The sequence below is a fragment of the Schistocerca piceifrons genome, chromosome 4 (genome assembly GCF_021461385.2).
Source record: "Schistocerca piceifrons isolate TAMUIC-IGC-003096 chromosome 4, iqSchPice1.1, whole genome shotgun sequence".
In the NCBI taxonomy this organism is placed as follows: Eukaryota; Metazoa; Arthropoda; class Insecta; order Orthoptera; family Acrididae; genus Schistocerca; species Schistocerca piceifrons.
This window is the reverse complement of record NC_060141.1, coordinates 212559732-212703910: the sequence shown is the minus strand read 5'-3', so window position 1 is coordinate 212703910 and position 144179 is coordinate 212559732. Positions and strand designations below refer to the sequence as shown.

Genomic DNA, 144179 nt, shown 5'->3' with positions numbered 1-144179 from the left:
AACGAAGGGCGTTTACTTACAAAGTGGAGCGTGCTCCTGAACTGCCATAAATATGGAACATGTATAAAATGCTGACACCGTGGTTCCACAAGACCAAACTGTATTAAACAATGTTATTCACTGTGGACTATGCTGAATTAGGGGAGGTAAAATGGAAACACGTACAAAAAATGATTATCAAACATACTATTCAGCATTTTCTACCAAATAAACTAATAGCAGATGGTACCGATTCACCATGGTACACAGAACATTTCAGGACTCTGTTGCAGAAGCAACGTAAGAAGCGTACCAAATATCAAAGAACACAAAACCCCTAAAAGAAGTAAATTTTTGCATAGTCTCGAAATTTAGTGCAAGCTTTAATGCGAGATGCTTTTAATAGTTTCCACAATGAAACTCTGTCTCGAAATCTGGTAGAAAATCCAGAGGCGTTCTGGTCGCATATGAAGCACACCAGCGAAAAGACACAATTAATACCCTCACTGCAGGATAACAATGGTGACAGTGCCTCTAAAGCAGAATTACTAAACACCGTTTTCCAAAATTCATTCACAAAAGACGACGGTATGAATATTCCAGAATTCCAATCCAGAACAACAGCTTTAGCAGTCATATACAACCGTTCGCACGTCGAGAAGTCCGTATCTAAACATCGGAAAGTGCACAAATCATACCAATACCTAAGACAAGAACGATGAACAATCTGCTGAATTACAGACCCATATGCCTAACGTCAGTTTTAAGTAGATTTTTGGAAAATATTCTATGCTCGAACATCATGAATTACCACGAAGAAAACGATTCATTGAGATGCAGCCAACACGGGTTCAGAAAATATCGTTCTTGTGAAACACAACTAGCTCTTCATTCTCACGAAGTAATGACTGCTGTCGGCAGGCGATGTCATATTGATTCCATATTGTTAGATTTCCTGAAGGCTTTTGACACCATTTCTTACAAGCGACTTCCAATCAAACTAACCGAGCGAGGTGGCACTGGACTCATATTCGGGAGGACGACAGTTGAAGCCCACGTCCGGCCATCCTGATTTAGGTTTTCCATTATCTTCCTAAATCGCTTCAGGAAAATACCGTGATTGTTCGTTTGAAAGGGCACGGCCGACTTCCTTCTCCATTCTTCCCTAATCCGATGGGACCGATGGCCTCGCTGTTTGGTTCCCTCCCCCAAATCAACGAACCATTCAATCAAATTGCGTGCCTGTGGAGTATCGTCTCAGTTGTGCGACTAGATTCGTGATTTCCTGTCAGAAAGGTCAACGTTCGTAGTAACTGAAGAAAGGTCATCAAGTAAAACTTACCGTTATATGATTGTCCGCCCTCTTTGTAAGTATTGTTGTGCGGTGCAGGAATCGCAACAGATAGGATTGACGGAAGACATCGAAAAAGTTCAAAGAAGCAGCTCGTTTTATAGAAATAAGGGAGATGGTGCAATGGATAGATCCCATGTTAAACGCAATGGGGTGGCTATCATTAAAAGAAAGGTATTTTTCTTGGCGGCGGGATATCTCATGAAATTTCAATCACCATTTTTGTTCTCGTAGTGTAAGAAACTTTATTGGCGCTCACCTAAATAGGGATTGACGATCATCATAACACACTGATGAGCCAGAACATTATGACCACCCATCATCTATCGATATAATATCGTCTAGACGATAGCACCGTCACCTAGCAAGGAATGACTGCTAGTCAGACACACGCACGGCACGTGTAGTACCCGTGAGCGTGTTGTCCGTGTGTAGAATGGGGAAGGCGCCGATCTATCTGAGTTTGACCGAGGGATGATTGTGTGTAGGAGCAGCACGAGCATTTCAGAAACTGGACGACTTGTCGGATGTTCGAGGAGTGCTGAGGTGAGTGTCTTCAACACGTGGCAAAACCGAGGTGAAACCACGACATCTGGTGTCGTGGGGTCAGGCAGCCACCACTCGTTACAGATATCGGACGTCGCAGGCTGGATAGACTGGTAAAACAGGACAGGTTGCGAACTGTGGCGGAACTAACATCAGACTTGATTGCGCGGCAGAGTGCAAGCGTGCCTGGACACACAGTGTACCGAACATGCCTAACGATGGGCCTTCATAACCTACGACCCATGCATGTGCCAATGTTAACACCACGATATTGGTAACCACGACTGAAATGAGCACTTGACCATCGGCCCTGGACGTTGACGCAGTGGCAGGGCTTTGCATGATCTGCTGAATCCCGATAGATTCTTCGTTATGCCGGTGGGATGTCACAAATACGTCGTCTTCCAGAGGAACAGCTCCTTGACAGCTGTACTGCGGGACGGACACAACTTGGTGGCGGCTCCAATATGCTCTGGGGAACAGTCATGTGGGCACCCATGGGTACAGTCGAGCTCGTACGTGGCCAAGGAGTATAGTATACTGTCTGCAGCCAGTACACCCATGATGATAATATTTCCCGATGGCAATGATATTTTCCAACGAGATAATACGTCATGTCACAAGGAGTGGTTCGGGGAACGCAGTGGCGGATTCCAGTTGATATGCTGGCCCCCAAACTCGCCAGGTCTGAACCCCATCGATTCCTTCTGGAATGTGATTGAACGTGGCGTCAGAGCTCATCGCCCTCTTTCTCGGAATTTACCAGAATTAGGTGACTTGTGTGTGGATATGTGGTGCCAGCTGCCTTCAGCGATCTATCAAGGCCTCATTGCTTCCATGCCACGGCTTGTCGCCGCTGTTATCCGTGCCGCAGTGGACGTACTAGCAGTTAGGTAGTTGGTCATAATGTTCTGAGTAATCAGTGTAAAATATGTAAAAAAAAATCACAGCTTGCAGGGAAAGATTTAAGTGTTTATTTCTCCCGCTGGCTCTTCGTGATTGGAACACCATAGAAACGGCTGGAAGGTGGTTCGAAGAACCCTCTGCGAGGCACTTAGTTGTGAATCGAAGAGTAATCGTGTTGATGTAGAAACTGAGGTTTCAAACCAGCTTTGTGCATCGCAAGTGAATAGAAATACAAAACCTAACCAGACTCACGATGCATAAAGTGAAGAACAAGTTCTGTCCCATTTGAATTTCGTTAAATGATAGCTGAGTTATCACTCGAGATAACTCAATAGTACTTTTATTAAACTACTTTAAATTTACAGAAAGTTTTCGACTAGAACAATCTCAACTAGTTAGCGTCCAAAAATACAAACTTAGTGCGCACAGAAACGACACATCACATACACCACACAGCTGCACAGCGACTCCTCTGCGTTTCTTGTGGAACTCGCTAACTTCTCACCTAAGATCCTTTGCCTTCCCCTCGGGCATAGGGGCCATAGAACCTGAAGGGTCCGAACTGACCATTCAACAAAACGAAATCCTTAGTGGTGCCAGGAATCTCGTCATTAAAATTTTCCATCGATTCAACGTCTAAAATCTGAAAGAACGCGTCCCTTATGGATGACAGCTGCCTCAACTGAGAATTGATTCCCATATGAAACAGGGCTTCTAACAGCTGGGTCTAAATTATTATTGCCTAAAGTACCTAAAACATTATCACTAAAATAGCCCGAAAATACCGACAACATGACGTAAATGATGTAAAATATATTTAAAGTGAGTTATAAAGAGAACTAGAGCAATTAAAAACTTTATAGAATGCTGAAATCAAAATTATGAGACAAAGTGACGTCGGTACGTTTTTCTTTAACAAATCACTTCCTTTAAAGACGTACGAAAATTGTTATTCAACCTTTTTAATGTTATTGCGGCGTATTTGCGTTTTATTTATTTATTTTTAGTGTTGGGCGACAAAGACCATGCAGCGAACAGTAGTTACAGAAGTGCCATTTTAACACAAATGCCATTTCCACAGCAGAACAATTCGACGTAAAACGTAACTTCTTAATGTAAAATAAAAACAATAAAAGACGAACACCAGACATTCAGCAGTAGTTACAACAGTTCCAAGTTAAGATTAGTGCCATTTTCACAATAGAACAATGGTAAGAGAGTGAAGTTCTAAAATAAGTTCGTTATATAAATTTAAAAAGAAGAATAGAAAATTACGACCCAAGGCTCTAACCGGGTCGGGACGAGAGGAGAACGACATCCACGGCATTTTATAATTGAAAGCCGTACAAAGACGTTGTTTACAAGGATAAGTTCTAAGTGCAAAATAAAAACAGACGTCTCAGTTATGGAAGAGGGCTGGTTCCAATGGAGGACAAGATCCACAAAACTTATTGGTCAACCGGTATCTTTTAAAAAGTTCACGGGCAACTAATACCTATATGTATCAAAACGGTGAAGTAAGGAAGTTACACACGTGGTGAGGGGGTAGTCCCTCTGCAACCAATTCTTTGTACAAGATGGCACGTGCGGCGGAGTACTCTGTTTACGCCAATATGACGTGGATCAACCCGCCACCGCCGTAGTGACCTGATTACAGTGTCCAGAATCGATGATTTCGAACCAGTATAGGTGAGCGACATGACACCCATCTCCTAGTCTCATTTGAATGAGAGAGATCACATGAAGTCGACTAAGCTTCACCGAGGTGAACCATGGCCGAGGAAAGACGTTCGGTTGTATGGCAACGGAGTGGCTGCACTTGTAGTGCTGGGATACGTACCATTCACAGTTCCAGTCATGATAAGCAGAATTCTTGACCGTTAAGTTGAAATCCGTATAAAGGACTGGTGTTGAGTGGGATTGTCCTTCCGTATTGCTCCACTTATCAAGGTGGTCAAGAATTACATTATGGAGAATGTACTGATGCTCTTTCATCCAAAGTAAAAAGATATCGATGCTCAATGTCCGCAATGCCAATGGCCTACAAGACATCAAAGATCTACATGTTAGCCGGTTTACCAGATACTTGGGAAACTCGTTAGGATCAATACGAGCCTGAAAGTCTGCGTGCCATAGTAAATAGCCTTCGTGATGGCCAAGAACTCCACCTTGTAAGCAGAAGATTCAGGTGGCAGTGCGAACATTTGGAGTGTGTCGCTAGAGGGACTGAAAAAGGCGTCTCGCTGCAGACACAGGGTATCATCACCACAGCATCGAATGCCGATATAGGTAAGGTTTTTGTCTTCTTTTTTCCCCACAGGAACAGCAGAAACAGCATATTAATGCTCACACTGCTCAAAATTTCGACCAAGGAAAGCTCGCCAGTGGAGCGTCAAACTCCATGCTGAAGGAGTGCCATTCGGCCGCCTCTCCTTTAGAGCCATCTGTATAGATGGGGGTCATTGTTGGGTAAGGAATTGCTCCAGTTCGTGATTAATGCTCGTCTCTGTTCTGAAACCGAATGACAAGGGCTGGAGATTGGGGTGAAGAAAGTAGCAAACGGAAATTGAAAGCAAGGGGCTTCCTAGACTTGGGTTCTACATCTACATCTACATCTACATGATTACTCTGTAATTCACATTTAAGTGCTTGGCAGAGGGTTCATCGAACCACAATCATACTATCTTTCTACCATTCCACTCCCGAACAGCGCGCGGGAAAAACGAACACCTAAACCTTTCTGTTCGAGCTGTGATTTCTCTTATTTTATTTTGATGATCATTCCTACCTATGTAGGTTGGGCTCAACAAATATTTTCGCATTCGGAAGAGAAAGTTGGTGACTGAAATTTCGTAAATAGATCTCGCCGCGACGAAAAACGTCTTTGCTTTAGTGACTTCCGTCCCAACTCCCGTATCATATCTGCCACACTCTCTCCCCTATTACGTGATAATACAAAACGAGCTGTCTTTTTTGCACCCTTTCGATGTCCTTCGTCAATCCCACCTGGTAAGGATCGCACACCGCGCAGCAATATTCTAACAGAGGACGACCGAGTGTTGTGTAAGCTGTCTCTTTAGTGGACTTGTTCCATCTTCTAAGTGTCCTGCCAATGAAACGCAACCTTTGGCTCGCCTTCCCCACAATATTATCTATGTGGTCTTTCCAACTGAAGTTGTTCGTAATTTTAACACCCAGGTACTTAGTTGAATTGACAGCCTTGAGAATTGTAGTATTTGTGGAGTAATCGAATTCCAACGGATTTCTTTTGGAACTCATGTGGATCACCTCAAACTTTTCGTTATTTAGCGTCAACTGCCACCTGCCACACCATACAGCAATCTTTTCTAAAACGCTTTGCAACTAATACTGGTCTTCGGATGATCTTACTAGACGGTAAATTACAGCATCATCTGCGAACAACCTAAGAGAACTGCTCAGATTGTCACCCAGGTCATTTATATAGATCAGGAACAGCAGAGGTCCCAGGACGCTTCCCTGGGGAACACCTGATATCACTTCAGTTTTACTTGATGATTTGCCGTCTATTACTACGAACTGCGACCTTCCTGACAGGAAATCAGGAATCCAGTCGCACAACTGAGACGATACCCCATAGGCTCGCAGCTTGATTAGAAGTCGCTTGTGAGGAACGGTGTCAAAAGCTTTCCGGAAATCTAGAAATACGGAATCAACTTGAGATCCCCTGTCGATAGCGGCCACTACTTCGTGCGAATAAAGAGCTAGCTGCGTTGCACAAGAACGATGTTCTCTGAAAACATGCTGATTGCGCATCAATAGATCGTCAATGATATAGGTCTGTAGTTCGATGGATTACTCCTACTACCCTTCTTAAACACTGGCGCGACTGGGTTCCGAGTCTTGAACGGCTAACGGCAAAAGATGTAGACATTTCTCGTCGCTGCGGATTGATAAGAGAATTCGGTTTGTCCTCGGTCTGTGAGGTGCCTGCGTGAGCCCCCAGATCATCGCCTTGTCGGAGGCACAATCACTTATGGAAGACCGGAGAAAGAGAAAATTATTCGACATGTACGGACGTACGGCGAACGGCGCCGAAGACGCTTCCACTAATAGTACGTTGGTGGTCGTTGATTTAGTGGCTACAAGAACAAGACGAAGCATTGTATAACGGAGAACATCGAGCTAACGCTAAGTCGATTTCGTCGCGTTGCCATAGACAATGCTGCCATAATCGAAAGCAGAGCGGATCAAGTCTTTATAGAGACTGAAGAGGACTGTCACTTCCGATCTCCACCAGATTCTAGCAAGCATCCCCAATATATTCGTATTGTGTTCCACTTAGTCTACGAGGTAAGCAACATGACGTGCCGACGTCAGTTTGCAGTCAAAGTAGACTCCAAGTAGCTTAGCAACTGACTGAAAAGGAAGTTGCTACGGACCAAGCTGAAGTTCAGATGAGAAGTAACTGCGTCGTTTGCACATGAACATCATCACCGAAGACTTTTCGGGCACAAAAGGAGTCAGTTTCATAACTCCCACGTGGCCAGCTTGACACATGCGTTGTGCCGGCCGAAGTGGCCGTGCGGTTCTAGGCGCTGCAGTCTGGAACCGCGAGACCGCTACGGTCGCAGGCTCGAATCCTGCCTCGGGCATGGATGTGTGTGATGTCCTTAGGTTAGTTAGGTTTAACTAGGTCTAAGTTCTAGGGGACTAATGACCCCAGAAGTTGCGTCCCATAGTGCTCAGAGCCATTTGACACATGCGTTGTGATGCCATAATTTTATCACCCAAAAGCACGACGATTGAGAGTAGATACAAACGTCGACGTTGGTGCTAAATAGGTTGTATAGCTAGGGACTAAGTATCGCATCCTATGGAAAGAAGGCTACGGGACACTATGCGGCATTGTCTAGACCAAAGTCATAGACGGTACAAAAGAATAAACCATAGATAATTCATAAAAGAGATACCGGGAGGTGTAAAAATATCAATTTGTTAATGAGCTCAGGAAGGTTTCTTCAGTGTCCATCGCAGGAGATATGACATTGAAACCTCCCAACAGATAAAATATTTATGTATAACATTCCAACAGTAAAAAATATAATTATATCATTCACTTTCAGTGTAACCTCCCAACAGATAAATTCCGTAACCTACCAATAATACAATGTGACTAATCTCTCAAAAAAATTGTGGCTCACTTATAATCTTTCAATAATTAACTGACTGTGAATCTAAACTGGTAAATTTGGACGTCAGCAGTGCTGTGTCATAGCCCTGAAAGATCATACTGAATAAATTGAAAATTCTTATCTCAATGAAGTCGCCGGATAACGCGTATATATGTGCTCCTATAAGAAATCTTTATGGCACAGCCCAGTGCAATGCTGGCCGATAGATTTGTCATGTATAAAAGAAATAACTGATTTTTCTTTACAATAATCTGGATGATCATGGATTCGAGGAATTAGCAAACTCTTTAAATTGAGATGAATGATTGTCAAAAGTTAATTTTTATAAGAAACATTACTATTAAGAAATTTTTTAAAAACGTTTACGTGGTACTTGATCTAACAGTAGTACATATGCGCGAGGCTGCTTTTACCTTATACTACAACGCTCAGGCACCGCCAACTCGATACACCAGAGTGCTAGCTAGCTACTACTTACTCCTACTGCCACAGAGTTCCTACTGCATACAATACTGCTCTCTGGTCTGAGATTCTCTTATAGCTTACATATCGCAAGCAGCGCGCGAGCAATCCATCAAAATTATATCTGCTCGAGTGCGCTAGCTGTAAGTTCCTTAGTCATGGACCTCTTACATAACCCTCCACTGGAGAGGTGGTGGGGGGGGGGGGGGGGCAGAAATTTGGCATTGGACTTGCCATGAGCAACAATTTTTTCTCTAATTTATTTAGTTTACTAAATCTACAGTCATAGAGTATACACATATATATAGCATTATTGATAAATTTAAGTACAGAACATATTAAGAAATGAAATAGTGTGCACACACACTGAGTACAGAACATATTAAGAAATGACAAAGTGTATACGCAGTGAGTACAAAATATATTAACAAATGACATAAAGTGCACACGCACTGTATAAGTCTTTAACATTTTTGCGTGAGCTAATTACATTAAGAGATGAAATAAAGTGTACATGCACTGTATAAGTCTTTAGCATATTTAGGAGAACTCATCATGTTAACAAATGGAATGAAGCTCACACGCACTGTATAAGTCTTTAGCAATTTTTACAAGAACGGAATACATCAAGAAATGAAAAAAGTGCACACGCATTGTAAAATTCTTTAGCATTTTTACATGAATTAAACATATAAAGGAGTGAAATGAAGTGCACACGAACTATAAAAGACTTTAGCATCTTTACATGAACTGATCACATTAAGAGATGAAATAAAGTCCATACACACTGTATAAGTCTCTAACATTTTACAAGAACTAGGAAAGGAATGGGAAGGATAGCATCATGGCTGTAGCACAGTGGGTTGCACGTAGCTGCACTGAAAGTCCATATCTTTCTACAGAAGCACAACACCAACTGAGACAATCTGAAGTTCTCTTCCCTGAAATATTTATCAGTGTAGCCAAGACACTGATATGTTGTATTCTATGTTATCATGTTGGTAGTACATTAGGTACACCAAACAGTAGGACCATGATGATATCTCCTTCGTTCAGCTTGATATGTCGACACCACATTCTTGTAGAATCCATACTCTTGCATCAACGTAGTATTAGTGCAAGAAACCAATATAGTGCCCCATGATCATGAGGATGGACAGGACATACAGATATTGCAGTAATTGCTGGAAATTAGGTCACAAGGTGAAGGATACATTAAGTCTTATGCTAGTCATCATTCAGAATTACACTAGTGTATCAACCGATTTGAATAATTATTGGCATTCATTGGCTAGTTACTAAACAATTATGTAGTATGTATGGAGTATTACAGAAGTCATCTCATTACATTAATTATTGGCATAGCATTTATGTATAAGTCATCTCACTACAGTAATCATTGGCATTCTTTGGCCAGGCATTTATTATGCATTATTCAGAAGTCATCATTCAAAACAAGAGTTATTTAGTTTAGCATCAAGCTGCTAGTGTTTATATATGATATCATGCAAGTGACATAAGACATATTAAAAATGTAAGACATTGGACTCAAGGTCTGTAGTCCAATAATACATAGACATAAGGGAATCAATACATCAGAAAAATCTGCATTATACTTAGGACTAGAAATATATCTTAAACTGGTGGCATTATTTAGTTATATACTGGAAACAGCTGGGACTGATAATAATTTTTTTGTGCTAGCAATGCATTGCGTTGGGATAGATAATTAATTGTTGGGTCATGAAATATTTCCTTTTGACTTATTGGTGGAAATAACGATTAATAACATCATTCGTTATGAGTCAGCTGTAGCAAGGTTATGAAACAAGTAGAGTATATGTGATCACATTCATAAAGGATAGACACAACTGGGTAAAAAAACGCGAGTATTAGAACAAGTTTAATAATTAAGTGCTTAAAGTATATTAATATCATGAATAGCTTCTCCTGAAAAAAATACAAAATGGATTATTGACCTGAAAGAAAAAAATGTATATTATGCTGAAAAGTAGTAAACTTTGAATTAATGGGTAATGAAACATGTACTTAATATGTATGTACTCTAGCTGTCTTTCCCAAAACAGTCAGTCATTATACTATGTGACATAAGACATACTGTCAAAAGGAACTGCAACAAATACTTAAATAACTACAAAGCATCTCTTAACTGATACAAAATATATAAACTTCCTCATTATCATCATCTGCAAAGAAAAACGTCATTATTCATATTACCATAACTTCATATAACTATTCATCATTTTTTATTATCATCTGCAAAAAAATAGACAATTCATTATTCATATTCATATTACCATTCTTCTCATACAACTATTCATTATCATTCATTACTTCATATATTATAGAGTTTCTTACTTCTAGCATATTTCATCAATAAAATTAACATGTGTAGTTCTGTCTGACAGCCTACATCAATCGCCTCATATTCTGAAAGAAAAATAATTGGTTAAGACTTCTATTATACAGTGTGTATAGTATATTCTTGTTAATGCTTGTTAATTCTGATCCATTTACTCTTCATGACAAGGTATTGTATTTTCTTTCGTTCATTCCAATGGTGAAACTTCCATTTCACAGTAGACCACTGTGGTTGTCTAATTTATTTCTCTTACACGGTATTGCTTTCTGAAAATGATGAATATGGATTAATATCTTGCATTTAAATCATATACTCATTAAATGAAAACTTGTTTGTAGAGATATAACAAATCATACAGCATAGCATGGCAGAAAACGTATTAAGTCAAAACATAGACAGTTTTCAAGTGCAACAATGCACACACAATATCATAATATAGTAGCAAAAGTGTAGAATAGTGAAGATATTGAGATATCATAAGGCAAAAAATGTCAAAGTCAACTTGTTTGTTATATCTTAAAAATTTCATAGTGCATACAGACAAAAATTCTACTTCGATAGGGAAACAATCGTATATACATAAAAAGAATGGAAAATGGGCACGGTCTGATGTATGACGACAAGAAAAGCGACCTGCTAACCTTACCCAGTCGGGAACTTGCCAAGAAAAAATATGATCATCAGTAAGTAGTCACATAGATATCTGGAAATGGCTTTACAGTGTGATAAATCATAAAGTATGTTCAATCAGTAAGGGGTTTAATATTGGAAATATGGTGACTGCCCTTGCTTTTTCTGGTTCTCAAGGTTTCGGCATGTACTACATTGGGGTGAGGAATGCTGCGAATTCTATATGGACCTGCGTATAGAAGCTCAAATTTAGTGCACCTACTCTTTCCTCTGTTGGATAAATAGTGTGTGCATACTAATATCTTCTATCCAATGTGAAAGTCACGGCGTGTACAAACCTGTTTTTGCTGTCTTCTCCGGCGCTCTGCGGCACGTTTGATGTTGTTGTGCGCAATGTCAATTATTTCATGGTGGCGTAGTCGACGAGATGTAGGAAAAGATACTAATTCTTTAATTTTGTTGGGTGGTTCAACATTTTTCAATACAACACATTGGTATGGAGTTAATTACATCCTGGAATGAGAGTATGTGTGTGTCCCAATCAATATGCTTTTATGGCAGTATATTCTAAATAGTTTACCAATTTCTTTCATCAGTCGTTCAGAATGGTTCGAAGTAGCGTGATACCTGGATATGTAGATCGGAGAAATGTTTCTAGCTCGTAACACACGTTTCCATATTACAGATTGAAATTGTGGTCCACTGTCGGAAATTACTTTCAATACATGCCCCACGTGGAATAAAAAATGTTTTACAAATGCATTCGAAATAGATTTAGCAGTATCTTTGCTTAACGGAGTGAAGGTAACAAATTTCGAAGTGAGTTCAACAGCGACAAAGATGTAAAACTGCAGCTTGCTGTAAATGAATACTGCGTAGTTGAGTATGTTCGTCGTCTGTATTTGCACTGCTCTGTTTTACTTTCTCTGAAATCATTTGCATAACATCATAGTCGGCTTCGTCTGGTGTATTGTAGTTGTGTACGTACGTATCTGTGAACAATGTGGAATGACAGTCCGTGTTACGCGATGTAGAAATGACATCTGTTCGATTAATTGCCTGTTCATCTGCAGATAAAGCGTGCTGAAATTCTAATGCCAGTTGTACTTTTTCATCCTTTAACATTATATAGGAATTTTGAAAGTCAGTAATTGCGTCATGTTGTACCAAAAAATTCGTACCTAAAATAACGTCTGTTGTCAATAATGGAACAATCCAAAAATTTGAGTGGAACGTATGACCTGCAATACAAAATGATAAGTGTGTCTGTAATTTTACATCTACTCCTTTACCAGATACTACTCCTTTTACTTTAGTTTTGCCTAATGGTAATGTAGGATAAATATTCTCTTCGTTACATTCGTTGAAATTGTCTTCATTTATAACTGACATAGGTGATCCAGAATCCATTACTGCTGACAATGTGGATAATCCAATGTTTACTTCAACAACAGGGTGGGAAATGGTTTTTTGAATAACTGGTTTTACATGTAAAAGTGTGTCTCGGATGTCGTCAAAAGTAATAACATTTTCGTGAACAAGATTCTGTGTATCAAAAGTATTGCTGGAGGATGCAACCTGTACTGTATCTAGTCAAATTCTTTCCGACGTGCTGTTATTTGCGGGAGGATGCTGTGTCATTTTTTTCGTCTCAGTGCGTATTTCATTCGTTTACGTTCTGTACTATATTGTATCAGTTGATTCTTTGTATGGTGCAAGTTTCATGGAGCTATGGCAGTTGGCAGTGACACACCATGCGGAAGTTCTACGCTCCAGTCTATAAGGTTTTATAAGTTAGATTAAACAGACGACAATGAAACCATAAACAAATATCTAACCACATAATTGTTCGTTACAGGTTCTATAGTTACAAAGAGTGAGGGAAGCCAGAGACAGTCTTATCTTGCTCGGAGATATATTTTTCCGCGGTAGTGGAGATTATTGCGCAGATAATTAATGTTCAGTAACTGGTTTAGGAGGCTGATACGTTTCCATTCGACTACACTTACACGTACATTGCACAGTGTGGATCCCAGAGTGAGGAACGAGTTGGAGGGATGTTATATAACTGGAAATCATCAATCTTTCATAATGATGTTATCTATTGTAGTGATAGCCATTGCAAGAATTAATTATACACTCCCGTTACCTTTACAATGCTAGAAACAAAAACCATGGCAACATTAAAACTAGCAAGGAAACCCTTTTTCTTAAGTACTCATTTCAAAGAACCTACTGGCACAATCGTAATCTCACGTGTATATTTCCATCTATAAGAAGACAGCAGTGTTAGAAGACGTTACGAATGACAGAAGATGGTCGATTAGTACAAAGACTATTTGTAAATAAATGCACCATACTCTACACACATAGGAGAAGAACCCTCTACTGCGCCATTACACTGTTAGTGGAAACAGTAAAAACCATATAATACATCGGAATCAAATAAATCTAACATATTTTGCGTACATTGTTCACCCTCGTTAGAAACATTTATCTGTTCACTGTGTAAATTTTGCATATCAGATGTGTCAAACTGGGCATCGTTCATTGTATCAGAACGTGCCGCATCATCAATAGTCGTTAAATTTAGTGTGGACATAATTGAATTTGTTTGCTCATCATTTAGATATTTTTTAGACCGCTTTTTTCCACAAAAACAGTAACAAAAATGGCTACAGTGAAATGACATAAATAAGGTGACAGATAATTGCAGTCATAAATTACAGCATTCAAAGAATGAGGAATCATATTCAGTCTTTAGCAGTAGCACAATTTAGCATCTTCACTGTCACCTTCAACTGGTGGCAGTTCGGCATGCACATCTTCTTCTTCTGCAGCCTGAGGTTCCTCATCATCATTTCCCAGACCCAAATTAATCATTCAGTAAATCCATGACGTGTGTTCTTTACAAGGTAAATTACGTGGACAGGAGAGCAGTCCCGAACAGCGACATCGCAAAATCCTCCACTGCCTTGTTATTTTTGGCAGTTCTAGCCTTCCAAACGCATCCTTAGGGAGTTCAGGATCTTCCTTTATATCAGACCCCAGATGTTTGTCGCCATATTCTTGTATCTGCTGCACTAATGATTTATTTTTCATGTGTGACTTGCAGGTGAGATTAGGGTCGGGGACGTGACCCAACCCATTGCCTCCAGTTCCTAACCTACACCTATTCTGTTGAAGACAATTCGGAGCATGTTACCGTATTTCTTATTGTGATTCTGATATTTAAGTATTTTCTCGAATTCATTTTCCATGTACATTTTGTATTCAATATGTTCATCGCTCCCAATATTGTTAAAAACATAACTTGCATATTTGCCCATTAACCAAATCACTGCGTTATTTTTTGCCTGAGGGTAATAACTTTCTTCTGGTCTGAATAAAATGTTATTACGGTACATTGTTTGCTGAAGTTCTTGTTATTTGAGCAATTTTCTCCCTGGTCCACCTCCAGTTGATAATCCGATCTCCATATCTGTAACGATGAGGCACACTATCAACGAGGTTGCATTTGCTGCAGAATTTAGTGTCACTTAAACCGATGGCAAAGAGACGCGCATTAGTGCTGATGATGTGATTGACTACCTTGTACCACGCTGTTCTCACGTCAGACGAAAGAACATCACTACTGATGTTTTTCCAGACCACATTCCATGCTATTCCAGCATATTTACTTTATATGTTATTTTTCCTTTCATGTTTCCGTCTTTCAGCTAAAATCGCCTTTGCTGTAACGTTTTTGGAGTTTAAAAGCTTTTTGCTGAGATAAGTTCAAGATAATACTCCCTAATGTGTTTTAGCTTAAAACTTAGTTTTGTGTATTTATCGGCGGCTCTACACTTTCTGGCATGGCAATATCGAATAGTTTTGCTGTAATGCACCCTGGATCGTTACACATTATGCTCCATGTTCGTTTGACAAACAATGCCATTGTTTTAACTTGATGTCGGTTAGACCCATTCCTCCATTGCTTGGATCCAAAACTGCTGTCTTCACCGGCACTGGAAACAATTCCCCTTTCCACAAGAACTTTGCTAAGGTGGACAGGATCGCCATCGCCACCATTGATGGAATGGGGAGAGCCTGTGCTATGTAGTAGGCCTTGGATAAAATATATATGTTGATAAACAGTATTCTCTGGAACTGGTCTATGCTACTTTGATAGTTTTCAATCAAAGCTCCCTTGATTTTTCTTGCCAAAAAAAATGGCTCTGAGCACTATGGGACTCAACTTCTGAGGTCATTAGTCCCATAGAACTTAGAACTAGTTAAACCTAACTAACCTAAGGACATCACACACATCCATGCCCGAGGCAGGATTCGAACCTGCGACCGTAGCGGTCTCGCGGTTCCAGACTGCAGCGCCTAGAACCGCACGGCCACTGCAGCGTGCGATTTTTCTTGCCACCTCCCGCCAATTTATTGCTATCATTTTTAAAAGGGGAGGTGTCAATGCTATTCCAAGAGCTTTGTGTTCATTAACATGGTTCACCCACTGAATGCGCAAGTTAGCAAGCCACTTTATATTTAGAAATTTACTTTTGTTTTCATTTACCCTCGCACCTGATGCGGAACAGTATTTTGCAAGTACCATCTCTAGTTGTGTCACATCTGTTTAGTCTCTGCTGATTACGCCTACATCGTCCGCGTAAGCACCTACCATGGTCTATGTTACTTGAATGGTAATGTCTGTCAGCTTGTGTTGTAGCTGTCTCAGGAAAGGTTCCAGCGATATAACGAACAGGAGCATGGATAAGGGGCTTCCTTGGGTAACACCCCTTTTTATTTCAATTTGTTTTGTCAGTTGACAGTTAACGGAGATTTGTGCAGTAACACCCATTGCCATGTTCTTGATAATGTCGATGGTTGTTGGCAGGAATCCCATTCGGCGCATTGTCTCTATCAGGTATTTGTGATTAATTTGATCAAATGCCTTATGGAAGTTTATGAAAAGCAGTCCACATTTTATGTTACTTGCCTGCGTGATACGAAGCCGCAGTTTGTGAAATCGTCCTTCTAAAAGCACACGTCTGCTTTTGGCCTATGATGTCCGCGGTGTATGGTGTAAAGCGCTTGTTAATTACTCGAGCTGTAATTTTATAATCCGAATTTAAAAGCGAAATCGGCCGTAGGTTGTTTATTTTTTTGCAGCCTCTGTTCTTGGGGATCAACCGATTTTGCATTGTTTGAACTCTGCAGGCACTGGCTTTCCCTCTAAGACTCCATTGACAATTTCGGTGAACTTTTCTCATATTAGGGTCCAAAATCGTTTATAGAATTCAATGGGCAATCCATCAGTTCCTGGAGATTTCCTAGCGGGGGAGCTGCACACGATTTCTAATACATCTTCCTTGGTGATGTCCGAAGAAATGTTCTCATCATCATCTCGCAATATTCGTGGAAGATATGTACCAAAGAGCTCATCGTATTCTTTTTCGTTTGTTTCCCCTGACGCATACATACGTTCATAGTACGCTGAGATCTCTTTAATTATTTCCTTCTGAGTGGTGATTATGGTACCATCATCGGTTTGAAGTTCATCCATGAAACTTCTTCTATTCTTGGCGTGTCTGACAAGGTGGTACAATCCAGCAGTCTCATCTTCAGTGACTGACGTTGCTTTGGATTTTATTTTAAGACCCTCCATTTCCTTACGTTTCAGACTTATTAATTTTGCTTCTATTTGCTTGATGTCTTTTAATCTTGTAGGAATAGCATCTGTCTTATCGTAGAGGTCCCTGAGCACTCTATAGTAGAATTCTACAGTCTGTTTCCTTTCTCTGGCCATATCTATACTAAAAGATATTACAACTTCCCTTAGCTTCGGTATCGCTCCTTAGGTCCACCATTCTATCACACTTGGAAAGTTGTTCAGTGAAAGGAGACACATTTCCCAAGATCTGGTTAGGGCATCTTCTAAGCCTTCTTCTGATAATAACGATATATTTAGTTTCCACTGGCTTCTCACCCTTCGGGTAGGTTGTGGTGTTAAATTTACGTAGGTCAACAATGCACTGTGATCGGAAAAACTAACGGGAACAGTTTCTGTTTTCAGTACTTTATCTGCTAAATTTTCCGACACGTAAATTCTGTCAATTCTACTACAGGAATTCGCAACAATATGAGTGAAGTTCACCATTGTTGGGTATTTTATTTTCCACGCGTCTTTTAATTTTAAACCAACAACAAGACATCTCAAGTCAGTTGAGTAATTGAAGTTGGGGATTTGATCCTTTCGACTCAATACACAATTAAAATCTCCCCCTATTATAAGTTGGAGGGGTTTTTTCCTCAGTATATAAATTACGCTTTCATTAAAGAATGTGGCTTGCAGCTCTATTACTAATGCCAGAAGGAGCATATAAATTGACTATAGTAACTCCTGCTACATTTATTCCAATACCTCGCCCCGATTCTAATTTATCAACGTTATGTAAGGGGATGCCTTCTCTAACTAAAATGGCCGTGCCAACACTCGTTTCAGTGGAGATATTGTAAAAATCAATGTAATTGGAAAAATTTAATTGCGGGAATACCACTTCCTGTAGGAGAGCAATATTCGTCGCTGACTCATACTGTAACATAGTGACCTTTTTTCTAGCTAGTCTATCATTTCATGCCACTCCATACCGGATACTTCTTGAGAATCTGACTGGAGACCACCGTCCGGTTTGCATTAGAACCTTTCTTTTTACTTTTCTTGCGGTTTGCATTGACACTGGGCTTCACCGAATGTCTGCTCCGCCCACCTCCTGAGTAGTTTTCCACCGGGGGGGGGGGGGGGGGGGGTGTTGGTGGATCTGAGGGGCAGTCGTGTGCCACCATCTCGTCTGCCAAAGGCGGCGCAGAAGCAGTTTGCAAACATTCTTCCAATGCCCCGTCACTTCTATGATCACTTTCGTTTGCTGTTTGTGTGTTATTGCTGTAAAACTCCGTTTCTTCGTCTTGGTATTTGGGCTGTGACGTCGCCTGTTGTTGACAATCACTCGCTATCTCGTCATGTTTGCTTTCAGTTGCATCCGCGAGTGAATCTGTCTGCATTGACTGACGCACCGGTACTGCAGCGCGGGGTTGTGGCGTCACCAAGACCAGCGCATTGCCATCTACCGGCGCGTCCAGCGCTACACAGTGGGACTGTGATGTCACTTCGACCTGTTCAGGTGATGGTGGCGTACTCGATTTGTCTGCTAATGTACTTGACTCAGAGTTTGAATCTATGCTGACAATATTGTCTGAAACAGTAGTCTGCAGTACTGTTTTCTGAGTGTCACCTACAGCTTTCAGCGACAGGTTGATATCTTCTTCATTTGCGCTACTGCCGTCACAAGTTCGACGTCTCTTGTTTGTGGCTATAGTACTTTTTCCAGCCGGATTGTCTACAGTGTCTTTCCTGAGTAAAGCTGGAAATGCTTCAAGAGTGTTTTGCGGCCTGTCGTCCACATGTTCCGTAATGCTGGAAACTTCACCACTCGTCATCTGATTTTGATATCTTCTTCATTTGCGCTACTGCCGTCACAAGTTCGACGTCTCTTGTTAGTGGCTATACTACTTTTTCCAGCCGGATTGTCTACAGTGTCTTTCCTGAGTAAAGCTGGAAATGCTTCAAGAGTGTTTTGTGGCCGGTCGTCCACATGTTCCGTAATGCTGGAAACTTCACCACTCGTCATCTGATTTTGATATCTTCTTCATTTGCGCTACTGCCGTCACAAGTTCGACGTCTCTTGTTAGTGGCTATACTACTTTTTCCAGCCGGATTGTCTACAGTGTCTTTCCTGAGTAAAGCTGGAAATGCTTCAAGAGTGTTTTGTGGCCTGTCGTCCACATGTTCCGTAATGCTGGAAACTTCACCACTCGTCATCTGATTTTGATATCTTCTTCATTTGCGCTACTGCCATCACAAGTTCGACGTCTCTTGTTAGTGGCTATACTACTTTTTCCAGCCGGATTGTCTACAGTGTCTTTCCTGAGTAAAGCTGGAAATGCTTCAAGAGTGTTTTGTGGCCTGTCGTCCACATGTTCCGTAATGCTGGAAACTTCACCACTCGTCATCTGATTTTGATATCTTCTTCATTTGCGCTACTGCCGTCACAAGTTCGACGTCTCTTGTTAGTGGCTATACTACTTTTTCCAGCCGGATTGTCTACAGTGTCTTTCCTGAGTAAAGCTGGAAATGCTTCAAGAGTGTTTTGTGGCCTGTCGTCCACATGTTCCGTAATGCTGGAAACTTCACCATTCGTCACCTGATTTTGATATCTTCTTCATTTGCGCTACTGCCGTCACAAGTTCCACGTCTCTTGTTAGTGGCTATACTACTTTTTCCAGCCGGATTGTCTACAGTGTCTTTCCTGAGTAAAGCTGGAAATGCTTCAAGAGTGTTTTGTGGCCTGTCGTCCACATGTTCCGTAATGCTGGAAACTTCACCACTCGTCATCTGATTTTGATATCTTCTTCATTTGCCCTACTGCCGTCACAAGTTCGACGTCTCTTGTTAGTGGCTATACTACTTTTTCCAGCCGGATTGTCTACAGTGTCTTTCCTGAGTAAAGTTGGAAATGCTTCAAGAGTGTTTTGTGGCCTGTCGTCCACATGTTCCGTAATGCTGGAAACTTCACCACTCGTCACCCGATTTTGATATCTTCTTCATTTGCGCTACTGCCGTCACAAGTTCGACGTCTCTTGTTAGTGGCTATACTACTTTTTCCAGCCGGATTGTCTACAAGGTCTTTCCTGAGTAAAGCTGGAAATGCTTCAAGAGTGTTTTGTGGCCTGTCGTCTACATGTTCCGTAATGCTGGAAACTTCACCACTCGTCATCTGATTTTGATATCTTCTTCATTTGCGCTACTGCCGTCACAAGTTCGACGTCTCTTGTTAGTGGCTATACTACTTTTTCCAGCCGGATTGTCTACAGTGTCTTTCCTGAGTAAAGCTGGAAATGCTTCAAGAGTGTTTTGTGGCCTGTCGTCCACATGTTCCGTAATGCTGGAAACTTCACCACTCGTCATCTGATTTTGATATCTTCTTCATTTGCGCTACTGCCGTCACAAGTTCGACGTCTCTTGTTAGTGGCTATACTACTTTTTTCAGCCGGATTGTCTACAGTGTCTTTCCTGAGTAAAGCTGGAAATGCTTCAAGAGTGTTTTGTGGCCGGTCGTCCACATGTTCCGTAATGCTGGAAACTTCACCACTCGTCATCTGATTTTGATATCTTCTTCATTTGCGCTACTGCCGTCACAAGTTCGACGTCTCTTGTTAGTGGCTATACTACTTTTTCCAGCCGGATTGTCTACAGTGTCTTTCCTGAGTAAAGCTGGAAATGCTTCAAGAGTGTTTTGTGGCCTGTCGTCCACATGTTCCGTAATGCTGGAAACTTCACCACTCGTCATCTGATTTTGATATCTTCTTCATTTGCGCTACTGCCGTCACAAGTTCGACGTCTCTTGTTAGTGGCTATACTACTTTTTCCAGCCGGATTGTCTACAGTGTCTTTCCTGAGTAAAGCTGGAAATGCTTCAAGAGTGTTTTGTGGCCTGTCGTCCACATGTTCCGTAATGCTGGAAACTTCACCACTCGTCATCTGATTTTGATATCTTCTTCATTTGCGCTACTGCCGTCACAAGTTCGACGTCTCTTGTTAGTGGCTATACTACTTTTTCCAGCCGGATTGTCTACAGTGTCTTTCCTGAGTAAAGCTGGAAATGCTTCAAGAGTGTTTTGTGGCCTGTCGTCCACATGTTCCGTAATGCTGGAAACTTCACCACTCGTCATCTGATTTTGATATCTTCTTCATTTGCGCTACTGCCGTCACAAGTTCGACGTCTCTTGTTAGTGGCTATACTACTTTTTCCAGCCGGATTGTCTAAAGTGTCTTTCCTGAGTAAAGCTGGAAATGCTTCAAGAGTGTTTTGTGGCCTGTCGTCCACATGTTCCGTAATGCTGGAAACTTCACCACTCGTCATCTGATTTTGATATCTTCTTCATTTGCGCTACTGCCGTCACAAGTTCGACGTCTCTTGTTAGTGGCTATACTACTTTTTCCAGCCGGATTGTCTACAGTGTCTTTCCTGAGTAAAGCTGGAAATGCTTCAAGAGTGTTTTGTGGCCTGTCGTCCACATGTTCCGTAATGCTGGAAATTTCACCACTCGTCATCTGATTTTGATATCTTCTTCATTTGCGCTACTGCCGTCACAAGTTCGACGTCTCTTGTTTGTGGCTATACTACTTTTTCCAGCCGGATTGCCTACAGTGTCTTTCCTAAGTAAAGCTGGAAATGCTTCAAGAGTGTTTTGTGGCCTGTCGTCCACATGTTCCGTAATGCTGGAAACTTCACCACTCGTCATCTGATTTTGATATCTTCTTCATTTGCGCTACTGCCGTCACAAGTTCGACGTCTCTTGTTAGTGGCTATACTACTTTTTCCAGCCGGATTGTCTACAGTGTCTTTCCTGAGTAAAGCTGGAAATGCTTCAAGAGTGTTTTGTGGCCTGTCGTCCACATGTTCCGTAATGCTGGAAACTTCACCACTCGTCACCTGATTTTGATAACTTCTTCATTTGCGCTACTGCCGTCACAAGTTCGACGTCTCTTGTTTGTGGGTATACTACTTTTTCCAGCCGGATTGTCTACAGTGTCTTTCCTGAGTAAAGCTGGAAATGCTTCAAGAGTGTTTTGTGGCCTGTCGTCCACATGTTCCGTAATGCTGGAAACTTCACCACTCGTCACCTGATTTTGATAACTTCTTCATTTGCGCTACTGCCGTCACAAGTTCGACGTCTCTTGTTAGTGGCTATACTACTTTTTCCAGCCGGATTGTCTACAGTGTCTTTCCTGAGTAAAGCTGGAAATGCTTCAAGAGTGTTTTGTGGCCTGTCGTCCACATGTTCCGTAATGCTGGAAACTTCACCACTCGTCATCTGATTTTCGGTCACAAGGTCAACCAGTGTTAACGTTTTACGCTGTTGCAAATTATTCTGCAATACAAACATCTTTTTTGGACAGTTTTGTCGGAGATGCCCACTTTCATTACATATGTGACAAGTCAAAGTCTGTCCACTGTATATAACGTGCGCTTTGTAGCCACAAACCAAAATATGAGATGGAATGTTTTGTTTGACATGCATATCGACGGAACGAACACCACTAAAGCATTGCAATCTATGCTGGCTTGACCATCGTTCATTACGAATTTGCCTGATGTCATCGTATTTAGATAATACGTTTTTTAAGTAGCAGTTTTCTACCTCAGAGGGCAAATTAAATACTCTGAGTTGTTTATAATCAACATCAGCATTTTAAATGGTAACTGTACTCACCGAATTATCGCGATGGCGGAATTCAACTTTTCCTTCAAATTTTTGCAAGATTCGTTCCAGCACCAATGGGGAAAGCAGCTTCACAAAAAAGCAGTACTGCTCCAAGTCATAATAAGCAGTGTGCGTCTGATCCGAAGTAATCCCAATAACGACAACGATCCAGCCATGAATTTCCAGTGAACTTGGCTGAACATTACGGGTTGCTTCGTCAAATCCAAATCTTAGGGTAAGCTTTCCGGGGAAACATGGTTGCCATGTCACCAGTTAACAGCTCGCGAAAACAAGGAAACTAAAATGCTGCATCACCACAATCACAATTTTACACAATAATGTAACGCAGAGACTGAATGTAAATTCGTAAAATGTAAACAGAATCGCCACACCGCGTCCGCTCAGGACGGCTGCAAAAGCCGCTGTTCTTGTCCCAGACAAACGAAACTTTTGTGTAATTCCTTGTCGGAGGGCTATGAATGATAATGGACACCGCTCAAAGTACAACTGTCTGTAATACAACTATATTTTTAAATTATTTCGCAATGCGAACAAAACTGCGATCTCTGTTTACGTTGCTAAGCAGAGATACTAGATTAGAATCATTACTGGTGTTCGGCACGCACTGATTATCTGTAATTGGAGGATTATCATTAAAACACTGAGAGTCGCTAGTGTTATTGATCAAATTATTCGAGTCGGCTTTTTCACTCACTGCGCATCGCGATGTACTGTTGGCAGTTTTTCGCGGCATTTTCACAAGTCAAAAATAGGCATAAAATCAAGCAAAAATGGAACAAATACAATAAAAACAAAGAACAATAAATTGCCGATGATCTGTGAAAAAAAAGTGACAAATTAGTAAATGCGTTGCACCAAATGCAAACTAAATATTAAGTAAATAAGAGCATATATATAACTGACTACTTTTCAGAAATTCACAAAAAAAAACGATCCTGGCAGGCTGTCGACAAGTGTAACCTCCCAACAGAAAAAAAATATTTATGTATAACATTCCAACAGTAAAAAATATAATTATATCATTCACTTTCAGTGGAACCTCCCAACAGATAAATTCCGTAACCTACCAATAATACAATGTGACTAATGTCTCAATAAATTGTGGCTCACTTATAACCTTCCAATAATTAACTGACTGTGAATCTAAACTGGTAAATTTGGACGTCAGCAGTGCTGCGTCATGGCCCTGAAAGATCATACTTAATAAATTGAAAATTCTTACCTCAATGAAGTCGCCGGATAACGCGTATATATGTGCTCCTATAAGAAATCTTTATGGCACAGCCCAGTACAATGCTGTCCGATAGATTTGTCATGTATAAAAGAAATAACTGATTTTTCTTTACAATAATCTGGATGACCATCGATTGGAGGAATTAGCAAATTATTTAAATTGAGATGACTGATTGTCAAAAGTTAATTTTTATAAGAAACATTATTATTAAGAGATTTTTAAAAACATTTACATGGTACTTGATGAAATGAAATGTCGTGTGGCTAGGGCCTCCCGTCGGGTAGACCGTTCGCCTGGTGCAGGTCTTTCGAGGTCACGCCACTTCGGCGACCTGCACGTCGATGGGGATGAAATGATGATGATTAGGATAACACAACACCCAGTCCCCGAGCGGAGAAAATCTCCGAGCCAGCCGGGAATCGAACCCGGGCCTTTAGGATTGACAGTCAGTCACGCTGACCACTCAGCTGCCGGGGGCGGACATGGTACTTCATATAACAATAGTACATATGGGCGAGGCTGCTTTTACCTTATACTACAACGCTCAGGCACCGCCATCGCTCCCCACGACCGGACCAGCCAACTCGATACACCAGAGTGCTAGCTACTACTTACTCCTACTGCCACAGAGTTCCCACTGCATGCAACACTGCTTTCTTATAGCTTACATATCGCAAGGAGCGCGCGAGTAATCCACCGAAATTACATCGGTTCGAGTGCGCTAACAATAAATTCCTTAGTCATGGACCTCTTACAATATTGTTAGCAGTATTTCTGCCCTTACGAAAGCCATATTGCTTCCGGAGGAGCAAGTCGTTGTTTTCAACCGCCGTTCTAAGTAGAATTTGATAAGACGTTCAAAAGGTCTTATGCATACGCGACGATAGGGTAATCAGTCGATGCGACATCTCTCACCTAGGATCCTCCCCAGGTTTCAAAATAGGCATCAATCAGCTGGAAGGTTCCCGTCCTTCCAAATGTCACTGAAGATGCCGATAAGAATGCGTTTTGTTTCCTCAGACAAATCACTGATGACGGAATAATTTATCTGATCGATGAGGCCTTGAGAGGCCTGTGGAGTTCAGCGAGAGAAAATGGTGAGATAAATCCATCTCGAAGATCGTCAGCGGTACTGGGCAGCCAGCCGGAGTGGTCGAGCGGTTCTAGGCGCTACAGTCTGGAACCGCGCGACCGCTACGGTCGCAGGTTTGAACCCTGCTTCGGGCAGGGATGTGTGTGATGTCCGTAGGTTAGTTAGGTTTAAGTAGTTCTAAGTTCTAGGGGACCGATGACCTCAGATGTTAAGTCCCATAGTGCTGAGAGCCATTTGCACCATTCTTTTGGTACTGGGCACCGAGAGAGCAATGAGTGCTAGTAGTGCAGAGGCTGGTCGATATTATTAGTTAACTTTCTGTCTGGTTCTGCAACTAGCTTCCATTTGAGCGAAGAATCCATTGCTCAGATCCACTCGACGGGGGTGTTCGTGGAGAGATGTTCACAAAATTTCTTCCAGTGTTCTTTTTCACAGGCCTTGAGAAAGCGCTTAGTTGCTTCATCCGTATGTTTGTAAGCAACGCTGTTCTCCCATGCGTTATGCCGTTTGAGTGGACCGCAAGCTAGCCTCCTGTGAGCCACCTGACGAAAACATTCTTGATCTTGCCTGGTAACTGGCTGTCTGCTGGTGCTGGTGATCACCCTCCTCTATGGGATGGAAAGCGTTGCCGCTACGTTGATATGTGTTCCAAAAATAATGTATGTTGATTGCGGGTCGTTTCAGTGGGGAACGATGAAAATTATACATTCATTATTGCACTTTACTGGGACCAATACTCCTTTGTGATGTTCCATATGTGAAACGGCCTATAGACTGCTACATCGCTCTGAGTGAATGTTAGTATTAGAAGACAGTAGTGATTAGACCCTACATGATTAGGATTAGTAATCCATGAGTTTTGTTATTTGGAGAGCAAAATAACTGATGATGGTCGAAGTAGAGGGGATATCAAATGTAGACTGGCAATGGGAAGAAAAGCGTTTCTGAAGAAGAGAAATATGTTAACATCGAGTATAGATTTAAGTGTCAGGAAGTCGTTTCTGAAAGTATTTGTATGGAGTGTAGCCATGTATGGAAGTGAAACATGGACGATAAATAGTTTAGAAAAGAAGAGAATAGAAGCTTTCGAAATGTGGTGCTACAGAAGAATGCTGAAGATTAGATGGGTAGATCACATAATCAATGAGGTGTTGAATAGGATTGGGGAGAAGAGAAGTTTGTGGCACAACTTGACTAGAAGAAGGGATCGGTTGGTAGGACATGTTCTGAGGCATGAAGGGATCACCAATTTAGTATTGGAGGGCAGCGTGGAGGGTACAAATCGTAGAGGGGGACCAAGAGATGAATACACCAAGCAGATTCAGAAGGATGTAGGTTGCAGTAGGCTCTGGGAGATGAAGAAGTTTGCGCAGGATAGAGTAGCATGGAGAGCTGCATCAAACCAGTCTCAGGACTGAAGACCACGACAACAACAACAATCCATGAGCGGAAATAGACGCCAAAGACATGGTCAAGTCGACGGCTAAGAGTCTCCGACCCGGTAACGGAAGTAATGTAGGGGAACCACCTTTGACGGAGATGAGACAAATCACCGAGAATCTACAGATCCCGGTACCCAACCTATCATCAAAGTGCGATCTCATAGCACTCTGTGTGCGTTAAAATCCCACAGAATAGGACATGATGTTCTAAATGCTATTCCAAAGCATACCACTCTTCGGGGAGAATATACGACTGCGGCCAGCAGTAGATGGCCGCAATGATTTTTCGACCGATTGCAGACGAGAGCCGGACTGCTACCACGTAAAAGCTGGCGGTAGCGCCGTGGGATGTCAGTACTGAGGTGTGGTACGACACATTACTGGTGAAGAGGGCAATTTCTCCTCGACCATCCTCTCTGTCCTGTCGGTATACCTGATATCCTCGAAGGCAGAGGACGGGATCTGGTTGAAACCATTTCTCGGAGATGGCTGCCACTGGTATCTTCAGCGTTCGAAGTTCATGGTAGAGTACATCCTTACTGGCGATCACAGGTCGCGCGTTCCACTGGAGGGTACTAAAACCTCCCACAGCATCTAGACGTTAAGAGGGTCTTCAACAATAGTCGTACAGGCTGTTACTGTAAAATTCTAGGTAGCTGTGTCGTTTCGTCTTGAAGAAGGCGTAGGATAACTCATACGATTTTTTTCAGTGACGTACTCGCTGTTACTGCGAAGTGACGGTGGTTGTTTAGCGTACTGAACAGGATATGTGTTGTATGGTACAGGAACTTAGGGGAGACGGTTAGAGAATATTCTTGACTAATTTCTGAAAAGCCCTGCCATTTAGATGAATCTGTCTTGCCGAGGACGATACCCGATCTGTCTGATGACTGAAAATCATTCTGTTCATGCCTGACTTCCTGGGAGAGATGGTGGGGTGGCACTGGTGGTGACGGTGATATCGTGGAATAATCTTGGGACTGGCGGTTGTGGTGGTAGCCTTGGAGGTGGTGGCAAATAATCCAGGTGACTTTGAAGACTAGGCTGAGTATGCGTGCTTTGAGCTACCAGTTACCATTGCCGACGTGACCTAGGCCCTTGCACGCTGTAGCTCATTTTGATGGAGAAATACCACACACGACAAATCTATCCTGGACGTCGTGGCAGCCCAAAATAGGATTTCTTTTATGTATTAAATTCTATGATTCATTTTCGTGTTTAAATGCCTTTCTACAGCACATGTGCCGCCTGAATTCCTAGCTGTCACATAAGACCTGAAAGAAACCGAACCACCATAGCAGCAGCAAAGGAACTTATTTCAATTGACTGGTTTCGGCGCAGCACTTACGCCATCTTCCGGTATATTTTAAACCAGAGCAGATGCACTTCCTGGTCCATGAATCGTAGAGCCCATTTAGCACTAGCCTGAATTACTAGCTGTCACACAAGACCTGAAAGAAACCGAACCACCATAGCAGAGCAGATTCACTTCCTGGCCCATACATCGTAGAGCCCATTTAGCACTAGAGTGAATTCCTAGCTGTCACACAAGACCTGAAAGAAACCGAACCACCATAGCATCAGCAAAGGAACTTATTTCAACTGACTGGTTTCGGCGCAACACTAAGTCGCAGAGCCCATTTAGCACTAGTCGTGCTAGACCGCGCGCGTCGCGAGGGTATACACTTAACACCTTACAACTATCGATACATCTTGCGAGTTCATTTGCTTGGTTTATATCATTTGCTGCTGTCCAACGCCTGCGAGAACAATGGGCGTCCACATATTGTCTACAACGTCTCGTTATTTAATTTTGGCTCCGTTATTTCCATAGCGACTCTTGTGTAACATCCTTGAAGAACATATCGACTGCTCTATGAACAGGGATTTATTGCAGTCGAACTTCCTGCCGATACAAGTAGATCATTTGAGTTTATCTAAATGTTGTAAACTTGTTATTTTGACTGCGGTTTTCAACCATTTTACACACTAAAATCCCAAAAACGAAGATCTTTAATTGCAATCGTAAATGTTACTGCAATCAACACAAGCTTCTTGTTTGAAATCGTTAAAATGAGGAGACAATTATGCCTCTATGAAGTGAGGTTAGGCCGGAAAGTTCGCCAGACAGTGGTTCAAAACACAAGTTGAAATGTCTTAACGAAAATGAACAAGATGCTGGTGTTGTAAGATCACATGTTAATCACCAAGTGTAAGCTTCTAGAATTGATTTGTCTGTGGCTTAATGTAAATACTGTAACAGCGAAAACTCTTATGTTAATGAGGACATAAGTAAGAGAAGAACCCTATGCAGCAAAATTCTAGCGTAGTGTCAAGTTTGTAAAGTAAAGAAATGTACAGTTACACTCCTGTAACACGCAAAAAATTTGGTGAAGTGCATATTCACTTAGTCCATGCCATGAGATATACTGAGAAAAAAAAATAGCCCAGATATTCTATGCTATGCTGGATCTCCCAACGCCGCCTATCTAGTATGAGTCGTATTATAATCGTTTGCATAGCGCCCTAACAGAAGTCAGTGAAATATCTATGCAGAGGGTAGCGAAAGAAACTGTAGATATTTGTCAAATTACCGCTACGGTTGCTGCATTGATGTGCCTGGCAGAGGAGAAACAATAGATTGCTGAATCGAGTTGTCACAGTTACACCTATGTAAACACAGGTGAGGTGCTGGGCTATGAATCTGTGACAAAATACTGATAAGGTTGTACCAGTAAGGTAAATGAACACAAATGTGACAAAACTTTGTAGGTTCCTGCGATGGTATGGAAAGCAAGGGAGAAGTCTCTATTTCTAGGCAATTGCTGGATGTGATGATGACTATAAAGGTTTCTTAACATATGGTGAAAATGAAATTAAAAAAGAAATGTAATGTATAGGTCATGTGTAGAAAAGAATGGGGTCAGGGCATAGGAAACTCTTTGCAAGGTCATGACAGGAAAAAAACTCTCTGATGGAAATGCAATTTGTGGACAAGGCAGACCCACCAAACAAAATTTATGGTTAGCCATCAGGGGAAAGAGTGAAAATGTCAGTGAGGTGAGAAAGCAATTTGGGCAGCTCTGTTTCTCAGAATATCCACTGATGAGCATCCACAGCGTGGCAACTACCCAAAAGGAAACACCTTAAGGTGCAAGTACAATAAGTGTAAAGCAAATGGACAAAAATTTACACGTGGACATCCGATTCCAGAATCTGTTATGGAATAGAAATGAAGTCCCATGCTTCTTGACAGAGCGTAGGGGAACGATGCAGGAGACCCGCAAGGTCCTAGTGGACTTCGTATGCCGTTGCCTTCTTCCGACCGTAATGTGGATGAATGATGATGATGACGACGACGACGACGACACAACACCCAGTAATCTCGAGGCAGGTGAAAATCCCTCACCCCCCCAGGAATTGAACCCGGGTCCCCATGCTCGGGAAGCAATAACGCTACCACGAGACCACGAGCTACGGATGGTAGAACTAAAGGCAAAATGTAGAGATCTCTCAGATTCTAAACTCCTGGAAAAATGTTTAAATGCTCTAACTCAGAAGCCGAACGAAAGCTGCAATATCTGCATATCGGAATGCTTGCCAAAAGCTGTTTTTGTTAGCATGTCGGCTTTTCAGACTGGTGTGATGGACGCCATAATATCTTTTAGTAATGATGTAATCAGCAGATTAAAAACCATGAGCAGAATATACATCGAAACTAGGGACAACATGAAAAGTGGGCTGCTACAGGTGTACAGGCAATGTGTCACTGAAGCTCAAAAAGCTACTGGAAGCATGACAAAGGAGGACAAAACAACAAAGAAAAGAAAGATGAAAAGGACACACAGAATCTAAAGGTTATGGATCTGGATTGTTTTGACATGTTTTAATTGAGAAAAAAATGACATGCATGTCTTTATTTCAGTTTCCTGTAATCAATGTTTTTGCATACTTAGGTATCATTATATGATTAAAGTCTCATTCCAATACTTATTAAAGTTATTGAGTTTTAAAGTTCAGAATACTGGTAAAAACTACAAGCCATGACGTCCAGATCCTCTTAGGCAAACTGAAACTGTAGCCATGCGTGAATCCGGTGGGGATTGACCGTCGCACCTGATGCAACGAGTATGGCTTCGCACTGGTTCAGCCGATAACGAAAACGCCAGCAATTTCTAAATTGGATGACTGGGGCGACGTACGGTTGCACAGAACATAAGCTTTCCACGAGGACAATGTATGGGCCTGCATCAGATCGAGTGTACCCAATGTTGACACTCGCCCGCACAGCTTCATCGAGAGGAGTCGAGGGATGATCCTGAGAGTGTTCTTTGCCTGCATTATGCCACCAGCAGAAGGTGGATACGAACACGGTATCGCAGGCATATCACACCTGAGACAATATTAGAGTTGACATGAAGCCGGTTACTAATGGGGCCGCCTTACTGCTAATGATGGTCAGCTGCATTGGTGTCGAGTGCTAAGGTTAAAGGGTCACAATGATGGCTGACATGCTGGATGACATTATGTAGTACTGTCATCTTTGATGTTTTTGTTGCTGTTTTCTGTAATTCCTGTTCCTCAAATTGTTGCTGCTGGACCGATTGTTGTTGCTGAAGTTGTAGTAGTTAGTCATGTTGGTCAGCAGCTGTTGTCCCTGATGGTGCTGTAGCCCCTGTTATTGTAGAGACTGCAGGGGAAGGCAGTTGACCCAACTGAACTTCACAGTGAACTGGAGAGATCGTCTACAACGGGACACCCGTTGGTGCATTCTTCTGGCAGATTCCCAGTGCCAGTGGCATTGTCAGGAGGATCGTCCATTTTTGAGGTTAACTGTGAATCGCTACCACCGTAAAAGTTTGATTAGGAAAAGGCTCACAATCCTGGTGGACACTACACTACACGAAAACGTTTCTCCTTTACGTGAACGACGAGGCAAGTAACGATACTAGTCTAAAATCGCTTATAAGAGTATGAAGAGAATGATGGGAGAATGACAATAAGAATATGATGGATCAATTTACTTTCAACATATACGAACCCATTGTTGAAAAACTCTTTTGCCTTATTCCTACAGGCAGGTGCATCGTTCGTTGTTGCCAACACTAAAGAAATGAGTTGCTGTATCATAGTTGGAAATTAAATATAAATATGTAACCAACGGAGATTAGGACCAACAGAACGTGAACAACGGGAGAACGTAAAATCTGGCATGTAAAACAGGTTCTACCATAGTCAGACTGTAAATCTGTTTATGGGATAGGCCAGGTGCACGGTAGAAACTAATAGGAGGATACGATGACCAGACAACAGTCTCCTCAAAATTTCTTAGTCACATGTAGCCTGCAGGAAACATGTTTTGCCGCCTTTTTCTGGGTTATTAGTCTTCTGACTGGTTTGATGCAGCCCGCCACGAATTCTCTCCTGGGCCAACCTCTTCATATCAGAGTAGCACTTGCAACCTCAATTATTTGCTGGATGTATTCCAACCTCTGTCTTCCTCGACAGTTTTTGCCCTCTACAGCTCCCTGTTGTACCGTGGAAGTCATTCCCTGATCTTTTAAAAAATGGCCTATAATCCTGTCCCTTCTGATTGTCAGTGTTTTCCACATATGCTTTTCCTCTCCGATTCTGTGCTGAACCTCCTCTTTCCTTACCCCATCAGTCCACCAAATTTTCAACATTCCTCTGTAGCACCACATCTGAAATGTTTCGATTTTCTTCTCTTCAGGTTTTCCCACAGTCCATATTTCACTACCAAGCAATGCTGTTCTCCAGACGTACATTCTCAGAAATTTCTCCCTCAAGGAATATATTTGATACTAGTAGACTTCTCTTGCTCTGCATTACACTCTTTGTCAGTGCTAGTCTGCTTCTGATGTCCTCCTTTCTCCGTCCGTCACTTGTAATCTTGCTGCCTAGGTAGCAGAATTCCCACTTCCTCTACTTCGTGACCGTCAATCCTGACGTTAAGTTTCTCGGTGATCTCATTTCTTTTACTTATCATTACTTTCTTCTTTCTTAGATTTACTCTCAATCCACTTTCTGTACTTATTAGATTATTCGTTCCAGTCAACAAATCATGTAATTCTTGTTCACTTCCACTCATGATAGCAATGTTGTCAGTGAATGGTATCATTGATATCCTTTCATTTGAATTTTAATTCCACTCCTGAACCTTTCTTTTATTTTCATCATTGTTTCTTCGAGGTACAGGTCGGACAGTACGAGCGAAAAACTACATCTCTGTCTTACAGGGTTTTTAATCCGATCACTTCGCTCTTCGTAGTCCACGCTTATTATTCCCTCTTGGATGTTGTACATATTGTACATTATCCGTCTCTCCCTATAGCTTCACCTATTTTTCTAAGAATTTAGAACATCTTGCACCATTTTAGATCGTCGAACTCTTTTTCCAGGCCGACAAATCGTATGAATATGTCTTGATTTTTCTTTAGTCTTCCTGCCATTATCAACCGCAACGTCAGAATTGCCTCCATTGTACCTTTACCTTTTCTAAAATCAAACTGATCTTGATTTAGCACATCCTCAATTTTCTTTTCCATTCTACTGTATATTACTGTCCTCAGCAACTTGGATGCATGAACTGTTGAGCTGATTGTGCGATAACTGTCGCACTCGTCAACTCTCATTCTTCGCAATTGTGTGGATGATATTTTTCACAAACTCAGATGGCATGTCGCCAGACTCCTCATACACTCTACACACTAACATGAACTCTCGTTTTGTGGCAACAAATTATTTTAGAAATTCTGATGATATGTGCCTTATTTGCTCTTTGTCCTCCAAAGTTCTCTTAAATTCGGGATCCCCTATGTCGTCTAAATCGACTGCTGTTCATTCTTCTCTCACATCAGACAAATTGTTCTCCTCATAGAGGCCTTTAATGTACTCTTTCAGCCTATCCGCTACATTTAACAGTTAAATTCCCCTGGCACTCTTAATGTTACCACCCTTGCTTTTATTGTCACCTAAGGTTGGTTTGATTTTCCTGAATGCTGAGTCAGTCCTTCCGACAATCATTTCTTTTTCGATTTCTTCACATTTTTCATGCAGACTTTACGTCTTACATCCCCTATACTTCCTAGTAATGTCATTCTTCAGCGACTTGTATTTATGTATTCTTGAATTTCCCTGAAAATTTTTGTACTTCCTTCTTTCATCGTTCGACTGAAGTATCTCGTGTGTTAACCATGGTTTCTTCGCAAATACTTTCTTTGTACCTATGTTTTCTTTCCATCTCCTGTGATTGCCCTTTATAGAAATATCCATTCGTCTTCAACTCTACTGCCTACTGAGCTATTCCTTATTGCTGTATCTATGACCCTAGAGAACTTCAAGCGTATCTCGTCATCCATTAGTACATCCGTATCCCATTTCTTTGCATATTGATTCTTAGTGATTAATTTCTTAAACTTCAGGCTACTCTTCATCACTACTACATAGTGATCTGAATCTATATCTGTTACTGGGTATGCCTTACAATCCAATATCTGGTTTCGGAGTCTCTGTCTAACCATGATATAACATAGCTGAAATCTTCCCGTATCCCCCGACTTTTCCAAACTATATCTCCTCCTCTTGTGTTTCTTGAAGAGAGTATTCGCTATAATAGCGGAAATTTATTACAGAACTCAATTAGTCTTTCTCCTTTCTCTATCCTTGTCCCAAGCCCGTATTCTACCGTAACCTTTACATCTACTCCTTTCCCTAAAACTGCATTCCGATACTCCATGATGATTAGATTTTCATTTCCCTTTACGTACTATATTACTCTCTCAATCACCTCATATCCTATCTCTATATATTCATCGACCGCTTGTATCGTCGGCATGTATACCTGAACTATCGGTGTCGGTGTTTGTTTACTGCCGATTCTGATAAGAACAACTCTATTACTAAACTGTTCACAGTAACAAACTCTTTGCGCTACCTTCCTACTCATAACGAATCCTACTCGCGTTAGGTTCTGCTGCTGTTGATATTAGACTATTCTCATCTGATCAGGAATCTTTGTCTCCTTTCCATTTCACCTCACTGGCCACTGCTATATCTATACTGAGCCTTTGCATTTCTCATGGTCACATCCCCCTTGGCAGTTCGCTTCCAGATATCCGCATGGTGGACTATTCCAGAATCTTTTGCCAATGGACGGATCAGCACCACGCTTTTTCAATTAAGGGCCACATGTCCTATGGATACACGTTAAGTGTCTTTAATGAAGTAGTTTCCATTGCCTTCTGCATCCTCATGCCGTTGATGATTGCTGGTTCTTTCGCCTTTACGGACACCAGCACCTCTGTTTACATGAGACACTTTATTTTAAATACTCACAGCTGGTGAACATTAAAGACGGAACTATTGTATTCTGTTGTACCTCTGTGAAGGAGGGGGGCGAGTTCTTACTCACTTATCCCTGATACAGTGATGCAGATTCGGTGAAACGTTATGCAGTTCTCATGACTTTACCCCTATTTTTGTCTCTGCCACAATGTCTTAGATTAACTTGCAGACAATAAATGTGCACCTAGAGTGTTGGGTTGTTTCATTTTCAGCCACGTAACATGCTTCACAGTCTCCAGCTATATGCAGTTTAAATGTTTGTTCCCTCAATCCAACCTTAAGTCTCGCCCACATGGACTAAGACTAGGACATCACTGGTAAGTAAAACCTGGCCATGCAAACTACAACACCATGAAGGCTGCATGGCCGAGCGGTTCTAGGCGCTTCAGTCTGGAACCGCGCGACTGCTACGGTGGCAGTTTCGAACCCAGCCTTGGCCATCGATGTGTGTGATGTCCTTAGTTTAGTTAGGTTTAAGTAGTTCTAAGTTCTAGGGGACTAATGACCTCAGATGTTAAGTCCCATAGTGCTCAGAGCCATTTGAACCATTTGAAGGCTGCATGCCATATACACCGAACTGCCACAAAGTAAATTACATGTTGATGGGTGGCTACCTTTTCCAGTTAGTCACATCTTACTTTTGATCAGAGTCACAACGGAGTAATATGCTAATGATAAATCGAATGTGATAAAGGCACTTACATAGTTGGATATGGGTGTGATTGCAGAGGCAGTACTGACTATTTTTTTTTTTTTTTTTGCTTGAGTCTCTCCACGCCCACACCGACATGGTGATCGTCTCAAATGATCTACTGTCACCTCCGTTTTCGTTAGTTACTAATAGAGAACTTCACAGTATATGGACCCTTGATGTTATCTGTGCATGTGGGTAGGATTATCAACTAACACGGTTGCGTCGGGGAGATAGACAGTGGACCAAAAGCGAACGAAAGGTAGCGATTTCAAGGGCAGAGGGGGGAAAAAGTGCCAAGGCAAGCGCCAAAGGAAAAAGCGATAGTCTGGTCGTATAGTAAGAGCAGCAGCGGTTTTCTTACCATTTGCAACAGATCAGGTCGAGGCAGCGTGGTTGTTAGTTTCTGATATCGTGCAATGTTCGGAACCATTGTCATAGCTTACGTTGTCATAAAGAGTGTCGGTCAACTAACTATCGTGCTTGCTCTTTATGTATTGGGATTCTACATTCGGAGGTGTAAAAGGCGGATACGGGAGTTGCTCTGCACATAATATGATGATAAATGTAATCTGGAAGTGGCCGTTCTGCCAGGAGCCTCCACACATGGATACGTCGATCGTGATGCAGTATACAAGGCCTGGGCAGACGGGAGCGAGGCTGCAAGGGCCCACCACCGGTGTCGCTTCTTTGGGATACAAGCAGCGGTGGCTTTTTCTTAGCTGAACTATGAACTCGCAACAGGGAGAAAGTGGCAGACCGGATTTCGTGCGGGCGGGTGGCCAAATGCCAGAACTCGGCCCTCCCAGCCTAAGAAAATGCGGTAGAACGCAATTGTGTTAAAAATGCGGGCAGCATAGAGCGTCCAAAGGCTGGTAAGAAATACGCTCCGGTGGCGAGAGGGAATTCGGTGAAACGTTATTCTCGGCGTGCAGAAGTATAGACTTCGGATGAAGATAACATATTTAGAAGCACGTCTATGTCGTGGTTTGCAAGCCGAATGATTCTTCATACTAAAACAAAAAGCGTAGAACCTATTGTCCTTTTGTTTTCCCATGGTGGAGAGATTGCTCTAGTGGGAAGAGCATGCACTGCCCTTGGCAGGCAGGTTGAGACGCTCGTCCTGAGGTCCAGAGACAGGCGCTAAAGAAGTCGATTGAGAGAGGAGCTGTTACGGAACCGAAGGAAGGAGCAGGAGAGATTTTGTAAAATTATACTATTGGCCAATACTGGCCCAAAGCGTCAAATTGGTTAGAATATATATGGTGCACGAAGGACCTGTAGCCTAGCAAGGAGGAGTACGCTTTTTGGAGACAGTCAGATTCAGGTTTCGGATTCAAGCAGGCGAGCAAGTGTTTACAGAAACTGGGAATCCAATGAGCGAATAAGTTAAAAACGTACATAGATCTGGGATCGGCCGATCGCGTAAGCACCAGCTGGAGTCAGATGATGTCAGTGGAGAGGACATGTGAACGGCAGTGATGGAAGGCCACCCCGAGTTCCTCTGGTTTGGCGCCAGCCAGCACAGCTTGTAACAAGACTACACTGCAGTAACGCCACACAAGGGTCAGATAGGCACACTAATTTGTTCATTTGAACAGAAGCGGTGGTCTCCCCACTAAATGAGTTATTTTCACAGATGTCAGCTCCTTATCATGCAATCACTGCATAAGTACTATCCCATCCAACTTCGAATTTCTGTATGTATAGTAAGATCGCATCATAACCTGATTGACATTCTTACTTCCCAAGCAACAGTGACACATGTTAAAGTAAACTGTTATATATTATTTGAGATGAGATTGTGAATAATAAATGTCCAATCCTTGCAAGCTTCAACCTTGTTTATGAAATAAATTCTGCATTCTATACTCTCTGACTTTGCTTTCATAGCTAGTAAGTCCCATATCGTGGTAATGATGATGATGATTTTGGTTTGTGGGGCGCGCACGGAGCGGTTATCAGCGCCCATGCAAATTCCCAATCTTTTCACTGTCCAGTATCACTATTTTCACGAATTATGACGTAATGATAAGGACAACACAAGCACCCCCAACCTCGAGTGCAGAAAATCCCCGATCAGGCCTTGAATCGAACCTGGGACCCCGTGATCCAGAGGCAGCAACGCTAACCACGGCACCACGAGCTGCGTAAAGAGTTATAGAAGATTCAAAGAATCGTAAGTCGGGATTCAGTACTAGGGCCCCTTATGTCAGGTCGCATTGTCCAAAATCTGTTGCTTAACGTAACTAACTAGCAACAAACCCGGATGAGAGATCTGCTACAGCAGTTAGACTGGTCAGTTCAGATAGCAGAAGACTGAGTACTCGCATAGTTTCGATATGGAAATTATTAGCGTTTCAGTATAACTGCAGTAGGAATAACACCCTCTGTAATCTGTATACATGGAAAGAGTGTGCAACGGGGCTCTTGTTCAGAAATGGCATTTGAAAGGTTATAGTTTGTGACAATATTATGACCTCGTGCAACGAGGCAAACGTCTACCAGCACATGTCAGTGTCTGACAGCAGCAGGAGTGTGGCCTGTGGATACTGTTTGTCTTCAACGATATTGCTGCTCAGGTTTGTGGTGATCCCACGACTATCAAGCGAATCAGGCTCTATGAGATCAGAAGGGCCATAATTAACGCCTTATTAGATCTCATTGGCCTCACGTGTCAACCGCCCACCCGGCCTTGTTCTGAGCCGAAACCTATGAAAAAACAAGCCGCGGTGCGTACGTAACAGCACGTGACACATCAGGTCTTGCGAGTGCCAGCAGTCATCTCCTGTGGGGAATGAGTAACTATTTCAGACGAGTTTAAAACTTTCTACCTGCACACTTAAAAACATGCAAACTCTTGACACCACACGAAAAAGGTAAGACATTTAATGGGAACCTTTTCACTGACTTATTAATTTCCCAAGAGCGCAGCATGGAGCCGAGCATTCACATAGTATGGTGGACAAGGCGTTTCATGTGACTTCACATTTCATTGTGGGACCCGTATTACTCGTGCCCCCATCCCCTTTGAGACGAAAAATGGGTGTCGACAGCTAGAGAAGTCTCCCAGATGGGCAGCGCTACAGACCGCCGCGGACTGCCGGGGCGCAACCATTGTTCGGGCTTTCCTTGACGCAGTAGTAGACAGTTGCCGACAGTGGGGCGCCCAACGCCAACGCTGGACATAGCAGTGGCACGAGGTCGTCTTTTCAGGCGTCCAGGCCCCGTATACTTCATCACGATGGACGTATCCGTATGTGGAGGCTCCGGGTAGAACGGCCACTGGCAGATTACATTTATCATCATATTAGCTATGTGCAGAGCAACTCCAGTGTGAGAGTGGGGTGCCACAGTGTACATAACGTGATCATTTCTGGTTTATAGCTTTAGGGCAAACTCTCATAAATTATATCACTTTTAACACTTTTCTAGTTTTATTGAAATCTAATACACGCACATCACTACATGTAAGGCTCATAATGAGTAGCCTTTCTCTCAGTCACATATGCCGGAAATTTCGAAGACAAATTAGAAGATATAACAAAGTAGGTGAAGAGATGTAAAGTGCTACAGTTTACAAGAAAGTCTTCTAATTTAAACATTGTTCCACAAAAATTAGTCAACTATAGCAGGAAACACTCTAAAAAAAAGAGGTGCCACAAAGGAATTATCCGAATGGGACAGAAATCTATACATGTGATATTCGTCTACAGGCAGACAAATGATAACAATTTCAGTAAAACTGGATGATTTATTCAGTGAAAGAGCTTCACAAACTGAGCAAGTCAGTAACACGTTGGTTCACCTCTGACCCTTATGAAAGCAATTATTCGGCTTGCCATGCTCATTGAGGCACAGGTCGAAATGGTACTAATCACTTAAGACAATTCTACTCCAGTGAATGAGATTCGAGGCCGACAACGTGTCTGCAGACGCCCTCGACTGCAGCGGGATACCGACCTGGGAATCACCCTCCATAGGCCTAACAACCAGAAATGATGATCAAGGCTGCCACTTCCTTTCATAGTAGGACCATTTTGGTAGTCATTCACGACACGCTTGGAACAGAGCAGACGTCAACGATTTTCTACGCTTCGTTGCCTTTCATGGCACGCCATCCTGGGCTTACCGAATGGCCGCTCACACACGGCAACAGTTTCAGTCGCTTGTCTTCGTGGCTGCTAAACCCTACATTGGCCAACAAGGTTGTCGGATCTCTCACCAATAGAGAACGTTTGGAGCTTTATGGGTGGGCCCCTCCAACCACCTCAAAACTTTGATGATCTAACTCACTAATTGAACAGAATTTGGCACGCTATCGCTCAAGAGGACACCCAAGAACTCTGTCAATCAATTTCAAGCTAAATAACTGCTCGTGCAAAGGCTAGAGGAGGACCAGCACCTTACTGAGTTGCTCAATCTGTGAAGTTCTTTCTCTTGAGTAAATTATGTAACTTTTCTGAAACTACAATGATTTGTTTGTCTGTACGTGTACATCACATCTACTGATTTCCATCCCATTTGAATAATTCCATCGTGCTGTATCATTCCTATTTTGTTTCTTTTTTTAGGACGTATCTGGACTTATGAGATGTTAGCAAAAAAGTTGAACCTTCATACGCATTCATTATCTTCAACACATTCATTCAGGTTAACAGCTATCACAGTGAAAAACTGTTTTCTTTGCACTTAACTTTCACATAACGGGCATGGAACTATGAACAACATTTGAAGAAATTAATCATTTCTTCCTCCTGGTCAACTTCTGCAGAATCAGTGTGAAGACGTATTCTCACTGTTGATTTTGTCTGTTCTAAAATGAAATTTTCACTCTGGTGCTGATATGAAACTTCTCGTCGGATTGAAACTGTGTGCCGGACAGAGGCTCTTCCAGAAGTGCTAGTTCTGCAAGGTTCGTAGGAGAGCTTCTGTTAAGTTTGGAAGGTAGGAGACGATGTACCGGCGGAAGTGAAGCTGTCTGGACAGGTCGTGAGTTGTGCACGGGTAGCTCATGTGGTGGAGCATTTGCCCGTGAAGACAAAGGTTCTGAGTTCGAGTGTCGGTTCGGCACAAAGTTTTAATCTGCCAGGAAGTTTCTTCTCTGTTCTAGTTTTGCTTTTCTTAGATTCCTTGTCCAAAAGGAGCCTTCTATAGAGACGACCGATGCTTCAATAAAATACCTTGGTGCTGTGTTGATTTTTCTTTTTTGCAGAACTGGGATAGGGTAGGTATCTTGTGGACCTACGCTATAGCAGTAGCTCAGTGATCAGCATGTCTGGCAGCTATGCTGTGGATCTGGGTTCGACTGCCAGTACAACCAGGGAATTTTTTTCTCGTTGGGAGTTTCAGAAAGGAGTGAGTATTGAACGAGTTGGGAAAATGGTTCAAATGGCTCTGAGCACTATGGGACTTAACATCTGCGGTCATCAGTCCCCTTGAACTTAGAACAACTTAAACCTAACTAACCTAAGGACATCACACACATCGATGCCCGAGGCAGGATTCGAACCTGCGACCGTAGCAGTCGCACGGTTCCTGACTGAAGCGCCTAGAACCGCTCGGCTACACCGGCCGGCGAACGAGTCGGGAGTGCTTTAGTTTGTCTTCATTTTCCTGGGCGTTCTTAACGTGTCTGTGCACTAATTTCTTATTCCTCATTTCTAGCTTCTGAGTCTGGACTTGGTTCGATCACCACGAAGTCCAAATCCTGAAAAATTTATCGGTCCAATGACCAGATTCCAGTTTTGCAGAGGACACTGATAGCGTTTTGTACAGTCTTAGACCTACCATATGACTCTCCTAACAGCTGAGAAATTCTTGTCTGACTAATATTGCTGTAAGGATTTGTGCGAAGCCATTTGTCAGCTGCTTCGTTGTAATAAGCTGCAAGTGGCCTAATAAACGCAGCATCTGGTGGCTGTATCCTGTGTGTGGTACGGAGACATGCAAATCATGAATTCACCATTATCTCTTGTTTACGCTATAGCAGTAGCCCAGTGATCAGCATGTCTGGCAGCTACGCTGTGGATCTGGGTTCGACTGCCAGTACAACCAGGGAATTTTTTTCTCTTTGGGAGTTTCAGAATGGAGTCCACCCAGCTTCGTGATGCCTACTGAGCAACTAGTGGAGTAGGAGGTAGCGGTTAAAGGGTTAAAACAGCCGGCAACGGACTGGAGAGCTGTGGGCTAACGCCAATCCGCTCCAAACTGCATCCCGTGACTTCACTGACAGAGACTGAGACGGTGGTCGTTCGGTCCCGATTGTCTTGTCACGGGCCAGAACGCAGAGCGTTTCTGTTTTTCTCAAGTTATAGCGGGCAGTATATATAGCATTACAATTATTAGATTAAATCAGTTGTTAAAACATGTATACTTAAAAATGTATTGGTACAATGACTAAGTGGTGACAGAATTTATAATCCGACGCCAAACTTTTTCAACTTACATTTCAATCCGTAGAAGCTAGCATCTGGTCACTTGCCGAAACTAAGGCTGAAGTTACGGAGACTGGAATGATGTATGATTATTTGACGTTTCTATTCTATATAATCACTGAAAAGTGTAATTATCTACATCTACATTTATATACGCACGCTATAAGCCACCGTTCTGTAAGTGGCGGAGGGTATCTTTTACCACTATTAATCACTTCCTTTCATGTTCCACTCTCAAACAGAGCAAGGGAAAATCTATTATCTACAAGCCACTGCATGAACCCTAATTTCTCGTATCTTAATTTCGTGGTTCTTACGCGAAACGTATGATGGAGGTAGTAGGATCGTTCTGCATTCAGCTTGAAATTCCTGTTCTTTAAATTTTGTCAAAATTTTTCCCTCCAGAGATTCCCATTTCAGTTCCTGAGGCATCTCCATAACAACAACAATGTTTAGTTCGAGTCTACCAATAACAAGTCTAGCAGAAATACATCAGCCCGCCTCTGAACTGCTTCGGTATCTTCCTTTAATCCGACCTGGTACAGATTTCAAACGCTTGAGTAGTACTCAAGAATAGGTCGCACGTACGTCCTATAGGCGGTTTCCCATTCAAATGAATCACACTTTCCCAAAATTCTCCCAATAAACCAAAGACGACCACTAGCCTTCCCTATCACAATCCTTTCATGCTCGTTCCACTTCATATAGCTTTGCAACGTTATGTCCAGATATTTATACGACGTGACTGCATCAAGCACGACACTACTAATGCTGTAACCGAAAATTAAGGGTTTATATTTCCTACTCATCCGGATTAACTTACACTTTTCTACCTTTAGAGCTAGCTGCCATTCATCACACCACCTAGAAATTTAGTCTAAGGCAGCTTGTATCTTCTTACAATCACTCAACTTCGACGTTTCGCCGTACAACAACCGCAGTATGCTGCCCACCCTCTCCGCCAAATTATATATATATATATATATATATATATATATATATATATATATATATATATATACTTTCCGGAAATCTAGAAATATGGAATCTCCATGTTGTGCTTCATCCACATTTGGCAGAGTATCATGAGAGAAAAGGGCAAGCTGAGTTTTGCATGAGAGATACTCTGTAAAACTTTACTGATTCGTGCACATAAGCTTCTCTATCTCAAGAAAATTTATCATATTCGAACTGAGAATATGTTCAGAGCTTCTGCAACAAATCCATGTTTGGGTATTGGTCTGCAATTCTGCGGGTCCGTTCTTTTACCCCTCTTATATACAGGAGTGCTTTTTTCCAGTCGTTTGGAACTTTGTACTGAGACAGATTAGAAATACATACAAGTTATGTACTCTTTGTAAAACAGAATTAGAATTCCATCCGGATGTGCTACATAAAACACAAGTAGACCTTAAATACCTGTAGAGAGTACAGATGCTTAGCTTCGGTAACAAATGTTTACTTTTTCAGAGCACAGAATAAAATTAACCACTACACGCCAAAACTGTCAATGGACTGTCGATATGGTCACGTACAACATCTACAAGGGGTGTAAGGCAACATCCAGCGTCGCCATGCAGGTAGTTTGCTACATATATTAGCGCTCCAGTTTAAAAAGTGGTACAATAGATAAGACTTTACTCTACGTCGCTGACATTTTAAGGCCCGTTGGTGCCTGTGCACTGTCTCCGAGTTCTCTGAGACGAAATAAGACGGTATGCTGCCTATAACATCATGAGTCATGACCAACCTCGGTGCAGAAGCTGTTCGACAGTTTCCCTCGCAAAAGATTCCGCGTAACTCTTACCCATCGAAAACATCTTGTCACGGGTTGCTACCACTCGCCATACACAAAGTCTGATGAACTATGGTGTAGTTATGGCACGATATACCCTTACCCGCCATCCAAGTTCAGCTCGGCTCGATGGCCAGTTGGGTTAGGGGCGTTGCTGCTCCTAGACATTGATGATTTGTGTTCTAAAATTACGAAACCCTGTAGCCCCGTATCACCCTCTGATGTTGGCACGTATTGTTCCTACTTCAGTGTACATTAAGTAAAACTGCATTATGAGCTATTCTGCTCGTTGTTGCAGTCTGAATGGCCAGCAATGTCCACGTTGGTGGAAGAGATTAGCTTGAATACTGAGTCTGGCGTCGAGTTCTCTGGCGGCAAGCCTGCTTACTTCATTCCTGTGAGCGCCGCAGCTGCTCCAGCGGCGCCGCCTTCTGCCAGATTACTGGAGGCGCCTCAAGCCGCTGGATTAAGCCGGCCTCTGCTCGTGCTCCCTCGTGAACACAGCGGTGTCACTCCGTGGCACACCGCCGCTGCTGCTCCACAAAGACGCAGGTGCCACAGCCGTCTAAGAACTGAAAATGTTGTGACAAATAAACGGACACGCCAGACCTGTATTACTTGGCAGGATTTGTCTAAAACTGTCACCCAACATATTTCAGAATATTGCAGCACATCCCTTTGGTCAATGTAGTCATTCTTTTACGCTGTTGCGTAACTGCAGATCATGTTTAGTATCACCAGTGACTGTCCTGTTTATTGCCTGCTTTTCACTTCTAACTGCAGAATTGACAGCCTACGAGCTGACTGGCAAAAGGTAAAGATTTTTCTTCAAAGGAATGAGCAGGGTTATAATCTTGCTAGCCTAAGGCTGAATTTTAGCCTCAGTTAGCCGCCAAAGCATTCGCATCCCCCGCCCCCCTTCTCCATGTGGTGTCGTTGAGAAATTGCGGCCCCGCGCCAAAGTTGATAGCGCACATCGATACCACAGACAGTAGAGATGTCTTGCTACAATCCGCAACGACGCGAGGCTCTTCTCAGCACGGCAGCCCCCACGCAGAGAGGTTAATATCGAAGTGAGCGTGGTAGCACTCTACCCAGTTTCTATTGGAGACAGATGATCTCGATTCTCATTAAGAAGTTATATCTATGTGTGTGCTATGATGCCCACACTTTCATTCTTGATTGTGCCACTCCTATTAACTACCTTTTCAGAAAGATGTTTCCATTTGCACGACACTATCAATTCCTTAAAATTAATTTGCATGATCTTATGGGGCACATCCCTTCTTATAGGCCACAACAGATCGGACTATAGCATCTCACGGTATGCTACAGAGCGCAGCTGGCACCCCACATCTGGATTCGAACACACATTTTTATCTTTTTGTGATCAGTAGCCGTAGTGTTTTTATTTTGATTTTTAAGTACATACTTCCTCATAGCCACGCTTGCTGTAGCCAAAATGAGATTCATCAGTCGCAACCTGTGGCTAGCTCAGAAATTTCCTCACGGAAATAGTCCAGTAGTTCTATTGATATGTCCGCCACTGCGACACCAGCAATATAAGGCAATACTAAATTTGATTCTTCTCTCAAAGAGGGCCAAATGTTTCTTAGAATCAGTTCATAATATCGTTTAACTATTGCTGGGTTCGAAGCGCTATACTGACAAAGCCTAAGCACTGTTTTAACACAATGAAAAATATCTTTATAAGAAATGGTTCAAATGGCTCTGAGCACTATGGGACTTAACTTCTGAGATCATCAGTCCCCTAGAACTTAGAACTACTTAAACCTAACTAACCTAAGGACATCACACACACACCCATGCCCGAGGCAGGATTCGAACCTGCGACCGTAGCGGTCTCGCGGTTCCAGACTGTAGCACCTAGAACCGCTCGGCCACCCCGGCCGGTCTTTAAAGGAAGTTTGAAGTAAAAGTAAGGAGTTTGTCTAATGTACATGAATAGTTTCTTTGGAGTTGTTCAAACAAATTACAGTGATGCTTTGTTAAACGGTTTAGGAAGTGATGAACGTCTAGTTACTTGTTTGTGACAGTAAAATGGCCGGTGGCTATACACATACGTTCAGACATCCGTTGTAGCTGATGTTGAACTCGATGAAATGTTATTAATTCAATTTTTCTTGTTATAAGACTTAAAGTCTTTACGTTCTGTATGTCTAGTATTGCAGGACAGATTTTCTTTTAAAAATTGCTGCTTAACCTAATTAATAATCCACTATTCAAATTATACAACCACATGAATTCAAATTACGAGTGACATATGAAAGTACACATGTAAATGAAAGGAACACCAGAGATTGCGAATCTTATAAAGACTTCTTCATTTCATTTGAAAATGGTTGAGATATGTGTAATCATTTTTTAGTACGCTGAATCCGTTGACTACCCGTGGAAGAGCTATCTATAATGAAGCACTGTTTCAAAGAAACTGCATAAATATTAAGTTGGATCTTGATAAGATTCTGAAGTGGTGCAAAGACTGACAACTTGCTTTAAATGTTCAAAAACGTAAAATTGTGTACTTTTCGTAACGAAGAAATGTAGTATCCTTTGTCTGTAATATTAAACTGAGCTTATCACTTTGTAGGGACGCGAAGTGGAATGACCACATAGGCTCAGTCGTGGGCGAAGTAGGTGGTAGGCTTCGGTTTATTGTTAGAGTACTGCGGAAGAGCGGTCAGTCTACAAAGGATGTTGTTTACACATCACTCGTCCGACCGGTTCTAGAATATTGCTCAAGTTTGTGGGACTCATAACAAATAGGACTAACAGGGAATATTGAACGTATACAGGATGGGCAGCACGAATGAACGCACGTTTGTTTATTCAGTGGCAGAGTATCACAGAGATGCTGAAAAAACTGAACTGGCAGACTCTTCAAGACAGACGTGAACTATCCAGAGAGAATCTACTACTAAATTATCAAGAACCGGATTTAAATTATTACTCTAGGCATATACACACATCAAAAACATTTTGCATCATCCTGGTGCCCAGAACTCCTGAAGAGACGTTGACTCTGGATATTGTATCACAGACACAGTCACTTAGACTGTTCATAGATGTCACTAAACCCGCCCAAAGATGTAAACAACCATGCATGAGCAACGACCATTACGTGGAGGGGTTCAAAAAACGTTCAAATGTGTGTGGAATCGTATGGGACTTAACTGCTAAGGTTATCAGTCACTAAGCTTACACACTACTTAACCTAAATTATCCTAAGGACAAACGCACATACACACACCCATGCCTGAGGGAGGACTTGAACCTCCGCCGGGACCAGCCGCACAGTCTATGACTGCAGCGCCTAAGACCGCTCGGCTAATCCCGCAAGGCATTCGGAGGGGTCCGACAGCCGATCAGTTCTAGTCATTCCGCCAGGAAGGAGGTACACGGCTCGTGTTGTCTGCAGTTCAACCATGCTTAGATGGTCAATTTCGCGGTTCGATCGCGTCCGCATTGTTACTTTGTGCCAGGAAGGGCTTTTAACAAGGAAAGTGTCCAGGCGTCTCGGAAAGAACCAAAGCGATGTTGTTCGGACTTGGAGGAGATACAGAGAGACAGGAACTATCGACGACATGCCTCGCTCAGGCCGCCCAAGGGATACTACTGCAGTGAATGACCGCGTTCCCTCGGATTATGGCTCGGAGGAAACCTGACAGCAACGCCACCATGTTGAATAATGCTTTTCGTGCAGCCACAGGACGTTGTGTTACGACTAAAACTGTGAGCAATAGGCTGCATGATGCGCAACTTCACGTCAATGGCGAAGACCATCTTTGCAAACACGGCACCATGCAGCGCGGTGCCCGCATCTCGTGGTCGTGCGGTAGCGTTCTCGCTTCCCACGCCCGGGTTCCCGGGTTCGATTCCCGGCGGGGTCAGGGGTTTTCCCTGCCTCGTGATGGCTGGGTGTTGTGTGTTGTCCTTAGGTTAGTTAGGTTTAAGTAGTTCTAAGTTCTAGGGGACTGATGACCATAGATGTTAAGTCCCATAGTGCTCAGAGCCATTTGAACCATTTTTTTTTTTTTTTTGCAGCGCGGTACAGATGGGCCCAACAACATAACGAATGAAGCGCTCAGGATTGGCATCACGTTCTCTTTACCGACGAGTGCCACATATGCTTTCAACCAGACAATCGTCGGAAACGTGTTTGGAGGCAACCCGATTCAGGCTGAATGCCTTAGACACACTGTCCTGCGAGTGCAGCAAGGTGGAGGTTCCCAGGTGTTTTGGGGGGGGGGGGGGCATTATGTGGGGCTGACTTACGCCGCTGGTGGTGAAGGAAGGCGCCGTAACGTCTTTATGATAGGTGAATGCCGTTTTCTGACCGATAGTGCAGCCATATCGGCAGCGTATTGGCGAGCCATTCGTCTTCATGGACAACAATTGGCACCCCCATCGTGCACATCTTGTGAATGACTTCCTTCAGGATAACGACATCGCTCGACTAGAGTGGCCAACATGTTCTCCAGACATGAACCCTATCGACGTGCCTGGGATACATTGAAAAGGGCGTTTATGAACGACGTGACGTGACGTGACGCCAGAAGGTTCTCTAACCGTAGAGCAAACAAGTTCTAAAAATCAACTTGAATTTTAATTACACACTATTAATGAGCCAACCTCACATAGAGGAACTCTTTCAACAGTGATTGCGTTAACTACGGGGGTCGTTCCGAAAGTAATGCCTCCCATTTTTATTCACGTAAATCACAACAGCACAGCTAAATAGAGCAATATTTCAGATTTCAGCTACAGATTACCATTTTTCCACGTAGTCACCACCATTCGTTATGAACATTTGCCAATCACGAACCAGGGCCTGCATGCCGCACTTGTAGAAATCAGAACCAACTGAGTCTAAACGCTTCCTTACAGCTTTGACAACAGCATCCGAGTCTTGAAAACGTGCGCCATGTAGTCCATCTTTAAGAAGCCCAAAGAGATGAAGTCCATCTTTAAGAAGCCCAAAGAGATTAAAGTCTGAAGGCGCTAAATCGGGACTGTAGGCTGGATGGGGTAAGAGAGTCCAGCCGAATTTTGCAATGAGATGCGCAGTCGGAGAACTGGTGTGAAGCCTGGCGTTATCAAATTGCAGTTTAAAATTGGTCTTCTTCCCTTGTCTTACACTCGGAAATTTGGGCTTTCAGCTTCGTCAGTGTCGTCTCGTAGAGTGCTGAATTGACAATTCCCCTAGGCTGCAGGATATCCAAAAGAACCATACCCTGGATATCCCAGAAGACTGCGCACATCACTTTCCCTGCAGACGGCAGTGTCTTGAATTTCTTCTTTGATGGAAAATTCGCATGTCGCCATTCCATGGACTGCCGTTTGGATTCCGGTTCGTAGTGGTGACACCACGCCTCATCTCCGCTGAAAATGTTGTTCAGAAAATTGTCACCTTCAGCTTCATACTGAGCCAGCAAGTCCCGATAAATTTCCATCAGTGGGACCCATCTCGCACAGATTTTGCAACAACCAATATGTTCCAACATTGTTTCCAGGGCATTATAGCCGACATTCAGCTCTGCATGCAATTCTCTGGTCGTTATCCGCCGATCGACGCGGATGAGTTGATCAAGACGCTCTTCATTATGAGGGATGACAGCTGTGCAGGGTCCATCTGGCCGTGGCTTGCCATACACACCCTTTTCACCTTCTTGAAAATGTCATACCCATTGCCTTACATTGCTCTCGTCTGTTGTATCGTCTCCATACACCTTTAGCAAGAATCTATGGATTTCAAATGGCAGCAAGGAATTCAATCACGCATCGTTGTTTTATACGCCCGTCCATATCAGACTCCATTTTGTAACACACCTCTGCCGACGCCAGCTACCGCAGAACAACGAAACCACCTGCAAATGAAAGAGGAAGGCTCAGGCACTAGCATTACACTAACGACGTATGGTGCGGACATTCAGAGTCGCCACAAAAAATAGGAGGCATTACTTTCGGAAGAAACTCGTAGTAATGGTTTGTGATAACCGAAGGGCGATCGTTGCAGAAAACAGACACCCAAATATAGAGGTAACTATGGTATATTTAATTCTGGGGTGAGACAAGTGCTCACGTGTTTGCTTTTCGTGGACAACGTTCTGATTTGCTGAACAGCGAAAGAAGCCACAAGGTCTGGCTGTAAGCTCCATGTTACCAACACGTTTGTCCTGTTCATTCAACTACACTGAAACTATCCTGTACACCTCGCTGGATTACTTGAATGTCGAAGTTGTGATGCAATATACATAGGCATGACATGCAGAAATATCAAAACACGATAAAAAGAACACATTAGGTGTTGCAAGTATGAAAAAACCATTCCACATTCTTAGAACACTTACGACACCACAACCACCATCCTACAAACATGGGAGAATATAGGAAAATAATGAGAATAAATAACCCTTAGAAATACCTTATACAAATGCAAGAAAAGTTCCACATGTAGAAAGCCATTGCCGAAAACAAACATGTGATAAATGAGCAAACACATATCAGTACAGACTCCCTACTACACTTAATAAGAGAAATGATAAGATAAAATATTACCCCTCTTGCACATACAGCCACATTAAAACAAATAAATACCTTCCTCTCTCTCTTTCCTTCTTCCTTTCTTTCTCTCTCTCTCTCTCTCTCTCTCTCTCTCTTTCTCTCCCTCTCCCTCCCTCCCTCCCACCTTCTTGTCCTTCCCCTCCACACACACACACACACACACACACACACACACACACACACACACACACAAATACACAATCAGATCACAGACATCTCATGGTGATGTAATTGTATACTACTTTTAAATATAATTATTATCATCCACCATAGTAGTTGCATGGGGGCTTAATTAAATTTACGATTGAAAATGATTTTTTTTTTTTTTTTTTAGTATCTGTCTGTCCGATTACGTAAGTGTCGTAAACGGTTGGCCCTGACTAGTATTATCTACGCTATCTGACTGCAACAAACAATGTAGTAGCTGTATGTCCGATTACGTAAGTCTCGTAAACGGCTGGCCCTGACTAGTATTATTACTCTATCTGACTGCGACAAACAATGTAAGAAGATTTTCGTAAACACAGTTAATTAATTAAGTCCCCAGCAACTATAAAACCTACAAAATCCAAGCACAAATGTAACTGTTCTGTATGTGGAGTGTGACTCAACGTACGCATCTGGCACGGTTCTTTTCCAACAAGACAAGAATTTTGATACCAATTATACTGACGTGACAAAAGAAATTTAGAAAAACTATAATTACGCAAGAAAATCACAATTACACTCTAATCCTAGAACACAAGCCAGATGCTTTGTTGACTGAACCTGTAGTGACACATTATTTCAGATACACGAATAATAAAAAGACATTGTAAGTTTTACCTTCATATATATTGACGAAATGCACACAATAACATCTGCTATCTCTCCCATCAAATAACTGCATAAAACATGGAACAACACTCTTTACTACAACATCTTACTCCAACTTCACGACAACCACGAGCTCTTAACACATACTGTCCTCTACGATCTCATAACAAGCACTGACTGCCACGAACTCTTAACACGCACTGACTGCCATGAACTCTCAACAACCACTGTCCTCTACGATCTCTCGACAAGCACTTTGGCGCAATCTCTGGCGCAGTGGCACAGTGTAGCCACCTTTCATATGCCCCTCCTCCACAGGCCAGAATTTGATGGTATTTTTGCCAGCATTGGTGGTGAAAATACCACCAAATTCGTCCAGAAAAATACAGACAAAAATAAAAGATAATATTAATATCTAAATATCACATAATTAGTTAAAAATTTTGGCTTTGCACTGACCTTTCACTAACCTAATATATAAAATACAGTAGGCAATACAAATTCTTTTCATACATGTGGCTTTACATAATAGTTTACACAATATACAAAAAAATCAGGTTATACAAATGTTCACATAAAATGCTTTCAATGATTAGTTTATACAAAAAAAAGATACTAACAGGTGACATCTTTTCAGTAGAAGCAGTCCATCAGTTGCACCCAGTAAAGTTTAGCAGGTACACCCAGCAACAAGTCACATTAGTTCAGTAGAAGCAATCCATCAGATGTACCCAGCAATGTTAAGCAAGTGCAGACACCAACAAGTGACTTCATTTCAGTAGAAGCAGTCCATCAGTTGCACCCAGCAATGTTGAGAGCAGGTGCAGACGCCAACAAGTGACCATCATTTCAGTAGGAGTAGTCCATCAGTTGCACCCAGCAAAGTTTAGCAGGTACACACAGCAACAAGTCACATTAGTTCAGTAGAAGCAGTCCATCAGTTGCACCCAGCAATGTTGAGAGCAGGTGCAGACACCAACAAGTGACTTCATTTCAGTAGAAACAGTTCATCAGTAGCACCCAGCAATGTTGAGTTGGTGCAGACAGCAACAAGTGACATCATTTCAGTAAAAATAGTTCATCAGTTGCACCCAGCAATGTTGAGCAGGTGCAAACAGCAACAAGTGACTTCATTTCAGTAGAAACAGTTCATCAGTTGCACCCAGCAATGTTGAGTGCAGGTGCAGACACCAACAAGTGACATCATTTCAGTAGGAGCAGTCCATCAGTTGCACCCATTAAAGTTGAGCAGGTGCAGACACCAACAAGTGACACCATTTCAGTAAAAACAGTTCATCAGTTGCACCCAGCAATGTTGAGCAGGTGCAGACACCAACAAGTGACCATCATTTCAGTAGAAGCAGTCCCATCTGTGGCACCCAGTAAAGTTCAAGAGGTACACACAGCAACAAGTCACACTAGTTCAGTAGAAGCAGTCCATCAGAGGCACCCAGCAATGTTGAGTAGGTGCAGACAGCAACAAGTGACTTCATTTCAGTAAAAACAGTCCATTAGTTGCACCCAGTAAAGTTTAGCAGGTACACCCAGCAACAAGTCACATTAATTCAGTAGAAGCAGTTCATCAGTGGCACCCAGCAATGTTGAGTTGGTGCAGACAGCAACAAGTGACACCATTTCAGTAGAAGCAATCCATCAGTTGCACCCAGCAATGTTGAGAGCAGAAACAGACACCAACAAGTGATATCATTTCAGTAGGAGTAGTCCATCAGTTGCACCCAGCAATGTTGAGCAGGTGCAGACAGCAACAAGTGACATTATTTCAGTAGAAGCAGTTCTATCTGTGGCACCCAGTAAAGTTCAAGAGGTACACACAGCAACAAGTCACATTTCTCAGCAGAAGCAGTTCCACAAAATTCACTAACACTGATCACACAGTTCATCAGCAGAAATTGAACATGACTAAATGTCACACATCATGTTGAAAAGTGCCGGTAACAGTTCAGAATATTTATCTTCACTAATCAGACAGTTCAGGCTTGAACAATAGTTTGAATGCACATACAAATGCTTTTACAGTAACATACAAATCATAACAAACACACAAATGATATCAGATAATTGTCCTATTAACTATTACAATACACAAATACCAGTAAACCTATAATATTTATGGGTGTCAGTGCAAGCCACTACCAACAAACAAATAAAATAATATCTAGGAGATAGGTGGATAGGATTAGTAAAGGAAAACACACAGAACACACTCACTCATCTCTCATCCACATTAAGTACTACTGTGTAACTGAATAGTGTTAATTGTGTAAATGAAATTCTGTCTAAATCTGATGTTCATCATGTGTATCAAGTAGTACTGGCAGCAATGTATAATAGTCAATAATAGTTAGTCAACGTCATAGTCATCATGTCAAGACCAATGTTTGCCAAGCCAGATCAAAATGTACTGTTGTTGAACAACTGTCAGTGAGCCACGATATGCAATTACTTCCTCTCTTCAAAAAAAAGTATATACTGCTTAGTTATTTAACAACGTGTGTGTATAGACCATCTTCCTTCTATTTTAATGTTCTAGTCTGCTATCTTCATCCTCCTTGTTCCATAAGACCAACAAAAAAAAAATATGCTCCTCACTTACTTTACCTCTTATCCACCAAAACTCCAATAATCATCAGCATCACATAATCTCAATACGTCACTAATACTTCTTCAATACATCGATCATCAATATCATTTACCTTACCTCTTGTCCACAAAAAACTCCCATAATCATCTACTTCACATACTCTCAATACCTCAATAATACGTCGCTACATATAAACCTCAGCACCAATATCATTTCACTTCCATAACAACTCTTTTCTCTAGTCAGTCTCCTCGAACAAGTACAGATAAAATCCTAATGCAACTTCAGTTCAGCATCCCATACAATCCGAAGACAGAGTGTCCACACACAACCTCTGTGTAATCCATGTGACCCAAATTTTCTACTCATTATAAATTATAAGATACATTTTAGTTCCTTGTCCATCATTAAATAAAAGAAATGCATACCTGACCTCTAACAGACTTAGTTCGAATAACTCTCAGTAATTAAGTAAGATTACGGAGTGTGAATAATCATAATATTTCATAGTGTGTACACCACTTCAAGAATCATAGCAGAAGCAAACATGTGGAGTAATTTTTGTGTCAAGTGTCACTTCCTATTTCAATTGCTCACGAAAAATGCAGTGTAATAACTGTCAATGGTCTAAACCTAGTTTTGGTATGTCATGTCGTTAACTTCCTTCCTATTAGCATAAATTTATACAGCTTCCATAAAACCTCAGCTCATGTGACTTCTATGACTTTCTTGTACTAATGTCGTTCGTCGAATGATAGCAGTTAATTTTTTTATCTTAAAAATATAAGGCACTGAGCGTAAGCAAAACTTGCAATAGCGAGTAAATATACCAGTAGAGAACAGAATGTCAACAAATGTATGCAGCATAATTCTTACAACGAGGCTCTGCCAAGCGAACAATCTATAATTAATACAGTAGTGTGACCTAAACTCTATGTTTATACACAGTATATCAGCATTTCTATATTCTAAATTGAAGAGCAGTTATGGCAACAAAACAGAAATGTGTAAATATGTAATCCATACGCATAGCAGTAAACATATATCTTACGTAATAAACAGGTCATTATCATCATATCAGCATACCCAAATAAATGTTCATATGTAATCTTAATAAGTAAACATGAAGGCGCAAACAGATAAATCACAAAGTACAACATACATCAGCATAAGCAAATAAATGTTCATATGTCATCTTAGCAAGTAAACATGGAGGCGCAAGCAGATAAATCACAAAGTATAACTTACATACATAATCACAGTCAGCACAATTAATCAGGTTACAATTATAATTTAAATAAATAAGCACAGCAGGCACATAATTAAAAAAAAATATGACATCAGTGAAAAAGCAGTGCAGCCAAGCGATGCATAATATATATAAATAACAACCCTGTTCATTAATCAATAATTGTCAAAATCAGTAAATGTACACAAGCACGTCGCTTCACCAGTAAATTCATAGAACATAAAATTAGCACAAAGTATGAATCACGTAATCGCGAGCAGCAAATTACGTCTAAAGTACGTACCTAAGTGGAAATATGTTACCTGAAAAATGAACTCAATTAACAGTTACCTTTTTTAGTTTATTAGTTTCTTCTTCGAAATTACATTCTTCCTGAAAATTTCTCGATAGCAAGTCGTCTTAACGTCGGACACGCACAGAATTTACCTGAAGTTCTTAAATACTTTACACAACCGTATCCTGAAAAATACTGAATGTTAATAACAGAATTCATCAAGGCACTATAGCTTTATACTGAATTTTTAGTCGGAGAAATTAAACTGTGTGTTTGTTTACGGCTGTCAGTGCATTCGCACTGAGCGCTCGATCAGCTGTAGGCGCGTGACGTAGCTATTGTTTGCGGTCAACGACTGCCTTGTGCGGCGCGCAGACTTGACTGTTGCTTTGAGTATGTGCCGCCGCCAAAACACAGCGCGGTATCCTTGTACTCTCTGCATGTTTACATCTAGCTGTTGGTTTCTCAGAAGTATGTCATTCCACAAAAATTTTTACGTTAGATATATGGTGTATTCCCTTAGAGCGTCGAGATTTAAGAGTTTCTACTTCGACAGTGTTATCATGAATAATTTTGCGAATTCTATATGGACCGTTATAAAGCAGAAAAAATTTGCGACATAAGCCTTTTCCTTTGTGCGACAAACGATGAGACTTAATTAACACTTTTTGACCAACTGAAAAAGTTTTTAAACGACCAGGACGTTTCGCTGATTTCTCTCTTCTAGCAGCCGCAGATGCAATATTTTGCAGAGCCAGGTTGACAACTTCAGAATGCCGCAGTTTCCGTGAAGGCGGAAAAGGAACGATTTCAGAAATGCGATTTGTCGGTGCTTTGTTTTTTAATATCAATATAGGCGGTAAAGAAGTTGAGTCATTAGGAAGTTCATTCAGAATGTTTTGAAAAATATGAAGATACTGATCCCAAGTTCTGTGATTCTGATGACAATAAAGACGACACAATTTATTGATTTCCTTCATCCATCTCTCTGAAGCGTTAGATTGAGGGTGAAAAAGTGAAATGAAGATTGGTTTAATTTTACGACGCTGTAGAGTACGAAGCCAAATTTTAGAGCGAAACTGTGATCCATTATCTGATATAACCTTATCAACGTGACCGACTTCTTTAAGAAAATGTTTGATAAAAGCGTTGGATACTGAACGAGCTGTTGCTTTGCGTAAAGGTGTAAAACACACATATTTTGACGTCAGTTCCACTGCTACGAAAATGTACGCAAAACCATCAGTAGAACGAACCACTGGACCAAACAAATCGACTGCAGCCATCTCCTTTAATTTCGCTGGAATGATGGGAAACAACGGTGCTCTGTGAGAAATCGTTGGAGGCTTAGCCATTTGACATAATTTGCATTTGGCAAGAACAGATCGAATACGTTTTTCCATATTACTGAAGTAACAATTTTCTCGTAATTTGTGAAAGCATTTTCGGGGACCAAAGTGTGCATAACTGAGATGCGTATACCAAATCAGCTTATTAACCCACTCTTCAGGAATACAAACTAACCAAACGGAGTTGTCGACCGATTTTCGTTTAAAAAGAATGTCATTGCGGACTAAATAATGCTGTCTAATCGCTACGCTTTCCTTTTTCCTCCACTTCTCCTTAATGTCCTTCCAGATAGGATCCTTATTTTGCTCCTTAGCGATGTCCTGGAGCGAAGACGAAATAAAGTTCTCAAACGCAACACCTTGAATATACATCAAACAATAATTGTCTTCCTTGCAGTCCTCTTCAGCACTTTGTTTCAAACCCATAGGTGCACGTGATAAAGCATCGGCAACAATATTAGAAGAACCCTGTATGTAAACAATACTAAAGTCAAATTCCTGTAGGTACAGCGCCCATCGTGACAATCTGCCGTGAGTTAATTTTGTTGACATAAGAAATTCCAGAGCTCGATGATCGGTATAAACCTTAGTATGTTTGCCAAACAAAAATGTGCGAAATTTTGTGAAAGCCCAAACAACAGCCAAAGCTTCAAGTTCCGTAATCGAATAATTCTTTTCGGATTTAGAGAGAACACGACTTCCAAATGCAATAGTCTTCTGTACTACAACGCCGTTTTCTTCTATCTCTTGAAATAAGTGTGCCCCTAGGCCCTTGTATGATGAGTCCGTTGCCAAACAAAATTCTTTAGATAAATCCGGATGTGAAAGAAGTGGAGCAGCAACTAAAGCATCACGAAGCTGTTCAAATTCTGACTGAGCTTCCTCATCCCAACACCAATTAGATTTCTTTCCAGATAGTTCACATAAACGAGGTGTGGCCAAATCGTCCAATTTAACAAAGCGTCTAAGAAAATTACAGACACCAAGGAAACTACGAACATCACGTTTTGTAGTAGGAACAGCATAATTACGAATAGCATCTAATTTTTCTGGATCAGGAAGAATACCTTCTGTAGAAATAATGTGACCGAGAAATTTCACCTGAGAACGACCAAATTCAGATTTTTCCAAGTTTACTGTAATGCCAACTTTTGCAAAGATACGTAATAATGAGTCCAAAATTTTGTTGTGTTCACTCCAAGAACGTTTAGCGATAAGAATGTCGTCAACATAAGAAGTAATATTGTCACGAAGACAAACAGGTAAAATTTCATTTAAGCTACGAATGAATGCTGCTGAAGATACTGTAAGTCCAAACGGTAATTTCCGAAATTGGTAACAGTTACCAAAAGCTAAAAAAGCAGTATATTTTCTACAGTCAGGGTGGAGTTCTATTTGCCAAAAACTTGCGCGCATATCAATCGTGGATAAAACTTTAATTCCATGGAAATGTTGAAGAAGTTCATCTAAATTTTGTGGGCGGTCAGTTTCAGGAATGATGATGTTATTTATTTGTCTGGAATCCAGAACCAGACGAATTGATCCATCCTTTTTAAGAACAACGTGTAATGGGCTAGTATAAGGACTGACTGCAGGCTCAATAATGCCCTGATCTAACATGTACTGAAGTTCATTCTTAACCTTGTCTCTGTAAGCCAAAGGAATAGCGTACGTTTTCCCGCGAAATGGTGTGTGTTCTTTCACTTTAAATAAATATTGTAAGCCTTGTATAGTTCCTGTGTGATGACTAAACACTGTAGCATGTGAAGTTAAAATGTGGTGCAGCTCTTCTCTTGCAACGTCATCTGGCACTTCAGCTTTCTTAACCTTTTCGTTAATTAATTCCTCGCCATTAATTATATCATCCACCGCGTCTCTGTATCTATTGTCATTATCATGAATAAACACATTGTCGTCATAATGCTCAACGAAAACATCAGAAGTAAGAAACCTTAAACATTTTGTATCTGACTCAGATCTTGTTAAACACTCGAAAAATTTTAAACATTTCGGCATTCCAGCAACAGTCAAATTTACACTTCCTTCTTTAAAGTTCAAAATTGCCTTATGTGCGTTAAGAAACTCCGTACCTAATATAATTTGTGTACTGAGTAATGGAACAATAATAAAATTAGCAGAAAATTCGTATCCTTGACAAATGAAATTTAAATTGGTCTGTTGTTTGACCTCCACACTTTTTCCAGAAATCGCACCTCGAATTGTAGTTTTAGAAATAGGTAACACAGGACAGGCAATAGTTCTTTCACATATACGAAAAACTGATTCACTAATGACATTCAATGGGCTCCCAGAATCTAATACTGCAGTGAACTTATTCTTACCCACACATACTTCAATAACAGGATGTAAAAATGCGTCTACATTATTTTCCTTTTCGTCTAATAAAATGTCTCTCATGTCTTCCAGGCGTACGTAGTGTAAAGTCGTAGTGTCATTACTCTCTGAGCCGTCTATATTGCTGCCAGAAGCCGAAGCTGCAAGTCATTGTCGATTGTTTGCGTCACGTCTTTGAGTATTCGCGTCATTTCGCGGATCAATTTCTACGATTTGCACTTGTCTCTCTGAAGTTCTGTCACGTGGAGGATGCCAATTAGGTCCCTCCTGTCTGTTGGATGCAAATTCTTGGCTGTGTCTGTTATTAAAATTTCTGTTCTCCTGTCTGTCTGCATAACTACTTCTTGTGTAATTTCGACTGTCACTTCTGAAATTATTGTTGTATCTACTACCCTGATTGTTTCTGTAGTAAGAATTTCTATTACTGTTTGAATAATTTCTGTCTTGATAATACCGATTACTGTTTCCGTATGATTGATCATTCCGATACGAATTACCGTTGTTATAGTTGTCTGTGTAATTTCTGTTAGAACGTCTGTTATTGTCATAGGGCTGGTATCTATTGTCGTGTCTGCTACGTCTGTCATTCTCAAAATTACCCATATAACGCCCGTTCCGATCACTATCTCTTTTCTCTGGAAATCTATTGTAAATACTGTTACTGAAAAAGTTACAAGAGGTCCCGTCGTCGTTGTCATACTCTAGTTCTTGCAACAAAGTTTTAAAAGTCTCAATGTCGTCTTTACATCTTCCGGCCAAAGCAATTTGTCTTATGGATTGTGGCAGCTTAGTTAAACAAATGCGAATTAATTCAGTCGGGCTATAAGGGTTGGACAGGAACTGATTCTTTCGAATCATGTCTTCAAAGTACTCTGCCGGCGTGCGGAACTCAGACTGTTTAAAATTACGCTGCATAATCAGACTATGTTTGACTCTGTCTTGTGTGTTTTCGGACCAATATGCCGATAGAAATGCATGATAAAAATCATTTAAATTATTGCAATCTCTAATGAGTGCGCGCATCCGCGTCGCCGGTTCGTTTTCTAAATATCCACACATGAATTCTAGTTTGTGACTTAGTGGCCAATTGGTGGAAGTGCGTACATAAATTGATCTAACCATGCACATGGATGTATGTCATTCTTAGAATTGCGGAAGATCTTAAATTTCCGGACAGTCAAAAAGTGTTTATAATCAAAGTTTTCGCCTCGTGGCGACAAAGACCTACCGCGTCTGTCTCGGTCCGAATGTCGATTATTGTAAAGTTCACGCGCCTGGCGCTCTCTTGTTGCATCCCGTAAATGAAACAAATTATTTTCTTCAAACCCCTCTGCTACCTGTGATTCTAAATTTCTTCTGCTATCTTTTCCTACAATTTCGCCTTCGATCTGCTTGACTTGCTTCCGTAATGCCTCAAATTCCCTTTTCACGCGTTCATTAAATTTTCCCTGATTCTCAACATGCTTATTTATGTTCTGATACTCTTCGGTTTCTGCAAATGGTAATGGGGCTGTATCATCCGAATCTCTGTCCCCATGTAAACTAAGATTTGTCAATTTATCTGAAATTTCCTCAACTCTTTCCGATAAGTTACCTATTTTTTCTTTCTGTTTGTTTACATCTTCCGTAAGTGTCGCGACTCGGGTTTCAGTATTGACACATTTGGTAGTTAACTGTTCATATTGTCGTGTTAGATTATTTATTCTGTCATTTGGTACGGATTCCTCGATTCTTTCAAATATTTCTTCCTTATCCTTTGCACGTTGTAAATTTAACTCTGAAAAATTCTGTACTATCACGCGATCTCTTTCTTCCTGTTCTCTATCCTGTTCCCTTTGTCTGATTTCCACTGCAATTAATCTATTATTGTGAGAATTCAGAATCGGTTGTACTTCTTCCCTGATTTCTTTCTTTAATTCATCTTTCATATTTTTGAAACATGTCCCTATTCGTGAATCTATCCGTGTTTCCAAAGTTCCCATCTCTGTTTTAAATTCAGATCCTAACCGAGTTTCCATTGTTCCCATATCAGTTTTTAATTCAGCCCGTAAAGTTCCCATCTCTGTTTTTAATTCAGATCCAAACCGTGTTTCCATTGTTCCCATCTGTGTTTTAATTGTTCCCATCTCAGTTTTAATTGTTCCTATCTCTGTTTTTAATTCAGATCGTAACTGTGATCCCTGTGAGTCTAACCGTGTTTCCATACGTGCTCCCAAATTTAATATAGCACTCATCAACTGCTCCATATTAAATTGTTCAGAATTCTTTTCGCCCCTAACATTTCCCGCAAAACTAACTTCCTTCTGCATAGCCATAAGGCTCTCTGTGTTCGATACTATTCCAGAATCTTCTGTCGTTAATCTTGGATTCTGTGAATTTTCTAATTGAGAAAAATTTTGAAATGGTTCCGGACTATTTTCCCGACTTATTACATTGTTTTCAACTCCATTATCCACCATACTGTTTTCCTCTGTTGGCGAGTTCGCCATGTCAACAATTTCGTTATTCTCACTATTCATCATTTTCGCCTTTTTCATTGATCGCGTAATCATTTACAAAATATACGAAAGATTCGTCACTGTACGAAAATTACACACAATGACTCTTTATCTCCAACAATACTATTCACATGAAATGTCTCCCTCAGACACGATCAATCGAACAATTGAAATAACTGCACTAATTTGTCAAACGCGTATACAAGGCAATAAAAATTAAATTTTGAAAAATACCATTAGAAGAATGCCAATTACCAAATCTACACATGCAAAATAGACTACAATTATTAACTACAAATTACTACAACAATACTACAGTCTACAATTTTCACAATCAGAAGAATCCAAGGGACGATCCTGGCAGGGTCGCCACGTGCATGGGGGCTTAATTAAATTTACGATTGAAAATGATTTTTTTTTTTTTTTTTAGTATCTGTCTGTCCGATTACGTAAGTGTCGTAAACGGTTGGCCCTGACTAGTATTATCTACGCTATCTGACTGCAACAAACAATGTAGTAGCTGTATGTCCGATTACGTAAGTCTCGTAAACGGCTGGCCCTGACTAGTATTATTACTCTATCTGACTGCGACAAACAATGTAAGAAGATTTTCGTAAACACAGTTAATTAATTAAGTCCCCAGCAACTATAAAACCTACAAAATCCAAGCACAAATGTAACTGTTCTGTATGTGGAGTGTGACTCAACGTACGCATCTGGCATGGTTCTTTTCAACAAGACAAGAATTTTGATACCAATTATACTGACGTGACAAAAGAAATTTAGAAAAACTATAATTACGCAAGAAAATCACAATTACACTCTAATCCTAGAACACAAGCCAGATGCTTTGTTGACTGAACCTGTAGTGACACATTATTTCAGATACACGAATAATAAAAAGACATTGTAAGTTTTACCTTCATATATATTGACGAAATGCACACAATAACATCTGCTATCTCTCCCATCAAATAACTGCATAAAACATGGAACAACACTCTTTACTACAACATCTTACTCCAACTTCACGACAACCACGAGCTCTTAACACATACTGTCCTCTACGATCTCATAACAAGCACTGACTGCCACGAACTCTTAACACGCACTGACTGCCATGAACTCTCAACAACCACTGTCCTCTACGATCTCTCGACAAGCACTTTGGCGCAATCTCTGGCGCAGTGGCACAGTGTAGCCACCTTTCATAGTATGCACAAAAATCCGTGCATTTTATACAAAAGCACCTATTTTTGCAGTTTCCATTTATTGACTTGTTCCCATGTAGCAGTGCATTAAGACACACAGAACATATGCAAATATTACACTCACGTTCAGAAAAAAACAGAACTCTTTGAGTGACTAGAGATAGGACACTTATATTCACAGGACACGTTTATTCCTATGTTCTGCATTTCAGTCGCCTTGGTTCAGCATGTCTCCTGTTGCCTATAAAGGCAGAAATTCCGCCATGGGCCCTCTTAATTTGTTCCATGCGTGATGGCATCGGCATGTTTAAGGGGCGAATGCACCCATCGTTTAACTATATACCACACATTTTCGATTTGCGACAAGTCTGGTGATCTGGCCGGCTAGGACAAAATGGTGACGTCCTGTGACACCTAGAAAGCACGTGTTAAACCAGCAACATATAGTTGTGCATTGTCTTGCTGAGAAATGGTATCGCCGCGCGGGATTAGCCGCGCGGTCTTAGGCGCTGCAGTCATGGACTGTGCGGCTGGTCCCAGAGGAGGTTCGAGTCCTCCCTCGGGCATGGGTGTGTGTGTTTGTCCTAAGGGTAATTTAGGTTGAGTAGTGTGTAAGCTTAGGGACTGGTGACCTTAGCAGTTAAGTCCCATAAGATTTCACACATATTTTAAAAAAATGGTATGTGGTGTGTTGTGCAGAAAGGGTGTGGCTATGGGTCGCAGAATGTCATTCACGTAAGTCTCCCTGGTCACAGTGTCCTGGACATGCACCAGGTGTGATCTGTGGTTGTACCCAATAGCACACCACACAACAAGGCCTTGAGTTGGCGCTCTATGTCTTGTGCGAATGCAGTTACTGTGATGCCGCTTTCCCTTCTGCGGCGAGCCAAGATGCGGCCATCATTTTCGAACAAACAGAACCTGGATTCGTTCAAAAACACTGATGCCATTCCTGTCCCCAGTCATGTTGTTCCATACACCATTGGCATCTAAGCATGTTTCTGTACATCCGTCAAGGGTAGGCGGAGAAATGTACACGCACGTAGCCGATGCCGTAATAAACGGCGACAGACTGTCACCCCTTATAGTGTACGATGTGTTGGCCACGTGGTGAACAGGACGCAGATCTGCCCTGTTGGATGAGGAGGTGGGGGTGGTGGGTCTGGGTGGTGCGACCTCACTCATCTCGTCCTGTTCTATGGCCATCCGTGACCATTCGGCACACACCCGTTGCACTGGCGAAACATTTTGTCCCACACGAGCAGCAATTTCCCGGATGGATGCATCACATTCTCTCATGCCAATAATATGCCCTCTTTCAAAGTGGCTGATATGACCTTACGGCTCACGCATATGTCTGCGATCCATTCTGCACTCTTCTCAGGTCACACTGATCCACTACCTTCGGTTTATACCACGAGTGCTGTTGACTCATTTTATCGTTAGGTAATGTTGCTCCGTGATATCTGTATCGATCCTGAATCCACGGGACGACATGATTTAAATGCCAATCTTTTTTTTTTCAGAAAATATTAATGTGTATGTCCCATGAATATCAAGCTCTATCTCCAGTTGCTCAAGGTGTTCTGATTTTTCTAAACATGTTTGTATAACTGAACAATTTTGTTTGATTTATCGAGAAGACCTTATCTTTTATCGTTACTAATATTTCGCGAATTTTTAATGTATGACAATATGAAAACATTTCTCTCTATAACGCGGAACCACACAAAATTTGCAAATATACCTTGCTTCACTACGTTTTCCACAGGGAGCACACACGCTACAGTCTCTGGTAGGGAATTTTTTCTTTGGAATGGTTGAAATGGACACAATTTCACGTTACTTCGCGTCACCTGACACGCTTTCAGGTGGATCTTCATGTGATGCTGTCCCTACTCTTTCAGGGAATGGCCCGGGCATATCCCTCTTTGGGTCCAGAGAGACTTCATTATCAACATTGGAAAGCCATTCTTTCGCCACCGAAACGAGAAACTGTTTATACTTAATTTTTTTCTCTGGACTCAAGTTACTGTAAATTCCAAACGAACACAAGAGTCCTCAGTTTATTATATAAACGAGACTTATTTATCCATTTCTTTGATTTCATTGGAATGGGATAGCAGGAAAGGTACTAATCCACGTGATAAACCCCTTTCATACGGGCGTTGTACTGATTTACATACACAGGATTTTCTGTGTCCTCTCCCATTTTTTTGGTCCTTGTATTTGAGAGAGGATCATCATAAATTGTTGATATTCTGACAGCCCGATTGAGTTTCTATACGAGGAGAAGAATGTCACCTTTTCTACAGAAAACTTTGTCACATTTCTTCATTCTGGATGCTCTGGTTTTCCGAGTTTGCGGCAATCCTCTGTTCACGGTAGTAGTACCACAAATTCTGGTTTTGTTTTTCAGTAATAACTCTGCATTAGAGACATTGTTACTGTAATTATACTGGTAGACATGATTCTACCTACCAAGATAAGGGAAAAGGAGATAACAGATATTTCCAGTTTCTTCCCTCCACTGCGTAAATTTCAAAATTGCAGATATAGACTGTGTCGTTCTCGCACACCACCCCAACAAGCAGCCCACACTAAGCAATTTTTTCAGGGTTATACGTTCGAAACCTCAGGCGTCCTCTCCAGAAAATCATCCCCTCGTCCGAAGACCATTGTATCTTTGGTTTATAAATTAATTTGCATTTATCGAGGAAATAATCCATCAAAGTTTGAACTTTGAAGAGTCTCCCGGAGCTACTCTTCAGTTTCGTGTGCCCGTTAAAGTACCGGAATGTCAAAATCTGTCCAAATCTATTGGGACTGTCAAAATTTTGGGGTAGCTATCAGACGGTCTGTTGACCAGTAATCTTTCTATCCATCTTTACTTGTTAATCCCATCAAAAGAATTAGGCCAAGGAATTTCTTCATGTGTCTTTGTGTAACAGGAGACCACATGAGTGACTTACCCGACGTATTGCGTTTCACTGAGGTTTGATCTTGAGACGTACACAACTTCACAACTTCTTGCAAGGCAGTTCAATCGCGTCGTCACCGGACATCATGCTAATCACATAGGGTACAGAGACATATTACGTAGGAAATGTGAAGACTACAGGAATACCTTCACATGGTAGCTCTGGTATGTGTTATTTTCTTATGCTCCTTCACAGATTTAAAAATATCATTATCAGTGGAATCTTACTCAGAACCGTAAATTCAACCCCTCTCACAGTCATCCAGTTCTTCATTCCCACTGTGAATAAATGAATACGGTTCGGAAGTGCTCCAAAATTATTGCAGAGTCGTTCATATCCTTCCGCTTTCTGAATTAGGGCATCTCTAAAAACAGAAGAAACTTCAAGACGGAAATAGTAATTATTTATGAAATATCAAAATACGCTTACAATGCTAAATAAGCGAAAGGTACGTGAAGGCAATAGCCTTTCCTAGGTTTTCCGTGGGTGTAAACACCTAACTCAACGATGTGTACAAGCAGCGTGTGGTAAACACGAGTTACGAGTATATCTCGATCCGATTGTGCGTGAGACACACACGCACACAAACACACAAAAGCGCGCGCGCACACACACATACACACACACACACACACACACACACACACACACACGCACACATACATACACAAACACAAGTATTCAGGAAGAATGTAAGTAAGGAATCAGTGAGTTGATTTAAACACAATTCACTTAAGGTATTCACTGAAACATATAAATATATAAGTACAGAGATAAATTTAGGTATTTATTACGATACCCAACAAATAAATCTAATCACTCTTCAGATCATTGTACATGTAACTGCAAAGTATCTGATAATGGCAGCATGCTGCCGAAATGCGTCGTCCTAACAAATTTCATGAAACCTCAGTTTGCATTTTAGAGAAGAAGAAGAAGAAGAAAACAGAGAGCGCGTCTTATGTTGTTCTTGATAGTGAAAGCAAGATCAGAATCGTCAATACACCGCCTTAGCATTTGTTGATCTATAAAAAGAGTTGGACAACGTAAAAACGAAGCAATATAGTTAAAATTTACATGAAGTAGGTATGTGTTACCGTGAAATATCGATGACATATAAACCAGGAGGGAACAGTAAGAACGGAGGACCAAGAGATTTCTTACATTAAATAGGACTTAAGGCAAGGCTGCAGCCTGCTAGTGTTCTATCTGTACATCGAATACACAGTGATGGGAACTGAAGAAAGATTGAGGAATAGGATTAAAAGTGAGGGTAGAAGGATCAATGATACACTCCTGGAAATGGAGAAAAGAACACATTGACACCGGTGTGTCAGACCCACCATACTTGCTCCGGACACTGCGAGAGGGCTGTACAAGCAATGATCACACGCACGGCACAGTGGACACGCCAGGAACCGCGGTGTTGGCCGTCGAATGGCGCTAGCTGCGCAGCATTTGTGCCCCGCCGCCGTCAGTGTCAGCCAGTTTGCCGTGGCATACGGAGCTCCATCGCAGTCTTTAACACTGGTAGCATGCCGCGACAGCGTGGACTTGAACCGTATGTGCAGTTGACTGACTTTGAGCGAGGGCGTATAGTGGGCATGCGGGAGGCCGGGTGGACGTACCGCCGAATTGCTCAACACGTGGGGCGTGAGGTCTCCACAGTACATCGATGTTGTCGCCAGTGGTCGGCGGAAGGTGCACGTGCCCGTCGACCTGGGACCGGACTGCAGCGACGCACGGATGCACGCCAAGACCGTAGGATCCTACGCAGTGCCGTAGGGGACCGCACCGCCACTTCCCAGCAAATTAGGGACACTGTTGCTCCTGGGGTATCGGCGAGGACCATTCGCAACCGTCTCCATGAAACTGGGCTACGGTCCCGCACACCGTTAGACCGTCTTCCGCTCACACCCCAACATCGTGCAGCCCGCCTCCAGTGGTGTCGCGACTGGCGTGAATGGAGGGACGAATGGAGACGTGTCGTCTTCAGCGATGAGAGTCGCTTCTGCCTTGGTGCCAATGATGGTCGTATGCGTGTTTGGCGCCGTGCAGGTGAGCGCCACAATCAGGACTCCATACGACCGAGGCACACAGGGCCAACACCCGGCATCATGGTGTGGGGAGCGATCTCCTACACTGGCCGTACACCACTGGTGATCGTCGAGGGGACACTGAATAGTGCACGGTACATCCAAACCGTCATCGAACCCATCATTCTACCATTCCTAGACCGGCAAGGGAACTTGCTGTTCCAACAGGACAATGCACGTCCACATGTATCCCGTGCCACCCAACGTGCTCTAGAAGGTGTAAGTCAACTACCCTGGCCAGCAAGATCTCCGGATCTGTCCCCCATTGAGCATGTTTGGGACTGGATGAAGCGTCGTCTCACGCGGTCTGCACGTCCAGCACGAACGCTGGTCCAACTGAGGCGCCAGGTGGAAATGGCATGGCAAGCCGTTCCACAGGACTACATCCAGCATCTCTACGATCGTCTCCATGGGAGAATAGCAGCCTGCATTGCTGCGAAAGGTGGATATACACTGTACTAGTGCCGACATTGTGCATGCTCTGTTGCCTGTGTCTATGTGCCTGTGGTTCTGTCAGTGTGATCATGTGATGTATCTGACCCCAGGAATGTGTCAATAAAGTTTCCCCTTCCTGGGACAATGAATTCACGGTGTTCTTATTTCAATTTCCAGGAGTGTATGTTCTTCCACTGTGGAAATGATGGGCAGAGAATAAATCGAAGAATGACTAAGATGTTGAGGACTGACAGAACTATGATTTGCGATAACCTTAACATCAAAATTGGGGACCTCACGGCATGAAAGTGCAAGAAATCTGCTACGTTGTAAGCAAAATAACGCATGACGGAAGAAGCACTGAGAATGTCAGGATAGGACAATCTAAGCCGAAGTTCAATCCAGTGGGATCAAACATTTGCCTTAAGTTAGGAAGAACTGTATGAGAATATTCTTTCGGAGCACGTCACTGAATAGAGAAAGCGAAAACAAACAGATCGAAGGGTTTGAGGTATGATGTAATAGAGATATTTTTAACGTTAACAGGAATGACGAGATAAAAAATAAGGTTCTCCACAGGACAGGAATGTATGAAAACAGAAGTAGATGAAGCGATAATATGATACGCTATGTGTTAAGACATGAGAGAAAAACTCCCACGGTACTAGAACTAGAGATCAGAAGCTGTAGAGGGAGAAAGAAACTAGAACAGATCCAACAAAAAATTGTATACGTTGGGTACTGTCACAAGGTAGGAAATTGTGTCAGACCGCATCATGTCAGTGAGAATATGGATGAGAAAAAACCTCGGCGGTGTTTGCGTATCATATATAACACAGAAACGCTTGCTTCGAAATTATGAACTGTCTTTGAGTTTATTTACGTAACGTGTATCATGTTGTACATTGAACGAGGTAAGTATGTAGTTAAAAGAGGACAGTCTGTGGTCTCCGGTCAGTATTTGGCAGGAAAAGATATTCCTTTTTGATAAGATATGAAAATAAAGTTTGACGGGACTATCGTGCACTGCAGTATCGTACTGATTTTATTCTCCCAATGCTGCTACACATCAGGCCTCAGGTCCATAGTTTCCGGGATGTTTTGCACCGAAAACTCCCTCGCCGCCATAAAGTAAGCCTGGGGACATCTGGTGCCGCAGATATGTGGCGGAGGTAAGACCGGGCGCGGGCGTGCATACATACAGGACGCAGAAGCAGCGACCGGCGCAGGTCGCATAAATTGATACGAGCCGAGGGCCGTGGACCGGGATCCGGGAGCTGGTATCGGGATTACGCCAGGAAATACCGCTCCCAGCGGCCGGCCTGGGACGCCGACGCCGACGGCGCTGCTCCGGAGGAGACGGCGCGATCTGCAGCCGAGGCCCGGCTGGCCGCAGCGTCGCTCACATCCTCACCCACTCTCTTCTTCTGAAGAACTCGGCGAAGCGTCCAAAGTTCTTGTCAGCCGGCATAAGAATGTCCTAATTCGACGTCTCTCCGTCGTATCGATTACTCAACGGTACACACGGAAAAATTATTATCAATACTACACCTGCATACCGTATACACAGCTGGTAATCACAAACGACCGAAAAAAAGAACGCAGCAGCCTCAAGAACTATGTTCAGTGGCACCAGGATATAATACTTGTGTACTGAGGGAAGACAGTGCTTGATCCATTTGGCACGGTCACTGGCAATCAGATAGCGTGCAGGTCAATCTGTTTTGACTCTGTGCAGTAGGTACGAACTGTCTTGAGTTTATAGGTGAAGAGTGTTTGCAGTGGTAACAACGATTCCCGTCAGATCGCCGAAATTGAGAGCTGTCGGGCTTGGCTAGAACTTGGATGGGTCACCGTCTGGTTCTGCCAAATGCTGTTGGCAATCGGGGTGCACAAGGCCATTCTGAGGCCAATATAGGAGCTACTTGTCTGAGGAGTAGCGACACCGATCACGGAAACAGACAACGGCCGGAAAAGCAGAGTGTTCACCACATGCCACTCCGTATCCGAATCGGATGACGCCTTTGGGCTGAGGGCAATACGGCGGCCTGTCTGTCTCGCTTTTTTTCCCTTTTAACGTTGGCAACATTCATTCTAGCGTAAACCCATGTCTCACCGATGACACCACATTCATGTTGAATAGTTTCGGCCATTAGACATTTGAAATGAGTCACCCTGTGGACCTGCGACAATCTGGGTGTATGTATCGACGGCTGGGCACAATGTATCGGTGATGTGTCTCTGCTTTCAACAGTGGAGCATTCCCACATGTGTAGACCAGGTTCTGGACGTCCGCATAGTATTGACGCACGTCAAGGTCGACACACAGAGCGAGTAAAGGTGGCCGACCTAACGTAATTCAGGGACGAATTCTGGGCAGATGTTGCACCTGCTGTTTCATCAGGGACGATCGTTAAGGTTATGCTTGCAGGTGGACTAAAATCACATGTGAATATGACCAGGATTCCACTGACACGGCACCACCAACCATGGCTACGCCGGTGTCGTGAAAGAATGGACTGGAGACTGAAACGGCATTCTGCTTCTTCGGTGGTGAGAGGGTGAGAGTAGGTTCATTCAGTATGCGAGTGATGGACGTACAAATGTAGACCACCTCATCTGCCTATTCCAGAGTGCATTCACCCACCACACACAGGTATCATCTCAAGTACTATTGTGTGGGAAGGGATGTGCACCGCTTTAAACCCACAGTTTGGTGTTTGTGCAGGGTAAATTTACCAGTGCCCACTACATTGCATAGGCTGTGGTCTCCAGGCTGCAGCCTTTTTTTCGACTGGAAGGTGGTGTACTTTTTCAGTAGGACACTGTACCTCCAAATATGGCTGCTGCGACGCAACTTGCTCTTCGTGGTGTACAAGTATCATGGCCAGCAAGATCACAAGCTATCTCACCAATGGAAATGTGTGGGACATTATGAAGCGGGAAAATACTCGTTCCCCAGGGCCTCGAAGATCCATTGCCGAATTGCAACAAAAGGTGGAAGATGCTTTGACAATCTACTGCAGGATGCCAATCGGCACCATTACGATCGTTATGATGTATGTGGGCGCTCTTTCCTGTGACAAGTGAGTTTCATTTGATCTGAATTTGTTATTGCATACTTCTACAATGATAATTACCTTTTCACTTGTCAGTAAAATATCCTGGCCTTGAGGAAGCTGCATTTCTTTCCGGCAGTGTAATTGTAACACAAGGAGGGATTGTGCCCATGTAGATTTGTATGAACTATACATGACTAAATTTGGAAATGATTTCGTGGTTCGCGGGAGCGGTATTTAGAACTCGGAATACCTCCTGTGGGAGCTGAAATGGCTGTAACCTAGGTGGGGATCGAGTCAGTCTTACATTATTCAATACCACTTCAACTCTACGTCAGCGCTCATCAGTCGTAGTTGCGGGCGAGTGGTGGCATGCCTGTCTTAAGTCCCATGGCCAGATGTTTTCAGCAACAACGAAAGATCCTCTGTATCGAGGTGCAGGGGTTGGACAAAAATATATAAACACCGCACGAAAGGCATGCTTCAGCATGCAGATGCTATGCGGTGCCCTCAATATGTTGCAAGTCGTCAGAAACAAGCCCTGTGTGCTTGTGAGTGCAGTATATGGGAGCTGAGTGAATTAGAATGTAGGATAATTGTTCTTGTTCAGACGGTGTGTGCTTCCGTGACAGAGGCAGCCAATATGTTTGGTTTTCCAAGTGGAATCGTATCGAAGATTTGTACTGCATCACAACGCAAAAGAAAGTGTGTTTAAGTGACCGTTACAGACGGTCATTGAAGAGGATTGTGACGAAAGATAAGAGGAAGGTAGCTGCAAATGGCACTGCAGAACCGAATGTCGCACTCGCAAACCTGGCAGCAGCAGAACAATACGAATGGAACTCCACAAGCTGGGAATTCCAGGTTGAGCTGTAATTCCAGACCACCCATTAACGATACAGATGCCCATAATAGATGCAGATGCGTGTAACAAGAAAACTTGGTGCTAAAGCCATAAAACTTAGAGTGTGGTGTAATGGAGGAATGTCATTTGGTCGGATAAGTCTTGTTTCGCTGTTTGCAACTTCTCAATGATTTTACTCCCAAGACTGAATTATGGCGGGAATTCTGTGGTAATTCAGACAGCCATAGTGTGTTATTCCTCGGGTCACATGGCTAATCTGCAAAGACGCATTACTGCCAAGGATTTGAGACCTGAGTTTCTCCTGGCGTATACAACTTTCAAATAACTTCCGGGAATTCAGCAGGTAACACTTTCAGCGACCGCCGATATTTCGGCGGGAGAACACCCCGCCATTTTCAAGGCAAACTGCAACGGACAGCGGCGTGCATGCAAATTTAAAACCTCGGTTCTCGGACTGAAGCAGGAACGATGACACACACACACACTGAACACTAGTGCCACCAAAGATGACCATAGTCAGAGCTATCGATAGTGAGACTATGAATTCGCAGGTGAGGTAGCATTGACTCTGTCCCTCTGTTTTTTGACAAGGGAGAGAGCCGGATTCCAAACAGAGTTGAAACAGAAACCTCCATCCCTGTTAACGAGGTTGCTCGCTAATTTAATCTCAACTGCCTCCCTAATAACACTGTCCCAATAGCTGGACGTGCATGCTAATATGTCGGTGTTATTATATAACATGTGGTGACCAGTATCCAGTATCCAAGTTCGGCAATAGCAGATCTACTGGGCTGCTCTAATCGTGTGTGCCGTTTATGCTCAGTACATCGGTCCTCCACGGTCCTGATAGTTTGATCAATATATGCCATGCCGCAGCTACAAGGAATACCATATACACCCGCCTTACGCAGTCCAAGATCTTCCTTAACGGAACTCAAAAGTGCTCTAATTTCATATGGAGGTCGGAAAACGCATTTCACATCGTATTTCCGTAAAATACGACCGATCTTGTTGGACGTGTTTCCTAAGTAAGACAAAAAGGCAGTAGACTTAGGTGTTGACTCAGAATTATCATCAATCACCCGATGTACAGTTGGTCGACAGTGCAACGCACGTTCAATCTGTCTATCACTATAACCATTTTGGCGAAATGTAACTTCAAGATGGGACAGCTCAGCTGGCAAAGTCTCAGCGTCAGAAACGACATGTGCCCTGTGTACCAAGGTACAAAGTACCCCTTCACGCTGAGCCGGATGGTGACAACTATTAGCCTGTAAATACAAGTCGGTGTGAGTACGTTTCCTGTAGACTGCATGTCCCAATGATCCATCATCCTTCCTCCTAACCAACACGTCAAGAAAGGGAAGGCAAACATCCTCTTCCACGTCCACCGTAAAACGAATGTTCGGGTGGATCGAGTTCAGATGTTCTAGAAAGACATTCAAATTCTCCCTACCATGAGGCCAAACAACGAAGGTATCGTCAACGTATCTAAAGAAACAGGTGGGTTTCAAAGGCGCCGACTCTAATGCTTGCTCCTCGAAGTCTTCCATAAACAAATTTGCGATCACAGGAGACAACGGACCACCCATCGCAACTCCATCTGTCTGCTCGTAATACTGGTCATTAAATAAAAAGTAAGTGGATGTCAACACATGCCGAAAGAGAATAGTTAATTCAACACCAAACCTGGCCTCAATTAACCGCAACGAATGAGACAAAGGAACACTAGCGAAGAGAGAGACCACATCGAAACTCACTAAAATATCACAGTCATTCAACCGCAGTCCCCCCAAACGACGTAAAATATCAGCTGAGTTCCTGATATGATGTTCACACCGACCTACTTGTGGACAACAGAGAAGCAAGATGCTTGGCTACACGATATGTCGGAGCGCCGATGTTACTCACTATAGGTCGGAAAGGAACACCTTCCTTGTGAACCTTCGGAAGGCCATATAACCTAGGGGGAACAGCACTATAGGTGTTAAGACTCTTGATAGTGTCCTGCGACAAACCACTTTTCTTCAGGAGGCTGTTGGTCTTTCTCTCAACACTTTTTGTGGGGTCAGCATTGATACTGCGATACGCTGAATCAGATAGTAAACGTTGCATCTTTTGTACATAATCATGTTAATTTAAAACCAAGGGTGCATTTCCCTTGTCCGCAGGTAAAATAACAATATCAGGATCAACTTTGAAAGAGCGTAAAGCAGCCCTCTCTGCTGCTGTTACATTACTCTTGGGTGGACGAGCCCTGGTCAAAACACGGCATGCCTTCCTCCTAACCGCATCTGCAGCGTCAGGAGGCAGTTTACAAACTGCCTGTTCAATTGACATAATAAAATCAGCTACCGGCAAACTCTTTGGAGTGGGTGCAAAATCTAAATCTGTCCCTAGCACGGATAAGGTTGCGTCGTCGAAAGATTTCTCTGTGACATTTATTACAGAACGTCGAGATATAACATCCGACTCCGTGCGATGAAAACGTTCAAACTTTGCCAAATGTCGGGCAGTGATCGAGTTTTATTCCCAGTCATCTTGAGCCCATGAGGCATCGTCCAACCAATCACAAGTGAAATCAGACACTTCAGATGCAACCATTAAATGAAAACGATACAATTGTTTGGAAACAGAATCCAAACGTCGACGAGTAAAACGAATCCTTTCGCGAACAAGAGCCAAGCCAGCACGTTGCTTGATGCGATTGGCGGCAGGAAAATTAATATGGTGCACAACCTTGGCAAATGTTGGGACATGATTTTCATCACGACACCTCAATAAAAACGACAAAGCACATTGCAGACTTACTCGACAGCTACGAAGTTTGTCCAACTAACGTAAACACCGATACATTTCCTCCCCGTAGAGGTAAACAATGTGAGACCGGATTTTCTCCTGGCGTATACAACTTTCAAATAACTTCCGGGAATTCAGCCAGGTAACGCCGAAATATCGGCGGTCGCTGAAAGTGTTACCTGGCTGAATTCCCGGAAGTTATTTGAATGCCAAGGATTACTTAATCACTTTAGTTGCTAATGTTTATACCACGGTACAATGTTTGTTCCCTTATGGTGACTGGATGTTCCAAGACGATAGGGTCCCTGTCCAAGTCTGATTTCGTGAGCATGAGAATTAATTGTCGTACCTCCTCTGGCCACCACAGCCTTTGTGGCCTACTTTGGAGAGAAGAATGGGTGGTCGCTACCCACCTCCATCGTTGTTATCTTAACTTGTCATTATTCTGCACAAAGAATGGTGTAGTATTCACTTGTAAACCACACAGGACGTTTATTTATCAGTTTCAAGATGTCATTTATTTATCAGTTCCAAGATGACTGGGAGTTGGTTTCAATGCCAATGGGTTTTACACACTGTATTAGGCATGGTAATGCGTTTTGTTTGTGGTGGTTCCGAATTTTCGTTGATCTCTTCTACGCGAGGACAGTGTGTTAACTTGCTGAAAGGTAACAGTATAGAGATGTCACAGATAGGGTGCAGCCACCAGTCATAAAATGTCAATAATATAATGCTTGCTACTGACATTACCGACTATGCAAGGACATGTGGATGTGTTACGCACACATTGGCACCCTATTCTATCACATTCGTTTTGGGCTTATAAGACGAGAGCTAATGCAGTTTCATAAAAGTTTTTTCTCCTCACGGGCTTCACACACATGTATGTCTATCACAATGTATGGAGCCCCGTGTGACGGCTTACAAGACTGCGATTCCATTGTACATTGTCGTCATTGGGCACACCATTGTCAATGCGAAGTCCTGTCTTCTTCGATGCTAGCTGCATGGATCCATTACGAACCAGCGCTGAGTACTGCTCTCCTGGACAGATCGATTCCATATCAGATACGCCACAGTCCTTGCCACTCTCAGATTGGATACTCACTGGTAGCTGTTTCTCCATCTTACACTAGGCGTAAAAAGATCTTCCACAAACAACCAGCACCCAAATGCAGTTTCTAAATGCGAAATCAGCTTCGTAAGCTTTCCCTGTATACAGAATGTTGATGGCGTTACTCCTTTCAGCTTTCTTCTGTCGTGCTGAAATCGTAATCATTAGAATATCCAAACAGTCCTTAGTGCTGTTGTCAACTTTGCAGCAGCACTGCAGAACAATAAATCTGCCCGCAGAGGCCAACTAGCCTTTAATTTCACACACATTTCATGGGATGCAGTTTCAGTGGCGGAAGTGCGTACGTAGGAAGATACTGTACAGCGTGTAATGGACGATACGTCGTTTCAAAGTTGTTGATTTCGTCTACTTCTGTTGGGTATGAGGGTGGGAAAAATGACATGATCCCTACAGGGGATATACTATAGTGGCAGCATAATGATCGCACAGTCTTCTTCAAATACATGTATTTTGCGAGAACTTCATTTTTCTTTTGAGGATTACCGTTTAACCTCCCGAACTAGGATCTACAATCCCAAGCATGCCTCCCAGGCTTCGTTCGATGTGTATTGAGGTAACTTCTTGACCAGGACTCAAAATACGAGCGATACTCTGCAGCTGGTCTCACTTGCATTTTGTATGCAATTCCCTTTATACTCGTAGATGCACTGCACTTTCCCAGAACCTTTGGATGAAAGGTAAGCCTTCCATTCGCCTTCTTTAATATTCGTTGCTATGAAGAAGGGATCGTTAATAAGTCACACAGTGATGCATTAAGGACTCTCAGTTTTTTAATGAAAGTAAGTCTGGTGGTAAAAATTGTGAGGGGAGACTAAGGGATGAATACCCTAGGCGGTGACGTAACTTAGGTTTAGGGGGCCGCCTTAGGTTTAGAGGGCCGCCTGCAAATAAATTTTGGGGGAGTTGTTTAACAATAAACATTCAAAGAAAAAATACCGAAATATTAGACATTCATACACTGTAATTCATGTTAAAAGTGAAATAAACTTACCTACTGAGGCATTTCTTCTAGAACAAACAAAGCCTTCAGTTCTGTGGAGCGTGGCTATATGCTACACCAAACAAATCTTTCAGATTCTCTTACGGCTGTCACTCAAAAAATTTTCATCTACGTTTCCAAGTTGAGTGAGGAACTTTTCCAGTGCTTGCAACTACTAACACATTAATATGAAGTCGGACACTGAGTTTCTGAGACAGTTTTTTTATCACTTTCAATTTTGAAAACGATGCTGGTTAGCACTACAACTTTGTATGAAATTCTCTTTGATTTATAACAATGAAGCAACTCTGGAAAATCATATAGTTAGACACAAATTCTTCAGAATGGTTGCAACACGTCTTTCAATGGCAACAGTTCCATTTATTTCCTGTCGTCGGACCACAGAACCACTAAAAAACATAAATGCATAGTATCTTCTCATAAAACTGTTGCAGCCCCACTATATTTGCGGAATTATTTAATAGTAAATTTAAATTATGTGTTGCAGAATGTATAAAACAAACATTTGATTTCTGTGCTTTGATTATTAGGCGCAAACCTGTATATTTCCACTAACACGTGTAGCACCGTCGTATCTTTTGCACTTATCTAGTTGTATGTTCATCTTCTGTAAACCAGTTACCATTTATTTTCAAATACTGTCAACTCCATGGCCCCTTACTTCACAGAATCCTAAAAACGATTCCCTATTTCAAACTCCTTAAATCTTACACTGCAAACATTCAGAAAAATGAAGCCAGGGTCGAATCCACTCCTGAAAAGATGGTTCAAATGTCTCTAAGCAGTATGGGACTTAACATCTTAGGTCATCAGTCCCCTATACTTAGAACTACTTAAACCTAACTAACCTTAGTGAGCCGTGCCGGCTCGTATCGATTGATCGATCGGTTCGGCATGGTGTGATCTTTGGGCTCGGCCGTTTGACGTGGCTTTTGGCCGCAACGGGCGTGTGGCGCTAGAGAGGGACAGCCGGAGGGCCGCGCGGCGCTGGGGAATCAGGGGGAGCATGGTTGAGCAGGCCGGGGCACGACACTGAGGTTGTGCTGTGTTTGACACGTTTGCAAGATCGAACCTGGATTGTAGTGTGGGAACTGGACTCGGCCACATTACCCGAATAGAGTGCGGCCCTGATTTGGATCTGTAAAAGATTTCATAAAAGATTTGGTGAGAATTGCTCGTCATGTCTTTGGTGCGCATATTATACTGATCCTCGCTTCACAAGTATCGGCACCATGATTGGAAACTGTTGCCTTGCCAACCAAAAGGTCCCCTTTATTTAGTGCTGTTTAAGTAAACACGTGTTACTGTGTTTGATTAAAGGTTCCCCAGTTTCAGTGAGCATATGTTAACCTACTAGTGTAGTTTAAATTTCTAAGCTGACTTGGTATTATGCTCTTCGCCCTCGTCCTTTAAGGTTACGTCAAGGGCGTTAGTTATTGATTCACCCTTGACTATTTTATTTCAATGTTCGTGAAATAGGCTATTATTTTATACATCGTAGTTATTTTACGTTTGAGGAATTAATGTTTGCAATTTTCTCCCCCCCCCCCCCCCCCCCCCCCATTTCTATGAAATTCTGTAGTAGCACGGGCTCTAAGACCTTTTTTCAGTGTGTTATAGTATACTGTGTGCGGCACCCTGTCCAGCTCTCCCGCTTGCTGTGGGTTCTGGGTCTAGCCGCCTCTGGTCTGGCTCCAGTAGCCGCCCCCCTTCTGCTACTTGAATTAGCCCGGCCTATGTGATGTCACCTGTTTTGAAAATTGTCGCGAGGGGGTGTATCTGTTTGTATCTTATTGTTTCAAATTTTTTTTGGTATCCGTGATTGGTTAAACTTTATCTCATTATTCTAGACTCCTTTTGCGAGCTTTACTGTGTACAGAATTTAATTAACTTGCGAATCACTGTTTAAAGATTAATGTTGTTGTCTGAATAGGGCGCTTGCCCGTGCTTGTGTGGATTCTTTGCTAACTTACCTTATCACAAGAGATTTAAAGATAAAATTTCATTTCCTAGAGAAAAGTTTAATAAAAGTGTTGTTATAAACTGTGAATGTTGCTTATGTGGACCGGCCTTCCCGCTCAACAGCAATTGTCTGATTACGGTGGATTGACCACCACACTAAGGACATCACACACATCCATGCCCGACACAGGATTCGAACCTGCGACTGTAGTAGCTGCGTGGTTCCGGACTGAAAAACCTAAAACCGCTAGACCACAGCGGCCGGCTTCCTGAAAAGATGCACATGGGGAAGGAAAGCGTCAAAGTGACGTTGAGCAGTGAGTGAACCGTTTTCAAAGATTTTGTGGTCAGCCCGCCCATGCGACGTATGCCTCCCAACATCATATAGCCATCATCAAAACGACCATGTTTACAATGTCGGACGCCCTCATGTAGTAATGCACGCAGTAATAGTGTCGAACGTGATCGTTCATATGGTCCTAGTGTTACAGTGTGAGGAGGGATACACTGAGGTGACAAAGTCATGAGATAACAATATGTATATACACAGATGGATTGGTGGACCTGTCATTTGTACTTAGGCGACTCGTGGGAACCGTTTCCGACGTGATTATGGCCGCACGATAGGAATTAACAGACTTCAAACCCGGAATAGCAATTGGAGCTAGATACATGGGACATTCCATCCCGGAAATCGTTAAGGAATTCAGTACTTTGAGATCAACAGTGTCGAGAGTGTGCCGAGAACACCACATTTCAGGCGTTACTCTCACCACGGACAGTGGAGTGGCCGACGGTCTTCACTTAACCACCGAGAGCAGCCGCGTCTGCCCTGAGTTTTCTGTACTAACAGACAAGCAACATTGCTTGAAACAACAGCAGAAATCAATGTGGGACGAATGTATTCGTTAGGACAATGTGACAAAATTTGATGTCTATGACAGTAGACGACCGATGCGAGTACCACCAACACGATATCGCCTGCAAGCCTCGCCTGGGCTTGTGACCATTTCGGTAGGATACCAGACGAATGGAAAATCATGGCCTGGTCAGATAAGTGTGGATTTCAGTTGAGCTGATGGTAGGGTTCAGGTGTGGGACAGATCCCACGCAGCCATGGACTCAGCTTGTCGACAAAGCAGTGTCCAAGTTGGTGATGGCTCCATAGTAGTATGGGCTGTGTTTACACAGAATTCACAGGATTCTAAGGTCCACGTGAACCGATCATTGACTATAAATTATTATTTTCGGATACCTGGAGACCACTTGCAGCAATTCATGGTCTTAATTTTCGTGGTTGGAAATGCGCGATCACATCGAAGAGCGCAGGCGGAGGAGTTCTTGGAATTAGAGGCTCTTCAATGAACGGAGTAGCCTGCACATTTCACTGGCGTAAAGTCCATCCACTACTTGTCAAATCCGTTGAGGAGACTAATTGCAGCCCGTCCACACGTACCAAGCGTCATCCAGCAATTGTCAATCATGCTGGTGGATGAATGGAACACCCTAACATAAGAACTCCTTACCAACCTTATGGTCGGAATGGCTTCACGTTGCAAAGCTTGCATTTCAGTCCATAGTGGTGATACACCCAATTAAGATTGGTTCAAATGGCTCTGAGTACTATGGGAGTTAACATCTAAGGTCATCAGTCCCATAGACTTAGAACTACTTAAACTTACCTAACCTAAGGACATCACACACACCCATACCCGAGGCAGGATTCGAACCTGCGGCAGTAGCAGGAGCGCCGTTCCGGACAGAAGGGTCTAGAACCACTCGGCCACAACGACCGGCCCAAATTAAGAACCATGACCCAAATTTGTAATGATTAGGGAACCATCATGAATTGTGGTAAATTCATTGTAATTACTACCTTTGAATAAAAGTGTCATTTTTTTCGTCTCACTGCGTATTTCATTCGTTTACGTTCTGTACTATATTGTATCAGTTGATTCTTTGTATGGTGCAAGTTTCATGGAGCTATGGCAGTTGGCAGTGACACACCATGCGGAAGTTCTACGCTCCAGTCTATAAGGTTTTATAAGTTAGATTAAACAGACGACAATGAAACCATAAACAAATATCTAACCACATAAATGTTCGTCACAGGTTCTATAGTTACAAAGAGTGAGGGAAGCCAGAGACAGTCTTATCTTGCTCGGAGATATATTTTTCCGCGATAGTGGAGATTATTGCGCAGATAATTAATGTTCAGTAACTGGTTTAGGAGGCTGATACGTTTCCATTCGACTACACTTACACGTACATTGCACACTGTGGATCCCAGAGCGAGGAACGAGTTGCAGGGATGTTATATCACTGGAAATCATCAATCTTTCATAATGATGTTATCTATTGTAGTGATAGCCATTGCAATAATTAATTATACACTCCCGTTACCTTTACAATGCTAGAAACAAAAACCACGGCAACATTAAAACTAGCAAGGAAACCCTTTTTCTTAAGTACTCATTTCAAAGAACCTACTGGCCACAATCGTAATCTCACGTGTATATTTCCATCTATAAGAAGAGAGCAGTGTTAGAAGACGTTACGAATGACAGAAGATGGTCGATTAGTACAAAGACTATTTGTAAATAAATGCACCATACTCTACACACATAGGAGAAGAACCCTCTGCTGCGCCATTACACTGTTAGTGGAAACAGTAAAAACCATATAATACTTAGCAGTAACCGTCCGGAAAGATGTAAAGTGGCACGACGACATAAAGAAAAAGTCGATGCCAGGCCTATTTCCATGAAATAAGGGGTTTCAAAGCACTTTTCGACCGATTTATTTTGATTAGTGCTCATCAATCTGTGATCCTTACCAGGTCATGTAGATACAACACCCTTCATTGGATCTTCTGTCTATGTGACCTGATAAGTCCGACTACTACAGTCTAGTCAACGAAGGAAGGGAATAATCATGTAGTATTAAATTTTTGTGCACTGCTAGGTAGGAGCGTCATGAGGAATATACTAAAAATCCTGAGCTGTGGGATGTGAGCTTTGCGATTGTTGTGTGAGAGGGGGACATTACAGATCATTTTTCTTCAGTTTTTCTCGAATAAACCAAAAACCGTGACTCCTACAAGAGATTTACGTAGATACTGTCCATATGCCTTGCTTGCATTAGTATTATTAGTAACTCATATCCGCTTTCCATGCAGCGCTAACGAACTTCGTGGAAAGTAACCCCTCCCACACATGTCTGGGCACTGTAGCACCAGTGATACTTAAGGCTCGCTGTGGAAGGACTTCGTAAAACGCCATGTAGCTGATTCTTGTGGAGTGTTGGGATAGACGGAGTGGGGAATCACCGGCTCGACATTCAGTTTGCTGACCTCTGAGGGCGGAAAGTGCATGAACACTATCTGGCGATTTACTTTCCGTCGTGCCTCTATCCCACACATCTGTCCCCTGCACCCAAAATCTACATCTACGTACATACTGCGCAAAGTACCGTACGGTGCACGGTAGAGGCTACCTTGAACCATTACTTGTCAGTTCTTCTCCCTTTGCACTCGTAGACAGACCGAGGGAGAAACGACTGTCTAAAAACCTCCGTACGAGCCATCATTTCTCATCTCTCATCTTCGTGGTCCTTACGCGAAATGTACCTTGGCGACGGTAGAACAGCTTTGCAGTCTGCCTCAGTAGACGATTATCAAAATGTGCGCCGTAGCCCCTTGTGGAAAGAGCATCATCCTACTTCCAGAGATTCCCATTTGAGGTGACGAAGCACCTCCGTAATATTTGTATGCTGATCGAATCTACCGGCAACGAATCTAGTAGGTCGCCTCTGAATTACTTCGACGTCTTCCTTTAATCCGACATGATGCAGATCGCAAATACTCGAACAGTATTCAAGACCGGGTCACACTAGATCTTACACACCATATTGTTTATGGATAACCTACAGTTTCCCAAAATTCTGCCAATAAAACGCAATCGAGGATACATCTTCCCTACTAACAGCCTGATCTGCTTACTGTGTTTCATATCGCTTTCCAACGCTATGCCTAGGTATTTAATTGAAGTGACTGTGTCTATCTACACCCAACTAAAGCTGTATTCAAACGTTAAAGGTGTAAGATGTGTATATTTCTATTGTCTCTTGTCAAACCACAATTTATGAAAGATGTTTATATTTTATTAATAGGATTAAGTACGAATAATTAATATTTCTCATGTTGGAAATAATTGTGGTAGCAGGGACTGTCTGCACCAGAAAGCATTGTTGGCAGGAGAGACCGCAAATTGATATAATTTTAAAAAGGGCGGGAGAGACCGCGTATGGATACATTTTAAGAAAAGAGCGGGAAATACCGCGCACGGATACATTTTGTAATGGTAGCAGGGACTGTCTGGACCAGAAAGAATTGTTGGCAGGAGAGACCGCACTTTAGCGTTCGTAGGAAGTCCGTAGTAAGCGAGATATGAAGCGAGTTGGTAGCAGGTCGGAAGCGAGAGGCTGAGAGGAGTAGTGTGCCTGCCAGCCACCAGCTATGATATACAAGAAATTATAAACGGATGTACAGAGACATCAACTAACTATTATCATAAGAGGAACTAATATTATTGAATTATTTTCTTTGCGAAACTCAAGACTACTGAAGGTATGTTTGCGCACTGCTGGTTCTAAGATTATTGTAAAAAGTAAGTCCCATTTGAACGTTTGCAAAATCATTTCATTACCAACAGTAAATATTTGAAGTGTTTTCAGAATATAATTAATTTTTGCCAGCAATGTTTGATTACTGATTATCATCCACGCCAAAAACCATCAACGTAAAACCTTGCAAAAATTTTATTGTTGTCAAGAAAAAGTGTAACTATGAATTACGTAACTTCAGTCAAATTAATTAAAGAATAATGTCAGCTTTGCTATTAAAGAATAACGTCAGCTTTGGTAATAAATACAGCCACTTATTATGACAGCCCACCAGCAGTTAATAGAGTATAGTAAACCAGAGTAAGTATATTCATGTCGCAGTTCGATGTAGCAGCCAGATGGCGATCCAGTAATAGTAAAAAAGGTAAGGAACAGTTTTGGGTTATTGCAGATAACGACTGAGGGCCACGACGACGACACATTCTATGCTTCGTCGAAATAATCAGAAAATCACTTTTAATAAGCAGCAATTAAAATTGTGTGTGAAGATTGAGAAAGAGAATAAATTTCAAAGGGAAGATTTCATTTCTTATTATTAAGCAAGAGATAGGAATCCTAAGGAAAGGTTTCATAGGTTACTGTAGAAGGGAACAAAAGAGATATAGAGGATACGGGAAGGTTTCACTTGGCGACATCCAATCAGTAAGACTCTTTAGTGAATATCTGCAGTTATCTAAAACTTGAGTCTGATTGTCAGTCTGTTAAGTATAAACAGGGTAAAGTTGTACCTTTCTTTGATTGTGAGTAATTACTCATTAGTTGTAATATTTTCACAGTGGCTGTAACAGAGGAGGAAATTTTGCATTAACTTGTTTTATATTTTAGTAAGAAGAGCAAACTTCAGGGATGCACTGAGCTCGGGATGACTTCTCATCGAAATGGTGGAATCTATATTTTTGCGGGAATCTGTCTCCTTTCATTTTGTCCCTGATTAAATTAGACTCCTAAGCACGCAACCGAAGGCCATCCAAGGAAGCTCCTTCAGCTTTTTATGATACGCCGGATCGATTCGTCAGAAAAAGGTCGGAAAGCAATGCTAACAGAGCCATCCAGTCGGTGGCAGGCACATGGTGTGGGCCTCCTTTTCTCCTTCAGGTCGTTCAAGGTCGCATGTCTTCCAGGTGCCAAATCCTCCAGGTGAAAATATTATGAAAAGAATTGAGGTGGTGAAACTTCTGATGACAGTACTTTCTACTCAATCTTTCTGTCTTCGTCGTTAGTTGTCTGTAACAGATAATCACCATCTGAATACGATGCCTTTTTAAGCTGCATTCCTCTTCTTCAGAAATCCTATTCCTGCTATTGCCAGCCTGCATTTTAATTTTTCGCTACTTCGGCAATGATCAGTTATTTTTCTGCCCAAATAACAAAACTGTTCTATTTTTGGGTCTCATACCCTAATCTAATTATTGCAGCGTCACCAAATTTAATTCTAATACATTATTTTACTTTAATTGTTGTCTTTCTTATAATCTTCTTTCGAGTACTATTCATTCTGTTCCACTGCACTTCCGTATCATTAGTCATCTGTGTCTACAATGTCACTGGTAAATGTCCAAGTTTTTATATCTTCTCCCTGAGATTTGATTCCGTTTCCAAATTTCTCCTTGCTTTCCTCGACAGCTTGGTCAGTGTACAGACTGAATAACATTGGGAATAAGTAACAACCCTGTCTCACTCGTTCTCAACCGTAGGTTCACATTCGTGTCTTAGATACTTTCAATTGCGGTGTGGATACTGTACTAATTGTGAAAAATCTTTTGGTCTCTGTATTTTATACCTGTTATCATCAGGGTTTCAAAAATATAGTCCGATCAGCATCGTCAAAAACGCACTCTAAATCTACAAATGCTTTATACATTAGCTGGCCATTCTTCAATCTATACTATGTTATCAAAAGTATCCGGACACCTGGCTGAAAATGACTTACAAGTTCGTGGCACCCTCCATCGGTAATGCTGGAATTCAATATGGTGTTGGCCCACCCTTAGCCTTGATGACAGCTTCCACTCTCGCAGGCATACGTTCACTCTGGTGCTGGAAGGTTTCTTGGGGAATGGCAGCCCATTCTTCATGGATTGCTGCATTGAGGAGGGGTATCGATGTCAGTCGATGAGGCCTGGAACGAAGTCGGCGCTCCAAACCACCCCAAAGATGTTCTACAGTATTCAGGCCAGGACTCTGCACAAGCCAGTCCATTACAGGGATGTTATTGTCGTGTAACCACTAAACCACAGGACGTGCATTATGAACAGGTGCTCGATTGTGTTGAAAGATGCAATCGTCATCCCCGAATTGATCTTCAACAGTGGAAAGCAAGAAGATGATTAATCAATGTAGGCCTGTGCTGTGATAGTGCCACGCAAAACAATAAGGGTTGCAAGCCCCTCCATGAAAAACACGACTACACCGTAACACCACCGCCTCCGAATTTTATTGTTGGCACTACACACATTGGCAGATGACATTCTCCAGGCATTCGCTATACCCAGACCCTGCCATCAGATCGCCACATTGTGTACAGTGATTCGTCACTCCACACAACGTTTTACCATTGTTCAATCGTCCAATGTTTACGCTCCTTACACCAAGCGAGGCGTCGTTTGGCGTTTAATGGCGTGATGTGTGGCTTATAAGTACCCGCTCGACCATGAAATTGAAATTTTCTCACCTCTTGCCTAACTGTCATAGTATTTGCAGTGGATCCTGATGCAGTTTGGAATTCCTGTGTCATGGTCTGCGTAGATGTCTGCCTATTACACATTACGACCCTCTTCAACTGTCGGCGGTCTCTGTCAGTCAACAGAGGAGGTCGCCGGTACGCTTTTGTACTGCAGGTGTCCCTTCACGTTTCCACTTCTCTATCACATCGGAAACAGTGGACCTAGAGATGTTTAGGAGCGGGGAAATCTCGCGTACAGACGTGTGACACAAGTGACACCCGATGACCTGACCACGTTCGGCGTCCGTAAGTTCCGTAGAGTGCCCAATTCTGCTCTCTCACGATATATAATGACTACTGAGGTCGCTGATATGAAGTACTTGGCAGTATGTGGCAGAACAATGCACCTAACATGAAAAACGTATGTATTTGGGGGTGTCCGGATACTTGTAATCACATAGTGTATCGTCTAAGATACATCGTAGGGTCAACGTTGCCCCACGTGCTCCTATATTTCTCCAGAACCCAAACTGTTCATCCCCAAGGTCAGCTTCTTTTAGTTTTACCATTGTGTCAATATTTTGCAAGTATGATTTATTATACTGATAATGCGGCAGTAGTCACACCTGTCTGCATCTGCCTTCTTCGGAACACGAAATACTAGATGCTTCCTGAAATCTACGGTATTTCACTAGTCTCGTATATTTTGCACGACATGTGGAATAATTTTGAGACGGGTGCCTGGCCCGAGGATCTCAGTGATTCTGAGCGAGTGTCGTCTTCTCCAGGGGACTTGCATTCAATTGCGTATTTCAGCACTGTATCAAATTCTCCTCGCACTACCTTCTCTCCTTACTTATCTTCACCTACTTCCTCTTCTCTTTCTATAACACTGTTCTCAAATTAGTTTCCCTTATATGGACCCTCTACGTGTTTCTTTAACCTTCAGCTTTCTCTGCTTTGCCTAGATACTTGCTTGCGATCTGTGCTCTTCGTATTCATACAGTTGGTTGTCTTGTTTCCAGAGGCCTTTTTTTTTTATTTTCGTGGTGGTTTCATCTACTTTTACCTTCTGCACTTTCGGTCAACATCATTTCTAGATGTCTGTCTTAATGCCTATATTCCCTTTCGGGTACGTCATTTGCTTCATTTTCGTATTTGACCCTAGTTATTTGGTATCCAAAGATTTGACCATGGGCTTGTCTTTTTACACATATTATCCTCTACTTTCTGATCTATTTCATCTTTCAGAACTATCCATTTGTCTTAAATTGTATTCTTTTGCTCTGTTTAAGTCCAATGATGCCTAAAGCTTCCTCTGAAACATTCGACAGCCTCTCGTTCCTTCAATATAACTGGGTCCCATCACCATTGTTTTTACCTCTTTCCCTGCCCCCTTCCGTATTCTAACTAAAAATTCCTTGATGCTCAGGACGTGTCTTCTTTCGGTCAACAAGTGACATAAATTTCTTGTCGCCCGGATTCGACCCGGCGGAGGTTCGAGTCCTCCCTCGGGCATGGATGTGTGTGTTTGTCATTGGGATAATTTAGGTTAAGTAGTGTGTAAGCTTAGGGACTGATGACCTTACCAGTTAAGTCCCATAAGATTTCACACACATTTGAACATTTTTTTGATTCGATCCAGTGTATCTTCGTCAGTTGGTATCTACGCATCTCACCTTCGACGTTCTTCTGTAGCACCACATTTGAGAAGCTTTTCTCCTTCAGAACACAAACAGAAAGTGAATTGTTAAGTTTTATGTTAACAGATGTCAGAAATAACGTGACAGAAATGCTTATTGAAAACAGCGAAGAATTGTATAAAACAGAAATAAAGCGTAAGATACTGGGGAAGTATTAATTACTTTAATACACATCGGCAGAAATGTAACACAATAATGTGGATATTTGAAAGGTGACCTTGTATATATGGAGAGCGAAATCTAAACGATCTGCAACCAAATTTACTGTTAGCAGCAAGATCATATTTCCATCATGTTACTGCTTTGTTTGACAAATTAATTTTAAACATTAATACTCTCAGCTGAGATACTGGGAAGACTGTACGTCAGTGGGCTGAACAACAAAAGCAGAAAGTAGCCTGAATCAGAAAGTTAGGTTACTGTTAAACGCGTGACGCTTGAGACTATGAATGACAATGGGATAAGCAAGAAGAAATAGTTCACAGCTGAGTGAGAAAGTTAGTTCCTGTTAAACATGTGACGTTTGAATAAAGTCAGATAGAAGACCCAGTTCTCACCTACTGTTAATCAAGTGGAGAACTGGGAGGTATTACTACAGTTTATGAGTAAGGGCTCGTAACCCAAATTATTACACGTGCGAGTTTGAGGACCACAATGTTTCATAGAGGAAATCCGTCATGCTGAATGCATGGCAGGGTATTAACTACTCCTACGTATTCGTGGTGGTGGTGGTGGTTAGTGTTTAACGTCCCGTCGACAACGAGGTCATTAGAGACGCAGCGCAAGCTGGGGTTAGGGAAGGATTGGGAAGGAAATCGGCCGTGCCCTTTCAAAGGAACCATCTCGGCATTCGCCTGAAACGATTTAGGGAAATCACGGAAAACCTAAATCAGGATGGCCGGAGACGGGATTGAACCGTCGTCCTCCCGAATGCGAGTCCAGTGTGCTAACCACCGCGCCACCTCGCTCGGTACGTATTCGTATGCGTCAATATATAGCAATACGAGAACTCCGACTAAACCAAGTGATGAATCAATTTCTATTATTTGCTATCATATAATCACTTTATGAAATAAAGGGGATACATTGTTAAGAGAGTTTCACCTGAGTGCACTAAATTAACCTTTTACAAATTTTCTCCTTTGTTTTCACTGTTAGCTACAATTGCAGCATAACTACGTTTCGGAAGAAGCGAACAAACGAAGCACGTAATTTGTCGTGCGTAGAACTGCATTGTTTTTTCTGCGTTTTTATCGCCATGAAGCAGTGTGTATTTAACCTTGTTTGCCCACCCGAGCAAATACAATGGCTTGTAACTGAATTGCCGCGTATTATTTTTCGCTCCCATTACGCACCGGCGTAAACATCGCATTAGGGCGCTGGAGCGAACGACTCGGTACCGTTCCCAGTCGTAAATCAAGAGCCGGCCGGCAGGCGCTCTGGCTGTACACACGGTAGGAGCAAAGTGCTGGCCACAGGGCGACCACAAAGTGTTGCTGACATTCAGAGAGAAAGCACCAGCTACGAATGGAATTCAGAATTCTCATTACTGCTCCTTACATGTGCACCGATACTTGTTGAAATCAACAGAAACGCCTGTAATATGGAATGTAAATATATTTAGTAGATTATAGCGATCATTCGTGCACAGTATTGTTCCCAACTGCAGTGGAGGAAGCTAGTCCACATTAGCGTCGGTAAATTTTCTGGTCTGCATGGCCGTGGTCAAAGAGACGTTTTCGTTCCTGATTTTTTCCTTCAGAGCTGCAATGGACTCTTTGAAGATAAAGTAATTCACTTTCAATCAATATTATCGTTTGGTTTAGAAAACGGACAGTTCTCGCGTCCGTCGCCCGTCGTAATTTAATATATTATTATTATTATTATTATTATTATGTTGATTGTTGCCGACTTACGTGGTGGGCCTTAATAAAAATGATATTTCATTCAATTTTGATTTACGATGAAATGCTTTTGCGAAGTTCTCCCTTTTTTTAACAATATTAATCTTCAGTATAAATTATTTTTTTACCGTAATGAACGTTAGACTCGCTGAATCTTAAAACATGAGCATATAAGTTGATCTATTGCATAAACTTTTCATATTAATTACCTCGGCTAGTCAGTTCACTTTAAAACAAAAAATCTTTAGTTATTAATTACAGTTGCGGCCCACACACGCGCGAGAGTATTTCTCTTTACCTCCGTTAGCCATTGCATTGTAGTCGGAGTTCTGGGTCTGGCTCTCGGCTGTTGTAATGAAAATAAGAATCTTATAGCTACGTATTTTCTGCAGCGTCGGGCGGCTGTGGAGAAAAATGTATATTATGTTAATAGCGGACGAGTTTTTCGCTTCCGCTAAATTTTATAACTTAATATCGCCACGTAATGGCGTCGTTGGCTGCATCGGCCGCTGCGATTATTGAACTGTAAATTACTCGAATGCAGGTTAATTCAAGGAAGGCGGACATGAAATCGGGATCACCTCTTACACATTAAAAGTGAACAATAATATTGAATCAATATATTATCTGCTTAATTAGTACAAATATGCTTACATCTGCCAGCACTCACAAGATGTCCGTCTACACGCAACCAAGACAAAAGAAGAGGTGAAGAAGACAAAAAAATTAACAAAAGAGCGTATCTTGTCGTCTCTTTAGATCATTTTGTTATATTTCTTTGCCTTCGAAACATACACACAGAAATTATTACAATACGGGTACATGATAAAAAAATCTATATTATTCAAGTTTTAAGTGTCTCTTCTTTATAAATACAGTTTTTTAGTCTTTTCGTATTATTTCACTGGGGACGCTATACAGTCAAGGTTGTTTCACTCTGTTAATCATAAGAGTAAATCTCATGTAAACAAACACAAACGCGGTGATTGGTCAGAAACCGTAGCACATGTACACTAGTGTTTTTACGCTCTTTGAAGTGGGTCCTATTTATGTATTTGATATCTTATTACGTTAAACGAAACTTTAAGATATTCTAGTGCATTAGCAACCTTCAAAGTTTTTCTTAGTCACGCTTTAGGTATGCAGCTTTTATTTCAAAATATGTCTACAGCCGCAGTCTCTGTATGCTCTGATTATCGCGCTGTTAATGCGCAATATGAAAATGGCTGAGGCTGCTACAGGCTCCGTAGTGAAACTCGAATGTGGAACACTGTTGAAAAGTGCCAAAAAATAGGTTGATATTAATATTTTTCATAAATTTACAGAAATATCGGCTTTGAAGTTTTCCGAGGGACTATATTTAAAACAGATGAGATGTAAATAGACACTGGACGTATAGCGGAATCTGTAGCGTGGTAGATTGATAATCTAGTGTAGTTCATGGATTACTGATTTAAATCACGTTTTGCTCGTCCTTCTCTCTCGTTCAATTTGAATTACCTACATGCTGCAATTATGAAATTCATCATCATTTTTTATGAATAATGCATTTCTTCTTGTTTCTAATTACATATTGAACTTGAAATTCTCGTTTTTATTTCAAGTATAAATTCTTAATTATCGATATTTTAAGAAAGATTGTTAATAACGATGCTTAAATTAAGAAACCATACAATTTAATTTTTTAGAACCAAAATGGAAAACCAGATACTCTTTATTTGGACTACGTCCATTGTTTCATACCACAGATGTAGCCTCACACGAACCAGAGTGGTCAGTATTGTAGAAACATGAATAACGATATTTTCGCAGCATCGAGCACACCATACAAACGCATCGTTTTTGCATTTGTCACTGTAACACTGTACCATTACGATATGAACCCAAGTGAACTGATCTAGAGCCAAGTTAAGGGATTTGCCGGGAGAAGTAATAAGACTGTTAAGCTGCCAGACGTAGTGGAACTAACGCAAGCAGCTTTTTCACATGTCACTGCCGAACGCTGGCCGGATGTAGAACGGCACGTCATAAAAGAAGAGGAGAAAATGCGGCGCCTGGGCGGCTTCGTGGATTCTGTTGTTGAGTGACTCGTTATCAACGTAGTAGATGACAGTTCCAGAGCGGAAACGTATTTCTCGGATTCTGATGAGGAAGGAGTTATGAGATAACCTGACGACTGACTGTAATTAATACCTTCATTGGCTTCAGCATTCAACAGTACAGTGAAATCCCTGCAGTACGCTTTTAATTTGTGGTAAGTCCCATGGGACCAAACTGCTAGCTGGACCAGCTGGCTGGCCAGTGCTGTCCAAGTTCAAAGAGCCGGTAATGCTGTAGCCCCGCATTATCGCTCAGTCTATGTGCATGTGACATTGCATGAAACGTACGCATGTGATGGTACTTCACTGAATACAGATTGGCTTCCTATCCATATGAAACGAAATCAAATTAGATTCAAACAAACACAGAAGAATACATGCTCTGATGCTTCCATCAAGTTTATTCTTTTGATGAACGCGGTATAGTTACAGGGCGCTGGAACTCCTTATATGCTTAATGTCATTGGGGTTCCATCCGAGGGACAAATATTTCTGCTTGGAATATTTCGGCTGATTAGCGTACAGTCATCTTTAAAGTGAAATGAATTAAAACCGCTCTACACAGTGATATATAGTCTGTCGGTAAGTCATGAGCGAGTAGCGCTCTTGGTGGGGGAAGAGCCCTTTGCCGGAAGAACCCTGCAACTGCCCTAAAGTCTCCCCCAAAGTCAGTTGCCCATTTCCTATCCAGCGGTGTAGTGCAGCGTCAGGCGATTTACGTTGAATCAGCTCGTGTGATTTTTGTTACCAGCGCCGCTCACTTAAATTAGTTTATTTTTTAACATATTTCGTTATATGTATAAGCGTACTATATCACCAAGTAATATGCAGAATACAAAGAAAAGGTAATTTCGGAGTAAAGAGCGATCGGTCTTCTCTAAGATAATTACAGCTTCTATTAGAGTTGACACAAAAAGAAGCATTGGCTAATATTTCCAGTCCCAAATAAGGGGATCGAATATATACAAAGGTCAGCGTCGTGTGTTGACTGAAGGTTTTGCAGGAGGAAGAGAGGATTGGATGTGATTAATGACAACAATACCTGTAGAAAATGGAGGAATTAACTTTAAAAGTAGTCAAACCGATCAAAACACTTTAAGTGTTAAGTGTTGTAGACAATGGTAACAACAGATCAATTAAAACAGTCAGCAGAAAAAACAACTAGCGACTAAGTAAAGTAATGTATTGCCAGTAATTTTACAGCATATGAAAGCCCAAATATAATCGAAAACTTTTTTGAAATAAAATAGAAAACTTTTTGAGAGTATGGCACTTGTAGGATGCTCGGATGCGCTCTCAACAGTGAAATTCGTCATGAATCAGTGGCAGACCGTCTTTAGCAACGACACCTATGAAAATAAAGTTAGAACTGATTATTAGAAACACCAGACTTTGCTACCATCGAACAAATGCGAACCCGTACTGTTGGAAATAATGCATTGTGAAGCACACCAGGGAAGAAATGTTCAAATATGTACATTTATTCACTCACATTTCAACTCAAGACTGTAATGGTCAACATGCAAAATCCAGCTATCATTTATAAAACCGGAAATACATTAAAGCGGTATAATAAACAGCATATATATAATGTTTCGAAAGTTGAAAATAAAAGACTAATGAATAGGCTCATCTTAAAGGAACTAGACGAAATTGTGGCCATTGGTTACGTGCACGATTAGTTAGAGCAACGGAAAATTAACAGGAGTTGATATGGCTTTGCCGACTTACTTTTTAGAATAATCATGAAAAATAAATGAAAAAATCTTTGCATAAAATGCTTAATAGTGAAGAATACTGATAGACCTTGGTCATAAATTTTCAGTTAATGAAACTTAAAAGAAATAATATTAGTATTTGCTTCCTACAGCAGACTTGCTCAAATCTGAAATACCTCCAGCGCGACGCGAATTTGGACCATTGAAAGTTTTGATGGATTTAATAACTTTTGGCGCACAGTGTGGGGCGAGCTCTTTGGAAATTTGCATGCTTGTCATAGCAGAGCTTTGAATTTATAAAAATTCTATGGAGAAAAGCTTGCTCGATAGTACTCTGTAGCTGTCCGCTGTGGACGGGCGGTTCTAGGCGTTTCAGTCCGGAACCACGCTGCTGCTACAGTCGCAGGTTCGAATCCTGCCTCGGGCATGGATGTATATGATGTCCTTAGTTTAGTTAGGATTAAGTAGTTCTAATCCAGGGGACTGATGACCTCAGCTGTTAAGTCCCGTAGTGCGTAAAGCCATTTGAACCAAGTACTCTGGCCGGCCGCGGTGGTCTAGCGGTTCTAGGCGCGCAGTCCGGAACCACGCGACTGCTACGGTCGCAGGTTCGAATCCTGCCTCGGGCATGGATGTGTGTGATGTCCTTAGGTTAGTTAGGTTTAATTAGTTCTAAGTTCTAGGCGACTAATGACCACAGAAGTTAAGTCGCATAGTGCTCAGAGCCATTTTTTGAACCAAGTACTCTGTATTGTCCCTGCATCGGCTTTAGTTTGTTCTTTGTTGTAGACAATAATCATTATTTTTCTTTTCTCAGTGTACTTATCCTCTCTCTGTCTCCCCCTCCCTCTCCCTCTTTGATCAAGACCTGGACGAGTTACTTTTCTTCTCTCAGTGTACTTTCTCTCTCTTTCTTTCTGTCTCTCTTTCTCTTTCTTTCTCTCTTATCTAATGCCGGACGAGTTGGCAGGATGCTCTCGTTTATAGTCCAAATTCTTCTCTTTGTCCTCTCCTACAGCAAGATGTTCTCCGTATCAGGTTGGTGCTATTGCAATGTGTGTAGTATCCGATATTTTAATTTTAACACGTTACCTCGCATTTCCATGTCTGTCTTTATGGAAATATATGCAAGATTCTAACAGATCTGTCCGACTTCTGGTTTGGAGAATTCCCCGTTGCTTCCTACAACCCTTAAGTTAACAATCAGAAACCCTAGCTAGAAGAGATGTGCTCCGATGCTAGCCACGGTCAAGACAGCAGAAGATTAGCATTTAAGGTCAGATGTACGTGTTAATTGGGTATCTGAAGACAGGCCGCCATTTCAATTTCTACCACCCCTATCGCCACGTTTGTACTCATAGACGAGAACCGACTTCAGCCATAGCATCTACAACAGTCCAAATTAGACACCACACATCTACGTCTTTTTATTTTGTTGATGCCGACCTACATTGGGAGAAATAACCATCATAATAAAATAAGGGAAATCACATCTTGCACGGGAACATATAGGTGTTCGTATTTTCCGCGCACCGTTCGAGTTTGGAATAACAGAGAATTATTGTGAAGGTGATTCGATGAACCCTGTCATTAATGTGATTTGCAGAGTATCCGGAGAATTGTAGTAGTCTGGTACCAAACAAAGCCTAATTCAAATGGTTCAAATGGCTCTGAGCACTATAGGACTTCACATCTGAGATCATCAGTCCCCTAGAACTTAGAACTACTTAAACCTAACTAACCTAAGGACAACACACACATCCATTCCCGAGGCAGGATTCGAACCTGCGACCGTAGAGGCCACGCAGCTCCAGACTGTAGCACCTAGAACCACTCGGCAAAGCCTAATTCCTCTATATTAGTTTCTTAACCTATTTCTTCATACTGACAATCTAACGGACGAGACCCACACGGATGTCTTTCTGTTGATGTCATCTGAAAAGTCCTTAAGTGCAAAACCAAACGGTGCGTGCTGAATATCACACACTGCCATGTACCCAACAATGCCTAGAGGTGATGCTGACAACATCCATATTTAAGGTTATACGTATGCCGAATTATGCTTCAGCCTTACGCCTATCACATCAGCAGATGAAATAGAGGAAAAAGTGAAAGAAATTACTACTAAAATTGCCGAATCACAGATGTCCATGATTTTGTTGGCACATCAAATGATGAATTTAGTGAAATTTTTTGAATGTTTCGGGTAAATTTCCTTAAAAATTATTCAATTTTGAACCAAAACAGCATTGAATACACATTTATCAGAATTCAACAACGATATAGAACTACTGAAACGCATCGTAATACGTGGCGAATCTTTAGCTGACAGACATGACTTTAATATTCAAACAATATGAGTATCATCGACTCCAGGAACCATTTGGGGTCCAGTGCTCGCTACATCCTTTTGCAGACATATTCATTTGTTAGTCTTCAGCCATTATCATTCATGTTCGTGCCGCATATTTTTTAACCTTATTTGCCGTACTTCCTCTAAGTTATCGTCGTGGTCATTTCTTATCTGTTGGAATACGGCGAACTTTCTTGGTCCGTCTATCAACAATTTGCTTGGCTACTTGTACCACCCATATCCATTTAGTTTTTTGTACCCATCTAAAGATGTATTCCTAGGTAGTTTGTTACTGGATGGTTTTTTTTTACTTTCAAGTCTTTCCTAGTAATATCTAATATAATTTTTTTCTTTTATCGCAGAATAGCTTTCATTCGAGTTTCACCCTTGGTCTAAACTTCAGTAGCTCCCGGCTGTGTTGCGAAGCAGACGTGCACGGTGCCCTCAGCGGCCCTTCGCTAACAGGCCGTTTCCTACTCGCGCGAGTAATAGTATTGTAGTGTTAACAGATCACCTCGACCGGCGATGGTGCTCCTGTACAGGCAACAGCAAAAACAACGTTCCATGCCCAATAAGCATGACCCAAGGCATAAGAGGCAGAACGTTTTCTGTCAAAAGAAACGAACGTACACACACAGGAACTCCTCGGAATACGTCTCTAAATCGCCTCCAGCACGGTTTACCTATAATTTGTCGATGAAGCAGCGTGCAAACAGCTTATTCGCCGATCCGCCGATGAATGTCTTTTCCATCACTCCTACGGGAATGTTTGAAGTTCCGGCCATACTTGTCGCGCACGCACTGCGGCCTTAGGGGGGAATTATTAAGTAAAGTGCAAGAAAAGTAGGACACGTTCGAGATATATGTGGTTCTGAACAGGGTGTGTCAGATGCGAAATGAGCTGTAGAAACACAATCCGTCGTACGTGGCCGTTGACTGATGTAGAGCGATCGGCATTAATGACGGGCAACCGCTGACGTGTTCGGGGTGTGGACAGGAGGGGTGTGTCCACTCTCAGTGCCTGCAGAGGTGCCTCGTCCAGATACCTCGTGCTGACACTACGCCTGCATCGTATCCGGCGATGCTGCCCGTTACCTACGTTGAGGTAGCGAGGATCCGTCGACGTGCTCGGCAGCAGCGACCCAGTCTGCGCTTTACCCGTGTGAAGAAGAGGAGTACCTGAGGGCCTAATGAACCTCGGAAGTGGAGGTTCGGGGGGTTCCTACAATTCGTCGTGATCCACAGGACAAAACCACGCTTTCTGCAAGCGGAAGTCTCTCAAACGCCGAAACAAGTGGAGGCTGTCTGCAGCAAACGCTTTCCCCTGCGGGCCGGGCTTCAAATACCGCCCAAGGACAAAGACAGCTTGATGATCCTCAACCCACTAACATGCTCCTCAGCGATGATGCGGCTAACACACCAGACGAACGTTATCTGTCGCCTAACGTACTGCACCTCCACCATGGTGACAGTATCTGACGTGGAGATGGAGAGAGTGATGTCAGACTCGAGTGACCACTTGATATCCTCTGCCGGTGGTCCGTCAGACAGACATCTTGTTTCGGCCGATCTCAAATGTGCTTGTTGCTGTTGACAGGAATTGTCAGTCGGGGACATAGAGCTTACTGCACGAAACGACAGCGGGATATGTCTATGTACTATTCAATGATCCAGATGAGTCGGATGGGTACAGTCAATGTCAACTGTATTACTTCCACGATCAAAACCTAGCTGTTGAAGGACATGAATTGGGCGGTGGACAACGATATAGTGCTTCTTCAAGATATCCGGCCTGATCTGCACCTGGATGTTTATGGATTCACTTCTCAGAGGAACCCAACTACTGAAGGCCATGCTATTACGCCATAGAAGCAACAGATATTCAGTTTTTGCCACCAGCGTGAGGCGTTGCACTCAGCATCGGTGCAGCCCGCCTTGTGAATTTGTTCGCCCCGTCTGGTACGGCAAAGAGTGATAAGGAACAGTTTATTACCCACCGGCGTGACTCGCAACGGAGCACTTAAGTGTTGGTCAGGGCCTTTAACAGCGTTCTAGGCGCTGAGGATCAGATTCTTCACCATACCCCGTGTCTAGCTCTTTAAGAGTTGCTCAGGAACCTAGCACTGCACGATACATTGACACTCATCCACTGTGAACGACGCGGATATACATACTTAACCAACCACTCACCTAGCAGGCTGAGCAGGATTTACGTTTGCCACGGTATTCGGGCAGGGATTGTCAGTGTCATACCGTGGCCCATTGTATTCACCGGCCATCAGGCCTTCACTCGCACCGCGACCCGGCCACAACAACAGACGAGCGGTAGCAGAGGACTCTTAATGTCACCAATCTCTAGGAGGAGGCTTGTCATCTAGCCTTCATTGATGTTGTTGTTGTTGTGGTCTTCAGTCCTGAGACTGGTTTGATGCAGCTCTCCACGCTACTTTATCCTGTGCAAGCTTCTTCATCTCATAGTACCTACTGCAACCTACATCCGTCTGAATCTGCTTAGTGCATTCATCTATTAGTCTCCCTCTACGATTTTTACCCTCCACGCTGCCCTCTAATGCTAAATTTGGGATCTCTTGATGCCTCAGAACATGTCCTACCAACCGGTCCCCTCTTCTCCCCATTTCTATTTAATACCTCTTCATTAGTTATGTGATCTACCCATCTAATCTTCAACATTCTTCTGTAGCACCACATTTCGAAAGCTTCTATTCTCTTCTTGTCCAAACTGTTTATCGTCCATGTTTCACTTCCATACATGGCTACACTCCATACATATACTTTCAGAAACGACTTCCTGACACTTAAATCTATCCGCGATGTTAACAAATTTCTCTTCTTCAGAAACGCTTTCCTTGCCATTGCCAGTCTACATTTTATATCCTCTCTACTTCGACCATCATCAGTTATTTTGCTCCCCAAATAGCAAAACTCCTTTACTGCTTTAAGTGTCTCATTTCCTAATCTAATTCCCTCAGCATCACCCGACTTAATTCGACTACATTCCATTATCCTCGTTTTGCTTTTGTTGATGTTCATCTTATATCCTCCTTTTAAGATACTGTCCATTCCGTTCAACTGCTCTTCCAAGTCCTTTGCTGTCTCTGACAGAATTACAATGTCATCGGCGAACCTCAAAGTTTTTATTTCTTCTCCATGGATTTTAATACCTACTCCGAATTTTTCTTTTGTTTCCTCTCCTGCTCGCTCAATATACAGATTGAACAACATTGGAGAGAGGCTATTACCCTGTCTCACTCCCTTCCCAACCACTGCTTCCCTTTCATGTCCCTCGACTCTTATAACTGCCATCTGGTTTCTGTACAAATTGTAAATAGCCTTTCGCTCCCTGTATTTTACTCCTGCCACCTTCAGAAATTGAAAGAGAGTATTCTAGTCAACATTGTCAAAAGCTTTCTCTAAGTCTACAAATGATAGAAACGAAGGTTTGCCTTTTCGTCATGTAGCTTCTAAAATAAGTCGTAGGGTCAGTATTGCCTCACGTGTCCCCATATTTCTATGGAATCCAAACTGATCTTTCCCGAGGTCGGCTTCTACCAGTTTTTCCATTCGTCTGTAAAGAACTCGCGTTAGTATTTTGCAGCCGTGACTTATTAAACTGATAGTTCGGTAATTTTCACATCTGTCAACGCCTGCTATCTTTGGGATTGGAATTATTATATTCTTCTTGAAGTCTGAGGGTATTTCGCCTGTCTCATACATTTTGCTCACCAGATGGTAGAGTTTTGTCAGGACTGGCTCTCCCAAGGCCGTCAGTAGTTCTAATGGAATGTTGTCCACTCCCGGGGCCTTGTTTCGACTCAGCCTTTGTAGACTAGCATTTGTAGACTTAGAGAAAGCTTTTGACAATGTTGACTGGAATACTCTCTTTCAAATTCTGAAGGTGGCAGGAGTAAAATACAGGGAGCGAAAGGTTATTTACAATTTGTACAGAAACCAGATGGCCTTCATTGATACGTAGCACAAATGTGAACGGCGACGTCATTATCCCGCGATGCTGTGATGGACATACTGTCCCAAATCAACTATTCGTCGCACGCTCAAGGCGTACGGGGGTGACAGGGCGCTTTGGCAACAGTCGACCTCTAAATTTTACTGCACAGTCTTGGAGGAACTAGCGTCGCAACCACTTTCACCGGAGTACCAAACGGCCGTCCACCGGAAATAGGCATGGCTTCTGTAGATTACGGCGGTCAGATTGGAAGACATGTGGGTTCGAGCGAGGCTGCAAGATTCCGTCCCAGATGAACCCGTTTCTCTCTATCACATAGTAATAGGTGACTCATCACGGCAGTTACTGTGCCGGTCGGGCGACGTGTGCAGACACAGACCGCCATCTCCCGTGACATCACAGATTATTACCGTGCTCTGTCCGGGCAGCGGCCCGACAGTGACGTTTAGGACGTCCTGTCCTACACGACCGGCCGCATTCGGTAAGGTCACAAGAATACGACACATTCATGGAAGGATTCTGCATGGCCTGTCGCTGGACGCGAGAAACATATCTCCTGGATCTGATAATTTTCCACTGAATTTAGCCGCATCTTTTCTGAACTAATGGAGGAACTGTTGCGACAGATATGCTGCCAACTCCTGGATCCGGACGTCTGCATCTCCCACATCCCAGAACTTTTAGAGGACACTGATGTTAGTGAATTCGGATTACAAGATGTTAGCACTCATACTTCGTGCTCGTCTCCTCGCTACTGTCAAAGATGCCAATTACGCCGACCAAACATGTCTATGAGATAGCAGTAACATAGACACGGCGTTAAACTTTTTTAGAGATGTGGTGGCGCTCATGTCGACATGTCGTTTATAGGGCGCCCTCGTGGTGGTCGACCTAGACCACCAGTTCGACTGAGTTGAGCACGGTTTTTTACAGGACGTCTTAGAGAAGATTGGCTGGTGATGTTCTCCTTATCGTCAGTTGAGCCCCTTCCACGGTCCTGGTCAATGGATACTGTTTCCATCATTCACTATTGAACGCTCGATGACACTAAGCTGCCCTCTGTGAGCCTTTCTCTTTGAGGTCGTCCTGAATCCTTCACTTTATGCTCAACGTCAGCGTTTGGAGGGCATTCATCTCTGCAATGTCGTTTTAAGTGCTGTGCCTATGCGGGCGATGTAACGTTGACGCTTCAGCCTTATGGTGAGTTGGCTGGCAGTACTGTCATCCCGCGGAAGTCTCACTGCATGGACTTGGGCAGATCATAGGTACGGCAGTGCCCGTTTGCGACTGGCCTGCCGTGTCAACGTGCAGCGCACATCAGTGGCTACGTATCGCAGACTACTTAACATGATCTGCATGCAACTTCGCCTCAATACCTTTCGAACGCTTGACTTGATCATACAGGTATATTTTGTGAACATCTACCTCGACCCAAAACTTAGTCAGTACATACGCGATGTCCCGTTGCCCGCTACCGCGGCAGCCAAGTTCCAGTGATTTCGTCAGGGTTCTGAGACACTGATATTGCTCATGCATGCAGGTGGCCTTGGAATGATACACGCACACAATAGTGCGCACACTCTCATTCTGCGGATGATAAATAGCCTACGTGCTTCGGATAAGGACATCTTTACAAGCACTGATTGAGGAGGTGGTGTCTCAGTCCCTTGGCCCACAGATTCCTGTTGGGCGTATCGCGTCGCCACTGTGTCACATTCGCACTTACATAGTCGTCATTAGTTACCTGTTCAATGTCGTAACGACCACGCGGTCGCCTAGAACCAGGAACTTCTACCGCTGTTTTTAACAGATATTGCGTGATAATGTGACTGAACGCCGACATCCGGCGGTCGGCTGGAAGAGAGTCCGGATTAACACACACTTGCCTATCCATCCCACCGCAGTGAGGGTGCTGTGGTATGTGATAGACACTGAAAAATTGCACGCTAACCAACGTTTGTACACTATACATCTCGTCGAGGACCCTCTCTGTCCCACATGCACTGCTGTGGACACCAACCTGCCCCGTTTCGTTTGTGGTGCGACTGCCGACTGTTCGTTCCTCCATGCCGCATGTTGGCACTGTGGATGCGACGGACGCCTCAGTCCGTACAGAGCTCCGAACTAATTCGTTCTGACGCCACTTACTTCCCTGAAGGTCGACATAATGCCACAATGTAGATATAGTGTTTTGATGCTTTTTTAGTGAAGGCGTTGCAGGATTGTTAGATTTTTACCAATACTTGACGAGCAACTAAATGGTTTTACTTCGTAAGGCGTCGCACGGTTCGCTGTTTGCGAGTTACTTTGGGTCATTGTTTACGCATCCTCCAGAGCATTGACGAAACCGGTTGTTGGAAGAGATAGAAGGTGTAGCGCAGGATGGATTGACGTGAGACATCAACGTTAAGTATAGAGTGTTTAACCCTCAATGAACGCCTGGGCACTGCGTACACCCCTCCTTTTTTCACAAAATGATCAGAGGCGCGCTTCATTTCTTTTTCGGGGCCGGAGTTTGAAGTAGTGGTAAAAATACGTTTTATTAAGCTTTTAGGGTAAGCGGTAACTTTAGGCACTGTTTTTCTTTGTAGGTTAGGCACAGTTTGGGCGTAGGATAGGTGATAAGGACCAATGGCCACATCTTTGACTAGTAACGAATACGTTCTCAGCACTGCTTAAATTCTGAATAAAAATCATCTGCAATAGCGACCGAAGACTTCCGGAATAAGAAGCCACCTTCCTTCTGCCAACGGCCTTGTCAAAGAGGATGGAGCATCGGACAGAGATACAGGGAAATCTCTTACCCTTGCCGTGGGAAGCTGCATCTAAAAGGTAGAGGAATCAACAAGACCAACGGGATGAGGCTGTAGAAGGCAATACAACCCACTACATAACGTTTATCCACAGGACATGTGACCTTTAGGTGAAAAAGTGTCAAGATGATCTCTCTATTGGCAGAATATTCCGGACTAATCCCCATTCCGACATCCGTTAGGGGGCTGCCAAGGAGGAGGTGACTATGACAACAAGACTGAATAACAAACAAAGGGATAGCGTTCTTTAAGTCACGGCTTTGGATGTCAGTTGCTTGAACAGGGTAGAGAAATTGTAAAATCTTAAACGAGAGTATTAAGACTCAGTCTAGATACAGTGGGGTCAGAGAATTGAAATGGAAAGAAGACAAGGATTTCTGGTCGTACGAGTATAGCGGTGTATTAACAGCAGCAGAAATTGTCATAGGATTTGCCATGAAAAGGAACGCAGGGCTGAGAATGAACTACTGTGAACAGTTCAGTGATAGGGCGTATCTCATCAGAATCAACAGCAAACCAAGATCGACAAATGGTTCAAATGGCCCTGAGCACTATGGGACTCAACCGCTGAGGTCATTAGTCCCCTAGAACTTAGAACTAGTTAAACCTAACGAACCTAAGGACATCACAAACATCCTTGCACGAGGCAGGATTCGAAACTGCGACCGTAGCGGTCTTGCGGTTCCAGACTGCAGCGCATTTAACCGCACGGCTACTTCGGCCGGCCCAAGATCGACAACAACGATTTAGATATAAATGCCGACGTCATAAGCAGAAGAAAGAGAAAGTATGCGCGGATACAGAACAGGTCATTTAGTACGTAAAGGAAGATGAAAATCTTATAGTCGTAAGGGATTGGAATGCAGTTGCAGTTCAAGGAGTAGAAGACAGGGTTACGAGTAAATATGGGTTTAGTAGTAGGAATGACAGAGCTCAGAGATCTGCAATAAGTTTCAGCTAGTGGTATGGAATGCTCTCTTCAAGAATAACAAGAGGAGGAGGTGTACCTGGAAAAGGCCGGGAGATACGGTAAGATTTCAGTTAAACTACATCAAGGTCAGGAAGAGATTTCGAAATTAAATATTGAACTGGAGCAAATAAAGCCTCAGATCACAATTTAGTAATGATGAAGATTACACTGAAGTTCAAGAGAGTAGTGTGGATGAATAAATGTGCAAAGAAGTGGGACATGGAGTTGATGAGGAATTAAGAGATACTATTGAAGTTCTCTGACGTTATACATAGGTACTGAAATCATGAATAACTCAACAGACAGTTCATTTGAAAAGGAATGGACAACACTAAAAAAGGCAATGACGGAAGTTGGGAAGAAAAACATAGGTACAAGAAAAGTAAATGCGAAGAAACCGTCTGTAACAGAATAAATACTTTAGTTGGTCGACGAAAGAAGGAAGTGCAAAAATGTACAGTGAAATTCTGAAATATAGAAATACAAGTCGTGATGAATGAAATAGATAGGAAGTGCAGGGAGGCTAAGACGAAATTGCTGCCTGAAAAAGTGAAGGAATTGAAAAGGAAATAATTGTCTGAAGGACTGACTTCGCGTATAGAACAGTTAAAAGAAACTTCGTAGAGATTAAAATCAAGAGCGGTAACATTAAGAGGGCTATGGTAATTCCACTGTTAAATGCTGAGAAAAGAAAAGATAGGAGGCACCAGAATGGTAATGCTGACGTTGCGGTTGATAATGGAAGCAAGAAAGAAGAAAAATGGGGCTACGTTCACAGGATTTGTCGATCTGGAAAAAGCATTCGACAATGTTAAATGGTGCAAGATCTTCAAAATTCTGAGAAAAACAGGGGTACATTTTAGGGAATAACGGGTAAAATAAAACATCTTTATGAAATAAGAGGGAACAATAAGACTGGAACGCCAAGAACGAATTGCTGGGATTAAAAAGGTTGTGAGACAGAGATGTAGTCTGTCAGCCCTACTGTTTAGTTTATTAACTGAAGAAGCGACGACGAAGAAAGTTTCAAGAGTATGATTAGAATTCGAAGAGAAATTATACCAATGGTAAGATTCGCGGATGAAATTGCTCTCCTCAGTAAAGTGAAGAAGAATTACAGGATGTGTTGAATGAAAGGAACATTTTAATGAGTATAGGATATGGACTGATAGTAAATCAAGACAGACGAAAGAAATGGGACGTAGCAGAAATGAGAACAGCAAAAAACTTAACATCAGAATTGGACGTCACGAAAAAGAATAAGTTAAGGAATTGTCTTACACAGAATACAAAATAACCTATGATGGACGGAGAAAGAAGCACATAAAAAGCCGAGTAGCACTGGCAAAAAGGGCCTACCTGGCCAAGAGAAGTAGAAACGTAGCCCTTAATTTAAGGAAGAAATTCCTGGGAAGGTATGTTTTGGAGCGCAGCATTGTAAGGTAGTGAAACATGAACTGTGGGAAAACAGAATAGAAGTGAATCGAAACGTCTGAGATGTGGTGCTACAGAAGAATCTTGAAAATAAGGTGAACTGATGAGGTAAAGAAAAACGAAGTTCTTCGTAGAATCGGCGAGGAAAAAAAAAAAAAAAATGGGAGACACTGACAAGAAGAACGGTCAGGATGATTGCTTATCGATTTAGTCATGAGGGTATAATCTCGATGGTACTAGAGGGAGCTGTAGGGCGCTCAAAAGTATAGAGGGAGACAGAGGTTGGAATAAACAGAGAAAATAATTGAGGTCGCAGGTTGTAATTGCTACAGTGAAATTAAAAGTTTCGCACAGGAGGAGAATTCGTGGCGGACGCCATCAAACCAGTCAGAAGACTGATTACTCCAAAAAAGAAAAGAAATCCTTATATTTATATTAAAAGTCAAGTCCTTTTTCCGCTGGGATAGGCGATAAACTGGAGGAACACACTCATTTAGTTTGCCAGAACAGTACTGACAATACCACTTCTACCAGGTACGGCCATTTGTTTATCTTTATCGTTCTGCGATTGGTTTCATACCTGAGGTCCATCATCTAGTACAACTTTTACAATTTGTCGTAGTGCATATCACATGTCTAACGCTTTAAAATGTAATCTATAATTATCTGTCAATGTACGTATACGTAGCTCCGACTTATGCCATGACATCTTGAAACGTTACTTCAGAAGATAGCAGAAAAGGGTTGCCAATGAGAAAAGTGTTATTGTCAATAACTGATACTTTGCGCCCGTTGATGTGTACAAAATATAGGATGATTCTTTCAGAGAAGACGACAGGAACCAACCACTATCAATAGTGCAATTTATATACGTAAATAGAGCCGTAACCCGTTTCGAACCGACAGGTTTATTCTCATACGGCTGTTGATGCACAGTTGCTGAAGCTTACGTAAGTTTTTCGCACTTTATTCCATCTTGTGGTGAAATACACGAGGGATGGTAGTGCCCTACGGTAAAAAATTACGTTATAAATGACGTTAGAGTTGACCCACTTTGACGTAACTGTATCTACTAACGACAGAACACAATGTAAGCAATTGTTTAAGGCTGAGTAGTTGTCATATATCATCAGTCTTCTGACTGGTTTGATGCCCCCTCGCCACGGAATCCTCTCCTGTGCCAACATCTTCATCTCAAATTATCACAGTAGCACTTTCAACCTACGACCTCAATTATTTGCTGGGTGTATTACAATCTCAGTCTTCTTCTACAGTTTTTATCCTCTACGGCTCCCTCTAGTATCATGGAAGTCATTCCCTGATATCTTAACAGATATCCTATCACCCTGCCCCTCCTTTTGGTCAGTGTTTTCCACATATTCCTTTCCTCTCAGATTCTGCGCGGAACTTCCTCGTTCCTTATCTTGTCAGTCCACCTGACTTTCAACATTCCTCTGTTGCACCAGATCTCAAATGCTTCGATTCTCCTTTGTTCGGTTTTCCTACAGTCCATGTTCCACTACCATGCAATGCTGTGCTCCAACCCTACATTTTAAGAAATTTCTTTCTCAGATTAAGACCGATGTTTGCTACTAGTAGATTTCTCTTGGCCAGGAATGCCATTTTTATCAGTTCTTGTCAGTTTCTGATGTCCTCCTTGCTCCGGCCACCATTAGTTATTTTGATGCCTAGGCAGTAGAATTCCTTAACCTCAGCTTCGTTGCGATCATCAGTGCTACTCTTAAATTTATCGCTGTCCTCTACTTCTCATTACTTTCGTCTTCCTTCGATCTACTCACAGTCCACATTCTGTACTCTTTTGACTGCTCATTCCATTCATCAGATCACGTAATTCTTCCTCACTTTAACTAAGGATAGCAATATCATCAGTGAATCGTATCATTCATATCCTTTCACCTCGAATTTTAACTCCATTTCTGAACCTTTCTTTTATTTCCATCATTGCTTATTCAATATATACATTGAACAGCAGGGGAGAGACTACATCCCTGGCTTACACCCTTTATTAATCCCAGTACCTAGTTTGATCTTCCACCCTTAGTATTCCCTCTTGGCTCTTGTACATATTGTGTACTGTCCCTAATTCCCTACAGATTAACCCTTATTTTTCTCAGGATTTCGAAGATCTTGCAGCGTTTGACATTGTCGGACGCGTTATATTTTACTTACATCGAAAATCCCGCGTAAATTTGTTGGAATGTTGCTGGCTTGTATTCACGAAATACCGTAGGATATGTGCAGCACGTATATGATTTTGATGTATCCACGATATGTACGGCACCACACACTCATCAAAAAGTTTTTGCCACATGGAAAATGTAGACAAAGATGGAGATATCACAAAAAAGACAGTGCCAAGGAAATTTTCTCTCAGAGATATTACAATGTGTACATTCATTTGACAGTAGAAAATTTACAAAGATTAAACGTTAGAGTGTATGCATTTAACATTTAATGTGCATTAATTACAAATAAACTCAGCAGATGTAGCAACCAGTTTGCTGGGAAATGTTACATAAAGTATGTTACATAGATAACGTGATATACATAGGGAACACAACAAGTGGTGAGAAACAGATAACAGTATGCCAAAAGAGACGAATGCGCTCCTCAGGAAAGTTAGACTTTCAGTTCAACATCAGATTAATGGGGTTTTACCGCACGTTAAATAGCAATATGTTAGAAAGTGACATCGATGCAAAGAAGCCCACCACTAACTTGGCCCTGCATACGGCTTTTGAACACCCACACAAGTATAAAACTGCTGCCTTTAGGTACTTCTTGTGAGGATTAAATAGTGTTTCACTGAAGTCTGAGGCATACGATACGGAACTGGATGTGATTAGACGCCTTGCCGGATGGAATGGCTGTTCTATAAGTATGGTACATAAACTGAATAAGAGAATACGAATGAAAGTGGCCAAAGCACGCAACACCACTCACTGATGGAAGAGTATTACAAGGTTCTGTAGGATCACATATGATGGTTATGTACATATGACGACTGAAAGAAAACTGTTCACAGTTAATACTCCTTTGGTATGTTTTTTACCAAGAAGTTAATAGGTTAATAAATCGTGAGACACATACGAAGGATGCACTTTCTAACTCTGGTGCATATCGTTTTGATTGTGATGCAGAATAGGTGTGTAAAAGCAGATAGATTAGTCAAACGGGAAGGAACTCTCGTACTAGGACTAAAGAACATAAAGGTATTGCTAATTTCACCTGAGCTTTGACCATGCATTTCACTGATAAACAACACGACTTACAATAGGCTGGCGATAATTTGGTAATCTTGCACACTGTATACAGAGGTCGTGCACTGAATGTACTTCAAGCGATCGAAATTCTAAAAAAGTCGTGAAAGTGTTAACGGACGAAAGGATTTCTACCACAGAAATATTTTAGCTAATAACCGAATACCTTCAGGCTATAGTATAAGTAAAGTCATTTAAATGTTTTGTCTGTTTGTAGCACTATCTCTTTTAACTATTATCTTATTAACCTGTTTGTTTTTTCCTCATAAAGTGGTTAATGTGGTGGTTATACACCTTAGTGTTTCATATCTAGATGTAGATGTTCTCTTCCCTTTTAATGTTCAAAGTATCCATACTCTTTTATTTGGTTTTCCCGCTCGCGGTACAAACCTTTTATCTACCATAGCTGCATGCAACAAATGTGTCTGCTAAACGTGTGCCAGCGCACCCCCGCAGGGCTCTCTCCTCACTTGTTTACGGCATTCCAGTTAGAGCTGCCGGACGAACAAGATGGCGGTTACTGCCGCTTTTTTATGTAAGCGTCTTTCACATTTTGTGCGTTCCGTTTCTCCTTTTTAATATTTCTTGGGTGTTTCGTGCTTCTGTTGGTACAGGTTTTATAATGGGCTCTTTCGTTTTGGTAACTACTTAGGTTCCCTGTTTTATGAATTGGGACGCTAAATTCCTGTTCCAGAGATGAAACAGTGTGGAAGACAACCTTGATTCGTCTGTGCTTTTCGTTGCTGTTACATTTTAATTTTTGAACTGAGCTTATTATAGCGTGTTGTTTCCATCATTACAGTGTACGCCAGAAAATTAGATTATATTATTCCGAAACCTATCGTAGGCAGTAAAATAGTATAGGTCCAAGAGTCATTGCGTTTTCTTCATACTCTAAAAAGGAATGGGATAATGAACAAACTGTTGCAGAGAATATAAAGATTGAAACTGAAAAAAATCTTTCTTTTTAGGTCTCCTGGCTGATGACAACAGATGTTTCGGAGCCCACTTAAATGTTCCTCTTCTACGGTACGTATTGAGTGGGAAAGTATTTGAGCGTTTTAGGGGATTCCTTACGCCAGAAAATCAAACTGCATGTGGCATATTAAAATATATTTTGGAATAATAGAACATAATCCTTCAAGGAAATGGAGAAAACCTGGTAGCTCAGCCATTTGAAGATGCAAATGTCATCAAAAGCTAACAGTCAGGAGTCAAAAAGAAATAAAAGCAGTTTATAATAATGCACATTTCATTCGCTTTTACATACAACAATTTATTTTAATAATGACAAATGCAGCAAGTATTACACGAAGCGCAAGAATACTTTTCTCTAATATTCTGGTTATTTCAGTTTTCTTCTCTAAATCCCCACAAAATTTGTCCATTCTCAAGAAGCTTGTGGCCGGCAGCATATTACTTCTATTTTCTGCCAGATGGAACTTCAACATACGGATCACAAATAGAGGTCATTACAAGTAGCAACCTAAAAGTAGAATTACTGAAATTGTATGAACATTTTAAGTTCAGTAGATTATTTATGGCATTCGAGAAAAGTGATATGAGCTGTATACACTGTACACGGGACATTTTTCAAATAGTAATCTTTCATGGTCGATATGTTACGCCACATAGGTTCCGAATAAAAGCAATGCGATCTTTGGTTGACAGTAGCGTTGTCATTGCACTAGCATTCAGTGAGAAGTAAGTGGGTGAGTCATACAGAGGATGTTGAAAATTGGAAATATGATTTGGTAATTATTAACTTGTGTACATTGGGGCCCGCAGTGCAAAATATGTCTTTTAACGACATGATTATTATGAATATCAGCTAATGATCAGAAAAGTTATAATACATTCATTAGATGTTTTTACCTTACACGTAATATCGTTGCTGCCTTGTCCTTCCTGTTGGTAGAATTATTGGCTTTTCCTTAGATGTACGCTGGAGACATATATCTGACTTTAGTCTGTTTTTATGTATGTTATTTTCCTCTTGACAGGTTGAATGACAGTGGATGAGCGATATTACATGTTTACATTGTTACAAATTCGGCAAGCGTGAAAATTTCTAGGTAGTATTATTCCTGCACTGCTCGCATGTGCTTCATTTATGACATCTTTGAAATAAGAAAGTTTTAGTGGATTTTTTTCTTTTTTGGTTTGGATTAATTAGTTTGGTTATCGAAACTCGATTAAGCAAAATAACTATTCAGGTGGCTGTAGCTCAGAAGTTACAGAATTACTGCTCCATTATCACTCTACTAATTTATTTCATGGCAGAATAAGATATTCTTTTTTCTAAGTGATTATCGGTCAAGATGATGGCAGTTGTTAAGGTATCAGAGTTTTATCACAATTTTTTAATTACAGTCTCTTCTGCATCATTTAGTAAATACAAAATCATCCAACAGTTCCTCACAAAAATTTGGGTTTGAAAATTAGGTGTCACCGCATTGCTGTTTGCAGAGCCCAGTGACTGAAGCACGCTCTGCTTCGAATAGTTGCATATCCCTGCACTGAACTTGCTCAAGGCCTTTCTTTTCTTTAGCTGGTTTGCTGCTGTGTTGTATTTCAATGTTCATCACTTTCGAATAATACCGACTTTCTGTTATCATGTGTAAGTAATGAAAATTTCTTAGGCCCAGTGTTCGGCGCTGCACTTGAAAATTATCATCAAGCTCAGTGGTGACTGCTGCGTGGGGCTGTTTATGAGACGGGGGGGGGGGGGGGGGGGGGGTGGACTAGGCCCTAGTAACGGTTGAACACCGTTTGTGATCAAAATATTTATTGAACAACGTATGCTTAAAGAATCAATCGAACTAATTAAGAATAATTTACTTGAAACCTTTCAATAATTAATTAAAAACACGTTAAGAGCAGCAGCGACAAGCCTCCAAAGTGATGAAGTTTCATAAATCTGCACACACCTGAACATGTGCTACAGTGTTTACTTTGCATTCAACTAAAACTTTAATACATTGTCATACTGACCCACATTGTACTGTTAAAAACACAGGTAAACCAAAATGCTGTGTATGGTTATGAAAATATGTATGTTCAGAGACAACAAATGAGCTTTGCATTTCACTATCACAGTTATTGAAGCAAATATTTCAACAAGCCAAATCACAGAGGCAAATAAATTTGTGCAATTGCTTTAGAATTTATCACTTGCCAGTAAGCTTGAATTCCTAAAAGATACCATAAAATTATTAGGACAAAGAATTTTTTTTCAGACCAAGCTTGAGCGACAGAAGAACGATGCAAAAATTAAATACAGTGTCTAGAACAAGAATAATTTGAGTCACAAACAATTTAGGAATTCACCTTACAGTACTTATTAACAGCCTGTTTATTGATTTACGGTAACTGCGTGGTATTACAAAATGTTCCACGAACACTACTGAGCAAAGAAATGAAACCTTACTAAAACAATGACCTTAAAATTTACATTCAGTTCCCAAAAATACACATACATACATTTCCAAAAATATATAACTTAAAAAGAAAGACAAGAAAGGTACTCTGTTGCGTCAAGCAATATTTTTTGACCTACTCGACTGCTACTGATATGAGACAGTGCAACCTGCGACTTCGGAATCCAACCGGCTGCACCCGGGTAATTACTCAGCGTGAAGCAGATATAGACACCTCCCAGAAAATCGAGACAGTTCCGTGCATTCCGCTACTAACTGCTAATCATTATCTGCCAAGGAAAATGATTCTCAAATTCAACAAATAATCAAATCATACATGACCTTTATCCCCTCAAATCATGGAGCTGAGCACAATATTGCTACAGGCGTAACTCTTAACTCACGAGGTGTGGCCTCACAGACCGCGCCAGAATTTTCGAGGTCGCGTTCAGTTACGATGGAACGTTTTTATACACCACCTACCCTCCTTTAATCACAACCCTACAAGTTATTACTGTCCTTTGCGTTATCGCCTTATTTGATTGATGCTGACATCTGCTGTTGACATGTGATGGGGTCTCCTTCACCGCACCTCGTGAACTGAGCACATGTTTTCGTCAGTTCAGTACAAACAATGTTAGCAGGAATTTGAAAATTTTCCACATTCTATGTTTGATGTAATTTTAATCAGTGGGTGCAGAGCGATTTCAGTGTGTAGTGTAATAAATATGTAATGTACTGAATCGACTGTGAGAAAGCTAAGTGGCAAAGACGTTATCTGAGAGACTATGATAATTATATCGTTGACTCGGAATATGACTCTCTCCGTGGTTTACTCGTAACTAAGGGTAACTAGAGTTTTCTGTTCGCTTATTTTGATGTTATGTGGAGAATTTTACAAGAGACACAATAAACCGTTATTATTTCATGAGAACAAAGGTGAGCGTCACGACCTTTATTAGTATTTTTGGAAGTACTGAAATAGCAGAATTGTTTCAGATTGAATGCGACGTGTACGGGAAGAGACGTGGACAACAGCACTCGAACCTGCAATCTCATGTATGAATAGTTGCTAAAAATATCCAGCCGTCTCTCCCAAGACTCTTCATACGCGCAACAAATAGTAATTCTTTAACAGCACTTTCAGAGACAATTTTATCACGTTGTTACGACCTTTTACTGCGAACATAATACATCGACAACAGACGAACAAAAAATAGACAAACACATAAAAGAATCTACCACATTTGGCGACACGTGATCAGGACACCATACATGAGCACACACACACGGTTGTCATAGCCGCAAAAGTTTGTATGTGTATTGTGGTTAATATCGTATGATGTTAAATGTATTTTCTTTTTCATGTAACCATTTGTGACTAAACGAGAGAACAAAGTTACAACAAAGGAGATAAATAGCGGAGATATGCCAGTCTATATCGCAGTTATGTACAAGGAGTAAGTGTAGGTTGTCATGTTCTATCCCGCTGACTCGTCTATGGGTAGTAGCAGAGAGTTAAGTGTAGATAGGCACATACTTCCTTAGTAGATTAGCGGCAGTTTGTGTTACAAATTATGTGTCAGTTCAGTAAGACTATCTGTCACAAAACGGTCATCTCCATAACCATTAGAACGTCATTAGCTACTGAGTAAACAGTATATGTTACACACGTTTTAACGGATCATTTAGTGTTAATTATTGTGTGACTATATGGTTAAGACACGATCTCAGACCAAGATGGCTCAATCGGGTGTAACTAGTGTGCATCAAACTAATGTGCAGGAGGTAGTTGACCCTATGACAGTTTTACTGAAACGAATAGAGGAAATGTCTCGAGAATTTCGAGAAAGTCAAGCTGAGTCACATAACGAACTACAGTCTGCTCTGCAAAAATAAATAGCAGAATCACAGTCGATATTTAAATCAGAGATTAATATAATGAAAACAGCTTTACAAATGCAGATTGTAAATACGCAAGAGGAACTTAAAACTAAAATAGAACAAGTTTCTCTTACGCAGACAGCTTTAATAACAGAGTTTGAAATTTTTCGGGAAGCACACAAGCACCTACCCGAAGCGGTTAACAATCTTCAGTTAGAATTTGATAAAGCGTCACAATAGCAAGAGCAGCTATCGGCCACAGTTACAGAACTGTCACAGGAATTACATTACGTTATAATAGGGCAAGCTAACGTGGTTAAGCAACAGCTTACACATGAGATGGAACAGTTTTCCGATGTTTTTAATCAGTGGCTCGGTGAGTGTGATTCGCAATTAGTGGACGCTGTTGAGCAGAAAGTTCAGTCTGCAGTCACCGAAGCTATAAATGACAGAGATTCTCAGAACAAAGAATTATCAAACGACTTATGGAAATTTAGGAAACAATTCGATGAAGTATTGACAGACACAGAGCTTGCACACCAAGGATTTTTCAAAGGTCTGCGAGAGGTGCGTAAACAAATTGACGATATATGTCAGTCTGACCAAGATTATCAGTCAGTAGGTTCCGAGAACATCTACACAAGCGAGAGAGTTAATCCAGCTAGCATCCAACAAAATGCTGGTGTACATGAACATCGACATACTGACAATTCCCCATATAGTAGTGGCATGCAGGATAGTGTACCGGATTATGGAACACTTCATGTGGAGGAAAAACTTACTAAATATAGACAATTTTCAACTTTCAATCTAGAAAAGAAAACTATTCATCCCATCGTGTTCATAAAATCGTTTAAAGGAGTTTTACCAGGATTTGGACAGAAGGACAGAAAATTAGTTATGTAAGTGGACATATGGTAGGAGACGGAGCTATGTGGAGTAGTGAGCTGAGCCAATAGACACTTATCTTATGTACTTAGATTTTGAGCAGGATTTTATCGACAAATATTGGTCTCCTGCAATACAGGAAAGGATAAGAAAGCAAGTATATAACCCAGAACCATATAATTCAAGACTTGGAACACTCGGGAAATATTTTGAGCAATATCTCAACTAAACAAAATATTTGTGTGAACCAGTTTCTTCCAAAGACTTGATTAGAGTATTAAAATCCAGATTGTCGATTGACATACAAACAAAATTGCTACATGTCCACGACAATAACCTGGAAGAATTCTTCACAGCAGTCGATGCAGTCGATATGCTATTAGGGGATATTAAAGCTAGGTCCTACAATCCACATGAGATCAATGGTTTAAATGAAAGGAGCTATAGCAATAGTATTCACAACAGCAGCAGGCAACAACCCTCAAATAGCGATAATGGGCAACAAGGACAGAGTTACAGATCAAATAGTAATTCTCGTCAGGGTAATGGTAACAACCAGGGTTACAAATACCATAACAACAGGAAATAAGGAAGAAGATGTAATCCTGGATATCGTCAAAATCCCAGAACATCAGGTTAGAACCACTCACACAATAACAACAATACTCGACACAATCACAACAGTAACAGCAATAATTGGAGAGATTATTCCCCAATAATTACTGATGTTAGTAATGAACACAACTTGCCCAACAATGGACAGGAAAACTAAAATCGACCAACTTTAGACCCGAAATGCTGGTCGGAACTTGTGAATGGGGTCGTGTCAATAAAATAAAATTGATTAGATACAACCACGCTGATATCAGGGAAGAATTGCTTGAAGGTGATAAAACTTGTAACTTTAAGCCATGAAGCATGCCACAAGCGGCTATAGAAGTTAATATTGAGGGTTTTAAATTCACAGCAATATTAGATACAGGCGCAAGTGTAAATGCTATCTCCACGGCTCTCATGAAGAGGTTACAGGAACGGCAAATATACTGACCTTACGCGTGGCAAACTGCAAAATATTAGGTGCTGTAGGAGGACGCTCCAAGTCAGTGAAGCTACAGATAAGATTCAAAATGCCTCTGAGCACTATGCGACTTAACTCCTGAGGTCATCAGTCGCCTAGAACTTAGAACTAATTAAACCTAACTAACCTAAGGACATCACACACATCCATGCCCGAGGCAGGATTCGAACCTGCGACTGTAGCGGTCACGCGGTTCCAGACTGAAGCGCCTTTAACCGCACGGCCACACCGGCAGGCTACAGATAAGAATTAAAATGAATTTAGATAATGGAGCGATTGATTGCACATGCCTAATTGTCCCAAATCTTGTTGTAGACTTAACATAAGAACATGAATTACTGAGAGAGTTAAATGCAATTATTGATTTCGCCTCCAGTAAACTCATGTTGACTGTTGATGGTGTACCTCTGATAGTTAATTTAATTCAAAAGCAGGAATTGCATAAACGCTACTGCCGTAGGATCGAAATTAAGCTGATAAAGAGAAGTTTCAACAGGAAGATTTCTAACCCTCTAACCGAAAAATCAGAGTTAACTGTAGGAGAACAGATTGATGTTAAAGTAACTGAAGCAAATGCCCTGATATCTCAACAGAAGCATGAGTTGAAACAACTGTTAAGCAATTAAACCATGTTATTTGATAAGAAACCAGGTGTTATAAAAAATTATGTGTGCCATTTAAATATTAGGCCACACAAAACTTAATGTCACCAATATTACTCCATTCCATGGGCATTAAGATCTGCTAGCGATCGGGAGATACAGCAAATATTTAGCTGGACATCATTGAACCACCCAACAGTCATTATTGCCGTCCACTACATGTAGTACCAAAGTTATATGGTAGTGTACGTTTGGTTTTGGATGCTAGGGAGATTAACAAAATTATTCTTCCTGTGAGAACCCAACCTCCCAATATAGAAGGACTAATCCATAAGTTTCCTGGAGTCAAGTTTTTTCCTACAATTGATTTGCGATAATCATTTTGGCAGGTTGCATTAGACATGGAATCAAGGAAGTACACAGCATTCCTTTATGACGACCGCAGTTATCAATTCACAGTATTACCATTCGGTTTAAACGTGAGTTCAGGTGCTTTTATTTCAGCGTTGGATACTGTCTTGGGACCTGTGCTGTGTGAATTGGTTACCCCGTTTGTGGATGATATGTTGATTGCTACAACCAACTGGGAGCAACATATTGTAATCCTTAGAAGAGTCTTAGAAAGTTTTAAATCATCAGGAGTAACTGCTAACTTGAAGAAATCCAAGTTTTCCTTGAATGAAATCAATTTCCTAGGACATCTAATTTCATCCTATGGGATTTTGCCAGCTCAAAAGAAAATTGACGCAATAGAAAACCCGCCATCACCATGCAACCGAACACAATTAAAGGCATTTCTGGGATTAGCTTCATTTTATCGTCGTTTTATACCAACACAGGATCTTAATTCAGAAGCATTAACATTCTTACTTTGGAAGAATGTGCCATGGCAATGGACTCCAGATTGTGAAGAAGCATTCAACAGAATCAAAGTGGCACTTGTCAATGCAACCATACTACACCATCCGGACATGACATAGGATTTTGGACTAATGACAGATGCATTGTCATATGGTTTAGGAGCTTGCTTATTTCAAATTCAGATGGTTGACAATAAATCTATTTTTTGTGCCATATCTTTTGCAAGCCGGACACTCACTCACTGCGAACGAGCATACACAATCACAGAGCTTGAAGCCTTAGCAATTATATGGGCATTTAGAAAGTTCCACTATTTCCTAGCTGGTGCTTATACAAGAGTATACTGTGACCATCAGGCACTAAGTTTTCTGAACAACTGCAAACTCCTTCATCCAAGATTAGCAAGATCGATATTAATACTTCAAGAGTACCAGTTTGAAGTGATATATGTCAACGGGAAAGAGAATTTTATACCTCATGCTCTTTCCAGACTACCAGAAGGATTAACTGAATCTGAAGAAATAGAAGATCAAACAACAGAATTCAAAATCTTATTAATGAAGGATGTTGAAAACAGAAGAGGTTACATTAAGATGTGGAAAGACATGACCCATTTACAACTAGAAGATCCTCGATGGACACAAATAATTCAGAAGGTACAGGTAAATGACTCACCTAAACTGAAAGAGATGTATGAAATAAATGACAATGTCTTATTCCATAGAAGTCATTCCCAATCGAACCAATGGTGTGTTTGCATTCCACACAATTATGAAAGGAAATTAATATGGCATACACACATAGTGTGGGGACATTGTGGGTTAAGTGAATGTACAGAGAAGATAGGTAGATACTGTTACATTCCTAACTTGAGAAAGGTTGTAGAAACTACCATAAGGAGTTGTCAGATTTGCCAAAAGGCAAAGTCTTTGAATCGTGGAGTAAGAGGACTGTTTCATCCGATTGTGGTTGAGGAACCTTTGAAGGTAGTAGGTGTTGATGTAATGGAACCCCTAACATGAGCCTGAGTGAATGTACAGTACATTGTCGGATTTTACAATTTATTCACCAAGTATGTAAAATTGTATCCGATCAAGACTTCTACTGCAAAGGCAATTATTGAGGAAATCATCACTGATTATATCCCAGGTGATGGGAAACACAAAGTTTGATTATCTGATAGTGCATCAAATTTCACTGGATCCAGATGGAAAAGATCCTTGAAGGAAAGCTGGATTTAACAACGATTAATTTCTAGATTTCATCCAGAAGCCAATCCAATTGATAGGCTATTCCAAGAAATTAACAGATTTATAAGGACTTATTGTCACCATAAACAAACTTCGTGGGTGAACTATTTAAAAAAAATTGAAGAAGTTTACAATAATTTACCACACACTTCAACCAATTATACACCCTCAGAATTGATGTTTAATAGAAAAGAAAATAATGAGTGGGTAAATTGTCTACCTAAATTATCAATCAATGAAGAATATAGGAAGGCAAAGATTAGTCAGGCACTATCAGTGATTAAAAGAAAAGCTCAACAGAGAATAATTTATTATGATGAAAGTTTAAAAAGGGCAAAGACATTTCAGACTGGGATGAAGGTGTTACTCAAGACACATCCCAAAGCATCATTGCTGAAGAAAAGGAATATGAACTGGTCATTAATTTTTTCTGGACTCTATAGAGTAATTTCAATGCTAAATCCAGGAGCCTATATTCTAGGACATCCAACGACTAACAAAGTAAAGGGCATGTACCCACATAAATATTTAAAGCCATATTTCTCAAAAGACTGATACAGTCAATGATCTAGGGTAATTGTGAAAAGTTTGATTTCAATTGGTATATTGTACTGGTGGTATTGTGTTATTTGATCTTGTATGTTAGTGTTAAGTGTTTTTTACGGTCATGTTTCTATAATTTAGTAGTTATGAATATAAGCGCTTTGCCTTTGAACTTCATACACAGCACATAAAGGAGACTAAGTTAGGGTTGTGTCTATCTATCCTTAACATAAACTGAGTCGAGATAAATATTTATTTGACTCTCTTGGGGAGGAGATGATCCTTTTGAGACTTGATGTATTAGGAAAACTTTTCCCCTTGAGATGAGTCAGTTGACATGAATATGTGGACATACACAATGTGTTATCAAAGGTATTCATGTTATTTAAGTTTTAATTTAATTGTATGTAATAGACCATCCGAAAATTGTGAATGTGGGACCATCTGTTTTCTACAGATATTCGGACACAGTGTTTGATAAGGGTTGTTCTGCGGATTTGTATTCCTGTGCAATGACTTAAATGGACACATTATTATGTGTGAAAAGTTTGTACAGTGGATGCCTTCAGTGTTTCAGTGGAGAACTGTATTTATGTGCAAAGTTTGAACAGGGTATTCGTGCGAGAATGTGCTGCCACACAATGTGATGTGATCTGACATGAACGTTCATACAGTGTCATGAAATATGATCCAAACTCTATTCACACAAACTTGAGTGAACAGTCGTGTTGCAATAAACATCGCATTTCCTAAAGTGATCAGCTATAATTTCTTACGAAACCTATAATAGTGACATTTGACAATTATTGGTTTAATTTTGACTAACTCTATTGAGTGTTGGTGTCACTCAACTGTGCGAACTGAATATTAACACTTACATTGTTGTCTGGGGAACTCATGAGAATAAACTCTGAATCCGAATCTCCCAAGATCACAGATTCGTCATGTGAGAATGGATTTGATATGTAAATTCATGCAGGAGGTAGCTGACCCTATGAGAGTTTTACTGAAACGAACAGAAGTAATGTCTCGAGAAATTCGAGAAAGTCAAGCTGCATCTCTTAACGAACTACAGTCTGCTCTGCAAAAATAAATAGCAGAATCACAGTCGATATTTAAATCAGAGATTAATATAATGAAAACAGCTTTACAAATGCAGATTGTAAATACGCAAGAGGAACTTAAAACTAAAATAGAACAAGTTTCTCTTACGCAGACAGCTTTAATAACAGAGTTTGAAATTTTTCGGGAAGCACACAAGCACCTACCCGAAGCGGTTAACAATCTTCATTTAGAATTTGATAAAGCGTCACAATAGCAAGAGCAGCTATCGGCCACAGTTACAGAACTGTCACAGGAATTACATTACGTTATAATAAGGCAAGCTAACGTGGTTAAGCAACAGCTTACACATGAGATGGAACAGTTTTCCGATGTTTTTAATCAGTGGCTCGGTGAGTGTGATTCGCAATTAGTGGACGCTGTTGAGCAGAAAGTTCAGTCTGCAGTCACCGAAGCTATAAATGACAGAGATTCTCAGAACAAAGAATTATCAAACGACTTATGGAAATTTAGGAAACAATTCGATGAAGTATTGACAGACACAGAGCTTGCACACCAAGAATTTTTCAAAGGTCTGCGAGAGGTGCGTAAACAAATTGACGATATACGTCAGTCTGACCAAGAGTATCAGTCAGTAGGTTCCGAGAACATCTACACAAGCGAGAGAGTTAATCCATCTAGCATCCAACAAAATGCTGGTGTACATGAACATCGACATACTGACAATTCCCCTTATAGTAGTGGCATGCAGGATCGTGTACCAGATTATGCAACACTTCATGTGGAGGAAAAACTTATTAAATATAGACAATTTCCAACTTTCAATCTAGGAAAGAAAACTATTCATCCCATCGTGTTCATAAAATCGTTTAAAGGAGTTTTACCCAGGATTTGGACAGAAGGACAGAAAATTAGTTATGTAAGTGGACATATGGTGGGAGACGGAGCTATGTGGAGTAGTGAGCTGAGCCAATAGACACTTATCTTATGTACTTAGATTTTGAGTAGGATTTTATTGACAAATATTGGTCTCCTGCAATACAGGAAAGGATAAGAAAGCAAGTATATAACCCAGAACCATATAATTCAAGACTTGGAACACTCAGGAAATATTTTGAGCAATATCTCAACTAAAAAAGATATTTGTGTCAACCATTTTCTTCCAAAGACTTGATTAGAGTATTAAAATCCGGATTGCCGATTGACATACAAACAAAATTGCTGCATGTCAACGACAATAACCTGGAAGAATTCTTCACAGCAGTCGATGCAGTCGATATGCTATTAGGGGATATTAAAGCCAGGTCCTACAATCCACATGAGATCAATAGTTTAAATGAAAGGAACTATAGCAATAGTAATCACAACAACAGCAGGCAACAACCCTAAAATAACAATAATGGGCAACAAGGTCAGAGCTACGGATCAAATAGTAATTCTCATCAGAATAGTGGTAACAACCAGGGTTACAAATACCATAACAACAGGAGAGAAGATGTAATCCTGGATATCGTCAAAATCCCAGAACATCAGTTTGGAACCACTCACACAATAACAACAATACTCGACACAATCACAACAGTAACAGCAATAATTGGAGAGATTATTCCCCAATAATTACTGATGTTAATGATGAACACAACTTACCCAACAATAGACAGGAAAACTAAAATCGACCAACTTTAGCCCTGAAAGGCTGGTCGGAACTTGTGAATGGGTCGTGACAATAAAATATAATTGATTAGATACAACCACGCTGATATCAGGGAAGAATTGCTTGAAGGTGATAAAACTTGTAACTTTAAGCCATGAAGCATGCCACAAGCGGCTATAGAAGTTAATACTGAGGGTTTTAAATTCACAGCAATATAAGATACAGGCGCAAGTGTAAAAGCTATCTCCACGGCTCTCCAGCCGTCTCCCACAAGACTCTTCATACGCCCAAGAAACAGTAATTCTTTTAACGGCACTATCAGAGACAATTTTATCTCATTGTTACGACCTTTTGCTGCTAGCATAGTACATCGACAACAGACAAACAAAAAATAGACAGACACATTAAAGAATCTACCACAAGTGACATAGAACAATAAGCAGACGAAGAAGACAAGGAGTTTTAATAGCGCGTGATCAAAATTCTTTTAGTGAACAAGAGGCCATTCCGAGGAAGAATTTCAGGACAGCAATGATGATGACCTTCCTGTTTATGCAATAAAATACTTCATGTATTAGTTAAAATTGAATTTGTTCTGAGTGATAGTGAAGAAAATATTTATCTCAGCACTGAACGTTAATTCTGCATCCTTCCTTTTCCTGAGTTCAATTTTTATATCGAAGTTTTATGTGAAAATTTGCTTTCTACAGAGATACCATCATTTTTCAGAAAGTAAAATTCAATTTTAAAACAGTTAGTTTATGCGTACTCTTGAAAAAGCTTCATAGAAATATATGATTTTTGCGTGATACAAAAATAAAATACTGCTGGCTTCGTTTAGTGCAATAAAATGAACAAAGAGCATTTAAACAACATTAACATATTTGTAACCGTAAATGTTATACAACATAAATTAAATTTTCAAACTATATAGAGCTTAAATCTTGGTTTAAAAATGGAGGTCCCAGAGATCACACCTCTTAGTATACGTTATCGAAAGGTCACATAGTGAGTTACGGGTTAATTCCACACCTACTTATCAACAAACGGGCAGAAACCAAGCCATTGAGTAATAACAGAAAAAAATCCAATCGTGACTTTATTAGTGCACCCACACACAAATCCCAACAAGGAGATAAGAAGTTTTGCCCGCCAGCCGCAATTCAGTCTCAAAACAACGCCAAAGGCGTAACGTTAGCGAGGGGACGTCACGCGGCACGGTAAAAATATTTGAATGGATGCACAGGGCTAGCAGACGAGCTTCGATTCATTAGTACGAACCCTTTTCTCCCAGAACCAACAAATAAGCTAGCAAGCATCAGAGCCACTCACAACAATAAATGAGGTAACTTAAACCAAAGTCCACAAGCTGTCATATATAAGAAGGTAAAAACACAGTATGTCTTGTGATTCTTCAATTTCTACAGGCGTATTTTATGACGAAAAATATCTCGGTGAACAGCCTGGCATGAGTGTGCATAGGACACAGTATTTCGGCAATCGACCACGTTGCCATCATCAGGTGCGCTGATGTACTGACCGGTGGTGGGCCGGCGCCATGTATATGTAGGACAATCCCCCTCCAGCTCCTCCCTCAGGGGCTTCCAATGAGTTGGTGAGGTCCGCGCCACGCGCGTGGTCCAGTTACAGCGTCGAGAAGCACTGCACCGACTCATAGGAAGCGCCTGAGTGAGGAGCGGGAGGGGGATTGTCCTACATATACATGGCGCCGGCCCACAGCCGGTCACTACATCAGTGCACCTGATGATGGCAACGTGGTCGATTGCCGAAATATTGTGTCCTACGCACACTCATGCCAGGCTGTTAATCCGAGATTTATTTCGTCATAGTACGTCTTAATTACAGAAAAAATGCAAATTTACGCTGGTGTATAATAAGCAGTTGATACAAACACGCCCAGGCCTCTAGGACTCGCACTGGACATATGCACGACCGGGGCTTAAGCAAGCAGGGAGACTGAGTCGGTGTTTTTATATAGCCGTGAAGGCGGCTAAGGCGCATAAGCAAACGGCGATGCACTGGGAAGGACAATAGAGAGGAACCTTTCGAGAACCTCACGCAATCACCACATTCAATCAACAGAAGTAAGGCACCTGATGACAGTTCAAAGACTTCACACTTCCCTCTTAACCAAGGCCCCATAACCACGGGCTTCCGCAATGGGAACAGCTTCGACCGCCTCGTGTCCTCCGGAGCCGCAGATGAAATCTCATTCTCGGAACACGGCCCGAGGCGGGACACAGGAGTCCAGTCGTGCGACAGAGAAACCGCACTGCTCAGATCACATCATGCCGTGCCTGCTCCGTCGCCTGCCTCCCTCCAGTTCACGCATCACACATTTGCTTACGTCAAAACGGCCCGCCCTGTGCTGGAGGCAAAGGTGGCATGCGGAAGACGTACCGTCACATAACGACAAATTACGGCTCACACAGTTTAGGTGAAGATTGAGTTTCACTTCTTATGCAGATAATCTTAGTCTTATAGTGCACTATTACATTTGCGTGTACAAACTTTAACTTTTGGAACTTTATTTAGTTATCAGTAAACTCTTCCGGGCTAAGTTGCCGTGGTCGATCTGTAGAACTTCTTCTCCCTGACGTTTCGTTCTCAACTACGGAGAACATCTTCCGAGGTGAGTCGACGACTGGCTGCTAGGAGCTGGGGCCGCCGCTTATATAGAGATCGTAGGGGGCGCCACCACACGTCACATGGCGTCGATGTGCAGCTATCTCTGGCTATCGTCTGTTCTCTCGATTGCAGGCAATCGATTGTCACGTGATTGATGCAACGTCGACCGCCATATCTTATCCAATTTTAATCCTTCTTCTTTACGATTAAAATTGTATTGATGTTTGTGGATTTCAATTGCCTCTCTATACATACGTGTATAATAGTGCGACGTCCTCGCTAGCACGCTTGTTTCACCAAATTTTATGTCGTGATCTCCATCCTTAAAAACATGTTCCGCTACTGCCGATTTGTCGATATGTCCCAAGCGACAGTTTCTTTTGTGCTCCGTCAACCGTGTATTGATGCTTCTTTTGGTAGTTCCTATGTAAACCCTGCCGCAACTACACGGAATTTTATATACCCCTGGGGTGGCTAGGGGGTGACGAGCATCTTTTGTTGATCTTAGGCATTCACTAATTTTCTTAGTAGGTCTAAAAATGGTCTCTACCTGAAACTTGGCTAGTACTTTTCCAATGCGATCCGTGATGTTATGGATGAACGGAAGAAATACTTTTCCAGCTGATGGTTGTTGCTGTCTCCTATTTTTAGGCATTTTTCTATTGAAGTGCTCGATTAATCTCGTTTTTTGTATAACCATTTTTCGCAAAGGCCATTCGTAAATGATTTAGTTCTTCTTGTAAGTAGCCTGGTTCACAAATATTATTGGCCCTATCCACTAGTGTTTTTATGACCCCCCTCTTTTGCCTAGGGTGGTGGTTTGAGTTCTTATGGAGGTAGCGATCGGTATGTGTACCTTTCCTGTAGACCTTATGGCCTAAGGTCCCATCCGCCCGTTTGATAACTGATACATCCAAGAAGTTAAGTTGTCCATTCTTCTCCTTCTCCATAGTAAATTTAATCTTTGGGTTGATGCTATTTAAGTGTACCAGAAAATCATTCAAGTCTTCTTCCTCATGATTCCATATTACAAAGGTATCATCCACATACCGATACCACTTCGACGGGCTTTTTTTGGCCGACTGCAATGCTTGATGTTCAAAATATTCCATGAATAAATTCGCAATTGCGGGACTTAGGGGACTTCCCATGGCTACCCCATCGATCTGTTCATAAAATTCACCATTATATTGAAAATAGGTTGAGGATAGACAGTGTTGGAACAAGGCTATTATATCAGTAGGGAACATATTGGCTATATGGGAGAGAGCTTCATCAACTGGAACCATCGTGAACAAAGACACTATATCAAAACTGACAAGTATGTCATTAGGACCGACAGTAATTTCCCTCAATTTCTCAATAAAGTGTAGAGAGTTTTTACATAGGAACTACCAAAAGAAGCATCAATACACGGTTGACGGAGCACAAAAGAAACTGTCGCTTGGGACATATCGACAAATCGGCAGTAGCGGAACATGTTTTTAAGGATGGAGATCACGACATAAAATTTGGTGAAACAAGCGTGCTAGCGAGGACGTCGCACTATTATACACGTATGTATAGAGAGGCAATTGAAATCCACAAACATCAATACAATTTTAATCGTAAAGAAGAAGGATTAAAATTGGATAAGATATGGCGGTCGACGTTGCATCAATCACGTGACAATCGATTGCCTGCAATCGAGAGAACAGACGATAGCCAGAGATAGCTGCACATCGACGCCATGTGACGTGTGGTGGCGCCCCCTAGGATCTCTATATAAGCGGCGGCCCCAGCTCCTAGCAGCCAGTCGTCGACTCACCTCGGAAGACGTTCTCCGTAGTTGAGAACGAAACGTCAGGGAGAAGAAGTTCTACAGATCGACCACAAAAACTTAGCCCGGAAGAGTTTACTGATAAAGACGCCGGCCGTGAAAGCCTACATGGAATGATTTATTTAGTTAGTTCGCATAGGTCTATGTATTTTCAGAGAAGTATTTTGGTTATTTCTTCTTTGCAAATTCGATTTTTGATCTTATGTAGAGTTTTTGTTCTGTTAGTTTTGTGTATTGAAACTGCAAGTCACGCGTTGTGACGTCACGCATTATAGTACTGTTCACGACACTGTACAATACAGGATTTCACATGACAGTTTCTTCAGCATGCAATTTTAGGTTTTCTGGTTATTTTGGTAAAAATTTATTATAATACAATTTGAGACAGTTTCGACGACTCATGTTATCAGATAGCGTTTTCGTAATCACACCACTTTCATTGTTCAGAATTACAACACAGACATATAGGAAGTTAAAGATAGGAAATCAGTTCAGTCCGCAACAGTTGAAATTCATATTCAGAAATGTTACGACATGAAATGCAGATCAAACTATTGCAGAAGCAACAGGAATTTCAAAAAACTGAATGATGATAATTTCAAGTTTTGTCGACGGCTTTTTCATAAGATTATGCCTCACTTTGAAATAAGTTGCAACTACATGCACTCTCGAGAGTCAAGTATGCTTACTGTTAATGAATATATAACGATACTGCAAAATGGTATTTCAGAATTAAAAAACTGAAAATACTGTGAGAATTCTTCAAACACGATAGGATTGTTTGAAAGAATTGCTGTTGATGTAATGGACAGACGTTCTTCCACTAAACACTTAATACCTGCTAAATTTTTCGACAAGAAATGTTTCTCCAGTTTTAAGGATGAACAGCGTTCTCAAATGTTAGTACTGACCGCTGAAGCGTATCCTGCTGCTGACAAATATAACTGAAACTGTACTAAAAGTATGACGAAGGTGTGATTTTCATGAATATTCCAAATTAACTGAGCAGCTGAAATTTATCTTGGAATAAAATCTAGACTATTTTCTTAGTGAAATAACTAAACATAAAAGTGCTCTTGACAGTTCCCTTAACTACATCAAAGGCAGAACACTTCTTTTCAGCGCTAAAAAGAACAAAAATTTTCCGAAAAAGTGCAATGAATTCCGAAATACTCAATGCACTTGCACTGCTTTCAACGGAGAAAAATTTACTCAGATGCCATTCACAGATGAAGGCGAAAATCATTGAGCTTTTCGCTAACATTAAAACAGGAAGAGTGGATTTCCCTTTTAAATCAATGGAGTAAGCTTTAACTGTAACAATGTAGGTTAAATAAGTGAAAAATATTTAACTTTGTTGTCGTATTACTTTATCAACTTACAAATAAGTTTTCTTCTTATAGGCGTCTGTTTCCTTTCACATGCTTTTAAAACAAAGGCTCAAAATTTTCTGCAGCAGTACACCCGCTGATTTTTACGAGCCGCCACTGGTAGTAATTATAAAGCAATTTTTATATTGTCCTCGTGCGTACTGTGGGAATAAGTGATTAAGTTCTGTATGTTTTATTTCTCGCTCAGTTGGTTTCATGATCTGAGTACGTTGAAATGTTGCTGAAAATCCTATGATGCCACTCGTTATCTCGCAGTTGAACTTGAATGTGCAGCAGATTTACTCTATAAACAAGACACGTTTGATAGTCGAGTAAGAATATGGATGTAAGATTAAAGTCAAAATGTATGCAGTGCGATTAGGCCTTGATGCATCATGTTGTGTGATACATGTGTATGGTTACTGACAAGATGTATTATGTACGATTCGACTTGTGATTCCCAATTTTGTCTTGGTGGTTGTAATGACGAAGTATGTAGCTGTTACTAACGCTCGCACTTCGCGTAGAAAGTTAAAAAAATGTCGGTTTAGGGTTCAGTACCTCAATCGGTAGAAATGGAACACTCGTAGGATCATTTTAGCAATAACTTCGTTTTTCCTAGCCAAGAACTCAAAAGTAAATTAAACCTCTTGAAACAAGCAAACAATTTTCTGTAGTTCTTCACACACAAAGCGAAGTCCAGGAATTATTATATCCGAGCCAACAAGATTCACTGTTAGTTTGTATTCGTGAAGATAAGATAGCGTCCCTTATTCTGTCGCTGACGTATACTTTCGAAAATATTTCTGTCACTGAATTAAAATAAAGATAGAAAAACTGCCAGAGCCACCTGTCGGTTCTGTGATGTACTACGAAACTAACAGCGCTATCTGGTCGTTCCTTGGTGTGCTACGCCGTCATTAATCCGAGCTACTAAGCTGTGCTTTACTTTACTTCGTTTCTTTTTGTCGTGATCAGATTTCCACTAGCTACGCTCAAGTTAGCTGTGAGAACCCTATGAAAATTTTTTAACATCGAGTATAGATTTGTCAGGAAGTCGTTTCTGAAAGTATTTGTATGGAGTGTAGCCAATTATGGAAGTGAAACATGGACGATAAATAGTTTGGACAAGAAGAGAATAGAAGTTTTCGAAATGTGGTGCTACAGAAGAATGCTGAAGAATAGATGGGTGGATCGCATAACTGATGAGGAGGTACTGAATAGAATTGAGGAGAAGAGAAATTTGTGACACAACTTGACTAGAAGAAGGAATCGGTTGGCAGGACATGTTCTGAGGCATCAAGGTATCACCAACTTAGTATTGGAGAGCAGTATGGAGTGTAAAAATCGTAGAGGGAGACCGAGAGATGAATACACAAAGCAGATTCAGAAGGCTGTAGGTTGCAGTAGGTACTGGGAGATGAAGACGCTTGCTTAGTATAGACAATATAGAATAGGCCGGAGAACTGCATCAAACTGGTCTATGGACTGAAGACAAAAACAACAACAATATCTTGTTATTTTTTTCGTTTTCTAAAGGGGTGGGTCTTTTTTTTCTGTGCTGCCATTGAGCAGCACATGTCAGTAAAATTGATAAGTCATCGTTTGATTGTCTTACAACTGCATTTTACTGATTTCATATTAACTGCTGAGAATATGCACCATATTCAAGTATGAATATCTTTAGATGCGCTGTCAAGAAACTCTAGACGAACCCTTTGAGTGCGAGGTCGCAAGTTCAATCTTTACTAAGGCTCAATTGAAAGTTTTGTGTTAGCATTTATGATAGGAGAAATATTTGCTGTTAATGACTCACCATGTGCATCAGGACAATGACAGTGACTGTCTGGGAGGTGTAGAAATCAACCTTCTATGGGTGTATGTATTACGCTTCACAAAATGGACATCGTTGACAAGCAGGAAATGTTCAAAACACAATATTAACTTGCACCATGAACACCGAATGAAAAATGGCGTGCCACAGTGATCACAAAGGTTCGCACCATCAGGATCGAAGGTGAACTCTTTGGGAGTTACAAACTGCGCAGGACGTTCAGCTAGATATCCTATCTTAAAGAATACTTATAGAACATACTGGTGTAACTGGGTGATGAGAAATGGTGGAACGTGATGGCATGCAACGGAACGCGAAACAGCCTGTCGTGCCCTTTAGTGAAACTGGCTATCCTTTAAGTCGTAGGCTGCAGATAGAGCGATAATATGTTTCATAGAAAAACCAAACATCCAGAAGCTGAAGTCGTCCAGTACTCCTAGGTGGTATGAATTGCAACGTCACACACTTTCTAGGAGGGTTAGTTTGCTCTAAAAAAAGTATGGTTTTTATACTTAGATCAGGAATCAAGCGAAAGAGCCTTATTTTGACTAGCTACTGGCCAAAAGTAGTGCTAATACCAAAGTTATAGTTTACTTAAGCCCATTTTCACACTCTTGCTTGGTGTGACGTAAATATTCCCTACTGCCCTTGCACAATGACGCATACGACAAAGAATATTTGGGGCGAGAGCATCTCCAACTCCTCGCAGCACAATAAATAAGTTCCCAGCCAATTTGCCATCCAGATTAACAGTTGACATAATTGTAAACGAATGAGTTAAGGAATTGATGTTAGTTGTCTTGATACAACTCTCTTCGTACCACTAATTCTCAAAGTACCTTTCATATCCATTTCCTATTCAAACCCCGATTGGTAGAAGTTGAAAACAAACTCCTTGTTACGCGATGGGATAAATTTGTTTATCTTATCTACAAACTTTCAGGTCGATTCCATAGTTCACTGTGCATCGTCACATTGACTGTTTGATTGAAATTTCGTTATTTTACGTCATTCAATTCTGTAGCACTATTTGAAGCTATGAAACCATCCACTGCTTCCCTTGAAATCCTGTAATCCATGTCGCGCGCAATTTTACCTGCGTAACATAGTTGCTCAATGTCACGCACATCCTGTTCAGTTGTATCGAGTACCCTTGAAACGCGGAAACACCAGTTTTTGTAACAAGTGCGCCTTGTCCTCCCTCGAATGTCCGTAGTCTTTCTTACGCTCTACACAGTCTTATTGATGCGGATTCATTTGAAATCTGTTCATAATTGTTTTTTACTGTGCTGCCGATGATCTTCCGTTTATGTAATTGTGTTCAGCGCCCGCTCCTTGGACAAGTCTTCTACTTTACTATGTTCTGACTGGAGAACGGATTTATGGCTCCCTGTCCGACAAGGATGACGAATTGCATGCATCTCTTTCAATAACACTTTCACTTGTTAAGCACGTGTCGTCATCATTGTACTACTCTCGCACACTCTCTGCACAGTCTAGCGTGTACGACACCACACATTCCCACTGCATCGTCTTGCAGAAACGTTAATATTTCACCTGCACTTCTTTCTCACTCTGCGAAATTCCATGGGTTCATTTCTGACGAAATGACTACGTAAGGGGACACCATCGTGGTCGAGGTCGAAAAAAATCGATTTTCGGTTTTCATCATATTTCGATAGATTCAGGTTTCATTTATGTACTCTGAAAAGGATTTTGCTGAAAAAAAATATTTTCAATCACTTAAGGAGCATTTTCCTACCACGTGTGTTTATGTGCCACGCCCACTTTTCTGTCACCTACTTTTATGCATATATTTTAGATCTTTATATCCCCTGTATTGTATGCTTTCAAACACGCGGTTAGTTTTGTTCAAGTGTGGTTGCGGGTAGTTGTTATAGAAAATTTGCAGGTATACTATGGGCAGGCAATTAGGAGAAATAAAGAAAATCTGGAGGCAATGAAGAGAGATGTTTGGGCCATATTCCTCAATAAGTCCTCTACTGATGATAAGCCATGCCATGGATTGTGTCCATCAGGAAAAAATTTGTGGTGCAAATACAATAGGGCTCAGGCAACTGGAGAATCTTATTCTCACCAGCATTCTCTTCCTGCCGCTGTTATTACAGCACAATTACACCTATTTCCAGGGACTTGGCTCATCCTGACCGTCCAAGAAAATGTCTGCAGTGGCAGACACAGAACCCAAATGAATGTTTCAACAGCATAATTTGGAACTGCGTTCCTAAAACTGTATTTGTAGGCATGTATACAATGAAACTAGGAGTTCATGATGCTGTTATTACATTCAATTGTGGTAATATTGGAAAGTGTTGGGTACTGAAAAAGCTGGGAATTAATCCTGGTGAAAATATGATCACTGGGCTGCAACATTATGATAAAATGATGATAGCGGACGCAGACAGGTCTGCATCTAATGTGGCTAAGAAAGCAAGACAAACACCCAAGAAGGTGAAAAAGAAGCTGGAAGACCTGCTACAGGCAAATGAAGGGCCGTCATAGGCAGCAGGGCCGTTTTAATTAATTGTAAGTAACAAATTTGGGAAGTTTTTGCTTTAAAGTCAATTTCCCGCAAACTACAATTTTGAGTACATATGCCACATTATATCAGAAACTATCATAGATAAATGAATGAAATAGATAAATGAATGAAGTTCACAAAAATATTTTCTGCAGAAAAACTTAATATTTGTTGTTAATAAATTTAAAAAAGTATTTTTTTTAAACTAGACTCTATTAGCACCATGTAACATATAGCGAAAATATTAACGTCCTGCATCAAATAGTTTTTTCAGAAATGGGTCAAATACTTGCCTAAATTAACATGGGTTAGATAGGCAGGGTGTGGTCCCTTAAGGAACTGTTTTTGTAGACATAATGCAAGTTTGCTTTGTTTCTAGTTGCCATTGCTCTGCTTTGTATCAGCGCCACTAGCATTGTATCACCGTTGTGAGCTGCTCGTCGACTAAGCAGTTCAATTATACTCCGTAGTCTCATGCTGGGATCTACAGTGGATACCTGGATACCTCCAGTCCCCCCCCCCCCCCCCCTGTTGCCATTAGCAGCCAATTTTGTGGTTGCATGGTAGAAACTATGTGGGGCGTCGAAGGCCGTAAACATCATTGGTCTTTTGCGACTTCGCACTCAATGGACTCCATGCAAGGTGACCGGTGTGGAGCGAGAGAGTTCTCGACAGTGATTGAAGCTGTGTCTCAGTTTTTTTCACAGTCAACAATGAGCAGTAAGCGAGCCGCTTTATATGAAACTGGTTTACGTAGGATTTTGTGCATTGTGAGTTGTAAAATCACAGCGAATAGAGTGAAAAAATTATCGATATTGGTAAGGTTACGTACCTCATAAACAAATGAAAACCGAAAATGAAAGGGAGGGAATAGGCAACTACACTGCCTGTGATGAGGTATGAAAAGGTGAGCAAAATTCAAATATGCCCATCGAAAATCGCAGAGATGATGAAAATATAGAATCAATCAGTGTCTCTGCTCGCTTCAAGCGCTTTGATGAAACGGTCTCTAGCCTGCTAGTCAGTATTTCTGAAGTCGGAAATTGCGTTGAGCAAAACGGGACTGACAATTCCCTAACGTATAAGCTTTCATCAAATCCATGACAGCCTGACGAAAACTATAATTTCGAAAATAACAAAGACGGAAAAAGAGAGCATTTTAGATGGAGTGACTTGTTACGACCACTGCTGTGCTGATTTTTTCTAAAGCCGTTAAAGGAGCGCTTTGTAAGTTGTGCTTTTCCTGGTACTTGTACCGCATGGCAGTCATCATCGTCGCTTCATAAGTTTTCTATTGATCAATTTCAAACGGTCTGACGACTCTGCAAAAATGCATACGAGTTCCGAAAGCAGTTGTGAAGCCAAGCAACTCTGATAATGTTATGAAAATCCAAACTAAGAATGTAGACGAATTCGTCAATGAGAACCTTGTGGAATTAGTACAGACCAATCGTGGTAAGTTGAAATCAGTTGTTTCGTGCGTATTGTTTTGTGCATTAAATGACCTGCCTTTGAGAGGAAAAATAAAATTTAAATGCAGTTATTAATAATATTGCAGATTATAGTACAGTCAGCTGATGAAGAAGCACTGTGGAAACATTTTGTCATAGACTTTAAAATGATTTTGTTTCTTCTACAAACTGTAAGTTTTATGTTACGGTAACCATTACCCTATATATTGTGTGTGAAGAGAAACATGATGTAGTTTTATACATAAATCGATTAGAAAATACATCTTGCAACTTTCGGTAGCGGATCAAGAGCGTCAAATGTTGGAAATGTTATGCATATGAAAATTTTAATGGCGTAAAAACAGTTAATTGCAAAGTTAAGGCTTACGACGGGACCAACATGAAATGATTGAAATGGATGCAAAATATAAAATCTATTAGTTCAAAATGGGTTTTATTATAATTATACTGTTGGCCTGTTTATGTTTATAACATTGATCAGGTACTGGAAGTGCACCGTAGGAGCCCTTAAGGGAAAATCGTAAGCAGACAATAATGTCCTCAAAATTGCTAAAGCACTTACAGGTCTATGGGGTAAATGTTTTGCAACTACTACCAAAAAAACATGTGCTCGACCCACAACTTCATCTGATCAAACGGTATTTATAATTAGATAATTTTTTCTAGCAATGTTGGTGTTTCAGAAATAGGTGCTGCGGAAATGCAGCATACACATATTTCTTGTTCTTTTTCCCCCTTCCTTCATTGTTATTTCACTCCCCACAGTGGGACGGACTGGCAGCAGCACAATTCGCCGCTCTCAGCCAAGAGAGTTACAAAAACCACAAGAACATGGGAAAAGAAAACATAAACGAGAATGGTAAAAATGGGTGAAAAACGATAACTAAAACAGATGAGTGTAAAAGGAAGATTAAAAAAAAAACATAGATCAGAGCCACACACACATGCAGAGAATGAGCACTGTAGACAGAAGCGAAAACAAAGAAGCACCACAGTGGGAACACAAATGAGTGACACTGGCGACACTGTTGGTGGCGATGTATCGTAGCACTGCACACGGCACTTGAGAAACAGTGACACCACTACAAAAACGTTAAAAATCACTGCACCGAGGGGGGGGAGGGATCCTACCACTGTTGGAAGGGGAAACCAGGAGGGGGGAGGAGGGGGGTAGTGTAGGGGAGGAGGAAAGGAGCTGGAAGCGTGGGGGGGGGAGGGTGGAAAGGAGAAAGACGGTGGGCAGTAGGGGAAAAGGAGAAGGAAGGGAAGGAGGGAGAGGGAGGGAGAGAGGGAGCCATGAGGAGTGGGAGGGAAGAAGGGGGGATTAGAGCTGGTAGGAGGGGTATATGGAAGACGAGAGGGCATTATCCACGAGGGGAAGTTGGCAGTAGCCACCTTAGGCGAAGGTATGGAGTGTGTGAAGATGGAGACCAGGTGGGACACTGTGGCACAGGCATGACTGCGAGCTGGGTGGGAGAGAATGGGGGAAACCAAAGCATGGGGTGGATCCAGTTTGTGGGAGATGTATAAGATTCTTAATCGTTCAAGGAACGGGAGGAGATGGGGGAAGGGTGTCAAATCATAGAGGATCCACGTGGGGGACGGGAGACAGATGTGATAAGCGAGGCGGAATGCATGGCGCTCGAGGATTTGGAGGGATTTGTAGTAAGTGGAGGGCCAGAGATCCAAATTGGGTGGGCATAACACAGGATGGGGCGGATGAGGGACTTATGGGTATGTAGGATAGTGGAAGGGTCTAATCCACATGTTCAACCAGAGAGGAGTTTGAGGAGACAGAGATGGTTATGTGCCTTGGCTTGGACTGTCTGGAGTTGGGGGGTGCAGGAAAGGTGGCGGTCGAGGGTGATGCCAAGGTACTTGGAGGGTGGGAATGAGGGCAATGGGGCAGCCATAGATGGTAAGGTAGAAATCCAGGAGGTGAAAGGAAGGGGTACTGCAGCCCATGATGATTGCCTGTGTCTTGGAGGGATCGGTCTTGAGGAGTTATTGGTTGTACCATGCAGTGAACTGATCAAGGTGGACTGGAGGAGGCGCTGGGAACTTTGGAGGGAGGGGGCGAGAGCAAGGAAGGCGGTGTCATCGGTATATTGCAGGAGATGGATGGGTGGTGGGGGTTTCAGAATGTCCTCTGTGTACAAGAGGTAGAGGAGAGGGGAAAGGACGGAGCCTTGGGGCACACCTGCTGAGGGGTAGAACGTGTAAGAGTTGGAGTTCTGGATGCTAACATAGGAGGGGCGGTTAGCGGGGAAGGAGGTTATCAGGCGAACATAGTTGATGGGGACAGCAGACACTTCATTTTCACTTGCTTTAGTTAAGGTCAGCTTCGGTAAGTAATACAGGTAATTGTTTGGTTTATTTCCTAATTCAAGCGTTGACAGTGAGCACGGCTGAGAGCTGCTAGCGGTAGTATACTAAAATACGAGGGGTTTTCGATAAGTAACGCCACACATTTTTTTCTCGGACAATTTCGTTTGAAAAATGCGCATTTTGTTATGGGACATCCAGGAATATTCGAGCTCCAGTCCCTATAGCTTCACGAAGTTCCGGTAGGTGGCGGCTCTATATGTAGCCTTCAATTCGGCGTCTGTAACGGTGCTTCGTTCCAAGTATAGAGCAGTCATTGAGTTTCTTTCGGCGGAAAACTTGAGCACCACACATATTTATAGGCACTTGCAGAATGTCTAAGGAAACCTGACAGTGAATAAAAGCAACGTGAGTCTTTGGGCGAGGCGTGTATAGCCATCGGTAAAAGGCCGCGCAAAACCTGTCCGATTTCCCGCGCTCCGGCTGGCCGCACACAGTTGTGCTACCCTCAGGAAAATGAAGAAACGACTTCAGCGTGTTCGTCGCCACAAAAATGCAAACTAACGTCTTCTTTTCCATTTCAGACCTCAAACAAGTTGCGCACCCGAGAGGAGCTCACGAAAATTCATCGGACTGTTCTTCTTCATCCACCCTACAGACCGCATCTTGCACCTTCCGACTTCCCAATGAAGGATGCACTCCGCGGGAAGCAATATATGGATGATGAGGAGGTTACTGACGCTGTAAGACGTTGGTTCCGACGTCGATCAGTAGAGTTGTACCACTCAGACACACTGGCCCTCCCACTAAGTTGCCGTAAGTTCGTCGCATTTAACGGAGATTATGTTAAAAAACAGAGTTTTGTAGCAAAAGAGCGGGAAATAATGTGGGGTATTGGAAAAAAAATGAAATGAGCGTATGGCATCGTTACCCGGGAGGCCCTATCCGGGGAAGTTTGGCCGCCAAGTGCAAGCCTTGTTTCAGTCGACGCCACATAGGATGACTTGCGTGCCGGTGATGAGGATGAAATGATGATGAGGACAACACAACACCCACTTCCAAAGCGGAGAAAATCTCCAACCCGGCCGGGAAGCGAACCTGGGCCCGCTTCCATGGGAGGCGAGCATGTTACCACCCAGCTAAGCAGACGTAAGGTGTATTGGAATCCTGAGTGAAACCAACATTTTCTCACTAAAAAAAAATGTATTGCATTACGTATTGATCGACCCGTATATTTGCCTCTAATCAAGAAAATAAACCAATAACGGTGAAACCATCTCATGAACCGAACTGTTAGTTAAATAAAGTTAAGGTGGTATAACGTGTGATGCAACGATGTAGGGTGCATCGTGAATGGCTGATTCAGTCAAGCTTTCCGACTGTGAAGACACTAACTTCTGTCGACTGTGGTACCACCGCAGAAGTCAGTAGGGGATGGTGAAACGTAGAAAGGCTGGTCACTTTGACATGTTGTGAAACTTTCTACGGTGTATTTGTAGCTGTTTATTTTTGTTAACAACGGGACGTAAATTTCTGTAATTCATTATCAAGTCAGCTACGTGATATAATGTTAACGTATACCCTTGTGGATTAATATCTACGACTTGCTTTCTGTAAACTCTGTGACTGATGTAGTGTGAAATTTGTTCTTCTTTGTTATGTGAACCTGGAAGTTAATTTCAAGTAGAAGTAGCCCAATTGAAATTCTTGTATGCTATTGCACCTGAAGAGATGGAAAAATGGAAAAATATGAAAATATAAATTGTCTGAAAAAGAATATTAATTTGTTTTGACTAAGAGAGCTATCTGGAGTTTCGAATCATTTTCTTTTAGTAAAGCACAATCCCATCAAGAAAGTAACTTTTGCAGGTAGAACTGAAGTTGCATCGATAGCTGAAAATTTTATCAACCAACTGCAAGTGCAGAAATTGGCAGTAAGCTATTTGTTGCATATCTATGTTTTAAAGTCCGAGTGACAAAGAGGGAGTTGTTGTCTTGGAACGACAATAGTAAGCAGCGATTTGCTGTCTAGCACAACAGTTTACGTACAAGCCACAGAACATTTAGAAAACGAAAGAGTTTACAGCATTTTATGTCTTACAAACGTATTATTAATCTGAGATATAGAGATATAAGTGTCCTAAGTGTCCCGATGACTAACCAACATCCTCGCCATCCTGGTCATCTTCCGGTGGGGGGTTGGGGGTGAGGGGCAGGGGGGGGGGGGGACTGGCTGAACCGGACATGCTATCTGCTATCCTTCTGGCTTGCGCAGTATTGTCGTCCTTATTTTATCCTCTCTTCCTTGTACACATATTCGTATTTTCCCTTTCCTCAACATGTGTCTTGATCGTCCGTCCTCCTGAATCAAAGCCAGATCACCAGGTCGGAAGTTAGTACTTCTTACAGATACTCCTTGGTCTATCTTTTCCAAAAGTTCTCTGCTAGTTTTTGGTGTAGTTTAAATTCTTTGGTCAGACTGTGTGTGACGGTCAGTTCTGTCCCAGTGGAAACATTTCATAGACCTTCACCAACCGGAAAGTGTGCTTGTGTCAGAGGTTTGGCGTCATCTCCTGGAGATATTGTCGTTGAGTTTACTGCAGCTTCCATGCTGACGAAGATGGCATGGAGTTGCTCTTCAGTTAGATTTGATAATCCCAGTACTTTCCGTAAGTATCGTTTGACTGTGCCCACCACCCTCTCCTTACACCCTTCCTACCAAGACGCCCGTGGTGCAATGAACTTCCGAGTGATTCCGTTTCTGGAAAGGAAGTTATGGGTCTCTGAGGTGCTTGGAGTTCTATAGGTCCGATAATTTTTGGTTTGTGGTGTGAAAGGTCTTTGCATTGTCGGTGTAGATGGTGTGTGGCAATCCACGTCTACTAGCAAGTCTCTGTAAATCCGTCAAAAATATATTGGTATTCATATTGGAACAGAGCTCTAAATGTACTGCGCTTGTTGTTGCGCAAGTGAAGAGTGTTATACAGGCCTTTTCCATGGTCATACATGTCTTGGTGTAAAGAGGGCCAACAAAGTCCATGTCGGTGAAAGTAAAAGGCTTAGACAGTCTCATTCGATCTATGGGTAAGGGAGTTTCAATTTGTTGTCCTCTTGAAGTCGTCATGATCTTGCAAGGTTAAACATGTATACTGGACTATTTTAAAAGTTTGACGACCTTTAAATATCCAAAGCTCTTGCCGAAGTTTGAATAACACAATTCGGACACCAAAATAATAAAGAGAAATATGTGTTTGAAATATCAGGTGTCTTGTGGAGCGATGTCAACCTTCTACAAGTAATGGATGTCGTTCCTCACTGGTGAGGTCTGCAAACTGCAGTCTACCTCCCAGCCGAATGAGTCCGTCTTCATTGAATGGCTGAAAGCGCCAAATTTTAGAGTCTTGCGGGATCGGTTTACCGTTATGGAGTGCGTGAAATTCCTACGGGAAGCAATGATGTAGGACCATTTTGATCCGGTGAGTGCGAGTATTTGCGGGCTCGATTTCTGTCAGCTCTCCATTAAGTTTATCTTTGTGACGAATCTTAAATATGAAGCAAAGGATCCAGTCGGTTGCACGAATTAGTCTACAGTAGGAACTGGATTTGGAAATGTCTATGATGCTAGGAGATATAGCAACTGCCATCACATGTTTTACACTCCTTCTTTTCTTCCGGGAGGTGATGACACATATCTGGAGTACCAAATGGCAAACATTGTGCAAGCTATGGCGGACCTTCACGCCAAACACGAGCAGATTGGATTTGACTGCAAAGAAGTCGCCGTGTTAGATGATCCGCTGGGTTATCGTTTCTAGGACAATGTCTCCACTGACTAGGGGACATATATGTACGAATTTCTGCTACTATTACAGTTGAAATCTTCCATCGATTTGCATCACTGCGTATCCAGCTTAAGGCCACTGCAGAGTCCGTCCACAACATTGCCTGAGTAATGTCGTACGCTGCAGCTGTGCAGAAATATCTTAGTAATTGCACTCCCACAAGGGCACCTAGAAGTTCGAGACGTCACAGTGTTGTCCTTTTGACAGGTGCAAGTCTGTTCTCGCTACAGGCCAAGTTAATCATTGCGTTGCCGTGCAAAACTCTGCGGTTGTACAGAGCTGCGCCATACGCTCATCCCGAAGCATCAAAAACTACGTGAATCTGAACGTCGCGATTTTCGGTAGTTGTTACCACTCGTAGGATACTAATGCAAGACAATGGAGGTAATGTGGACACCAAAGTATTCCGGTAAAGCACTTGCCCGCGGAAGGCAAAGGTTCCGAGTTCGAGTCTCGGTCCGGCACACAGTTTTAATCTGCCAGTAAGTTTCATATCAGCGCACACTCCGCTGTAGAGTGAGAATTTCATTCTATTCCAGTGTGTTGCCAGATCGTTGGGTAGCAATACATTCCAGTCAATTCCCCTACACCACATTTCTTGGAACGATAGCTTAGCGTGATTGACACATTAGAGAACATTCCTAATGGATCGTAAGGTTGAGCTACACTCTGTAATAGTTTCCTTTTGGTAGTAGATTCATCAGATAATTTTTTGTGATATCATCCGTGTTAATGTAGAAGCTATCCGTTTCTATGTCCCAATACACTCCTTAAACTTGAGTATATGTAGTAATCTATCGTCCTTGGACTCTGCAAATGTCCTGTAACTGATCTGAAGTAGCGGCCCATTTCGCTAATTGAAAGTTCGATAGTTTCATAAGGGCCGTTAGTTTGTAATACAAAGCGAGAGCTTCATTGTCGTCATCTGCACCAATCGCGAAGTCAACCATGAAAATAATGTTGGCTAGTATCTGTGCGGCGATGGGAAATGCAGTCTCATGTCTACAAGCGTGTTCTTTCGGTGTTGCCGAAAGCAGTAATGGACTGCATGTAGGGCCGAATGGAAGTCTAGTGAAACGGTAAGTCGTTACTACGTTCGGCACGCGGTAATTTCCTTGACTTTCTTGAAAAACTTCGTGCCATAGAAATCTCGTAGTCTCTCTGCCGTCTTCATGCAACGTAAGTTGCAGAAATGCTAGTGCAATACCGCTAACAACAGCCACGGAGTGTGTTCGGAACCGTATCAGAACAGCAAGTATTTCTAGCAGGATATCTGATCCCGCCCTAGAGTATTGTCGAGAGAGGACGCGCTGAATTCGTGAGAAGAAGCATCAAAAACGATCCTCCACTTTGGTTTGCCAAGTTTCTCCTTCCTAACTGCATGATGTGGAAGGTAAAAATATTGTGTTACTTGTGTCTCCAGGAGGAGCGAATTCTATATGGTACTTTGTAATGTACTCCAACAGAACACGGTGGTAACTGTTCTTTAAGGAGTCGTTGCTAAGAAGTCTTTTATGCAAACTTCGAAATCTGCTTTCTGTGTTCAGTCGGTTAGCAGAATATAAAATAAGACTTTGTTTCATAGGAAGACGAACGACTCTTCGACGATCCTGCACAAGATAAGATGCCTGAAATTCTTGAAGGAGAGCAGAATCCTTATGAGACTTCACCGCATCAGGATGCTCATTTATGTGAATAGTATCTAGATGCCAGAATCGTCTCAATTGATCACCTGTGGGCATCAGAGTGTGAAGCGCAAAGTAGCAATAGCTAAATTCGCAGAGACAGATTTGCATCCACTGAGGATACAACAGAATATGGTGGGAAACAGAACGATGGATTTAGAAAAACGAATCGGTAAATCATCTGTGCCAATCTTCCAATAACGCTCGATGGGCATGTCTTCTTAGGTATCTGTCTGTGGCTCAGTTAACCGTAGTCTGCAGACAAGTGCTACGTCCTTTAATGTCTTGTTGAACTCTGGGCTGAGTCGTGAAGCAGTGGTCACTTTCATACGCGTTGATGTACGAAATTGACAAGGCTATGCCATCGTGATAAGATCCGATAGTACAAACCCTAAGTGGTCATTGATCTAGGGCAGGGAATTTCAAATCTATTTATGACTTCGCTACGAAGAATGCTTGGCTTCCACTGTCTATCACACATCGAATGAGTCTACTTAGATCTGTTGCTCCTACTATGAGCACCTGAGCAGTTTGCAAGAAGGTAAAGGTTGGTGTAGTTGCGTATGTTTTACTAACAGAAATGACGTTGCTCTGTGCTGCTTTCCTAAGCGTCGTACCTTCGACGCATATCGACTTGTGATATGGTTTTTACAATTACCTCAAAATGCCCCACCGTTCTTCCTGAAATCTGACATTTTATGTCCTCTGCTTGGGCATGAAAAACCCCGGTCAGTACTTTCCAATTTCCGTTTTCTTATGTGAGATCAGTAACTTTATTACATTCTTGGGCCTAATGGCCACATTCTTCGGAAAATACACAAAATCGACCGTAGTTTTTATTCCTCTTTGGTCGTGTTTGTTTCTGATTAGCTCGGAGATGAAGGGCTGCAGCTGTGGGAGTGTAAGTCAACGTTTTACTGTCACAGCGGATCTTCTCCGAAGCGAGCGCTGCGTCTATTTCCGTTCCTATAAATTCCATCAACAGAAGTATGTCCTCTTTTTGAGAGAACGTTTTGCTTGACATGAATGATTGAGCGTCGACAGATATCATGAGGAACGGCTCGGTGCACATTTGGTGTTACTACGCGTCCATAAGCATTCGCCTTCACCGAGCGACCGCAAAGCTTGGATGCGGCGACTGGACTCAATAAATGTAGAACGAAGGAATTCTGGATTCAAAAACTGAATGGGTTTAAAAGATCCTAATAATCCAGGTAAGCTTGTATAGTTCTACGTTTATCGCCACAGAATGCTGTGAGAATTCTCTTGTTTTCATCAAATGTGTCAGAGATCACAGAAATACCATCAGATAAATACTTTGGTTCCCCTTCTAAGCAGCTACGCAAGAATATGTGTTTATTAAAGGAATGTCAGAAGCTTGAACATGATAGGGAAGCTACAAAAAGGGAAATGCAAAGGTTGCATCTAGATATATGTGGGGTCAGTGAGGTGAAATGGAAAGAAGACGAGGATTTATAGTCGGATGAGTATAGGGTAATATCAACAGCAGGAGAAAATGGTGTAACGGGAGTAGGATTCTTTATTAATAGGAAGGTAGAGCAGAGAAAGAGTTACTGTGAACAGTTGAGCAATAGGGTAGTTCTGATCGGAATCGACAGCAAACCAACACTGACAACGATAGTACAGGCATACATGACGACGTCGCAACACCGAGGATGAAGAGACCGAGAAATTGTGCGAGGATACCGAAAAGGTAATACAGTAGATAAGAGGAGATGAAAATCTAATAGTCATGGGGAACTGGAATGCAATTTTTGCGGAAGGAGTAGCAGAGAAGGTTACAGGAGACTAATGGCTTGGGACAAGGAATGATAGACGAGAGAGATTGATTGAGTTCTGTAATAAATTTTAGCTAGTAATAGTGAATACTCTCTTCAAGAATCACAACAGGAGGAGATATACGTGGAAAAGGCCGGCTGATACGGGAAGATTTCAGTTGGATTACATCATGGTCAGACAGAGATTCCGAAATCAGATACTGGATTGTAAGGCTTACCCAGGAGCAGATATAGACTCATATCACTATGTGGTAGTGACGGAGAGTAGGAGGAAGTTTAAGAACTCAGTCAGGAAGATTCAGTATGCAAGGAACTGGGATACGGAAGTACTAAGGAATGACGAGACAGGTTCGAAGTTCTCTAAGGCTGTAGATACAACAATGAGGAATAGCTCAGTAGGCAGTACAGTTAAAGACGAGAGTACATCTACAAAAATGGCAATCACAGAAGCTTAAAATAAAAGCACAGTTACAAAGAAAGTAACTGACAAGAAAACATGGGTAACAAGAAATACTTTAGTTGATCGACAAAATAAGAAAGTACGAAAATGTTCAGTGAAATTCAGGAATTCAGAAAGTAAGACGCTGAAAAATGAAATAAAGAGGAAATGCAGGGAAGCTAAGACGATATGGCTACATGAAAAAGTAAGGAAATCGAAAAAGAAATGATGGTTGGAGGGACTGACTCAGCATACAGGAAAGTCAAAACGGCCTTCAGTGAATTAAAAGTAAGGATGGTAACACTAAGAGTGCAATGAGTATTTCATTGTTCAGTGCAGAGGAGTGATCGAATAGGCGGAAAGAGTGCACTGAAGGCCTTTATGAGGGGGAAGATTTGACTGATGTGGTAGAAGAAGAAACATGAATCGATTTAGAAAATAAAGGGGATCCAGTATTAGAATCAGAAT

The 144179-nt window shown here is 41.8% G+C and overlaps 1 pseudogene; it reads left to right on the top strand.

The window, feature by feature from the left end:
• The first annotated feature begins 43546 nt into the window (after positions 1–43546).
• LOC124795736 lies at positions 43547–127710 on the top strand (annotated as a pseudogene).
• Positions 127711–144179: the final 16469 nt, after the last annotated feature.